This window comes from Gambusia affinis, linkage group LG12 (genome assembly GCF_019740435.1).
Source record: "Gambusia affinis linkage group LG12, SWU_Gaff_1.0, whole genome shotgun sequence".
Lineage (NCBI taxonomy): Eukaryota > Metazoa > Chordata > Actinopteri > Cyprinodontiformes > Poeciliidae > Gambusia > Gambusia affinis.
Genome location: NC_057879.1, coordinates 12,504,621 through 12,647,346, shown reverse-complemented (window position 1 = coordinate 12,647,346; position 142,726 = coordinate 12,504,621). Strand labels below are relative to the sequence as shown.

General features: G+C 38.6%; 9 protein-coding genes and 1 long non-coding RNA gene across 14 annotated transcripts; 7 read left to right on the top strand and 3 right to left on the bottom strand.

Annotated features, from left to right (window-relative positions):
* Positions 1–15,335: 15,335 nt before the first annotated feature.
* LOC122841320 (zonadhesin-like) lies at positions 15,336–25,929 on the top strand. 2 transcript variants are annotated; one of them, XM_044134558.1, is made up of 26 exons: positions 15,336–15,428; positions 15,925–16,075; positions 16,171–16,223; positions 16,333–16,401; positions 16,639–16,847; positions 16,932–17,010; positions 17,090–17,487; positions 17,904–18,468; positions 18,536–18,732; positions 18,802–19,191; positions 19,442–19,734; positions 20,095–20,357; positions 20,463–20,516; positions 20,601–20,738; positions 20,809–21,065; positions 21,167–21,251; positions 21,334–21,384; positions 21,536–21,670; positions 21,959–22,215; positions 22,293–22,377; positions 22,467–24,068; positions 24,155–24,363; positions 24,442–24,598; positions 24,679–24,974; positions 25,261–25,390; positions 25,465–25,929. In XM_044134558.1, the coding sequence occupies exons 2-26, from the start codon at positions 15,999–16,001 to the stop codon at positions 25,611–25,613; spliced, it is 6,198 nt and encodes a 2,065-aa protein (XP_043990493.1). In that variant the 5' UTR covers positions 15,336–15,428; positions 15,925–15,998; the 3' UTR covers positions 25,614–25,929. The 2 variants fall into 2 exon arrangements, with proteins under 2 accessions (XP_043990493.1, XP_043990492.1); XM_044134557.1 differs by having other exon boundaries at positions 16,636–16,847.
* Positions 25,930–26,012: 83 nt separating this feature from the next.
* Positions 26,013–33,814, top strand: LOC122841321. Of its 2 annotated transcripts, XM_044134559.1 has the most exons (10): positions 26,013–26,138; positions 26,657–26,689; positions 26,920–26,949; positions 27,509–27,541; positions 27,675–27,707; positions 27,832–27,864; positions 28,072–28,203; positions 28,784–28,885; positions 29,579–29,667; positions 29,759–33,814. In XM_044134559.1, exons 1-10 carry the CDS (start codon positions 26,081–26,083, stop codon positions 29,831–29,833), a joined length of 618 nt encoding a protein of 205 aa, XP_043990494.1. In that variant the 5' UTR covers positions 26,013–26,080; the 3' UTR covers positions 29,834–33,814. The 2 variants fall into 2 exon arrangements, with proteins under 2 accessions (XP_043990494.1, XP_043990495.1); XM_044134560.1 differs by lacking the exon at positions 28,072–28,203 and having other exon boundaries at positions 29,759–32,374.
* Positions 33,815–36,761: 2,947 nt separating this feature from the next.
* pax3a (paired box 3a) lies at positions 36,762–58,109 on the bottom strand. The gene is made up of 9 exons (XM_044134556.1): positions 57,751–58,109; positions 56,999–57,234; positions 56,293–56,422; positions 55,982–56,125; positions 45,788–45,987; positions 43,641–43,806; positions 43,311–43,531; positions 38,845–39,108; positions 36,762–37,929 (listed from the first exon to the last, which is right to left on the bottom strand). The coding sequence occupies exons 1-9, from the start codon at positions 57,833–57,835 to the stop codon at positions 37,912–37,914; spliced, it is 1,464 nt and encodes a 487-aa protein (XP_043990491.1). The 5' UTR covers positions 57,836–58,109; the 3' UTR covers positions 36,762–37,911.
* Positions 58,110–64,699: 6,590 nt separating this feature from the next.
* LOC122841318 (RING finger protein 208-like) lies at positions 64,700–66,900 on the top strand. Its single transcript, XM_044134555.1, has one exon. The coding sequence runs from the start codon at positions 65,978–65,980 to the stop codon at positions 66,608–66,610; it is 633 nt and encodes a 210-aa protein (XP_043990490.1). The 5' UTR covers positions 64,700–65,977; the 3' UTR covers positions 66,611–66,900.
* Positions 66,901–70,900: 4,000 nt separating this feature from the next.
* Positions 70,901–84,639, top strand: acsl3b (acyl-CoA synthetase long chain family member 3b). Its single transcript, XM_044134554.1, has 15 exons — positions 70,901–71,132; positions 74,286–74,764; positions 76,335–76,512; positions 76,594–76,703; positions 76,823–76,961; positions 78,055–78,199; positions 78,395–78,518; positions 78,707–78,778; positions 78,875–79,014; positions 79,346–79,518; positions 79,607–79,681; positions 79,764–79,955; positions 80,044–80,158; positions 81,508–81,665; positions 82,104–84,639. The coding sequence occupies exons 2-15, from the start codon at positions 74,414–74,416 to the stop codon at positions 82,259–82,261; spliced, it is 2,130 nt and encodes a 709-aa protein (XP_043990489.1). The 5' UTR covers positions 70,901–71,132; positions 74,286–74,413; the 3' UTR covers positions 82,262–84,639.
* Positions 84,640–95,604: 10,965 nt separating this feature from the next.
* On the top strand, positions 95,605–99,274 carry scg2b (secretogranin II b). The gene is made up of 2 exons (XM_044134534.1): positions 95,605–95,740; positions 96,181–99,274. Exon 2 carries the CDS (start codon positions 96,199–96,201, stop codon positions 97,954–97,956), a length of 1,758 nt encoding a protein of 585 aa, XP_043990469.1. The 5' UTR covers positions 95,605–95,740; positions 96,181–96,198; the 3' UTR covers positions 97,957–99,274.
* ap1s3b (adaptor related protein complex 1 subunit sigma 3b) lies at positions 98,831–103,626 on the bottom strand. 2 transcript variants are annotated; one of them, XM_044134551.1, is made up of 6 exons: positions 103,497–103,626; positions 100,938–101,116; positions 100,674–100,782; positions 100,382–100,519; positions 99,592–99,653; positions 98,831–99,408 (listed from the first exon to the last, which is right to left on the bottom strand). In XM_044134551.1, the coding sequence occupies exons 1-5, from the start codon at positions 103,497–103,499 to the stop codon at positions 99,612–99,614; spliced, it is 471 nt and encodes a 156-aa protein (XP_043990486.1). In that variant the 5' UTR covers positions 103,500–103,626; the 3' UTR covers positions 98,831–99,408; positions 99,592–99,611. The 2 variants fall into 2 exon arrangements, with proteins under 2 accessions (XP_043990486.1, XP_043990487.1); XM_044134552.1 differs by lacking the exon at positions 99,592–99,653.
* Positions 103,399–108,746, top strand: LOC122841311 (dehydrogenase/reductase SDR family member 12-like). 2 transcript variants are annotated; one of them, XM_044134535.1, is made up of 10 exons: positions 103,399–104,015; positions 105,151–105,284; positions 105,892–105,974; positions 106,073–106,168; positions 106,293–106,374; positions 106,456–106,517; positions 106,655–106,759; positions 107,954–108,044; positions 108,189–108,326; positions 108,453–108,746. In XM_044134535.1, exons 1-10 carry the CDS (start codon positions 103,792–103,794, stop codon positions 108,611–108,613), a joined length of 1,176 nt encoding a protein of 391 aa, XP_043990470.1. In that variant the 5' UTR covers positions 103,399–103,791; the 3' UTR covers positions 108,614–108,746. The 2 variants fall into 2 exon arrangements, with proteins under 2 accessions (XP_043990470.1, XP_043990471.1); XM_044134536.1 differs by lacking the exon at positions 103,399–104,015 and adding an exon at positions 104,293–104,311.
* A 535-nt stretch (positions 108,747–109,281) lies between these two features.
* Positions 109,282–121,014, bottom strand: LOC122841309 (cullin-3-like). Its single transcript, XM_044134533.1, has 16 exons — positions 120,683–121,014; positions 118,209–118,406; positions 117,980–118,093; positions 115,068–115,228; positions 114,842–114,956; positions 114,532–114,760; positions 114,284–114,429; positions 113,987–114,163; positions 113,732–113,902; positions 112,915–113,022; positions 112,590–112,714; positions 112,402–112,498; positions 112,148–112,282; positions 111,281–111,467; positions 110,790–110,935; positions 109,282–110,441 (listed from the first exon to the last, which is right to left on the bottom strand). The coding sequence occupies exons 1-16, from the start codon at positions 120,740–120,742 to the stop codon at positions 110,310–110,312; spliced, it is 2,301 nt and encodes a 766-aa protein (XP_043990468.1). The 5' UTR covers positions 120,743–121,014; the 3' UTR covers positions 109,282–110,309.
* Positions 121,015–121,528: 514 nt separating this feature from the next.
* LOC122841315 lies at positions 121,529–122,836 on the top strand. The gene is made up of 2 exons (XR_006372377.1): positions 121,529–121,611; positions 122,260–122,836. It is a non-coding gene; the product is annotated as an uncharacterized LOC122841315 (long non-coding RNA).
* Positions 122,837–142,726: the final 19,890 nt, after the last annotated feature.

The following is a 142,726-nucleotide window of genomic DNA, read 5'->3' as shown; positions in this document are numbered from 1 at the left end:
TTGTGGCAGGGAGAGGCCCATTGCCTGAATTGAGTGTAATTGGTGAGGAGAGCTGCGAGCCAGTTGCTCTCTGTGTAAGCAGATTACAGGCTGGCAAAGCTGAGACCCCCTCAGGGCGCCACAACATGGCCGTTGGTACGTGGTGTGTAAAACAAGCATGTCACTCATGAATTATACATGGGAGGATGCCCAGCCATGAAATTGGAAGACCAGGAAAAACAGTGGAGCAGGATGAGGTAAAAATAAGAGAAAAGAAACGAAAGAGGGGAAAATGACTGACATCGTTGCACAGCAATTAAATGTATTGGAACCTTTTGTCTCTGCAACCACATATGCTGTTATTGTTTTTTTTCATCTCAGTTGCTTCTAAAATAAGCTTGATCAAATTACAAACTGAATCACCGCTTCCAAATAAAACGTTTCTTACTGAAGATCTTTCTAAACGAGTTTTGTTTTTGTGATCTTATGATTCAAGTTGGGGACTTTGAGTTAGAAGAAAATTTATTAAGGTTCCTTTCACCCTAAATATGCCAAGAGAATTATAATCATAGGCTGAACTGTAAGTTAGGTTTTTTCTTTGTGTATTTATTTATATTTTATTAATCTTATTTTTTTTTTTCCGCAGTTGAAAAAAAATAACTACTACACAAGTAAGGTTAAAAAATGTTCCTTAGTGATTTACAGAGAATAAACTTTAAAAAAAAAAACAACCTTAGTTTATAAATCACTGAATGAATTAGCTGTATTAATATCTGCTATTGTTGTATCAACATTCCAGACCCCTCAGGTCTTTTGGTTCTGGTCTCCTCTGCATCCCCAGAACCAGAACCAAACATGGAGAAGCAGCATTCAGCTTCTATGCATCATAAATCTGGAACAAACTTCCAGAAAACTGTAAAACAGCTGAAACATTGAGTTCCTTTAAGTCAAGACTAAAAAAACCACTGGTTTAGAGTTGCTTTTGAACCATAATGAATAAAATATTGATATAAAGCACCTTGAACCATCCTGCTGTTAAATTTGCTATACAAATAAACGTAACTTGACTCACTTTAAAATATTTGTTGTGTATTCCCACCCCCCTGAAAAAAAGATTTTCAGGGGTTACATGTGGTTTTGTTTATTAACAAAGTTAATAAATCATATTTGCATATGTTGCATTAGAGCCTGGATTTGTATCACTTTCATCTGGGGTTTCCTGAATCAGATGGCACATGGTCAATAATTTATTGATCCTAATGCATTTTATTTATAAGCCTCACACTGTAGAGAGATCATTAGGGAGATTTTTGAGAGCTATCACTGCTGATCAACGACTCCATGTTGGACGTGTGATGACAACAATAGTCTGTTACCTACATCTACCTAGAAGATTTAGCTCAGTGTTGCCTACCTCATAAAAACACATGTGATTTGAAAGGGTTGCAAAACAAACTCTGTGAATGGGTTGTTTTGTTTTTTTTGCTTTAAAACCCGACTTAAACTGACTGTTGCTGTGACTTTGTGTTATCTCATATTGATTGTTAAACTGATCTGTCAGCATATTAATTGCTCAGTAAAATGTATAATGAGTTCATCAACGTAATCATCAACAACCAAAAACAATGCAGAAAGATTTTACTTGCATAATTGTTCTAATTAGAATTTTCTGTGTATATATTCTGAACAGACAGAAGCTCAACATCGGTATGTTAGACTCTTATGTAAAGGTGTATCTACTATCATAATTAATTACGTGTTTTGTTCCTGCTGGCTACCTTCTGAGCAAAAGATGTTAAAAAGGACAATTTCTGTTCAACTGAAAGAATGAGTTGTTTCCAGGAGAAAAAAAATATATATATTTTCACTTTCAGGCAACTTCAGCATCAGATGCATTAGAAATACTCCTACAAAAAGCTAAGAGTGAAGGTGAAGGTAAGTTATCATTGTGACTTCATTATACTTCAGGGAACTTTGGGTCAAGCTCTTCCAGCTATAAAAAAAATCTCTCATAATCTAGAGGTATGTTAGTAAATGTCATCCAGGATGTACAATATAGAGGTAAAACATTGACAACCTTCTAGCCCACTTTTTTCTTTTGACATGACTGCTTTTCTAGGAATTAAGATAGATTTTTTTTCCTTCAAGGGCTTCTAGTTAAATGCACAATTACATTGAAAACAGAACTTTGGGTGGCATGCTAATACTCTGGTTTTTGCGTATCAAACACAAAACAAACTTGTTATTAGCGTAGTGGAATGGGCAAAATATACTGATTTAGAAAAACTGGTCAGCTGATGTCTGACAACTGGGCACGCTTAAACCCTTAACAATACATGTGACTAATTAATAGATACAGCAGTCATCTCAACATTCATACAAAGTGTCTATTTGACACTTATTTCTTTTGTCAATTCAATTATTTATCCATAACTTTATTCATGGACAATTTTACTTTTATTTGTTAGCATGTGTGGATAACTTGGATTGTTGCCAACATCTGAAGTGAAGTTTATGTAAATTTTCTTTTGGATTGTCCTTTTCATGTATTAAAACCATGAGTATCTAAGAGTATTTGCAGTGATGTAAGCCTTGCTATTACCTTGCATTTTGGTAGAACTCTATTCATGTGATAACAGTCCATGTGTCCCCTGGGCAAAGACAAAAGTGACCGTTTGCCTCCATATGCCACTGAAAAATACCTATGATTTGCATGCAAAATTCAAATTAAAAGTCATTGTTTTTTTTTTTTTTCTGGCAGCAACAGCAGGTCTCTAAATCAATGCAATGTGCCAAATACCTGACATTTTACCTCTTTTTTGTTATTACATTTCCTTCTGGCCAACACTTGCATCAGTTTGTTGCTCTCTGACCAAGAATTTCAGCTTATTGAATTACCCTTAACTGAAACAGATATTTTTTTTTTCTACATCAAGAGTATGGCTTTTTTTCCATTTAAGATGATGATTTTGCACCTAAACATTAATTATGACTGCGTTTCAGTCCAGTTCATTAGTCTGGAATGGCTGCAGTACAGGCAGATGTCTGGTGGGCAATAATGGTTTATCACAAAGCCACTGAGGTTTGAAGAACACAATGCACAGGACAGTGCATCAATACATTTTCTTTGAAATTTAACAGATAAAGTATCTAGAAATACTTAAACATTTCACAAAGGATAAACCATTGTTAATCAAACCAAATAAAAGTTGTGCAAAAGAAGACTTGTGGTTTGACTGTTACTGTCAAGATGGGTCCTAGAGAGCCAAATTGCTGATGACTGCTGATGTGTGGCAATAGACAGGTTTAGTTTATCTAAAAACCACACACTTAATCAGACCTGACTAGAACAAGGAACAGACCTGAACTGAGTTAAAGGGACCAGAGAACAAAGGAAAGGCAGGAACCTAAATAGATCGCAAGACAGGTGAGTGGCATAACTAAGATGGGGAAACACAGGTGGGTTCAATGGGCTTGATTCCTGAAACAATTAGATGATTTCAGAAACTGGAACCAAAAGAAAAAAACAGGCCTGACAGTAGGAAGGTTTTTTAGGAAGGTTAGCATCAAAGTTACTTATAAAAACGAACCTGTCAGGAAAAATTAATAATGCAAAAAGTATGTACCATAAATGGCACATAAAAAACACAAACCAATACTTCCAGAAATTTGGAGAAATTTTAAATCATTTAACATATTCTTATCACATTTTTGTGCACCTTATACTAGAGCTTTGTTATTTTAAATACTTAAACAAAGGATCTATTTGGAATATTACTAATAAATGCACAGCTCTTACTTGTCATTTTAATGTACATTCACTTTACCCTAGGTAATTAACAAAATAAATAATAATTGCAGTTTATTTAGTTAGAAGAAAATCAGAGCTAAAAGGTATTTTAAAAAATCATACGTTTCACAAAGTTAAAGGACGTTGTCTCATGTAAGAGCTAAATATGAAAGAGGTCTGCAGATAATAAATCTGAATTTTTGTAATTGTTGTAAATGCATGATTGCCTCTTATTTTAAGATTCTGTTCTTCTTGTTGTGATTAGATATTTTTGTGACCCCGACAGAAAAATGGGTCTATTGCCAAAGTATTCCATCACTCTTATTATCAAAAAGCTTCTCATTTTGAGTTAAGTGCTCCTCTGTGTGCTCCTTTTATCCCACAACAATAGCCTCTCTAAATTAAATTAGTATTACAAGACATAGCCAGTAGTGTAATTCATTACTTCTCCATGTCAGTAATTTTGTTGAATGATCTGGACAACATATGGTGCATGTACTGCTTTAATGGTCTAATAATATCTTGGGAGGTTTCTTTATTTTTCATTGATTTTATGATTTTATTACAAATCATTTGCCAGATGATACCTCAGGAACATCCTTACTTCAACTTATGCCTCTGTTCCCCAGATTTCGAACATGAAACGCCGTCATGCCACCTCAGTTATGCTAGCATGTATATTACTTTTTACAGAATCATATTGCTCTCACAAACAAAAAATACATTTTCGAACACTGTCACGTTACAACATGATAATTATATTGTACAAATGTGATGCTGATATTGTTCAAACATGATAATATATTGCATTGCATGAAAGTGATGATAATATTGTATAAATGAAATAATTGTAACAACCTGATCTTTATATTGTGCAAAAGTGATACTTATATTGTATAAATGTGAGAATTTTATCCATCCAGAAGGTGTCAGTAAGGTGGCCAACAAAGCTGAAGTTGGCCTCTGATTGCAGCTCCCGATTCTGGACAAGAATAAATGATTTAGCCACCTAATTTTCACTACCTTGAGTATCCTTAATCTATTCTACTTTAAAAACTAACATACTTAGTTTTTAAAGTACAACTTGCCTCCTTATCTCCACCATCTGGATATATGAAATTAGCACTTTTATACAATATAGTTATCATGTCATAACTTGATAATGCTCAAAAATTTATTTTCCTGCATGGCAGCAATACACTTCCATACTATGGTACTTTTTTTTTTTTTGGTCAATATTTTACATCTATACAGAAATTGCATATTTAGACACTGCCACTAACTTTAATCGAACTGGTTCTATATAGTGCATTTCATCTTCACACTTTGTGAAAGCAAAATAAAGTTATTATTGTGATGACGACCAAACCTGGCCCCAATTTTTAATTTGCTGAAATATTTTCTGAGTTACTTCATCAATCTATTTCAATGTCGGAGAATCACAATCAAAACAAGCCCTTAATCCTTTATGGATTAAAGGCCTCTCAGACAGCCCTTTTTCCACAGTCATGGCTTTAACCTGTTCATCCACAGTGAGCCCTGGCCAGATTGATCAACAGTAGATCCTCTTTTTTTTTTTTCATTTTCGTACCTACTTCAGGAGTGGTACAACCCGGGCCAAGCCAGGCCAAGCCGTGTAGTATTGCAATTTGATTGACAGCAGACACCATTTGTGGATTGGCCAATGATTTACATCACTGTACGAGCAAAGGCCGGACAATGCAACCATAAGCAGAGCCAGGAATACATGTGTGGAGTTTTGGAGTGGAATGATCAAATGTTGCAGCCCTGGGAAAAGCATGTCTGTCGGGAGAACGGGGGGCGATAGAAGAAGCGACAGAAATTGAAGCTGTCGCCACTGTCCTGTTTGAGCTAGTTTAATGCCAGCTGGTGTGAAATACTGGAATTAAATAAGATTAGTTTAGAATGATGTGCATATTATACTGTGGTTTTTGTTTTCAATAAATGCATGTGTGGAAATTGGTGTACATCTTTTCACTACATTACCTAAATCAAAAAAGTTGCACAAATTAAAACAAAATAATGAGTAAATGCCACAACATGGATAGATTAAAAGTCATGGGTTTAACACACATAGGTGTTTTACTGGGTCAAGAAGGAGGGATATTAAACTTGACTAAATCCACACTTTACCAGCCTTCATAGGAAGTGAGACTTAAAACACCTCCGTTTTTTTGAAACCTGAACCCAAAATCCCTGTTCAAAAAAAATCATGTTTGGAACAACAGCTATTGTCAGCACAATCACAGTGTGCTGACTATCTACCTTTTCTTTATCCCTACCTACACACTCTCTCACATACATGTAATTCCTTATAAGAAGAGTCCAACATTTTATTCCTGTCTTTGCTAATGTTTAAAGAAAGACTGTAAGAAAAAAGGAGGAAAAAAAGACTTTTATGTATTTCTCTGCGATTTATTAAATAGCTTCATTCTTACTCATCACTGTGTATTGAACATGGACAGAGTCCACAAACCGGGCATGGTAGTTAAAAGATGACCCCATTTTGAATCAAATGAAGGCTGAACAATTCTAAGAGATATTGCTTTCAACAGTTTGGGGAAAACGTGTAAGGAGCATGAACAAAAACTTTGTGGCCATTGTTCCTTTGTGCAGCTCAGATTGTTTATCGACGCGGTGAGCATGCCTTTTATCACCGTGAGAGGCTTCTAGAGACAAAATACAAACTCATGTCCATCTCTGACCAAACCAGACATTGTTAAAAATGAAAGCAGATATATAAAAATGTCCCAATAAAAAAGAAAAAAAAATCAATACTTTAAATGCCTGAATTACTTAGAAAAGAGAACTTTACTTCATGGTTTATCATTTTTTGGACTTTTATATTTATTGTTTCAGCTTAGTTCCAACAAATTATATATTTAAGCCTATAATGTATATCTTACTGCTTTTAAAATATTTTTTTAATATTTTTTTTTCCTTTTACTCACAATGGCTTTTATGTCTTTTCAATTATTTTATTTATAAATGTCTTTGTTTTCCTGCATCTCTTTATGTTCCGGTGTTCTGTTTACATTTTTCTGTCCCCTATTCATGCTTTACCCTATGCATTATTTCTCTTTATGTAAATGAGGAAGGGATGGATTTTAGAGCACTTCCTTCTACTTAGGAGTTGGCTAGCTTTACCCTACATAGATCAAATCTACATGCTACTGGTGGCCATAGTCGCAACAAAGTTTGTGAGCTTTGAAAAGTTTATCATTGAGCTGAAGCTTAGGAACTTTATTTGAAAACAAAGTTTTATCTCCTGACTTTGTTATTTTTCATATGGATGCTCTGGCAGAACTTTCAGTGAGACCTTCACCTTTCTAGAGCAGGGATCCTGTGTGTAGAAAGCTCTGACGGTACATCATCGCCACAGTGAAATATATTGTGTGTTGAAATGTGCTGAAAGTCCAGTCAGGGAGGAAGAAATCATTACTCCAAGCGTAATATAAAAAGCCAAATTAGAGTTTGTAAATGCTCTCAGAGCTCCTTTTTTGGAGCAATATGCAACAGCCCGAAGAATGTCAAACTGAAACCTTTGGTCACAATGACCATCATTACATTTCAGGGAAAAGGTGAACAACATTGTGTCACCATTTCTTCCACTGCTGAAAGACTTATTGCTCTTTCGTTTTTGATGGCAGTTCCAGCACGAAATCAGTGATGACTAAGTCTAACAGTTATTTACTGTAGGATATCTGAAATGTTTGGAGCATCATTCATAATCTCGCATTTTATTAAGGAATCCCTGCTTCTGATTTCCTCATTACTATCAGCAGCTATGGATGGGGGCTGTTAGTTATACACTGAGGGAATGCATTAAAAAAGATATCTAACGTGCACCCACTCATATAATTACAAATTAGCTAGTATTTGCATAAATAAAGCGCTGCATCGATTATTAAAACATACCACCAACCATGACTGTTCTTTATGCATCTCTCATGAAATGTGTTCAATTCGCATTCAGGCATGTGTTAGGCAAGTCAAAATTAATGCCATTCAGCTGCTAAAGTCTAATCCCTAATATCATGATTGAAATTCCTCTGGCTTTTATTCGTCTTATCAGAGCTGCTCCATGTTGAGATAATGTGTGTCTGTACGACTGACGCTGCCGCACCGTTTGTAGCTTCTGATATTCAACGGTTGACATTCAAATGTGGCCCGTTCTACCTGGCTGCAGCTGCTCTGTTATCTGTTTCAGCTAGGCTGAGCGAAAAAGGTGCATAGGTTGGGCGCTGCAGGCGAAGCCGGATCTTCACAGCATAATGAGAGTTTGCCAGGGTGCCGCTGTGCCTGGTCCCTTCACATAGAAGGAGAAAAACACTTTTATTCCTCATGTCAGAGAACGAAGGGCCCGCCTCGGGCTACTATGTCGCTCTTTGAATGTATGCAGATTGCTCAGTAATTAGAATAAAAGGTTTCTTCCTTTCACAGTTTTCCTTTCACCTTAATTGAAAAGAAGTTGCTGTTGTTTAGTTCCCATGGGCTGACCATTATGGACAATGCCGAATCATTCAGCAAGAAAAACAGTAAGTTGGAGGATGAAACAACCAAGAAACTATACAAAAAGTGTGTGAGCGTGTGTGTATAGGAGTGTTTTTGAAAGCTTTGATTGTTCTTCCATGCTTGAGTGAACAGGATATAAGACAGGGAACTCTCCTGCTTGAACATCCAAGACTTCCCTCACCTTATCTCTGCTCCCCTCTCTCTTGCTGTCCATGTGTCTCTCTGTAGTTTATGCATTTTTGTTTCTTATTTTCCTGTGTGCCTCAGCTAAGGTGAAAACAGCGTCCATGTGATTTCTGCAGCCCTGCTGGAGACCAGTACCTCATCACAAGTGGGTCTCGGCTGGTTGGGTAAGCGAATCAAATCTTGCATAGCACAACCAAAGCGATTGCAGCTTGAGACTGGAGACCCTGCCTAACATATAAGTCGTTTGGGGCATGTTCAACTGGATGCTTCTGATTTAATTCAATTTGGATATGGAAAACATGAGGAAAGGCTTGTAAAATGACAGAAAAGGTTATGAAAGTAAAGCAACACAGAAAAATCAATACTATACAACTAGGTAGATTTAAAACGAAAAGACACTTTTGTAGGATTTAGGCCGGTTAAATTTAAAGCTCTACATTGAATACAACAGAAAAATGTTTATTTTATGAGTACATTCTAAAACACATGGTCCCTCTAAAAAGCTATTATACCTCTTGAACATTTTAGAAGTTAACACAGTAACACCACAGCACTAATATTCACATTTGATAGGCCAATACAGAGTAGTGCATGTTAAATAAAATAGAAAAGGATACGTGTTCAAAATATTTGACAAATTACATTTTGAAAAGTTATTGTGCATTTCTATGTTCAAAGACGAGAAGACCAAACTCCTCAAAGACACTTGATTTAAAATTTGCCAAAGTCAACACATGAATTAAGTAAGACATTGTAGTCTACAGAAAAGAGTGTGAGTTGCTTGACTTCCTATTTTTGGAATATAATAACTTCTGGTTAAGTTTAGTCATAGTTCTGTTCTGCTTTAAGAAATTATTGACTCGTGTGCAAAAAATAAAAAATAAAAAAAAGATTTAACACTTCAGGGCACAAATCTTAGATTTTATATAAAGCAGTCACACCAGACCACCAGTAACCTCTGAATCTTTTCTCCTTTTTTCATCCTCTTTCTATTTTTATAAATATGGAATCTTATCCTCTGCTCAGGAAATGGAGGGATACTGAAAACAATTAGTGGTTCTGATTGGCTTGTGTGAGGTAATGAAATTGCGTGTTTCATTGTAGCGTGTAATAGAAAGCAGTTTGAAGTTAATTGAGGGGAGATAGGACACTAGACCATTGCCTGCTGCAGCATTGTAGTGGGGTGTTGGGCTTCACAGTGAAAAAATATCTTTAAATAATAGTAACAAAATAAACCCTTATCAAAAGAAAATTACATTGTTTTCCCATCATAAGCAGAAGTTGAACTGTCTTATATTTAATTACTTGATTCCATTTGTTGCTGCTGTAAGACATATTTAAGCATTCACAAAATTAAATCTTGTGACATTACATTTGCCGACAATTCCTTGTCATTCATGTATGTATTGTGTATTTTTTTGTCATGTATTTAGCTTCCCTTGAATACATAAAAATAAAAGTGTAGCGCTTGGATAGCAACAGTGAAAGAAGTTCTAGGATACAGCAATCTGAATCTTTGCAGATTTTAAACAACTTTGCTGTTCTGTCACTCTCTTTCAATTGGATTTGAAAAGGATGTATACTGCCATCTTCTGGTGGAAGAAATTAATTACAAAGAACTTTTCTCTAAGAGTCCTTGAGAATATAGCATAAAGCAAACAAAGAAATAGAGGATCTTATATTAAATCGGCTGAGTCAGTCTGTTTTAGGTTTTGTCTTGTCTTTTATGCACAATTAAAACAATAAATTAATATTCTGGCTCTATGGTTTTTAAAAAACATTGATTTAAAATGAAAACTCCCACGTTTTTCCTAGACTAAGAACAATGTAATAAAACTTGATGCAGGAAAAACTTAGAAAAAAACCTAATAAAGTGGGGGAATGTGTGGTTGGTGTGTAGTGTTTTTCTTTCCTTTCTCCTCTGTCTCCCCTGAGTGTTGACAGAAGACAATTAAACGCAGCCTACCATCAGGATTGATCGTGTCACCCTGACAGTCAGAGCAGAACCGCAGCACCTGTATTCATTAGACAACCTGTTTAGTAACCACAGAGCACAAGGAGAAGTCAGCCTCTGTTTGCAAAGGGAAGCACCACAGTGCGAGAAACACCAGCTAAATCGAACAGAAACTTCTCCTCAAAGCGTGACCGTGGGACAGAATCAAATGGAAGAAAGCTCGGCCCATACCTCATGTAAGCAAAAGACAGAAAAACAGAAAGGTGACACAGTGGTGAAGTAAAAAAACAACAAAAAACTAAATTGGCTGCATTCATTGGAAATATGATTGGACTGAGAAAGGTTATTTGTTGCTTTATTGCTTCTTAAACATCTGTTTACTTTGAAAGCTTGGGGGTGAAATGTTAACAAGTTTGAGAACCTCCCTGTGAAATGAATAAATGCTCTGCCAAGTCAACTGAAGATGAATAATGAATATTAAAGAGCCGCTGCATATTGAAACCTAATTAGTCCTTATATACTTATTTTTGCATAACCTTGCAGTAAACTTTGAGTGCCTTGCTTCACGTTCCATACAGTGGTGATTCTGAGAAAAATAGGCCCCCAGCAAGCACCTCCTTTCTCCTCCAATTTCACACATTCTTAAAATGTGTAACTTGACATCAGCAGAGCACCCAATCCATCACATAAAATAATGCTTTGAACATAGATAAATATATATCTAAATAGATCTGCAATCTGTTTACAGAGGCCTTAGTCCTAGTTGGCACAGGTTTGAGTCTGTGGAATGAGATTGTAATGGGGAGTGGATAAAGGTATGAGTAGATGTCATAAAATCTCCATGAGATGTTCCATCCTCTAATGACTTCTGACTTTGACCTTGGTGCTACATCTGAGGAATTCTTCAAGAACTGAAAACATTTAATTTTTACATGGCACTGAGTGACCTATTTGTAAACTGAACACTACTTTGAGGATTGGTTTCTTCTCGGGCCGAGGAGACATTAAGAGTAGGTTGGGTAAGTCTGAACTCTGACAAAAAAGGTCAAGTATCTTAAGTTGATACATAAGTTGATACTTTCTAAAGCAGCACTGAAAAACTTTTCCAAGGAATGAACGTATCTGTAATAAAATGCCTTTCAAACAATTTGTCACATTTCAAGAACAAACTTCTATATTTTATTGGTATAAATTTTATTTTATTATGCGTAAAAAGAAGCATCCCTAGGTGCTGTGGCAGTGCACATGTTTGAGTTCTTGCCACATCTCTCCCAACTTACTCTCCTGTCTGATTACTTTCAAAGAAAGGCCACGGCAGCCAACAAAACCTTAATATCAAAAAAAGATAAGATTACTCCAGCATGACTGCCACCACAGTGTTTCATGGCAGGTGTGATGTGTTCAGAATGATATGCAGAGGGCGTGGCGATGGCGAAGTGGTCCAAGTCCCAGTCCATTGACCTTTGCCACATGTCCTCCCCCTCTCTCACACCTGATTTCCTGACCGACCACTGCCAAATAAAGGCGACAAAAGAGGGACATTTTTTGTTTGTTTGTTTTTTCAAAAGAATGACATGCAGTTAGTTTTCTGCAGGTCATAACATTTTGAAGGTAGTCCAAAAAACAACAATTTTGGTCTCATTTGACCAGTGGACCTTCTCTCGGGTCTGCGATAATCTTTTTTTGACAGCGATTTTCTACTTCTGCTCATCTGCAAAGGCATGATTTGGGGAGTACATAATTAATACTTCTCATAGGCTACTTCTCTGAGAACTACTATCCTTGCTCAGCCTACCAAATGACCTCAGCAAAGTATGTGGACTTTCTGACTGATCACTTTCTTTCATGGTTCAAAAAGAAGAGCCATACCTTCCGTAGCAAAATCATCTTCATGCATAACAATCCACAATCTCATCCTGCAAGGAATACCACTGTCATTGGCTGATATGGGCATAAAAGGGGAGAAATTCATGGTGTGGTCACCATCCTCCTCTGTCCTCTGACCTCAACCCTATTGAGAACCTTTAGAGTTTCCTCAAGCAGTTCATATCAAAATAGCAGCTCTGGGAAGGTATTCTGACATCCTGCAAAGAAATTCAAGCAGAAACTTTCCACAAACTCACCAGTTTAATGAATGAAAGAATTTTGGTGTGATATCAAAGAAGGGATTTTATGTTAACATGTAACTCTGTCTGTTTAGATGGTTTTTATTGAAATTGCTTTTGACTTTAGTACATGTGACCACTTAATGCTGCACATTCAAAGAATGACCGTTTGCAGTTCTTTATAATCCGTAAAATGTTTTGAAAATCTGCTGTGCATAATAATTTGGAACAGTGCATTTTGAGTTTTTATTTATTTTTGAGTAAAATTTGACTTATGCTGTAATAGTTCATGACTTGAAAATTATACTGACCATGATTTGCATTGACCTAAGAAAATCTGAGAAAATATCACTTGCATAATAATTTGGAGCATGGTGTAATCACATCTTTGTTTTTTTATTACTGACACAGTCCTTTGAAGATTAAACAAGTAGCTTTGAAAATTTCAGTTGTGATCCGAGTAATGAACCAAAGCAACTCTGAGAAACTGTAAATCCTTGCAGTACATTGTTAAATAAGTTTTTGAAGTTTTAAGCTGGGCTTAAGAAAGACTATTTGACATTAGAAAAATGCCCATGGCAGTTCAATGGTTTATTGCATAGAGGTATATTTAGAGCTGCACTTTGACTCATGCAAACTAGCTCGTTTGTTTGCTTGTGTCAATAGATGCTCTCATTGGAACATGCAAGGACTGCATTTTTGAAGACAAGTTTAGGATGCCAAAGTACGTTTTGTGATTTAGTGCTTCCGATGTCCTGTGTGTCCTTGTTTGGTTGCTTGAGAGGTTCACTCAAGTTTTGCATTACTACGATTACAATTGACAGGTGAAAAACTACCAACTGGGATGCTAAGAAAAGATAAACTAAAGAAAAACATAGTTGACAGATGTATACCTTATACCTTACATGGATGGAAAATCTCAGAGAAGTGGAAAGTTATGCTGTCATCCAACAGCTAATGGATTGTTCACTTATTACTGCTGACTTCTTAACTCAAGGGAGCTCAAAATCTCTACAGCCACCACTACTACCACAGTAATTTTGTACAGCAATAAATTCAAAATAGAGAACTCCAACTCCACCTGAACTTTATGAAATATTATATTGTATAATGTTCATCTTTATTATCTCCCTGAAATCCGTTCCTGAAAAATTGTCTTTTCAGTTCTTGCCTTTTTAAATTTGAAACACATATTAAAAAAGCACAGTAGTATAGTAAACAATGCTGAGTTTTGTAAATATCTAACAGATCTAGCATGTTCTTTGTCTCCTTCTTAGCTATGGTGTACTATTTGTGAACACTGTGGTCTATGTAGATATAAATAGCAAGCAGAGGTCTGTCATGGATCAGGGCATCTGCCTTAAGTGACCCGTGGAATATTCCACAGCATATTATTTTGTACGTGCTCCTGGACCCTTGTTGCTTCATCTCCTGCTTCCTGTGGACGAGGTTTATTATTAATTGAGCCTGTTTGCAGGGGGTGGGGGAAACAGTGACAAGTACAGCTTTATGGATTTATAGGTATGTGGTTAGGCAGTGTTCTCAAAATGTCATACTTCAACATTCATTATGAATACTTGGTTACACTGATAAGGTTACTATGGGGTGTATCACTGCTGTTTTGTTCCTCTGGCTGAGACAGAAAGGTTCCAAATCAGAGACGCTCTTAGATAACATTGAAATTAATATGTCTGCAGTCAACATTCAACTCCATTAACCTTACACATAGATCTGATTGTGTTGGACTTGGGGATAGGCTTCAGTAGACAGACAACTCCCATTTTGGAGCAGTGACAAGATTGAATCCACCCAGATATTAAATAAATATTATCTGCTGTTGCTGACTTTTCAGGTAGCTCTTCATTGTTGTCAGGCAATCCAGTTAAATTCAATTAAAGGTCAAAATTACAACTAAGTGAGAATATATTGATTTGTTTTTGTATTTGCACATAATGGGAATTTATAAAGACCCCATAAATATAAAGGGCTTGGATCAATGACAAGTTCTGAAACAGCATGCAGCAAAAATTACTGCAGACATTTCAGGCCAGTGTACGTCATTCAGTGCAGCTCTGCAGCATTTATTGTACACCATAAATGCTCAGGATGAAGAGATATTAGTACTATTAGGTCCCTAATAAAGACAACTCTTTGGGAACACTATTTAGGGTGAAGTTTTGTATTTACACATGCTGCTATGGCCTCAAGCAATTGACAATAAATGGCCCAGATAGCACTTCCCACACACACAGTCCATCTTCTTTTCATTTCACTTCCTTACAACCCCTGTCAGGCTACTTGACTGATGTATGTACTCAACATTTACCTCTGCACAATGATATTGTGACCTACACCATGAGGTCACAATATATTCTTTGCACAAGTTGGTGCAGTTTGTTTTTCAGCATATTCTTTGCAAGGAAATAAAGGATAAAACGACAGCTTTAAGGTTATAGTATATAGCAGAATGGGAACTTCATTATTTTATAACATGTAGAAATGTAGAAATATCAGCTGAGAATGTTTTCAAAAGAATACCACATCTATATTACTTTTATTAAAATAATTTTAAGGACATTTACACATAAACAGCAACTCTCAAATTAATTAATTTATTTCATTTAGTAGGTATGTGTTTAACTGAGGTTATTTATCCACGTACAGAAAATATTTGCCGTACATTTTAGATCAGGATTTTCCATTGATGGTCTTAGACATTAAGCTGTTTTTACTCCAGAGCACCTGACTCAAATAGATGATCTGCGTTAACTGGGTTTTCTTTGCTCCTCAAAGGTCTACTGATGAGCTACTATTTAAATCACCTGTGCAGGGTCATTGAATCCAAAACCTACAGAGCAGGGTGACTGACTCCGTAGGGGTGAGTTATATACCTATTTTATTTTATTAATTTTTTTAAAATTCCAAACAAAAACTTAAGCTCAGTGTTAAACTTGTTTGTTTTTTACTAGGACTGATCCTTATTATGTTTTCTTCACCCTCTGGTCATTTGAGTCTGGTAATTTTTTTTAACCTTGCCATGGCTAATGTTGCACTTTTCACAAGTTAATGAAAGAGGTTCTTCAGTCAGTCTATAGCCTTTTATTTTTAAGCTGGCTTTTATAGGAGCTTGCTTTGTTTCAGTGCTTTTTATGACCTGGAAGTTCCAAACTTTGCCTCATCCATCACCATTTACTGAAACTGTTGGTTGGCTGTCATGACCTTTTTTGATCATTCACATGCCAAACCCAGGCTGTTTGTTTCTCCTCCCACTAAGTTACCTGGTTGTAGGGGATAACGTAGGTTTTGACTCCCAGCTCTGTCAGAGTTGGTGTACTACTTTGTACAAGTGGTTGATGGCTTGTTTGTCTCTACAGGAAGGCTCTGTTACTACTAGTATTTAATCCTTTCACTTATTGGTGACAGCTGAAAAGCTGTTTTCGGATCACCCATGCTTGGCAAGCTCCACACAGATTTGTGGATCACTGTATCGCTAATCTTTTTGGCCTATTTGGACTCGATGTCCAGGTAAGGATTTTTTTTATTTATTTTAACAAATACTGTCTTTATAAAGTTAATCTTGGACTCTTTTTTTTTTTTTTTTTGTTTTGTTTGTTTTATAGAGCTGAAAATGATTTGTCTTTGGTAAAATTACCAGGGTGGAAGGACACCTCAGGTACTCGATCACCTAGTATTGTGAACACTGGAAATAAATGATGTTGTCTAGAAGGACAGAGCAGACAAACCATTAGTGTGATGCATCTTTTCTTTTTTTTAATCTCTAGATTATGTCGGCCAGTGTTTCTACAGCCAACATGGGAATCTGTCTTGTGACTGGACAAGAAGCCAAGCAGGTACTAAAGATGACATACAATATAGAGGCTGATTAATTTAATTGAAAGCAATGGTTATTTTCCTTCTTTGAGATCAAATAATGTTCAAAATTATGTGCTAATCTGAAGACTGGCTCCTTTTGAAATGGTGCATAATTACACACTTAAAAAGAAGTTTGTTCAGTTCCTGTATTGCTATCTGGTGTTTGAGCATTTCTCTAGAAATAGGTTTTACATTTTTATCTCCTTATCCAGGAGATGGTACAGTGGAAATACTGGCAAGCCATCCACTGACCATCACTGGCAAGGCTTGCTTGGAGTTCTGGCATCTGGCTTCAGGCGATACGTTGCGTGCTTTGCTGAAAAGTGGCATGAGGCAAGTGGAAATCTGGACTTCTCCTCCGCTCCCAAGAGATGCATGGAGACAAGTCTTGGTGCCCCTGAACCTCACTGAACCAGGCACTCAGGTGAAAGGCTCTATATTGGCTGTGCTGAATTGTACATTCAACAGTTGGAATTCTGTTTTGGTAACAGAGTAATTTGTCTATTAGGTCATATTTGAAGCTGTCCATCCACTGACTGCAGATCAGACTACTTTAAAACAGATTGGCGTAAGAAGTGGATCATGTAGTAAGTGCTGCTTACCCTCATAAATGTGAAGCTCTGAGCCATGACTTTTAGTTTTCTGACCATAATCTTATCCTTGCAGGAAACCAGTGTGACTCAAACACTGACCTGTGGACTGGTGACTCCACACGCTGCCTGTGCTCAGTTGGTCAGCTGTTCTGCTTTCTCTCTCATTGCCCTCAGGGCCAAATATGTGATCCTCAAAGATATGATCCCAGGAACCTTTACCCTTCTGGCATATGCACTATTCACAGCAACACGGATTGTCGCACCTTTGATGGTGCATTGTTTCGCTTCACTTCCCCCTGCACATATGTACTGGCTAAAACGTGTTCAGCATCTGAAGCTCTGCCACAATTCACAGTTGAGGTAGTGAACACGCAAACCAGCAATGCGTCGCAGCCTATCATACAGCAAATTAATGTAAACCTGGGGAATATGAGGGTATCCTTGCTAAAGAGTCAGACCCATTGGGTTGTGGTAAGTTTCCTCAAAGTAATTGTTTAAAGTGAACTGTTGTGGCATTTGGTGGGTGTCTAAATGTAGACATTTTTATCAAGTTCTTTAAATGTGATCAAATGATCACTTGTCTGTTTAACAAGCATGGAGTAGAGTAAGTTGAAGTTGTAAGTGTATCGCTGTAACTTATGTAATTCACCAGCTTGACACTGAACTTACTCAAACTGAATATGCTGTAAACCTTCATTGGAAGGCAGAGTAAAGCTTTATCATAACATGCTCAGAATATTGCTGACTCTGCATTTAACTGGTCAGAGCTCTATGAAACATGGTACGACTTCAGATTTGCAGAAATATCCAAAGCTTAAAACTCCTATGTAAAATGTGGTACAGTCTTGTTGATTTATAGATGGCATTTATTTTATTCTTCCCTTCAGGTTAATGGCATCTGGCGAGAGCTTCCACTAAACCTGAACAATAATACAATCCATATTGAAAGCAACGCTGCTGCCATAGAAGTGGGAAGCAGTTCTGGAGTATCTGTTTCCTTCGACAATACTGGGGCTCTTCAGCTCAGACTTCCATTACAATATTCTGATAGGGTTTGTGGCTTGTGTGGCAACTTCAATCAGATCCCAGGAGATGACTTGCTCAAGCCTGATGGCACAAAAGCTGAAAGCGCCACAGCTTTGGCTGAGAGTTGGCAAACTGGGGGAAATGTCTCCTCCTGTGAAGCCATTCAAGTACCACAACAGTGCAACCCACAGGATGAGGCTCATTACAGCAGTGAGAATTACTGTGGACTCCTTCGTTCTGGCTCTGGGCCCTTTGCATCCTGTCTGCCAGATGTAGGTGCAGAGAGCTATTTCCATGCTTGTTTACTTGGCTTGTGTTCTGCTCATGGTGATCAAAAAGTGCTATGTGAAGCACTGAAAGCCTATGCAGATGTCTGCCAAGAGGCTGGAATTGCCATACCCACATGGAGGAACTCTACTTTCTGCTGTAGGTCACATTGACCATTTTTAACTTTGTACCTTGTGGCTGGATCTCATGTTATGTTCTCTTTCAGCGCTAGAGTGTGGCGAGAACAGCCATTATAATTCATGTGCTGATGGCTGTCCAGAGGTGTGCTCCAGTCTAGATCAAATGGGTTTATGTGGTAGCTGTGAAGAAAGATGTGAGTGCAACCCTGGGTTCAAGCTCAGTGGGGATAAGTGTGTCCCAGCTGAGCATTGTGGGTGCTGGTATAATGGAAAACACTATGAGGTAACTGTATATAATGTATTTAGTTTCACAGTCCTGCATTTTACTTAAACTTTTTCTTTTTCTTGACAGAGTGGGGAAATGACTGTGGAAGCAGACTGTGTGCAACAGTGCCAATGCATTGGCAATGATACCATGCAATGCACTGCAATGAGATGTGCAAGTGATGAAGTTTGTAAGGAAAAAAATGGCATCAAAGGCTGCTTCCCATTCAAACCTGCCACTTGTAATGTGTATGGCGATCCACATTATGTTACCTTTGACAAACTGGCTTACAGCTTTCAAGGGGGCTGTGCTTACATTCTCACTACAACATGTGGCAAGCACAGCACAGTGCAGTTCACTGTAATTGGCTTAAACAGCCACCCTACTGGACAAAATTTTACTAGAGCTAAACTTGAAGCCGTGGTTCTTCAGCTTGATGGACTGGATCTCACCTTGAATCAGAGCGGCCAAGTTGATGTAAGTAAGCAGCTATAACAATGCAAGCCAAATTAAACAGGTGGTGGGAAGGGCATTGGTTTTAATTGTCCTCAACTATAGCAATGATTTACATAAGGGCATAAGTCTATTTCAAGTGGGTAAATTATCTTTCCCTATCTTAAACCTTTAAAGCCACCAACTTTAACAAAATGACTCACTAGTTAGGTTACTAGAATCAAATGACTATTTTTGTCTGTCACTTTTATACCTTAAATTATGTTCTGTTCAGGTCCATGGTGTCTCTGTCAGACTTCCTTACTCGACCAATGGGTCATATGGCTCAGTGTGGATCTATGTGAAGAAGGATTACACCATTCTGGAGACTACCTTTGGCTTGAAATTGTGGATAGATGGACATGGCAGGTTGTTCTTGCAAGTGGATGAACGTTACAAATATGAACTCTGTGGTCTGTGTGGCACCTACTCTGAATATCAGGAGGATGACTTCATGATGCCGGGAGGCCATATTGCCTCTGGATCATTTGAATTTGGTGACAGCTGGAGAACTCGTACTAATGAAGAGTAAGTTGGTGTAAAATGTTATCTGGAGGGCCAGTTGATGCCAGAAAATATCAGTTGTTAAATTTACCTGGGTATTCCAAGTTACTAAATGATATGTCAGGTTTGTAGTCCTTGCTGTCGTGAACATGTTGGTGGTCATACCCAAAGGGACATTAAGGAGCTCTAAAAGTAAACCAAAGTATACCTGTATGTTCTGAATCACCCAGTTGCTGGGGTAAAATTTAAGTACTGCACTAAAATAGTTTAAACAATTTCATTTTCTGTTGGTGAAAAGTAGATGTTAAACGTAAATATGGGAATTTTGATCTTGTGTAATCTACTGGATACAGATGATCACTTCAACTTGTTTTTTTTTTTTAGATGCATGGCCTATCCAAATGATCCTAGAGAATGCGACAATGATGGGACTGTGGCCAATGAGGAATGTTCCATGGTTTTTCATGGGGCTTTTGAGGCCTGTCATGAATATGTTCACCCGAGCATCTACTTTAGCAGTTGCGTATATGACTATTGTGCCACAAGTGGGGATCAGCTCACTTTTTGCGAATCCCTGAAATCTTATGCCACAGCATGCCAAGTTGAAGGAGTGGAACTCTCTAGCTGGCAAATTGGCACAATATGTGGTGAGTATTTGACCCTTTATCCAAGACTTTAATATAAAGCGCCTTGATGTAAACTGGCTAAAAGATTAATGTTTGCTCCCACCCTTTCTATCTGCTAATTTTCAGATTTCTCAACTGTAGTTCCAACAAATCCAGGCACTACGTCTTCAAACATCAATTGTAAGACATAAAATGGTACCTCTTGTCAAACTCTTATTTGGCTTGTCAAATGGCTTATTTCATTTTTTTATTATTATTTTGTAGCCTGTCCCCTTAACTGCAGCTTTGACACAAGTATATGTGGATGGGAGCAGCTCATTCAAGACAGTTTTGACTGGACAAGACTTTCTGGATCTACACCATCAAATTTCACAGGACCAAACCAGGACCACACTACAGGAGGTAGGACGTTTCTTTTTTTTTTTTTCTCCCTACTCATTTTCAATATCAATGACTAATGTGATGCTTCTAGCTGGTTTTTACATGTACCTTGAGGGAGATGATGTAACCTTTGGAGATTCTGCTCGACTGTTGAGCCCATCATGCCAGCTTGATGGCCCAATCTGCTTCCACTTCTGGTACCACATGCATGGTTCAGCCACCAGTATGATTATGAATGTCTACCAACTCCAAGGTAATAAGGCTACAAAGGTTTGGGGTATAGTGGACAACAAAGGACCTGAGTGGCAGTTGGGAAAAGCTGACCTGAAAATATCTGGTCCATTCAAGGTAAGGTTCTTTTCTTTCTTTTTTTTTTTTCTTTTTTTTCCATATACCTCAAAGAGGCTAATTCTCTTGTCTTGGAAACAACTGTGATAACTTTCTTTCAGTTAATAATTGAGGGAATTCGAGGCTCCACTGCTCAGTCAGACCTGGCTATAGATGACATTGCTATTACTTCTGGGTCATGCTTGGGTGAATACTGCCTATTAAAAATGCATACACCAATTATACCAAGTAATGTATATGAATTGGGATTTTTTTTTTTACTCCTTAGATGCCTTCCCCAATGTAACTGGAACTACAAAAGTACCCACATCACACCAAAGTATGTGCACAAGAAGTTTGCTTTAGAAGCTACTTGCCAGTTGAAAATTTAATTGCCATATCTAGCAAATTATGAAATGTAAAACTCAGACTTGAGGTTTTAGGAAGTGGAATAATTGCCTCTTAATATTCATTCCAAAATTTGTCTATAGTCTGCAACTTTGACTGTAGCTTCCTGAATGGCTTATGCACTTGGCAGCAGATGATCACTGACGCATTTGATTGGGAAAGGAACAATGGCTCCACCCCTACTGAGATGACTGGTCCCTCTAGTGACCACACTGGTGGTAATGGTTATTCTTTAACTCTGATCTCAAACTCCAGTCCTCAAAGGCTGGTCCTGCAACTTTTGGTTGTCTTTCTGCTTCAGCACACCTGGCTCCACTATTGGCTCATCAGTAGTGCTCTATCGAGCGTGACTGCATGCTAGTGAGGCAGTTTAGCCATTGAATTGGTGTGTAGGACAAGGGATGCAGCTAACTGTTGCAGGACACTGGCCCTTGATTGCAGTGTGAGTACACTGCTTTACTCTGAGAAATTGTATGAATGAATTGTATAAATTTCCTTTTGACTAGATGGCCACTACATCTATATTGAGTCTTCGAACGTGACGTATGGTGACGCAGCTCGTCTTATCAGCTCCCAGTGTGCAAACACTGGTCCTCAGTGTCTGCAGTTCTGGTACCATATGTATGGATCAGCAGACAGAATGGGCCTCAATATTTACCTACTTGAGAACAAAGTAGCTAAGGCAGTCTGGGAGAAGAGGAACAACCATGGCAATATGTGGCACTTGGCCCAGGTTGATCTGAACACAACCGTAGAGTTTCAGGTGATGTCTCAAAATGTAGAATATCTAGCTGATTCAAAATTATTGTGGACACTTGCAAATCTAACTTTACCATGTAGATTATCTTTGAGGGACAGAGGGGTTCCAATGATCAATCAGATGTGGCCATAGATGATATAACACTGCACCAAGGAAGATGTTCAGGTAAGCTTTTTTTTTCTTTTTTTTTTTTTTTTTTTTTAAAAGCACTCTCTCCTCACAAGAAAAAAAACTAGCCTTTTCTCATTCTGCAGATCTGAGTGGCATAGGTACAGTTCTTCCTGCTAAACCGGATTTTAAAACGACAACCAGCCCAGGTGTCAATTCATCCACCATGATGGCTCCAGAACCCACAAGAGGAAATGTTACAACAACCCCAAGTGTCACTTCACCTACCACAACAGGTCTGGAACCTCCAGTGAGAAACGTTACTGTGCCCCCCAGTGTCACTTCTCTTGGCACAACCGCTCTGGAAGCCTCCATGCTGAATGGCACAGCTGAGGTGCCAACTCTGAGTGCTGTGCCACAAACAATTAAACCAATGAGCAATCCTACTGCTAGACCACAGGTTCCAGCTTCAACCAACCAAGCACCCACCAATGAGACTGAACCCCAGCCTTCACCCACAGGTGGGCCACATCCTACAACTGCACAAGGCAATGTTACTGCTGGGCCCCAGGTTCCTGCTACAACCAACCAGACACCCACAAATGAGACTGAAGCCCAGCCTTCACCCACAGGTGTGCCACATCCTACAACTGCACAAGGCAATGTTACTGCTGGGCCCCAGGTTCCTGCTACAACCAACCAAGCACCCACCAATGAGACTGAACCTCAGCCTTCACCCACAGGTGTGCCACATCCTACAACTGCACAAGGCAATGTTACTGCTGGGCCCCAGGTTCCTGCTACAACCAACCAAGCACCCACCAATGAGACTGAACCCCAGCCTGTACCCACAGTTGGGCCACATCCTACAACTGCACAAGACAATGCTACTGCTGGGCCCCAGGTTCCTGCTACAACCAACCAGGCACCCACCAATGAGACTGAACACCAGCCTTCACCCACAGTTGGGCCACATCCTACAACTGCACAAGGCAATGTTACTGCTGGGCCCCAGGTTCCTGCTACAACCAACCAAGCACCCACCAATGAGACTGAACCCCAGCCTGTACCCACAGTTGGGCCACATCCTACAACTGCACAAGACAATGCTACTGCTGGGCCCCATGTTCTGGCTACAACCAACCAAGCACCCACCAATGAGACTGAACCCCAGCCTTCACCCACAGGTGGGCCACATCCTACAACTGCACAAGGCAATGTTACTGCTGGGCCCCAGGTTCCTGCTACAACCAACCAGGCACCCACCAATGAGACTGAACACCAGCCTTCACCCACAGTTGGGCCACATCCTACAACTGCACAAGACAATGCTACTGCTGGGCCCCATGTTCCGGCTACAACCAACCAAGCACCCACCAATGAGACTGAACCCCAGCCTTCACCCACAGGTGGGCCACATCCTACAACTGCACAAGGCAATGTTACTGCTGGGCCCCAGGTTCCTGCTACAACCAACCAGGCACCCACCAATGAGACTGAACACCAGCCTTCACCCACAGGTGGGCCACATCCTTCAACTGCACAAGGCAATGCCACTGTTTGGCCTAAATTCCCAGCATCTTCCCCAGAGACCAGTTTACAGCCTCCAAATTCAACTAAATCACAAACACCTCAATTTCCACCCACAAGTGAATCACAAGTACCAACATTGAGGCCGAACCTTTCCACTAATCCTACAATGAGACCCCAACAAACTGTTCCACAACCAGGAACGCCACATGTTTCAAGTAAATTACTCGCATCTTTCTATGAACAATATCTAATTGTTTATTTATGTTCAGAGTCTGACTGAAAGTTGTCAAATGTCTTTCAGCACCCTCTTGTGCAGAGAACAGTCACTACACCACTTGCATTCCTGCATGCAGCCCTACATGCAAAAGCCTGACTGGTCCACCACACTGCAGTTCAGAGATTTCTTGTGCATCAGGATGTGTATGTGATGATGGCTTTGTACAAAAAGGGAGTGTTTGTGTGCCTGTACAGAAGTGTGGATGTATTGACAGGAATGGTGAAACTCACCAGGTGAGTAACTTTAAATGTCACTAAATTTGCTTTCATAACAATGTGTATATTGCTGTAAGATTGTATGTCATTTTCTAGTTCAATGAAGTATGGTACACCAGTCACTGCAGGCAGAAATGTGAGTGTGAAGAAGATGACGGAGAGGGAAAGACTGACTGCAAAGACATAGATGGGTGTGAAGATGATGCTGTGTGCCTTCAACTTGAAACGGGCAAATATTATTGCAAGTCTACAGGTATGGCATAAAAATTCCTTAACTCTCAAAATATTGTCAATGCTACTAACTTTTTTTAATTTTTTTTGTGATGTTTACAGACTTTGGTGAATGCATCATCCAGGGAGACCCACTGTACAAAACATTTGATAAACTGAAACATGATTTTAGTGGGAGAAACTTGTATGTGCTGGTGAGAACCAAAAATTTGCCAAAGAATCTCCCAGAAATCTATATAGAAGGCACAAATGCATGCACTGATGATAGCAGCGAGGAAACGGAGAGAAGTGAAATCAGTGGAGATGATGAGGAAGAGGAGCACAAACGAATATTGCAGGACCTTAAAATTAAAGTCTACAATCACACCGTAGAACTTAAGCACAAGAGGAAAGTGTTTGTAAGTATCAAAGCTATAATAACTTGACATAGTTAGGTAGTCTACTACTAGGAAAATAATGCTGTATGGATCCATCCATTTTCTGTTCACCCTTGTCCCTAATGGGGTCGGGAGGGTTGCTGGTGCCCATCTCCAGCTACGTTCCGGGTGAGAGGCGGTGTTCATCCTGGACAGGTCGCCAGTCTGTCGCAGGGCTATGCTGTATAGATATTTTTGATACTTCTGGTTTCTCAGTTTTGTTTTTTTTTTGTTTTTGTTTTTTTTTATTTTCCCCTCCTCCTTGCAGGTGGATGGACAAAGAATTAAAGCTTCAGGTTCAGCAGCTCCTGGCGTTGAGATCCAAATGCAGTCTTCTCGTATCTACCTAAAGACAGATTTTGGTCTGTCTGTGAAGTTCAGTGGACACTGTAAAACTGGTAATGAATCCTTAATCCATTGGGTGAGCCACATCTCAATTCTGTTTACTGATGCTGACCTTTTTATTCTGTAGATATCATTCTGCCGTTCCTTTATAAAAGGAGAGTGGAAGGTTTGTGTGGAAACTTTGATGGCCGAAAGACGAATGACAAAGTGAAACCAGATGGAACCATTGCCAAGAATACACAAGAATTTGGCAAAAGCTGGAGTGTGCATAACTAAGACTACATTTTCATGTTTCATCTCTAACATTGTAAAAATCCTTGGAGATATTGTGGTACTGTGCCTTTCAGACTGGCTTTGCTATGAGTGTTCCAGTTTTCTTTGAATCAATATTTATCTGCAACTTGATCTCGTGGTCATTTGTAAAAGTTTGCAGTTCATGCTATTAAAATACTGTGATTTGAATTGATGTCATTGAGTACAAATGCAAGAAACATGATTATGTCACTACAACTAAATGTACAGTAATGTGTATTTCAAATGCAGTAAGCTGATTTCTGATATTTCAGTTTAATAAACTCATAAGAAACTGTCATTTGTCTGTTTACCATTTGCTGTTGATAATCTTACAGTAGAACTACTCCCGTAGTTTTACTGAACCTGTAGAACTGGAATGTTAGCTTACAAGTATTTTAAATGTGCCTCTCTAAGGTGTTTCGTAAACCTTCAGACTCAGTCACAGGGAAATGGCTTTGCTCCTGCTTTTCTTTTTTCTTGTCTCTGGAGAGCTATATTCTTGTAATGGTGAGTTGAGAAAAAAAAAACATTCTATTAGCTTCCGAAAACTCCTGAATTATGATTTCTTGTTACTCTTAAATCAAATTGCAGCTTGTCAGATGCTTTAAACAACTGGTGCAGGAATGGCTTGTCATGATTTTAATAGTAAATTCAGTCTTAAAACTTTAGATGAAGGTTTAGCAAAGACTAGAAAAACACTGGCTTTTTTTCCTTTTTTTTTAAAGAAAACAAATTAGCTACTATGTAGAAATACTAAAACATCTAAATGGGATTGAGCACAAAAGAATCTTACCTGAGCTGGTTAAGTTAACTTTGAAAGCTTTCCTTACAAAATACACAACAGCTCCATAGATGCACCACATGATAACATCACCAGCTACTTTCCTGATGCTTGTATTGCTTCAATAAACAACCTCTGAGGTGTTGAACACCTCAGTGGTTATGTAGCAAAGGGTTTGGTAATTTTAGTTGAAATTAGTTTGATTATTTTTTTTTTTTTTACATTTTGCTTTTGTCTTTTCTAGCTCAAACAACAGACAGAAGTACCAGTCCTTCAGGTAATTGGTGTAATTGACATTTTCCCCCACTTTGTTGGCCTTGTGAAATTTGTCCAGAAACTTTTCTGCCTATTTCTTAAACTTTTACTGGTACAATTCTGTACCTAGATATGGGGGTGGGGTGTTTTAAATCTACTTTGCAGTTCTAAGCATCACAACACATCAGGACTGTTTAGTAAGTTATTCTATTTCAGTTTAATTTGACTAACTTGTGCTTTGTCACTTTTTAGCTGAAACAGTAAGAAATGCCAATGCAACAGGTAATTGTTACAACCACATTTATTATCATTCCCTTACCACTGAAATGTAGGCTTAGGCATTTAAAATGTTTCAACTGGTACCTTGCTTAATACCTGCTTTAAATTACATTTTTTTATGTATAGCTCAACTGGTCTCACTGAATTTCCAGATCAATCCAGCTCCACCTCTTTACATTTAACGTAACCTAAGAAATAAATTATCTCTTTGAGAAGTTTTACATGGAACTTAAAGACAACAGACTTTGATTTCTTTACATTTTTATGGCAAACATAGAACACACAGAAATCCATTGCTTTATGACAGGTTATTGATAAAAAAAAATATTGCACATGAAATGAATGCAATATTCTGATAAACACCACCAAATACAAAAATAAGCAAGCCCAATTAAGTAATGGGCAAAACTTATAGGCTTAGAAATAGCACATATTCAACCGATGGTTTGGATCACTTAACAATCACAATGTTTTCTTTGCATTATTTTTAGATGAGATATTTCATCCAAGTTTTATTTTCTTTAAATTTAATTTGACTAACTTGTGATTTGCCTTTCACCAGCTGAAACAACTGTTCCAAATGTCAACGCAACAGGTAAAACAACCACTGCCTTCATTCCTACAGTGCATCAATTTTCAGTGGATTCCAACTAACTAGCTAACTGAGCTATTGGATCTTTAAGTTTTTCCTTTTTAAACTCATTTGACTTGTGCTTTGCAATTTCCAGCTGACTCAACTGTTGGATATGCCAATACAACAGGTAACAAACTGCTTTCATTCCTACAGTGCATCAATTTTCAGTGGATTCCAACTGCTAGCTAAGCTATTTGTCTTAGTTTTCTTTCTTTTAAAAATCATTTGACATGTACTTTGCAATTTTCCAGCTCAAACAACAGTTACAAATGTCATTGCAACAGGTAATTCAAACACAATCAATGTTTTCACTCCTTTAATTTACTGCTGTGCATCCATTTTCATTGCTCCCATTATGTTTGTAACCCTTACAAACCTGTTTCAGTGTCTGCCAGTCAAATTATTTTCCAATTTAAATTGAGTATTTTAAAGATAAAAAAGTAAAATGGAATCATGTTGAGTTTCATCTGAAAAAGCTGTGCTTTCTCTAGGCTGCTCAGGTCCACCAATACTGTGCTGCGCGGGTCAGAATAATGGCTGTCGTAGGGTGTCATGTTACTGTGATCAGGCCTGTGTGACTATCGGGGACTGCTGCTCTGACTTTAATTTGACCTGCATGCACTGTAAGTAAGAGTAAGCACAATAAAATATGAGAAAATACATAATTCCTGACAATGCAGCCTAAATTCAATAGTGGAGACTGATTAAATTAATTAAACACATGGTTCAAACTGGAGGAAATGAGTCTCTGTAAACATGGAAGATTTCAATAAATTAACATATTATAAGCATGATAGACAGTAATCACAGTGGATTAAAATAGTACACTAGATTAAAATAGATTTTACAATGCAGTTGGCTATAACATTTTAAATACTTTAGTCTCTAATCTCACTTTTCTTGACAGCAGTATATATTTTATCTCAAGAGGAGATTTCGAGGTAACTTTAAAAGCGGCTCAACACCAATTAACCTTTAAGGTTAAGAGAATTATTATAATTGTCAGGTCTAACACTAAAAAGTGCCATGATTTCATCATTTGAACTAAATATGAGGTGAAAATCCATGCCTTCTAGATACCATGTAATATTGTGTAAGTGGCTTTATGAAATATCAAACACTTTTTCTGTCGATTACAAAAACATACTTTGAGTGCATTAACATAAAAGTCACACAGTTATAATGTGACATTTTTCTCTACAGTCTTCAATTCAACCAATAGCAGCACTCCGTCTCCACCCCTGACTGAGTCACAAGCCTCTGAAACTTCTGCTGACTATCACACGTCAACTTCCACATTTACAGGTAAACCAATGCTTTCATTTGTTAACCATTGGTTAACCTGACAGTCAGAGACAATGTAGCCTTAACTCAAAGGCTGAGGAAACGGATAAAATGTTACTTCATGACAAAACCTAAGTTAGAATTGATTTCACCGGCTGACACGATTAGTCATGATGAATCGATTGCTGAGATAATCATCAACTAATTTAGGAATGGATTAATCATTAACTGGAGTGTACAGATCCAAAAAAAAAAAAAAACGTTATTTGCTGAAAGAACAACACCCTCAGAGCAGTAATAAAGCTAGAATTGTAAAAAAGAAAAAAGAAAAAACGACCTTTTGTATTTAAGAATCTTAATATAAAACCTTAATGATATGTTCTACCCAAAACTCAAGAGGACTATTTTCAGCTTCTCTTGTTTAAGTTAAAAATCTGAAGAACGTACCATTTTTAGCCTATTAATAGTAAGAATAATTGATTACTAAAACAATTGTTAGTTGCAGCCCTATGCTAAAGATGATGATTTAATTATCAACAATCAAATTGTTCCAGGTGTCAAAGGATTCATATTTTTATGTAAAGCTGCTTTACTTAATAGAGCTGATATTGTTTTGTTTGAATGGTAGTAAAAATGAAGTGCAGAAGACTAGAGTGAGTTTGGATAAGAAAAGTCAAAGTGCAGAATTTAGCTCATGCTATTAATTTGTTTCAGATTTCCAGTCTATGACACTTCACCAAAAAGTCTCTCTGTCAACCCGAGGTAGCATTAACAATTCTAGGATTTCTGAGGCTTTGCTTAGCGTAAGTATAAATTCCCTTTTAATTTGCATCACACATTATCAGGATCACAAAGTTATTTGCTCATAAATAACAAGTTTCTCCTTTTCCACAGTATTTGTCCCGCATCCTTCTTCAGTCGACCTGCAAAAATTGCTCTCTGAGAATCAAGCACATCGTATTCAACTAAACCCCCAGGATTAGAGCTGTATATGGAAACAAAGTGACGCAGTCATTGAAGTTGACAGAGTGGGTTGTGCAGCCAAAATGTCTTTTATTGGTACCAATCATTATTGTAATTTGTTTGGCAGATTCTAAGCTCTTTTTTTCTCTACAAAAACTGGTAAAGAATATCATTGTTCTGTAATCCCAGATAAACAATTAAATAAACTCTACAAAAAGCTGTTAAAGGAAAATGGCACTGATTCACAGTTGAGACAAGATTTTTATGTATATGGCAAAAAAATTAGGAGAGAAACTTTGTAGACGTTTGTCGGACTTTCTCCTGTGTCAAATGCTTGTACAAATACATGCACAGGTGGCTGATATTGTCAAACACAAAGGCATAAAGCATTAACATGTCTAGGCGGATCCCCACAATAATCCACTGATGCGCTAAGAAACTACATCCACACAGATTGCACTTGCCTAGAACACAATGCAGTTCAGAGGATGCGGAACTAAGACAAATCCAGGAACAAGTCTCCCCTTGTGCATTGTGACTTATTTATAAATTGCAAAAGGGTGGAGTCTGAGAATTCTAGTGATTGTGGTGCGAAGAAAGGCTGTTCATCCACATTGCTGTACAATAACCTCAGGACTGATTGTCCACAAGATTGCCTTGGATTACGTGCAGACAAAATGAGCATTTTTGTCTCACTCATCTTGTAGGAAATATATAAGTATTAAATTCTTTTATTTTAGGTGATACATTAACTTGATGAAGTTTATCACACCACTGCTCACCTGCCGGATCACCATCATATGGCACTCATCGTTAGAGCCGTTGAATTGCAGTGTGGGGCTGTCCAAGCCCAGATTTTCACTCTGGAGGCATGCTATGTTTCATTAAAGTGTTCTGAAAGTCAAACTGAAACGTAGTTCTGCAGACATGAACGCCTCCGATCAGATAAGTAGGCCTGACGTGTTTTCACTTGCAATTTTCTGGTGGACGTCATCTTTTAAGTAAGGAAATATGTCTGTTGACTTCAAACTATACAATTATTCCTATATCCTGCTGCTCTCTTTTTGCTGCTAAAGAATCCGTTTGCAGGGTGTACTCTGGAGGAAGTTTGTGACTGCATTACAGTAAAGAGAATTATTCCCTCTTGGCATTTCCCTTGAGAACTGTATTACCTGCTGCAGGATAAGGTCTTCTTGGTGTTTTTAGCTGTAGGACAAGAAGGTTACTGACCAATAGTACTGCATTAACAGTCTCTAAAGCCCGCCCATTTAAACGTCAGCAGTGTTATATTTTGACCAGCAGATGGCAGCATATCTTTGGTTTATGCAGCATGACTATAAGCAAAGGAAGAATAAACAAATTTAAGTTAACGCATTTTTATTAAGACATCCAAAATAATAATTAGTTTATGTATGTTGACTTACAAAGATAACCTATATTTAATAAAGCACTGATGTTTAATGTTTCATTTATTTACGTGAACAATTGAAAACATTGAAAAGAATTCAACATCTATTACAATTTTTGCGTTTGCCTTTTTGTGCTACATTCTCTTCAGCTGGCTGATACAACATTAGCTTTAAATCCACTTCTATATGAACAATTTGTGAACAGAGAAAGAAAAGTGTTAGCATTTGAAGTATTAGGAAATGTTTGTCCAAAAAGAGAGCTGGTTTTCCAGGGGGCATGAGCCTGTACAAACACATGCTGACCCCTGCTCCTCACAGGAGGAGGACAAGGCAAAAATTTAATTATGAAGGGCGAAGTGAAAACAGGCCCACTCAGCCTTAGGGACCGGCAGGAGCGGATAGTTCAAATTAGAGCGGCATTGTCCGCCCAGGTCCACCTTTGACCCCCCCAGGAGATTTAATTGTACAAATCGCACCAAAGATTTGTGCATCTGACAAATCTATAGCAATATCTGTGTGTCCATCTGACTGCTAATCTGAAGTATCCTCCTCTTCTCTTCTTTTCGTAACTCTTGCAATTTATGCCACAAATAAGAAGCGTGTATTCTCTCAAAAAATTCTCCCCACAACAACCCACCACTCAACTGAAGTTAATTCTGCAGAGGGAGTCTTGGGTTCGCATTTCACCAAAGCTTTGTAAAGTTGGCTCTGATGGGGTCACTTTGAGGTTGAAACGATCTGTAACTGTGCATAAACTGCAGATCAATTACAATATAATGACAAAGGAATGTCCCTCAATTGTGACTACTGCAGAGCCAATGTAGGCCTGAGATGTCATCATGTTTTGGAATAATCGACTGCAGTTTGGTTAAAAATAGCACAAAATACTATAAGAGCAATGCTTTTTGTCAGGATGATATGAAATACTTTTGAAAGCCTAATTTGGATTCCTTATTTATTTATTTTTTGGTTGAATAATGTGTCTTTATTTTACAGTGCATTGCAAAAGCGTACAGACACCTGCAGCTCCTTCTCATCTAGTGATATTACACTCACAAACAATGGGTATTATGTCAAAGTAGATTATCTGATACACATACAAAAAGTACTGCATAATTGTGAAGTGTAAGGAAAAAAGCTCTTAATTTTTTGTTTTTTCATATCTGAAAAGTGCAGCTTGCACATATATTGAATCCCTTTTATTCTAATTCTCCTACGTGCAATTAGTCTTTTGACTTCAAAGGTCAGCGTCTTAGGAAAGAGATTCCACCTGTGTGTAATTTAAACTAAATAGAAATTCAAAAAAAAAAAAAAAAAACATAACTTTTGGCTTACATGCAAAATGTCATATGTGGTGGAAACTAAAATGTGTGCATTACCCTGAACAGAACAGCCCGTAGGGGGAAACTAGTCAGAATGAATGGAGTTCTTCATGGTGGTGAATGCAGGGAAATCTTTGAAGAGGCTGCAAAAGACTTGAGATCATTACAGAAGTTTAGGTTTCAGCAGGACAGATCTACACATACTGCCAGAGCTGCAAATAAGAATAACAACATTTCAATCTCTGCACACAATAGACTCGCAGTTGTAATTGTAGGGAATGGTGGTTCTGTATTGAATCGATGGCTGAACATTTATATTCTCCACAGTTTTAAGATCTTTATGTAAATTAAAATGAAGAGTTATGCATCATTTATGTTCCCCTTTACTGTTATGTGCTGATTTATTTGGTCTTTTATGCAAACTGCCAATAAAATAAATAGAAATTTCAGGTTGTTATGCAATTAAATGTTAAAGTTTAGGAGGGTTCAACACTTTAGGAATGTACTGTATATGTTCAGAAAAAAGTTATAAAGCAAGTTTACACTTTTTACATTTTCTAATTCTTTGAAACACACATACACACACACACACACGCACGCACGCACGCACGCATTCAGGGAGAGAGTTTGTAATTCCTTGTTCCCTGCAGTGTGTGCACATTGTGGGCCCCGGTGTTATTGATCCTGATTGGGTCTCACAGGAGGAGATTCCGGCCCGCCATTGACCCACACTTTTGCATGTTTCCATTATTCTCTCAGATGATCAGAGGCGCGTAAGTCTCCCCTCATGTCTGCCGAATGGCCGTACTTGCGTGAGTTTTCTGATTGTCAGTTGGCGAAAGGAGGGGAGGAAAGGGGAAAATGAAGTTACTGAGAGTTTCGCAAAATCACTAGCAGGTCTTGCCTGACGTTTTTCTGGCTTGGTGACTGTCAAAACATTCCCCATATGCACCCATACCCCTCCTCCGCTTTTCTTCAGAAAGCCTGTGGCTCACAGGCTGCTCTCCTCTTCAAAGTAAAACTTCTCAGCCATGTGGCCTGCGTTGAATGTTTGTGTTGACGGTCGCCTAGTTCCTATAAACTCTTCATAGGGATCTTTTTCCTCTTCTTCATTACCTATGAAGCACTTAAAAAGTGTCATGGCGAGGAAGGAGTAAAAGAGCATTACAAAAAGTATATAGAAGTAAGCATTGTCGTAAGTCTCCCTGGAAGTGGAGAACGCTGGATTAGTGTGAGAAAGAGGACTCACGGTGGTGTTGGAAAAAGTTCTGTTCATTTCCACATCGTAGTCGGCGAGGCTCGTGTCCTCCAGAATTTGCTTGCATCGGCTAAAGAGAGAAAGAAAGTGGGTCCGGTTTGTGCTCTTCATGTTTAAATTTAAAAAAAAGAATTAACTAGAAGTCAAATGAAACTGAAAAAATGTGCAGGGAAATGAACGTGAACAACTGAAAATGGGCAGCAAATGGTACGGGTGCACAGGAGGGAGGCACACACCACTTTAGGAAAGGCATGCTGTGAGCCACCCACTCTTTAAGTGGTTTGATAAGGTGGCATTTCTCAGATAAAGCTCCCCTTTTTCCTGCCTTGTTGCATGCACAATATGGCTGAAGCGCACACAGAAAAATATTTTGTTTGGTAAGACAAAAACTAAAACTAGTCAATTTCCTCTCATCAAATCTCCTGACTGTAAATATCTTTGCCTTAATATTTCTAACTGAAATCTTTATAATTTTTTAACCCATCGTCTTTGTCCTTCTTCCTTTCACTTTTAATTTGGGGGTTGGAAGCTGCAGAGACGCTTGGATTGTTGTCAGCTCCGGTCAAGTAGTCTACTCATTTCAAAGAGTGTTGGGGTCAGAGGTTAAGTTGTCTCCAGTGTGTAGCTGCTTGACTGACACTTTGTTCCAAAGCAACCCCTTTGGCTTTTTGCTTTTACTCCTACAAGTTCAGAGCAGTTGTAAAAGAAAAAGAAAATCTTTCTCAGAGTTCTAAAAAATATTGTGAAGTTTAATATCACTTTGATCTCATCTTGGTCAACAGGCAAACTGGTCTTACACAAATGCAGTCAAAGAAGCTGAAATGCAAAAAAAAAAAAAAAAAAACTAACCAAACAAACAAAAAAAAACACATAACAAACACAAATATTTAAACACATATTTATGTTTGTTTTAGGGCTGTATAATAAATGACACCGACAGCTGCACATCTGATTCCTGAAACTCAGAGGGAAAGCGAGAGAAAAAACAACGGGGAATGATAAAAATGCGCTTGCGATTTGTTTAACCTTCTGGGGACTCTGCCCACTGGGTGAGCAGTGTTTTTCATCTCTGTTTGGCGGTTGGAGCCCAAAGCCGTCTGAGCTCTGTGCAGCCATGTCAGTGACTGATGTCCCAGTGTGTCTGAGGGCTGTCGACCTTATATAATTTACAGCCGCTCTGCTTTAGTCATTACTGGGTGTGAAGGAGCCACCAGGGAGCGGGAATTTGTTCGAAAGGAGTGTTTATGAAAGAGGATATATTTATGATTTAGTGCTGGAGAGTGTGAGTGAGACAGAAAATCACAAGACCAAAGTACCTCCAAGATACATGGAACCATTCTTACAAAATACGACGGGAAATCCAACAGGGATCCTTCTGAGTCTAGCTGTTGTTGTTTTTTCTTTTATTTAGCTTGTCTTGTCTAATTTAATTAACAGATGATACAATTCTTAAAATTGCATGTGGCTAACCAGAGGCAAATTTGGGCTAAAATAAAACAAATTCTAGACATTTTACAACGAAAACTATAAGTGTATAATATATCTTAAAGCTGTTAAATTATTGTTTGGCAATTTTTATTTGCTGTAATGCCAACACTTATTTTTCATACACATATTTTGTTTAATATTTTACGAGTAGATTTTTTAATGGACAAAAAGAACTGTCAATACTTTAAAACATACAATAAAAAGCTCTGTTAAATCTTCTACGCACTTGTTATAAAGTATCTTGCATGTTTGAATAAAATAAATAACTACCGTGAATAGGATCACATTTGATAAAAATGTAATGTTTGCGGTTTGAAAATATTAAATACTAGACTAAGAATATAAATAAACTTCGATCGCAAAATATATTTTCTTGGGGTATTAATTGTGCTATTAATTGGTCAGTTCCAGTCAAATTATATTTTTCTGTAATTTATGTAAACCCATTAATGACAAATACAAAACATTTCCGAACTGAAGATAGTAAAACAAACAAACAGCAACACATGAAACATGTTTTTACAAAATATGTATCTACATAATATTATTTGACAATTTTTTTTTTTTTAAATAACAATATAAAAAAAAATCTCACATTATGGATAAAATATAATATTTTTGGTTCATCTACATTTCTTAAGCTGTACATTTCCACTATTTTTCACATCATTTCATGATTTTATTTTATTTTTTTAAATAAAAGGACTGGTTTAGTGACTTAACAGAATAGCATAAAAAATATTTTCAAATCTTTTTCAGTTCTGATATGCCACACAGCTTGTACAATTTAAATGAGAAATTATAAGTGAAATAAAAGTAAAAATAAAAATGCTGCACTTACCCGCACTGCATAAACGTTCAAACCTTTAAAGCAAAACTCTGCTGAAAAGCCTTTTATTTCCATTTTTGCAGTCGGTCCTCTCTGGTGTACGACTAAATTTAATTAATGGGAATATAAATTGCCTAAAATATAGTTCAGCTGTTGCAGTAGAACCTTTCATTTGTTTATTTCCAGTCTTTTGGGTAAAGCCCTCAAAATGTCATTGTACAAAGTGAGAAGAGCACAAACAAAATTACAGATTTCTTTCTTTCTTTATCACTTTTAGGGATGTGTTTGTTTTCTAAGTTAATATTTAGACACGTGACACACTATTTCTGAAAAAATTATTCATAAAGGCGATTTATTCAAACCATATTTATTTAAAATGTGATAATTTAATGTATGGTCTAACTTTTACTTCTTGTGCTTTGTGAAATCCTGGTGTTTTATCAGGAACATAAACTTTTCAGTTACTTTGTATTATAAAGCTTTTATAATATAGTTTTTATTAATGGATGAAGAATTGTCAATTGGACAGCACTATAAAAATAAATTTTACAGAACAGCTGGTTTCTAATTTTAGAAATTAACTATTAAGTCCCACAAACAAATGAAAATATTCCAAATGTAAAACTTCTGTATTTTGCATGTTGTTTATTATAAATAGAAATAGTGCTATGCTTTACACAAAACTTCTTGCAACAACAACAACAAAAATAAAAATCACACAATTGTACATTTTAAAAAATCATACAAAAGAAAGGGAATAAGGAACTGTATGTAAGACTTAAGCGCAGTGGAGCAGTTGTAGAAGAATTACTGTAAAAGCAAAAAAACACAATTGAGCAACATTCAATAAATAAGGAGGGCACCTACAAATTGACAAGATCCTGAAAACAACTGAAACATGCAAAGCGACAACAAAAATGAACAGTCAAGATGAATATTGTACTCACTGTCTTTTAATATATTTTTGGCAAAAGACTGTATGACTACATTGACTTCTATCCATTGCTTGATAAGTTCCCCTGACTGATAAATGCACTCACCAAAACTTTATACCGCCAAAAAAGAGATAGCTAATCAAGGATATAACTGGAGATCCTCGATCCGTGTTCATTTACAGCACATGAGGTATGAATGTATTGCACTTTCTTTGGGTTGCACTGACACCACTTAGCTTCAGTTCATGCTTTCTTGCTGGATTTCCAAACGCAGACACATGTTTATGTCGAACTACATACGCATGAGTCTCATCAATATACAGTAAGACTTTGTCATGAAGACATTCTGAGATAAGTATTACAGCTGAGCACACTATCAACCAACCTGTCTAACCTTCAACCACAAAAGACCACAGAGGCACCCGGGGCTGGAAACGTCCACATTATATCTCCGCCTTACTGTAGGATCCAAATACAAAGTCTTGAACATTCAGTTCATACACAAAGCTCCAATCCCTATTTTTTTCAGAAAAAAATAGAAAAAAAACCCTGTTCTTGGTCCTTTCAGCTTGGCATGGTGGGCATGAGGTTGTGGAGGTGGGGCATTGCCTACAGTCTTTAATTATTACAGTGAAATTTCTTTGTTTCCATCACCACACAACCATCCAAAGTGTCTCTGCTTCTTGCTGAAGTCAAACCAAATAAACCCTTTCACCTCCCACGCTGCTGCTCTTTCTGCCCTATAGGGCCGGAGAAGTTGGCAAAGGCAGTGGGTGGCGTCTCTCTCCGGGTAGGAATGCCAGCATATCCATATGAGCTTCCTGCATAGGCCATGTTGGGGCTTCATATAATGAAAGGCACCTATTAAGGAGAGAAAACAGACGAAAAAAGCTTTTCAGCAATATATTTCCATGTAATCAAAAAGTTTAAATGTATTTTACAGCAGGTGAGAATGACACTTTTTCTCCGGTGAAAAGACCAGAAAACAATCCAGAAGATAGTAGGGTTGACCAGGTTTTAGCCGGGATCTCTGGCACTGCTTTACTGATCAATAACAATTCCAAATCTGACCTCCATAGGGACACATGGTTCTAATCCTCGGCTGCCAGGGGCTGTAATCGCCCCCCTGCTAAAGAGCCCTCTCACCATGCCTTCATACATACATACCTGTGCTCACGTACAGACGCGTACACATTTCACTAGAACAACCCCTCCACCCCCGCCCGAAACATGTGGTTTTCTCCCAGGTCCCTGACTAAATTAATGACATCAAGATGTTGGCACTGACGGGCCGGTCAACATGTGGTGGTGTACCTCACATCAGGCCTCTAACACACACAAACCCCCCTCCCTCCTGTCAAACATACTTTGGGAATGTGGCTTCTTTTATTTGGGTAGCTATCCTTGTTACACAGAGGTCATTACATGGCTAGGTGAGCTGCTCTGTGGATTTGATGGGCAAGCTCATCACAGAGGGTCATGAAAGAACAGTTAGTAAAAACGAGTGTACTGAGACAGCGACTGGGCCACCATAATGATGATAATATAAACTGATGTAACCCGGCCACTAGCGATCCCCAAACCCCAATGTAATTCCAGTGCAGCACATGGAGATTTGAGACGCTCCCTAATCAGAGGGGTCTATGCAATTAACTGCGAGTTTGAAAATTCTGGCTGAATCAACAGCCAACAGATGGAATTGCAGAATGATGTGTCCTCACAATAACAACCAGTATGAATGAAACTGTTTCTACAATAAAAACAAAGGTGCACTACCTTGCTCTGTCCGTACTGTCCATACTGGTAGCCAGGGTGGTGGTCGACAGCGTAGGCTGGGGAGGTGTAAGAAGGTGGGCAGTAAGACTGTGTACTTGGTAGGGTGGGCATGCTGCTCAGGCTTGGAAGGGCCTCCAAGCGCTGAGAGCCATGACAGCTAGCAGAAATGGCTCCGTTAGGCTCAAGGCCTCCTGTGAGAGGGGAGAGGGCAAAGTCACTCTGGGACTGATGCGGCACTCCACTGGGGTTCAGCAAGCCCATCACCTACAAGGGGATACAGAGAGACCCAATCATTAGAACACATGTCAATTTAACTGAAAGTGACGTCATTGAGGTTTTCTAGTATTCACCATAATGCTGATCATTTTTGTTCAGTTTCCACTCATGAAAACTCTATGCTAATATTGACAGCTATATTTCATATCTTTGTAGTGAGACATTGGTTGTTTTTTTCTTCACTGTTAGCATTAGCAGCTCTCTTCAGACATGTTCTCTTTATTCTTTCCTTTTTTTATGGTGTAAAGCACTTTGAACTGCTTTGTTGCTGAAATGTGTTATACAAATAAACTTCATTGACTTGATTAATTGATTCTAAAACGAACACCAGTTGCATATTTTTCCTCACCAATGTTCTGTCATGAAGTAAATAAAAGAACAGTTGCACACAGTACCTTGCACAAATATTCAATAATAATTAAAATAGGCTAGTTAGTCCAAACCTTAATCTAACTGAGAATCTGTGGCAAGACTTGAGAAGTGCTGTTCATTTTGATGGAGCTTCAGCTATTTTGAAAATGATGAAATTATATCGACTGTGGGGTTGAAAAGAAATGCCTGTGACACGTTGCGATTGTTTTTCTCTGAAATATCTTCAAACCATCTGTCATTTGTCTCAATAAAATGCACTAAAATTTGTTGTTGTGACTTGATAAAAAGGGAATGAATACTTATGTTGCTGTATATCTTAAAATTTAAAGAAAAGATCCACTCTAAATGTGTCCCAAAGCTGCCATAAGAATTTAATAAACTGCATGAGGTGATATCTTGCAACCTGAACTTACAGAAAGCAATTCTCCTTTGTATGCATACATAAAAAATGCTTGTATCACATTATGTTCTAGCCTCTTTCTTGAAAATGACCATGTCCTCATAAAAGGGACCAAAGGTAACATGAGAAGCAGAAGTAAGGTGTGTTTTTATGTCAAAGCTACCTTTATGTGGAGTCATGTGCATATGTCTGTGTATGTGCATGTGCCCATGTGGGATGTCTTTTTTTTTTTTTTTTGTTCCAATGTCAGGTCTGCTGGGGTATCAGTGATCCATCGTGAACAGCTGCATAAGGCTTCGCGTGAGAAGCAAAGTTGTGAAAAGTTCATGTTGGAGAAAACAGAGCAAAGGCCAAAACTAAAATCCAAATGGCCTTTGCTGACATCAGATGATAACAAATGATGAGAAAACATGAGCTTTCCCAGCTCACTTCCACTTGATCAGAAAATGTACATATCCACAGACAAAGGCTAACTTGTTTGGCTTTAATATATGTACTTTACAAGTAAAAATAAAATATACCCCATAGAACACAGTTTATCTAATATGAAAGAAATATTAGACCTACATTTATTTGGCCTGCAGATTAATAATCAATAAATAACAAGGTTTCCAATGCATTATTTTCCAGACTTTGATACTTTTATTGTTGGACTAGGCAATGTCAATCGATATCTAAGATGATTTAAGGTACTAATAGTGTCCTGTTGTGTGCATGCATGTGTCCAGAGTTTGAGCAACTGAGACAGCAGCAGTTCACCGATGGTCTGTCTGTTTTGAGGTTGTTCCGGGGATTAGGTCCCAGGGGGTGCAAATCCTGGCTGCTTGCTTCCTTGGTGAGAAAGGATTGCTAAGGTATGCACCAGATCAGAGCTGCGACGCCAGAGATGGAGAAAGCCATCACTCTGCCTGTTTGCTGAGTTTGCAGGTCTAACTGCTCAAATGAGAATATCTCCGATCTAAAGCAAACCTTCTCTAAAGCAGGACTGTGCGGTGCTGTGACCATATCTGGAGTTAGTGGAATCCGCTCATGTATACAGAATAATAGGCAGCTTTTAGAGACAAATCTGGAGGTCAGATAACACAAGAGATGTAATTTCTTCAAGGATTGGGCATATAAATCCTTAAAGCTGAGGCAATCTCAGAAAAACCGAAGTTGTAAACTTTTTCCAAGTGCAAAGAGGTCCTTTACTATCAATGTCAGTGAATGTATTTCTCATTTCCTCTCTCTTATTAAGTTAAAATCTGAAAATTAATTAAATCATCATACGAAATAGAGAAAACTGATTTGCAATATACATTCAAACAGCTGCAATGAATACACGAATTAAAACAAATTAGCCAACAAAGTGATTCATTTGCATAAATTACACACTTTGTTACGAGTAGCTAGATTACTTCATTCCAATCAATTAGGACACTGGAACGCTACGTGATTGCATTCCCAGACTGAGAAAAACCTTAAAGGAAAGTGGTGCAATTTGACAGATGAGATTTCCATTCTATGCAAGCTGCCTGGAAAGGTTAATGCTGAAACCATGCACAGAGACTGAGCACCTTTGGCCTTTTTGTTGGAGCTGATGTCACTCTTTGACCCTGTAAGTATTTGAACTCCTACCACAACCATTGACAGGAGAAAGCATCCACCTTGCAGACCAGCTCTGCTTCGATAAAATAGTTATCTGAAGTTCAGTTTAAAGTTTATTAAAACTGCCAGTTTATACAAATTTGCACTTGCATTTTGCTATGTGTCATTTTAACCCTCGGTTTTCATTAAAAACAGGTAATATTTTATCAGTTTATGCGGTAAGACATTTAAGGGGAAAAATATAACTGGAACTTACACTTGAAAGCAGTTAATTATACTTTCAGCTTCAAAAGAGGCTTTCAGAGGCATCAATAACAAAAAGCAACAAACCTGCCTCCCATTTTTTTATCTGTGCATAACAGGATATGGAGATCCTCTCTCATGGGAATTGGTACCCAACATGCAAAGCACAAGGGCTGGCCACCCTTTGTGCCAGCTAAAAGCTCGTTTTCCGCCTGTTAGTCCATCTCTTGGACTCATAGGGTGCCACTGATAGACACTGATGACTGTGTAATCAACCATAATTGTCTTTTCAGTTTTGATTTGTGTCATCGTCTGACATCCATACATCCTTCCCCATGTCTGCTGCCTGTCCGCCTCTCCGGTGATAGACGCTTGCCACATTTTAAATTCATCAAACTATTTGTCGAGATAAACAAAGAAATGAGCAGCTACAGAGTTCCTCATCCTGACAAGGATTTCTCATTGTAGCGACAGTGACACCTCCTGCATAGGTCACGCAGAGATGTATGTGTTTGTGAGCTTTATTATTTTTACCATATGGTACACTTCATGAAGCCTTCCATTTACTGATGTGCTAAATATGCGGTTATGAGTGAGAATTACCAGATTGTGGAGAGCTTGCTCCACAGAAACATATGTACGTGAGCACACTTATATGTACACATTAGAGGAGGATCCATGGACTATTATATCTTCCAGGTAAGAGCTCTGCAATAAACAGAAAGCCACAAATCCCGTTATCACGTTATCCTTTCACGTCACACAACTAGGTCTGCTGAGATTGTATGTTTCCAAAACATGCAACTAGGATTTCGGGACCAAACAGGCATGAGTGACATATATATTCAAGTTGAGCTCTGTGTCAAAGTCCTCATGCAAATGGTAAAAATGAATTTAAGGCTTTAAATACAAGAAACATTGTTGTGCATCATCATGAACAATATCCACCAGAATCAGTGTATCCTTTTAAAACCTTTATTTTGCATGGTTGTTACGTAATCTTGTATTGTCCCGTATTGTTGATAATGGTCACAGGTGTTTATCCACCTCTTGATGCTATAGTCAGAGTCAACCTCCCACTCTATGTTGGATTTTCCCTTTACTGCAAGCCATAAAGATTGCCGTAGATCTTGTAACTAAAGAATGATCCAGAAGGGGCTTAATACTTGACAGAGTTGCGGTTGAGGGCATGTTCACAGAGTCCAGCTCAGCATGAGACTCCAGCTGGAACATGGCAGACCAGAGGCCCCTGGAGAGGATCGTGAGAGGAGCTAAGAAGGATATTCTAGTGTCCAACCCTTTGATCAGGATCTAGGATTCAAAGTCTCTACAGGTACAAAGCATTTTAATGCTGCCATCAGGCAAACCATCAAACACGCCGCAAATTGTTAAAACGCTCAACTGGTGTTAAGATTGTCCCGTATATTCTAGTACTTACTTTCTTTATTTATTTTTTTTACAAAAATATTCAATGATTATTTTTCTTAAGTTCACACCAAAACATCCAAGAGAACTACTATATTGTGTTTTGCCAAATAATGATGTGATAAATTATTATTTTAATTCAGTTATATTTGACGTCACTGACCTGTGGAGAGATGGCGTTGCTGATGCCGGGATTAACAGTGTTGCCATGTCCTGTCGGGGGCACAAAGCTGTCCGAGTATCCTGAGAAGTTGTGTCTTCCAGAGGAAAGGCAGTATCCTGAGCCTCCGTCTTGGGAAGCTGCGGATGAGCTGAGCGCGCTCTGGTGCACGGAGGTGGGCGGCAGAGGCTGAGGCCGATGGACTGTACTTAGCTGTTCAGAGGCTGATGAGAATAAAACAGAAAGTCATTATGCTGCTGACATTTTATACTTTAGACTTTATACTTGCAACAGTTTAAGCATTAAGACAAATGTGTGTTTAACCAGGCCCACCTTGAGCTATAGAGGTTGGAGGGTAGGGACTGTCTGACAGCTGATAAGGCTGCAGGCCTGGCATGGCTGACGGAGGGAAACCACCTGGTATGAGGTGATTAAAAGCCATTAGCTGATTAGCGCCTGCTTGTTTCCTCCATCGAGCTCTTCTGTTGCTGAACCACACCTGAAAGAAAAATACAAGTGAAGATGAAAGAAATTTTTTTTTGTTAGAAAATCGTCACCAACATGGTAAGTAGATATTTTTTTCTTTTAAGCTTAGTGCCTTGAAAAAATATTCTACATGAGCTTTCAATCTTACAACAGTCAGTTTCTTTGTTGTGATTGATTTGTATTTTATATGATAGAAACAACAAATAACACCAAGTTGGAAAGTAAAAGAAAAAGGATACATTGTTTTCAATAAAAATCTTAAATGGTTTTACAGACATTTGTGTTCAGCCCCCTGTTAATCTGACAAAATCAAGAGCAACCAAGAGCCTTTAGAAGGCATCTAATAACTATTATTATTAGCAATCCACCAGTGTGTAATTGGATACCAATTGAGCTGATCTGTAAAGAATTAATTTGAATTACATTATTGAACAAACAACAGACATGTTGTCTGACTGCAGACCCATTCCTGGCTGAAGGAATGGATCTGCAGTCAGGATCCATTCCTGACTGCAGATGGGTCAGAAATTAAATAGTGGAGAAGTTTAAACCAGCGTTAGGTAATAAAATAATATTCTAAGCCCTGATCATGTCATGAAGCATTGTTTAACCAACCATCTAAAATTGTAGTGACAGGGAAGGAAATCCTTAATCAGAGAAGCAACCAAGACCCCCACAGTAACTCTGTGAGAGCTCCATTTGTCAAATGAAAGGATCTGTTGACAGGGGAACTATATTTGTCATGCAGTCTACAAATCTGGCCTTTGTGGAAGAGGGTCAAGAAAAAAATCTTCTGAGAAAAGGCCCGGTTTGCCATAATGCATATATGGGACACGACACCAATGTGGAGGAAGGTACTCTAGTCGTATGGTGCAAAAGTTAAACATTTTAAAACTATCAAGCGTATCACCCTTCACACACCATCCCCACCATGAAGCATGTTGGTAGCAGCATCAGGCTGTGGGGAGACTTTCTTTAAGTAGAAACAGGGAAGCTGGCGAAAGTTTATTGGATTATGCATGAAGTTAAATGCATAAAAATAATAGGAACCGGTTAGAGGCTGCAAAAAGCTTAAGGCTGCAGTGGAGTTTCATTATCCTGAATATACAGCCAGAGCTACAACAGAACGATTAAGATCAAAGCATTACATAATTGTTAGACATGGCCAGTCAAAGTTCAGTCCTAAATTAGATAAGAAACTTAATATCTGCTGTTACATAGACATTCTTAATCCAGACTTTATGAGCTTTAGTTACTTCGCAAAGAAGAACAGCAATAATGTGTCTTTAGAAGCCCCAAAATGGTAGAACAAAGCCCCCTTGCAGCAAAAGTATTTACTCAAAAGGTTGAATACACATACATGCCACACTTTGCCAATTTTTATTAGTAAAAAAAATGTTATATAGAAAATCTATCCAGTTCATAAAATTCTTCCAGTTCACAATATTCCACTACTGTATGTTAGTCTATAATTTTTTTTAAAATCACAAGTTTTTATAATTGGAACAGTTGGAAATGTACTTGTACTTTATTCCGGGTCACTGAAAATGTATCTGTGCAAGGACTCTCTGTCCTTTTGCAGGGACCTACGCTGATAGCAATCTTAACATCTGTAGAGCGCAGTGAAACCACATCTTTGTGAGCTGCTTAACGTCACAGAGTTCATACTTTGCCAGAGGGCTGTTATGGCTATTAAAAGCTATATTGAGAAGCTATCTAAATCGAGAATCTATTTGCAGAATTTTACACAGCCCCCTTTTGGCAAAATGTTGACAAAAATAGAAACATGTCTTTGTATATAGGCGGCTGTGGGTGTCTCCATGTGGAGCAACAGGGGAGGTGTGGGGATGTTTTGGGGATGGAACACATGGCTAATGGTTGTAAAGAATGTGTAGCAACATCCCAAAACAACTTAACACCCACATGTCTCGGAGGGAGTGACAGATCACTATGCTGTCAAGATTTAGACTTGCATGCATGCTCGTTTTTCTAACCTGAACTCGAGCTTCTGTCAGTTTGGCCCTCTGAGCCAGCTCCTCTCGCGTGTAGATGTCTGGGTAGTGCGTACGTTCAAAGGCCCTCTCCAGTTCCTCCAGCTGCTCTGCTGTGAAGGTCGTCCGACTGCGACGCTGCTTCCTCTTTAACGGCAGACCTGGCTCAGAGTCCACGTCTGAAGCCTCGTCCGAGTGGCTTGCTGGAATGGAAAAAAATCAGTTTTCAATCAATTTACAATATCAACAACATGCACACACAGGCTAAGCATTGCAGTTTAATAAAACACTTATTTCCATGCAGTCAGTTTGTAATGTAGAACCATATATTGCTGATTTAGCAACACAGAGTTATGACTAACTTTATAAATTCTAAACTTTCTTTTCATTCAAAAGCAAGAGTTTGTTTAAGAAATCTTAAAAACAATGACAAATTTAAGGCTGATGTAGCATAGCATCAACAAAGCTAGTTAGTTTTTCTCAGAGTTTAAAAACATGTTTATTTTCCTTATTGACTGACCCTTTACCAGTTGAAATAATATTAATTCACATTTGGAAATACATTTTTTTCCCCTGTTAAATTAATTTAGAGAAGTAGTGTTGCTTAAATGTAAAAATTGTTTGTGTTTGATTTGCTTAAATAACATATTTGGGAGTATTCGTATGATGATACAGATTGCTCACTTGATATAAAATAATTCATCCTTCAGAACCGATGCTTCATAGATTGTGGTTTTCGAGTTTGACTGACTACTTCTACTGATATAAATTTAATAGTTTCACACAGTTTCGTACCAGCTGCTCCTCAGCACATCGCACAGAGCCACTCTAGATTGTGTTCCCCTGATTTCTTAAACTCCTCAGTAGTTCCCGGGGGATCAAAAGCAAAAGCCTGCTTGAACATGGATTAAAGAGGACAACACCCCTCTGGGGCATCAGTCGCCTGGGACACTGTGTCTCTTCTAGTCTTAGCCATGCTGTGCGTTCGGCTGATATTCAGCAGTACAGGAAAGGCAGCCCGTTGCAGGTGCTTCTTAATCTGCTCGTTCAGGTCAAAAGAAACTGACTGAGCTAACAGGGGAGATGCAGAAGAAGAGGAACAGTGAAATTTGGAAACAATATTAGAAATTGATATTTCTGAATTTGTGTGGAGGTTCACATTTATTAAAAAAAAAACTATAAAGCCCTAAAAGTGATAGCCTTTTTTGCTGACCATCACCAGCAATCTTATCCTTTATTTTTACATTACAATCATCATCAAAAATATGCATCTGATGACTCTGGATTGCTAGTTCTCACTCAGTAGATCCTGAGTTGAAATCCACTCCTAAATTAACCCCAGTGAGAAAATCATCATGAGGGATCCCTCCACATTTTTGATGCAATAAACTGTGAAGAAATAAAATGCTCAAAACCAAAAAGACAGGTGCATGCATATGGAAGTCTGGAAGGGAAAGGCTGGTCTGTCTCAGACTCTTTCTTATGCCTCTAGATTCATAGCCTTTAATTAAAAAAGTGCCAAGTCAGACATTAAAGGGGGGGCTGGAAAAGGGGGACAGCGATCTCCCCTTGGCTCTGGAGCCTCTGCAAGGAAGGCAGGAAGTCTTTGCACCGGTTGCCAGTGTGTGTCTGACCAGGCATTACACACAGATTTGGCCTCTGGGAATGCTGTTACTCAAAGGCCTGCTGGCAAAAATAAACGATCCTGACTCTGAGACAAGCTCATTATTAGATCTAAGCCAGATTGAGGCGCCAAGCTAACACACAGACTCAAGCAAGCTGCTTTATTTAGCCAATTTTTGTCATTTAGAAAATATACCTGCATGCTGTTTCGTGAAGGAAAGCTTAGAAAACTTTGAAGGTAACAGTTATCCATTTGCTCTCTCTGTTTACTACAACCCTTTTTATTTTTACCATTTCCTCTTTTTCCCTTCCTGTTTTTATTTGTAACTCTAGAAGCAACACTCTGTCTTTGGCTCTTCTGTAATGGCAAATGACAGTGATGCTTTTGTCATCCTCTGCTTGCTCTTTTGTCTTTTTCTGTCTTCTTCTTCACCCACTTTTTTCCTTTATTTTTGGGGAGTGATGTGGCCAGGCCTTTGTATCCCAGTGGGGAAAAGCCTGTGGCAGGGCTCTATTGGACCGATTACCACGCTCCATCTGTAGGAGCCATCAGGGACGCCCGGGCCCTCATTCAGGGGCCTGTCACCTGCACAGCAGGGGACCTGGGGGGGTGAAGGGTAAGTTGGGGGCTGGAGTAGGGGAATGAGGAGTAGGAGGAGAAAAAAGGGGGCACAAAAGGGACCAGAGAAGGGCCATTGGGGCTGTGGAGGGGCACAGCAGGGGAGCACCCCTATATTCCCTCCTTCCACGGCCCGAGGGGCACAAAGCTGGGGGATGGGAAGTCAAAGGGGTTGACATGGAGAGGAGAAGGAAAGCTGAAAGCACCTGAAGAAGATGCTGGGGTTGAGGGAGGAGGGTGCACAGCTATGGCGAATGAGGGGGAGGCAGTGATTGTTAAAAAAAAAAAAAAAAGGACCTGTCTTTTTCACCTCAGCCATTCACATCACTCGTCTCTTCCTGGATTCACCCATTGCTATACATCCGCATCTAAGGCACTGTCAAACACTGTTCTAAGTCTGTCTTGGAATGATTTAAGCCAAGCTGATGCTGGAGCAGACTTGTTCCCACACATTCCACACAACAATGACAGGAGATAATACTGGGCATATAAAGGGAAGGTATCGGCGTTGTTACTCAAATTCCTAAACCAAATTCTATGCAACAGATACAGCAACAAGGGGCCTGTCCCTGTCTGCACCAACAGGAAATGTTTAAGATCCCACAGAGCATAAGTGCCTTTGGACAGTCAGCTTTCTCTGACACAGCAGCTAATACTTGGAATACAGTAACCCAAAGAATAGGAATATTTCATTTTACATTGGTTGGTAATTAATCTCCACACATGGTTTATCTACTTTAGAACGTTATTTGTCGGAATCCTCCAACTTAAACTCTGGATCAACACAAGACCCTATTTTAAGCTGCACTGTTTTTATCTTTATATGTTGCCACTTATTAATGTAAAAGAAGTAACATTGATTTCCATAGCAACCCAGATAACACATAGTTATATCTTCTATATCACCTTGTTACCCGAGAACAGCTGATACATTTTTTACCATATTTTTGGTATCCATTAATGGCGCGTAGCTTTCGTCAGCTCGGTCAGCTGAAGGTTTTGGACAATCATTCAAAGGCAGAAAGCTTCAGAGCAACTTCAGGTTCTGGCAATGACCTCTTCATGTCAGGGGAAAGTATTTGCTTTTATCACTCATGCCCTCCTGTTCAGATCTTGTCGAAAAGGTCGTCTGTTAGTATCAGTGAGGGGTTATTTTCCTTATATGACACTGATATACAAAACTTTACTGAAACTCTAATAGTAGTGGAGAGTGCTAATTATTTCAACACCAAACTAAAAATCAACTTACTTAGAGAAATGTAGCTGAAATTTAGTCATTTAGAATATATTGATATTTCATTATTTTATATGGGTTTTTCTAATTTTACATTTGCACCACATTTTTTGTCCAATCTTTTTTGATTATATTGGATTTACAATTATTTATACTTTTCTGATCGTTTCATTCCTACATTTACATTTGATAGCTCAGAATTTTTCTTATTAGATTTTCATTATGTTTCTTCATTACATGATAATATTTCCTCAAAACAACAAATAACAAATTCAATTAGTAAATTAGTACAAATAAAGTTTGAGTGAGTGATTGATTGACATTTGTGATTAATTGAATATGCATCTTTTTCTTGAAATGCTAAGAAATTCAATAAGACATGAACACTAACTAATGTTAATTAACCAACAAAAAAGGAAATATATTTAGAAAGTAGAACTGAGTTTGACAAGTGACTGCAAAATGCTTCTTTCACTGTGAATAAAATGGAAAAGGTTTCTTGACTGAAAAAATGTTCCAAAAACAGATAGAAATGATGTGAATCTGGTGAACTTCCAGTTTCATTAGCTTCACCGGTAGGAGGAGTGCTTCTAAGATGCAAATAAAAATCCCCCACACACCCCTCAAAAAAAAAAAAAAAAACCCCAGAAAGGATTCGTGCCGTCAGGATAAAGGCTGACCTTGTTTACTGCTCAGGCTCATCTTGGCAGACATGCACCCTTCTCCCACCCTCTCTTACGCTTTAGGAGAGACTAATATAAGTAGACATGCAAAGCTACACACAGCAACATCTTTGCTCATGTGTGCAGAGAAATTCCCATCTGTGGTTCAAAAATGTAATTGAAAGAAATGGAAAGTGTGACAAAGCATAAGAAATGAAGAATCACATATGGAGAGAGAAACCAAAACATATGGGGCAGTTTATGGCCTTGTCTTAGTAGGGGCTGGCTGGCCCATCCTCCTGGGGCTTTTAATAGAGAAGGTAATTGAGCTGGTGACATGTGTTCGCAACGCAAAACAAAGGGCATAAGAGACAAATGAACTCGCTATTTGCCCAGGGAAGTAGATCTGGCCCTTTCAGGACAGGGAGTGTGGTGCGAGTGGGCCACTGAATAAAATAGCTGCGTGCCGCGTAGAGCCAAAGCAAGCAGATGCACTGGGTGAGGTGTGGGGGATGAGGAGGGGAAAAGAATGGTAAACTGACAGCTTATGGACTCAGCTGGGGTTAACAGTTTAAGAGAAAAAATGGGAGTGAGTGGGCTGCTCACTTGACTTGCTAAAGAGCCCCTAGGAACCTGCAGCTGCCTGGGAAGGGAGTGGGGGGGGGGTGTTATAGAAATAAAAGGAGAGTGAGATGATGATGTGATGGACACAAAACAAAATTAAGCGAAAGAGCACAGGAGGTTGGCACTTAACGGACAAAGAAGGAGTTGGCGATATGAAGCTGAAGGATGTACCTCTGTCTAACACCACAGCAGTGACAAGAAGCCACGAATGGCACTGAGTGGCTATTATTTGCGCCCAGTGTGTGATGGTTATTATTCCGTTCCACTGCGGTGCAGTTAGGTGACATTTTCACGGTGGCATTTCCACCCTCCGTGTGGAGACAAAGCGACTTGCGAAGCCCACACTGGGCCGCAAGCTAAAAAGGTTCGTCCATTGCACGTTCCAGTTGAACGGAGACTAACTAGCAAAGACAACAACCAGCCCAAGCAGCTTGTTTCAAGAGAATAAGCTTTTGTTTTAAAAGAATCTAGGTGTTTTAAGGTATTTAAAAGGGCAGCACAAGACCATTGCTTTAAATCCTTACACAAGTTTTTGAGCTCAGATCTTTTCTAAACATTATCCTAACCTCCCGTTCCTGGGGCCTGATAGTTGTAACAGTCAAGTGACCCTAAGTTGGCCCCTGACCTTTTCACACAACTACACAACACTGCAGTGAAAGCAGCCTCACGCTGGCTCTTCAGACTAACTTCAAGAACATTCAGAGAGAAAAAAAAACATACTTTCACTTTAAACTCCATAAACTCATAGTATCTGCTTTTTTCTTGTTCTTCTTTTTTATTATTATTATTTTCAAGTGGTGCAAACGCAGAGCTCTGACACACCAAACGTAGGGAAAAATGCCATCAATCAATCAGAAACAGGGTTCTGCTGGCATGTCCATAATGTGCAATGTCCAAGACGAAAGAGCTCCACAAAACCTGAGCCTAAACAAAGTTAAGTGATTGACAACACTGTCTGGCTTTACTCAATTAACCATCCCATTGTGGCCCTCTTTGCAAAGTCCCCATGCCCCCGACCCTTTTCTCCTCACACCCCTTTATCCTCCCCATCACAGAGTTTTGCTTGGCTAATACTTGGAGGAAATAGAGAGCTCTTTTTTCTGTTGGGGCTCCTCTTCTTGACCTTCTATTGCTTGCTACTTCTCCTTTCAGTCACTTTGCAGTGTCTCTGGGGTTATTTGGGGAGAATGCGAGGAGTACATCAGCACCAAGGGGCCGGCTTGGGGCAGGACCCCAGCCCATTACTTCAAAGTTGGCCCGCATTCATTAATTGTCCTTTGAATTAATATTGGGGGGATCACAATGTGGGCGCTAACAGAGAAAGAGGCTTTAATGAAGCATAGAGTCTGTATTCAGTTGCAGATCAGCCAGTGTGGATTTTTTCTTTCTTTCTGAAGAAAGAGAGTCTTGAGAATCATGCCAACGCAGAAGAAGAAAGTTCTGGCTGCTTATATTTAAGAAGACCATTTCTTCGCCGTCAGTGCTTTTAGTATTTGTTCCTTTTTGCATTTTGTAACCCCACAGAACCTTAAATATAATGTAGCATATAATTATGAAGTGGAAAAAAGTTATGGTTCTTCAGTTTTCAACAAATAAAAATCAAAAAGTAGAGACTGTGTTTGTATTCAGCTTCCTTATTCTGAAAGTCCTGTTTAAAATCCAATGTAATCATTTGGACTAATTAGCATATAGAGTCCACTTGTGATGTAAAAGAAAAAAACATTACCATGAAGGTCAAGCAACAAACCAGAAATTTTCAAGAGGAGCTGCAGAGATCCAAAGCTAGGGTTGGTAAAATGTGTTGACAAGACAACTAACTACAAGTTACACAATCCACAAATCTGGCCTTTGTGGAAGATTGTAGTCTGCCAGAAGATGTGTGAAAAATTAGAAGAGTTAAATTTAAATTTTTGGTTACAGAGCGGACGCAGTCAGAGTTGAGAAAAACTAACACTGCACATGACAAAAAATATACCATCCCAGTGGTGAAACACATGGTAGTGGCAGCATTATGCTGTGGATTGCTCTTCATCAACAGGGGCAGGGAAGCTGGTCAGAGATGATAAGAAGACTGATGAAGCTAAACACACAAAAGTCCTTCAGAAAAATCTTCAATAGACTGGTAAAGACTCAAGACCGGAAAAGATGTTTGCCTTCAAGCATGATAACAACACTAAACCTGCAACCAGAACTTTAAAGAATCTTTTTTGCTATATATTTGGGGTATTTTGCAAAGAAAATATGCCAAAACAAATGGAATGTTTTAGGAAAATACCCTAAAACACGTCATAATCGATTATAATTACAGAAACAAGTGGTTTTACAAATCGATAATGCAAGTGAGCTGAATTTTATCAGTTTTTGTGCTAATACCCATCTGTCTGGATTTCTGAACTACAGTTTGTTTTTCCCCAGAAGTCCATCACAATAAACAAGCAATACAAACACTATTAATACAGGAAAAAGGACAATAAAGCCCTCATATAACTTTCTGCAATATCCAGCCCTCAGAGGAAAAAGGAAATGTGGCTACAGCAGACATTCCTCTGGCTGAGATTGGGCCTTCAGTCACAAACTGAAAAAAAAATTCCGCATATACCTCCATGATTACAGCTAAAGGATATTGCCACACTACTTTAAAGACAACTTTGTGATTTTTGAAGGCGTTTCATCTGGGGCTTTTTACAGTGTTTAAGCCAAAAACCTTTGAAGGTGGTATAGAAGTGGAAACCTTTTATTTTCATACTTCTTCTCTCCTGGTTTTTGAACTAAAAACTTACACATACAATAGCTCCAAAACTAGACATACGCTACAGCGCGGATATTAACTCTCCAGTCCTTCTCACTTTCAAATAATATCCCTCATCCTAAAACCATGCCAAGATCCCAGGGAGCCTATATAGACCCAGTTTATTTACACAAACAAAGTCCCACTCAGCTCCTGTGACAAAAGCAGCTAAATCTTTCATGTTTTGTCAGCACTTGATTCCTCCTGTCCCTCTGGCTATTTGCCTGCCCCAGCACAATGGAGGCAGGAGAATGGCAGCAGATTGTTGGAATGCACCTCAATGAGACCAATTATTACATGTTGACTGCGTTCACCATGGCACATTTGAAAGAACTGGGTTCATTCACTCTGGCTCTGCAGGACTCCCTTTTAAAGAAAAGTTATCCCTTTGACTGTTTGTATTTCTGAGCTTTCTTTTTATTCCCCCTCCTTCTTCTTTCTGTCTTTCACCCTCCCTCCCCTCCGTCCTGTCATAAAGGATCCTGCAAGAGTGGCTGTCTTTCATGACTTTGGTTACTTTAATTAGTTAAATGAGGCTAAAGGCTAATGTGCTAACACTAATAAATAGAGGATAGCATCAATTAAATCAAGAACGCTACCAGGAGGAGCAGTGATTTTGACACTGATTCATAATTAGAGAATAAAACAAAAATGAATACATTCCTCATTAAATGGATAAACAGAAAACAAGTCCTTAAATTCTGAGAAGGAATATCTGTTCATTAATTATGCAAACATTAAAACCAAAATAATTGTTCACATTACTGCAACAACAATGCTCCTGCAATTTGCTAAGCTTTCTGATGCCACAGTGTACTTTATCCCGCAAACCTTAGCTCTCCTTTTCCCAGACAAATAAATCTAAATGAGTCAGCTTTGATCTCAGCACTTAATGGAAGGCCAACAATAGTAGTAGAGGAGAAAGGGGCAGAGAGCAACAGGCCTCTCCCCACCACAACAATGGCCTCTGCAAACACCTACTTAATCAATATTTGGCCAGAAGACCCTCTCTGGGTCCCCAATCACCCTTTTCACATTCTAATGAAGTGCTATAAAAGAGAAAAAACAACTACTGCTTTCCACAAAGAGACACAGCAATAAAATAGAGCAGATCTGGATTAAAGAAAGTGCTTGCATTTCGGATGTTACTGAGTAATTTTAGTTTTTCTTTAAAATATATATAGATATAAGATGACATACACAAAAACAATTCACAACTAAACTTTTTTTCTGACATAAATCTCAATGCTCATAGACTAAAATTAGACATCCTAACTTTGATTACTCTATTTTCCTTCAGAATAATCAACTCAAGCTTTTACCAAGTCAGTGGATTTGTCCCGCCACGGCTACAGGCTATAGAAGGAGTGGGAAGTGTCCCCCGTACTAAATGTGAGCGCCCAGGGCCAAAAGGAAAAAGGGGCGGACTTCAGTCTGAGATGAAAGTGCAGAGAAATAAAAGGGTTTGGATTTAATCTAGTGAGGAGAACAGTTTCCCTGTGCTTGCTTGTTGGAGGCGTCAAGGGTACTGCGCAAAACAAAACACACACACACACACACACACACACATAAACTATTTTCTAAAATAAAATAAAGAGAAATTTAAAGAAAAAATAGTAAGCTACGTAAAAACGATTAAGTCAGTCAATATGCATGTGGTCTATTCTGCGTGTTCCCCCTATATAGTTATGGTCAAACTAAATTTTCTTGGATTACTTTAAACAAATCTACAGTAATGTGTTTAAACTGGAAATATGTGCAACATCGTCTCAAGTTAATTGATAATTAACTATATTGAATGCTTCATTTCTGGGTTTCCTTTTTAACAGACCTGCTGAGCCTCTAACAGGTTATAAATCAACAGGTGTTTGTCTAAAGGCCTGGCTTCTTAAAAAAAAAAAAGAAAAAAAAGAAAAAAAAGAAAAGCAAACTGTTAACATTGACAGAAGGCTCAAAAGTGGCATTTCTTTATGCAATCATGGTGCACTGGCTCCCTGAATAATTCATCGCTCATTGCGAGTTCATAATGTCTCCTCTACCCCCCTATTTGTCAGGGTATCTTCTTTCCCCCTCTCTCTTTTCTCTCCTCATTCTAAAAAAAAAAAAAAAAAAAAAAAAACTGGCATTTTTTTTGTACGACACTGCGCTGCTTGCCGGAGTTTGGCTTTTGTGCGCGTCAAACTGAGGTGTGAGACTCAATGGACTCTACACGCTTTGTTCAATAAAGTTCATCCTTAAGTGTCCGATTAAGTGAAGAAAAATAATTTCTCAGGGTTGGAAGCTGAACAAATGTTTGATTTTTTTTTTTTAAAGCTCGTCTGTATAGATTTTTGTTGTTGTTGGTTTTCTTAGGGCAGTTTATGTGTAAACTCCTTCAAACTTTAAAAGTTACACTTTTAAATGAAAGTCTATCAACTCTAAATAAGAAAAATATATTATTATTATTATTATTATTATTATTATTATTATTATTATTATTATTATTATTATTATTATTATTATATAAATTTTATAGAATATTACTTGAGTTCTGAAGTTTATATTAATTATTTTATATTATACAAACCAGATTTTCAAGTCTTCTGTTTTGTTTTCAGTGTTCAGTTTCAGTGTTTTGGATGATTACAGTGTAAAACGTCGGACTTACATCTGTCTCCCAGGATGCCATCGATGCTGTGTTTTGTCCGGGGCTCGTTCTCCTCCAGGGTCCTCTTCACCATCTCATCGTCCTCCTCCTCGTCCTCACCAACTCCGCCAAATTTAGAACGCATGATGCGGCTGATGGCGCTCACTGAGAAACAGAGACCAAATGAATACTGCCCAAAATATCCACAATAAATTCAAACAAAATGTCAGCGGGTTTTTTTTTTTGTTTTTTTTTTGTTATTTGTTTGTTGTTGTTTGTTGTTGTTTTTTTCTTAAATGTATTTTGTGGTTAATAAATTATTTGGTCTATACCTGAGGGCACGTTGTTCCTGTCGCAGATTCCATCTTTCAGTAGTTTGTCCCTGATTTCCCAGCTGAACATGCCGGGATTTTCTCTCTTGTAATCCTCGATCTTCTTGTCCACTTCTGGGGAGGCACTTTGCTTTGTGGAGACAACCAGGACAAGTCATGTTAATTAAATAAAGTGTTAGCCTACGGCTTGGGAACAAAAAGCACAAAAGTCACAAACTGCAAGAAATTTACAGCAACAGTTTATAAATATCCACAGAACTTGACACACCATTAATTGACCATTAATATGTGTTTGATTGTTAAAAGTGTAAAAGGACAGCAGATCACGTTTACCTTGTGTTCAATTACATAATGCTGATATAAGATATAAATATAAACTTTTTAGCTTGACCTCTCTATATTTTCCTTTTGCTTTGAGAGAGAGAAAAAAGTTTTAAACAGACTTTGTTGTTACATATTTTGACAACACCTAAGGCCGATCTGTTGTATATAACGTATGTTTGGGGAAAGAAAATTTTTAAAAAGAGAAAAACTTATTTTTTTGGCCTTCATGGAAAAGCTGCAGCGACTGCGCTTAACTCCTGCTGGCAGTTTCTGAACATCTCAGAAAGTTGAGAGAGCTCAGGAGCATGGGAACTAAATTCTTACACGAACACGTTCTTTCTATTGGATATAAAACACAGCTGTACGATCATCTGCGCCATACCTTTGGTTTGCTGCCTCCGATTGCTCCCGGCCTGATCGAGCCCGTCTCCTGGTACCGGCACAGAATTTTGGAGACGCAACCGTGGGACACTCTCAGCTGCCGGGAGATGACGCACGGCCGGACTCCGTGGTGGGCCATCTCTACGATTTTGTGGCGGATGTGGTTGGGGAGAGGTCTGCCGTTTATGAAGACTCCTCCGAGCTGGTTGACCCGACCCTGTCCTAACGGAGTGGAAACTGGACAGGGAGCGCTTTTATTGAGCCGGGTACTGTCTGTTTCCAAATAACGCATATCATCCAACATTACAGGAGGTAATTTCCGAATGATCTATGTTAATATTTTAAACTTGCAAGACTGCATACTTAAATAGTAAAAAAATAAAAAAATAAAAAACTTGACAATTTCTACTTAGAAACGTTGTTCTTAATTTCTGCCTTACTTAGAAAAGTTTACTTGCATCACAGAATTTTGGAAACAGAGATATTCGAAATTAAATTAGTTGTAAATTGCATAATAAATAGTTGTATTTCGAAATCTTTGCTTTTTCTCAAAAATGTGCCGCTGTTAATTTTTTTTTTTTTTTGTTTACCTTTATTTATTTATTTATTTATTTATTTATTTATTTATTTATCTAACATAGTAATTTTTCAAAAGTAAATATTTCAACAAATCGAGTTTAACAAAGTTTGCAAAGTTTTTTTGTTTTGTTTTTTTTTTGTCATTTCCACCCGCAACTGGTGGTGGCTTCTTACCTTCCAAAGAGTATCCTCCACGCGGGTAGTTCTGGTGAGGAGTCGGTCTCATCATTCTCGGTAAACCTCCTGCCAGCGCCGTCATGTTCCCTCCGATCTCTGTCACCTGGATAAGCTGTCTGCGATGCGCCTTTTTTTTTAATCTAGCAATTATCTTTTGTCAATTTTGTTTCATTTACCCTTTACCGTAGTCTGGATTCCTGAGTAACAGGTTGCCACAGCCGGGGGAAGAAAACTGAACCCGGGCCGCAAAGATGTTGCCTAATGTTATCCCAATGTGGAGAGTTTGGAATCGACACTCCGGGTTTCGGACGGTTCCTCGGAGGATAAGAAAGATGCTCTGAGAGGATGGATGATGGTCAAAGATTTTTATCCGTGGACGCTATCCCCTCCGACTCCCAGCTGGGAGCAATGATTGGTTCGGGACCCGGACATTAGGAAGTAGGAGGCGCTCTGTGATTGGACAGAAGAGGCTGAAGTTGCGGTTGAATTGACCTCATGAGGTCAACTTGTCACGGGAGTCTTTGCTTTAAAGTTTTCATAAACAGTAAATGTTTTCAATAAAGCAAACATGTTTATATCGGTGAGCTTCCAGCCACTGGCGATATATTAAGGCGGAGTATCCCCCATTCCTCCAACCCCATGCCTTGACACTTAGCTCAGGTGGTGAGTGAAACATTCAGCTGACAAATGGGACACTCCATCCCAAAGCAGAAACATCATTAGTTCTGAACTCTGATATGCAAACATATGCACATTAGAGTCTTTCTACACATGTTAACCAGCTACCAATCCTGCAGTCAACATTTGTTGTATGCTTGTTAAGGAACAAGAAAACTATAATCCCACAAGTACTTGAGAGAAAAAAACTACATCTACTTTACTCTTTTTAAAATTTATATATAGATTTCCACGACTGCATGCTGACACAAAACATGCAATATGATATGTTTGAGATTTAAACAGAAAATATAGTTTTCAAAAACATCTCATGCATGCGGATTATTAATAGAACTGCATGTATACTTATGTCTAAATATTATGTGTTTCATTTTCCAAATACATGAAAAAGACATTAAAATGGCAATCTTCCAGAATATTACACGTAAAATAGCCAGTAGACTAACTTGTAGTATACGTTTCAGTCAAAATTTATAAAACTTTGTAAATTAATTAATTAACTTATTTATGTATTTATTGGTTTATTTACACATTTTTGTGAAAAATAACAGAATACACAAAACAAGATGTTAAACATCGATATTATTGTAATATATGCTGTGCTGTGATAGCTGTATAATTTAAGTTGAGAAATATGACAGACTTTTTTTAGAACGGAAGAATGGAAAAAGTTCTGAACAAAACACATCATTATGCATCAAACCTTCTAACGACAGATTAGATAGATAGATAGATAGATAGATAGATAGATAGATAGATAGATAGATAGATAGATAGATAGATAGATAGATAGATAGATAGATAGATAGATAGATAGATAGATAGATAGATAGATAGATAGATAGATAGATAGATAGATAGATAGATAGATAGATAGATAGATAGATAGATAGATAGATAGATAGATAGATAGATAGATAGATAGATAGATAGATATTGTCTCTTTCATTAAAACAACGTCTGTATACATTTAACTATTGAATTGCAGTGGATTCACCTGTTATGAATTAACCCTCTGCAAAATGAGATTCATCGGTTGAGGGGTTTGCACAGGAAAACCACTGTTCGCAGTGATTTTTTTTTTATCAAATACAATACAATACGAGCATGTTCGTAACGATACAGAAAAGTAAAATTGAGCTCCGAAAACAACAACAATCATCTGTATTCGTTGTCCAAAGGAAACCACCTGATGAGCGCAAACTAAAGCGTCCACAGTGGAGGTGACTGCAGAACTTCAAGGTGCGGACACCGCTGAGTTTAAGCGTGGAGAAGAGGATCCGCTCTCCTCCACGAGTTCCACCTCAGCCCACGTCAGAAAAGCTCCGCGTGGTCTCTCGCAGCGGTCGCGCTGATTTAACAAAGGGCGCTGCAGCAAAGTCGCGGTTGGCCCACACGGCCGTGGAACACATCCGTGCAAAATGTCGCACTGCTGACACACTGGACCACATGAGGGATCACTTGACTTGAAGCTCGTAGAGATGTGATAATTGCAATAATTAGGCGTGTTTAATAGACCGCCGGGTTTTTTTTCTTTTTTTCCTTCTTTTGTCCCTCAAGGAAAAGCTTTGTCCCAGTTTTGCATTGCCTTACTCTGCATCCCATGAATGGTTTGATTATTATATGTCCAGAATAAACAAGCAAAACTTATATACCTTACAGTATTTAACAAAACACGTTTGTTACAATCAGAATTTTTCCTTAAAACAGGCCAACAAACACGCCAAGGGAGTGATTTGATGAAGATGTAAATTAAAATAAGTAAACACCACGCTCTTTTTGTGGCACAGGGGTTTTAAAATGGTATTTTAATCCATATTCTCTCTCATTGCACTTTAACTCCCAAGACACTGGGCAGTAAAAAATGATGGCGTGGACACAAAAAAAGACGTGGAAACATTATACCTCTATAAAAGCAAGAATGGAGGCCATAGAGAGTTATCATAGTAAAGTTTGACTATCATGAAAAGGATATCGGATCTACCGTGCCAAATCAATTAGAGGGGGGAGCTGGGTCAGAAATGTGCAGGGCCGGTGGACAAGCTACGTCAGAAACAAGCCAAAAAAAATGCTTCTGAAGAAAAATAGCATGTTGAAGTAGCAACTCAAGGATCCAGAGGCTATATTTCTAAATCAGTCAAATCAATAACGCAAAAGTATTTATCCATGTCTCCATTAAATGAAATGTTAGCCTATTTTCTTCCAGTCATTTGGAAAGTTTGTATCTGTTGGCTCTACTCCTAACTTTTCATTTTCTCATCAGGTTTACAAGACGGGATAACATCAGAAACAAACAAAAATAAAACGAAGCATTTTTGAAAAAGCCAACTTTTATTTGAATATATTTATTTAATACGGACTTTGAGAGAAATCCCTTATTAACATCAGTGACACAGTTACTGGTACCCAGGCTGTTGTAAGTTTTACATTGCCACATTTTGGCAGAAGGATAGCTGGTCTCCTGCTCTGCATGTTTTAGCTGACAGAGCGATTTGACCTTTCCTCTTTGCATTGTACAAAGAGGAAAGATCGTCCAGTTCTGGGTTGCCTCTTATGATCTGTTATCTTAGGTCATCCCAAAGGTTTGGGATCAGGGAACTGACATGGAAAATTTTATTTTGTGTCATTTGAATCATCACCATGTTGATTTGCCCATATGTTTTGGATCCTGCAGAACCAAATTGCAAGCACTCCAACAAGGTCCTGTTTTATGCTCTCTGCTCTTCAGCTCACCATTCAGATTTTTATTTTTTTTCAATTGATCGTTGATTTATTGGGTTGATATTGTGTCTGGTGAACAGTTTCTTTATTGGCATGGCCATGTGTTTCTGATCATTGACACATCGAATCACTGGATTATGACCAATTTAAATTTTTTAGGGGAGTACACCAACATTTTATGAAGAAGTTGCCTGATATTTTATGATGCTTTGAAATACAAAATGTCTTCCCAAGAGCTTTGTAAAGAGATCCAGCCCACAACATTATCCTCATCTGTTCAAAGCAAAAACATTGTAGTAAAGGTCTCAAAGTAGTTTAACCAACTCCACATGATTACATTTGTGATAGTAGGATAGACAAAGCTAATATCGGGTATTTCTCAAATAACCATTTGGTATGTAGGTAGCATCTCATGGCTGATGTGAAGAGTTGATGACGCCAAGTTGTCACTATTTGTTGATGTCTCCTTACATTAAGCTTTAGAGGGTTTTTTTTACCTCGCTATAATTCTGCTGACTGGTTGCGAGACAAATGTGGGTCCTGATCTAGCAGGTGCTAAAATGCATTTACCTCTGAAAGCAGCAATTTTCCTTTGTATTATACATTTGTTTCATTTAGAAATAGCTCTCAGTTTGTGAAAATGGCAGCTGGTTGTAAAACAGCATGCGCTTAACCTTTATTGGCCCTGTAAATGAAGAAGCCACTGTTGTGTAAAGAGTCTCTTAATAGTGCATCATTACTGACGTTTCTATTCTGAAATAATGAATATCGGTTCAGAATTTGGATAATGGACAATTACTGAAAGCTTTTGTATTTTTTATGTTTTTCTTTGCCTAGATTATTTTTCTTTATATGTCTGATGATATGTCAAATCTTATGCGTCATTAAAACTAAAGCAGAATCGTTGGAAAAAACTGTTTAAACTACTGAATCAGATTGTGAAGTGTTCATGGAATCCAGTTACTAAAATACCTAAATTCTTTTCTTAAATAGGACAAAACTGATCATTTTTTGTAAGATTTAAATATTTGTCAATCAAGGAATAAATTGTAGTATGACATGCTAGAATTATGAATCAGGCATTTTAAATTTAAAGGTTATGCTAATTTAGCCTAAGATTTTACAACATGGAAAATAAAAGGTTTGTGATTCATTTTTAGTTCCAAAAATACATTTTGCTGAAGATCATATTTACCTGACTAAGTAGTGATGATCAAAATGGAGTCCAGGAATGACATAAATTATACAAGGGCAGCTAATTTAGTTTTATCCACATACATGTTTACATACATGTAGCTGCTCAGAAACAGCCTAATTATACTCCACTTTGCAAGAGAGTATAATGACGTAAAAATATACATTAGCTGAAGGATCAAGTCATCAATGAAGATAAACATCTCAGGAAATAGGGAAATCCGTTCTCATACTAATGTTCCACTTACAAGGCACTATCAAAAGAACTGCTGGCTTTAAAAGAAAAAAAAAAAATTCATTGTGTTTGATCTTATCAAATATAACTGGGCCCAAAACCTATCCGTGGGAGTTCAGACTGAGTGGAGTTATCATGACAAAGGCTTCAGAAGGTGAACCCAGGTGAGACAGAAGAACCAAAACAGATAATCAGAGCATTTGTTAAAGCAACAGCCAAAGGGCATGCAGGCTTAAATTAATAGTCCAGCAAACGCCGATTGAAAACTGTCGAGCTAACAGTTCATGGTCTCATGACGAACATGCAGTCACACCTCCTGTGGGATTCTTATCTAACTGAAGTTACTCCACGCCTTTTTCTTTTGTCTATTTCAGTCACATTACTGGATGTTGTGATAACAGAGAGGTGTTTTGTTTGTTTTTCCCCTCTTCACACAAAAAAGCTAACTTGGTGCATTTGTACTATTAACCCAAGACAAATTTAGTGTCTTATAAGGCTTATTGTTTGCTTACTGATAAAGTGTAAGGCAACAGAACACTGTGCTTATCAGATACAAGCGGAACTATCAAAAACATCTACAGAAAACTGGACAATACTGTATTGATTTGGACTTAGAATAGAAATAACAAAATCCAAAAATCTTTACAAATTGCAAATTTTAAAAAGTGCTATTTTAGAGACCATGATCTTTCCTTAAAAGGAAATCTGAGTGAAATTAACTATTTACAGTATTTCTGTGAAGTTTACAGATGGTTAAAATCCTGGAACATTTACAGTGTTAAAATCTCAATGGATGTATTTTTACACATATTTCCAATTTTAACTAACAGAATAACTTTAAATTATATACAGCATTTTATTTCGCAGAAAATAATGTAGCATGTGTAAAATAAAAAAAACATACATTAACTACTGGATATCTGTGTCACAGAGCTCAAAAGAAACTTATATTTTCACCTGTTTCTGTAAAGCTGCTCTCATGAGGTTAGCATTGAGGGCAAAATATCTGGCCATAGAAAGCTGACTATCAGGTCATTGCAAAATCTATTTATGTCTTAATAGAGCTTAAAATAATTAAACAAAGTACACAATTGACATTAAACACGTCCTTATGACCACCACATCTTACCAATTTTGTTCGAACATCCTTAATTCTTTTTCCCTGAAAAAATCAACAGCTCCTAATTTCTGGTCAGTTTTAGATAAAGCATAACATCCCCCAATCCCTCACACCGGAAACACAGAATTCATTACTTTACATGCACATAAAAATTCGGCCACAAGAGGGCACTTTCTTTCTGTCCATCTATCAGTGTTTCTATTATTATATTGCAGCTTTTATCATCTTATTTTTTGCTTATTTCAAATGTTGTACTAATTACGTTTTTATACTATCAATCTGAATTTGTAAAGTTGAAAAGTGTAACAAATACTCACAGCATACATCCACTAATTCAATATAGCATTATTAGAAAGCAATCTAACCTAAATCTAGAAAGAAAAAAATCTAATCTGGAAGTAATTCAGTAAATTACTTGCATGTACGCAGTGTAATTTGGTTAAAATGGAATGTGGTCTGTGCTGGGAATTAATTTCTAGAATTATATTTCAAACTCTCTGCATTGCAAGACTCTCTTTCTCATGGTTGTCAAAAAATTATTTGTTCTTAAAGCTTATAGACATGGAATACACCATTTTTTCCATTACATACTCAGTGTATTTAGGAAGGAGGGGGCTTTTGCAATGCTATGCAGAAGAATGCACTCCTGAACTTTATCTCCTTCATTTTGTTGGCATTTTTATGTTGCAGACCAACACAAATCCATGAAGTTTTAAGTAATGTTCTTAATTATCATGTATGTATGGTGTGCATATAAAATCTGCCCCATAATCTCAAACATCTAAAGAAGCTTCATTCCAATCAGTTGGCTTGAGAAATCCCCTAATTAGTCAAGTCCACTTATGCGTAATTTAAATTTGGTTTCAATACAGTTGTTGTGTGAAGGTCTCTAAGGTTTCCTAGGGAACATCAACAAATAAAGGACATAATGAAGACTAAGGAAAACACCAGTAATGGCAGAGAAAAAGTTGACACCATAATAGCGTAGTTAACAACTTTTACAAACATTACACAGACAGCTGGTTGGAAGCGGGATTTTAAAGGATTATAATGTTCTGACATGCCTTGCACAAGTATTCATATACTTCTGGCATCTGGACAGCCTCTGCTGTGAGCTATCCATTGTAGCTCTGGATGTATGCTTATCAGCATTAACACTGACACACTTCCCTCTTTGCCCTGAAGTAAATCATTTTCACTTCATAATGCTGCCATTAATGTGGTTCTCCTTCAACTTCAGGTTTTGGTCTCACATGACCAGCATCTTGAATGTTTTATTTTTATTTTTTTACAGTATACAACATGCCATTATATTGGTAGATTTTACTACATGAGCCTGTAAGTGGAGTCTATCAGTACTCTCCATGTCTGTCCTGTCAGTTTGGATGGACGGGCCTCGGTTTGCATTTACACCTCCTTCTGTTTTCTCTCAATTTAATGAAGTAATTTGTTCATTTATGCTCTCTAAGAAGGGCTTCACAAAACAGCTATTTATGTAGATGTGAAATTGTATACAAGTGGATTGCATTTGCTACATTTCTTCAGGCAGTTGGTTTTGCTGGATTTTACTTAGGGTTATCAGGATAATGTAATAAGAAATGGAAACGTGTAACGTATGCAGTATTATTGTACTTTCTCTTCACAATAATGTGCTACTTTGATTTGGAACATACATTCTTTCAAGTTTGCTGTTACAGCATGAGAAGAGTGAATGCTTTTGAAAGACGGTTGCAGTTGCTGTTGAAGATGTCACCGCCGTTGCCCTGCTAGGCGCTGTCCGATGACTGTGGTGCTGAAACTCAAAGCGACACATCTGACGGTGCGTCTTACTGTTAGAGCAGGTGCCCAATTTTAATTACACGGTTTAATAGGGCGCATCGATCACATGACGCTCGTTGTGACACCAACCAGATGACAACGGATCAGAAAATCAATATGAACAGCTCTTTATTTTGTCTCTCTCTCTCTCTCTCTCTCTGTCTCTCTCTCTCTCTTTTTTTTTTCTCTGTCTTTTTTTGTTTTCACGGTTAGATTTAGCATCTCTGTTCTCACGTTTTGCTCCAGGGGGACTGTAACACCAGTCTGTAAACCAGATGGAGCTGAACTGAAACCAGGTCAAATTCACACTTAGAGAAAAACAAGAAAATGAAAAAAGAAAACGCACATGAGAAAAACAAAACAAAACAAGGTTTTTAACTGATTTGATGCCGAGTACGTGTTAATTATTAACATAAACAACCTATGTGGTCAAATGAAGCTGTGCAATATGGGAGAACATGGCGGACAATGTCCATGGACAAAGCGGCTCTGCTTTTGCTCAGTCTAACGAAGAATACGAGTGCAAAATCTGCTACAACCACTACGACTTGGACCGCCGCATGCCTAAAGAGCTGAGCTGCTCCCACACCTTCTGTCAGGAGTGCCTCGAAACTCTACACTCACGAGAGGGACGAGGATGGAGGATCGGCTGTCCCGTGTGTCGCCATCGGACTCCGGTTCGGGAATATCAGGTTCAAAACCTCCCGAACAACAGGGCGCTGTTCGAGGCTCTACCGCTTAGAGAGAATCAGCGTCAGAGCACATCAAACACGGAAGAAGAACAACAGGCAGGTTCGTCCGGATCTTTTGCCACCGAGGGACGCTGTGAGACCTGCAAGAACGTAGCCTTTACCACGGGCTGTGTGTGCGCCATCTTCTCCTTCCTCTCCATGGTGGTGCTTTTATTTCTGGGCCTCATTTTCGTGCACAACTTCAACCATATAGCGTCGCCTGTCGGCCCAGTTTGTCTGTTCGTCGCCAGCGTTCTGGCTCTGCTCTCTATAATATTCACTTGGTTGATGTGCGTGCTGAAGTATGGAGCAGAAACAGAAGCGAACACCCTTAGTTCCCTCACCTCTAATGTAATGTGATCCTCAGAGTTTGAACTGGACTTTTGAAATGGGATATGTAGAGGTGTGAAATTCAAGGGCTTTGTGCGCCTCCATAGTGAATTTTGAAAACAATTTGGATTGTCAATAAATGGCTGTGTGCTTTATAAAAATTGACTAATTGCGTCGGGAATTGTTGTGGCTCATTTGTTTGATTGTCCTTTACTGTGGTGAGGAGCGCCACATAGCCAATTCATACCTTATTTTCAAACCTCGTGTTGCCCTTTAAGTCCTTCTTATTTTCAGTATCTTCTAACAGTCCATTTCATGCCAGCACAGCTTTTTTTTCTTTTCTTTTTTTTCTTTTTTTTTTTTGTCTTGGTGGCACTGTCTCAGAGACCATTGCTAAAGAATAAATAAAAAAATAGAATCACTACATGGAAAAAACAGTAGGCTACATATGTACTTCATAGAAAGGCCAAATCTAGACTGAAACAACCAATAGCGATCACAGATTCTCTTGAGTCTCCTGAGAAACGTTTTCTAAGAAAAGTTAAAAACTTCAATTTCTTGTTGCATTCTCTAGTGCAGATGCCAGTTCCTGCCCAAGGCGACGTTCATGTCAGAGGAACTGATACTGCTAATGGCAAATGGTATCATTTGGCTCTGGATCAATTTGCTCTTTACCTATCTTTACATGCCTATGCAGTGCAGTTTCATTCTATTTATATTGTTTGTTATACCTAAGAGGTATCCACTTATTATTTTTTTTTTTGTAGTTATGTAATTCATGAACTTTTGAGATAAAAAAAATTCTTCAAAGTTTCAACACTCCACAAAGTATTTTATTTTATCGAGTTCTTAGTGTACGCTCTTGCTGAAAACTGTGACATTTTATTCCAGCTACTTAACATTAGTTAGTATAAAACGTCATTGTCAAGGCAGTCCAAAACGTTGCACTGTTGGGTGTAACTTGAGTTATGTCAGGAACTAAACATTCTTCAAACGAATGTTCCATTTTGTACCTAAAAAAAGTTGTGTAATAAGTTATCAAAGCAACCAAACAGTGAAAGAACAGAGCACTTGATAGAAGAAAAAGTAGTAAAACTAAAAAGGTAAAACACAAAGAGGTGAAATGACCGGAGCCTTCTTAATTTATTTAAATAAGATTTTTATAAAAGCACATCTTATTTATTTATTTTTTTTTTTTTAAATGATTTTTTTGAAAAAGTCATTTGAAAAAGTCTTTCAAATGATTTAAAAAATCACATGAAATCAACATTGAGATCTTTTGTGATAATATCCATAAATTGTATAACCACCTGTTTGTGTTTTATTAATCAAATTGATGCATTATTTGCTAAGGCACAATTATTTCAATCAACTATACCACGGACTGAAACCTATTTAACTCATAACTACCTCCGTGTGATGACAGTGACTCCCTATGGTGGAACAGGTCAGCAGGGGATCCCAGATCAGTAACCCTGAGGGGACATGAACCATTCAAAGAAAAAGAAATAACTACGAGGTAGGGGGCCTAAATACATAGTTTTGTAATGTGACAAAACATTTGAAGTGCAGATGCCCTCCTGCAAGGTTCTAAATCACCCCATAATTTTTAAGTTTGTTTAAGGTTATTCATTGGCAGTTAATTATTAATTTAGTGTTTTTTCACATTATTTTACATCTTCTAAAAATGTGGACAAAAATAACGACGCGAACTGACAGGGCTCAAAGACTTATGATCAAGCTGATGTCTCCATTGTGCTGATTCCGAGTCACACAGTTGGCATTTATATCCACCCAGTGTTATTCTAAGTGGAGACAGTGGTCTCCGTAGTTAAAATCCATCCCTTTAAGGTCCCTCAAAAGAATTCCTTCCTTTGGTCAGTGAGTAATGCCGCTTAAATGCCACCATGACAAAAGGTTGAGAGAGGAAATAAAAAAAAAAAAGAAAGGAGGGGTGGCAGACTTCTACTTGGAGCAATATAGGCAACACTGTGTCTGGGGCAAAGGAGCTCATGTCATGGGGACTGTAGGGCTTAAAGTTAAAGATTACTTTGAAATCTGCATCCCCTACCATCAAACTCTCCTGGTATCTCCCCACCCTTCCTCCTCCCTGCAGCCATCACTTCAGCTCCCAAAAAGTAAAAAACTGTCTCCACAGAAAAGGGGATGAGTGGAGAGTAGATCCTCTTTGATGACAGAGAAGGATCCTTTTGTTCCCTAATCCCCACAAAACCCCCCTGGCACCCCTTTTTTTCCTCTCTCTGTAAGTCCAATTGGACGTTAAGTGGCTTCAGTCAGGGGTTCAAAACATATTTGTTTACCTTTTCCACAATAAATGACAAGAAGGGGTGGAATGAATCACAAACTTCATGCTTTCAATGATTTAAATCATTTATTAAGCAGAACAATTAAAAAAATAAACAGGTGAAATATCTCGGGGTGAGTCCCAGGTATTTTCTGTGCACAAATGTCAAGAATCGAACTGAGACAGCTGTGGGATACACATCTTCCTGCAACTTGCCTTAAGTGTGTGCAAAGTGTGTCGATGTGTCATTATCAGATTGGACACACATCTTTCCCGGGGGAGATGAAAGTCTTCCATATACTTGTAACATCTGCCCTCTGTTGGTGTGCAACCCATCAGAACCTCAAAGACATCGCCCGAGGAAAGCGATTATCAACTCTGTACGCACTTTGACTCGTCATGTGATCACACGCTTGTGTATGCATGGGTGTTCGAGTGTGTGTGCCTGTGGGGTGTGCATTTTTCAGATGAGGGGATGTGGGGTAGAATGAGTGTGCAGTTGTCAAAATGTCCCTGAAAAGACATATGGTCTAAAAAGCATGCAAAACCTCCAGAGTCAAGTGACGTGATCTCAATGTTTAAGGTTAAAAGTGTCAAACGAAGCTTATCTTGCAACTTCACTTTAATCTCGTCACCCTAAACATGTCAAAGAATATGTTCTGTCTGTTTTATGTATGGACACGGACATTTTCCTATGCCAAATTGAAACAAATGACATGATAAATCACAGGAAGTATAAAATCTGGCTCCCTCTTGTGAGTGAAAAAGATGTTCGCATGGAAAAGGGGATTGGAAAATTAACAAACTGTCTGTTAAAATGACTACAAGTAAATTTCTAAATTTTTCCAAACAATTAATTTTCAGAAAAAAAACAACTTACCTCAAGCTACAGTTTAATGACAAATCACAATTAAAAGCACACCCACTGATTTAGTTGTGTTTTACTGTCCATATTGTTTCACAAAACTGGGAACCAAACCCTGAAAAACCCTAACAGAATACAATCTCTGAAGATGGTGTGCATGTTCTACTAACTTAGCCACCCTGGTTCCCAAGGCAGCCTTCTCTTTATAAAAAAGATTATAAGTCTACTACCTGCAAATTATGCATATTTGAAAAAAATATATATGCATCATTTTGCATATATGTTTTTTCTTTTAAAATAGTGTCAGCAACTAATATACGTAAAATAGGGCTGGACTGGGACCAATAAATGGGCCAGATATTTTTGCCCATGGTGGCCCACCACTATTTTTTGATTTAATTTTTAATAATATATGAAGGCACATGACCAACAAGAGGATATATGTGCATGTTGTGTTGTTTCAAAAATTAAAATAGACTGCAGGAAGAGCATAGCTATTTTAAATAAAATCTAAACTGATACTATGTTTCACTGCTGAGTTACATCTTGGGAGAGATGGTCAGTCTCACATTTCCCTTCTTGAAGTGAAAGTGGATGTGAAAGAAACCCCACTAGACATCTATTTTCAGTGCTTTATGAAATATACTGTTCATAGAAATACACAATTATGCCCATAGTAAGACCATAGATACATGTATCTCTTTATCAAAGTGGCACCTTAAAATATAAAAAACTGTTTTGTTTCTTTGGTTACCAAAGATAGATAAATCCTCTATTTTGGTGATAGTAATATTACATGGTAATAACAAGTAAGTATAGTAGAAATGCTACATAATGCCCTACTTTTTTCTTTATCTTTCTCACTATATGAAATAGCTGAAAATATATTGCTCAGTGTTAACATTATATGGACATTTTTTATACACACATACTGACAGAATATAAAAATATGGATTAGCCTACCTGGTGAAAAACAGTTTGGAAACCTAAAGAATCGGATCTTGTTCACGAACTAACCAAATGATCCGTATTCTTTAACAGAACGGTGAATCCCAGCATTACGGAACTGCCAAGTAGTGACCGTGAGTAACCTCTGCTACGTTGCCGCTGCTCCAAGCACGCGCCACCTCCAAAACACCAATCACAATCGGAGAAATAGTGTGACGTCAAACTAAAGCTTCCGGGCTGCTAGCGGTGGCCCGGTAATTCATAGATTTTGCTTCTTTATTACGATTTTATGTCATGCTTGCTGTTGTTATTTATTGTCGAAAAATTCAATGTTTATAGTTTATGCGAATATTTTTTATCGGAGCTGTCGTTACGAGGATTCATTTAACGAAGACGGTCCCGGAGCGGCTCGGACATAGCGGTTGAGAAAAGAGGTGAGAATGTGTTTCACTCCAAGCGCGTTGCAGATGTTGGGTAAGGACAGGACGATTGTTAGCCCCAGGTTGCTCAAGAGCTCAATGCCTCGCTTGGTTTATGAGATTATAAGTGTAGCTCGTTTTTTACATCTTGGATAAATATGTGTGAGTAAGCTGGTTTCAGTTCACCAGCAGCGGGCACTGCAGCCGCTCCAGCGTGTAGCAATGCAGCTAATGAGTAGCTTACCTCGCGAGGAGAGCGAGTGTCCGCTAATTGCTAATCTTAGTGAATTATAGCTAACCGTATGGACATTTTGAGAGACATATGATTGATAAAAGTATAAATAAATAAATAAACGTGAATTGTAAAATGTAGTGCCGCTTGTATGTATGAATGCATGTATACAAGATAGCGACGTTTTAAAGGTAACGACACAGACATAGACAGTGGCAACGCAATGCCTATGTTGCATTGCAGATAATAAATGTTAACCAGCAAATACAAGAGTGAAAAGCTGTGATCATTTACTTGGAAAGTCAATTAAAAAAATGCACGAACTTAAAATATAACCAGTCGCTTATAGGCCTTTCATTTTGATGCGCTCACCTGTGCTGTCAAAAGTGCTGCCTGTAAAGGTGCCCTTGTCATATTGAACGCTGTATTAATTATACAAACATCTCAACTATATTGATGAATTGACATGCAGATATGCACCGAAACACTGATATGTGATAGTAAGGTTTCTGTAACCTAGCTAATCGTATCAAGTAGTTTTGTGAGGTGGGCTCTTTTAACAAATTCAAATTGCTGTAACAACCATCATCTATCAAACGTCCATGATAGGGCTGGAAAATCTGTAATTGACATTTGCGCTACTGTGTTATTTAGAAATCCTGTACTCGTTAAAGATCCACTGATAAGGCTGATGTCATAAATTATAGTAAACTGTAACATCTGACCTCCTGATACATAATTAATTTTTATTTTACCTAAGTGCTATAACAACTGAAAGGGAAGAGGAAACATCTTCTGCAATTGTCTTTGTTTTGTTTATTTCTGATAGATGTAAAAGCATTGAATTTGGAAGTGTACTTGCTGATTGTCTCTGTACATAGATCACTGTCAGATGTTTCTGTATCCAGATCACTGTCAGATGAATTGGAACATCTATATTTTTCTGTGTAAACCAGAACATCATTTTTGGAGCATGCCCTAATTTACAGAATGTCCTGTTTTACATCACAAAAAGTAAAACAGCGGAGACGTGAAATAAATCCATTGAATTACTAATGAAATGTTTTCTGTCATGCCATAGCCTGAAGCATCAAGAAAAGAATCAAAGAAAGCAGAGTTGGACAAAAGTGTCCTCCCAATTTCACTACATTTCACTATATTGCACATAAGAACTTTTGTAGTCTTTTATGCTTAAACATAAAATTGTTCTTTGACACCGATATGCTAAAGCTCAGGAAGAATTGTGTGATCATTGTGATGATGGAAACGTTGGAGAACAGTGAGGAAAAGTTTTGATCACGATTAATATTATCATTGCAAAACTCATTGTTAATAGTGGATTTTTATATTTTCACAATGCACTCATAAGTTACATCTATTTATTTAGGTATGTGCAGTCTCCCTATACGTCATTGAATGTGTGCAGCACATTTGTTTTTCATTCAAAAACCTTTATTCCTATGTTCTTGGGTGAGACTCTGGATCACATCAAGTAGAATTCCAAAAAGAATCTGTTGTGTGTAAAGCAGAATACCTGGTGAGTCACAGAAACCGTCCTTCTCCAAGGAGCTGCGCTTATCTGAGAAAGAATGTTCTCTCTTTGTTGATGTAAAGCTAACATGGAAAAGGGTGTGTCTCCTTCCCCACCAACATCCTCAAGGTCAAACATGCAACGTGCCACACATGTATTGCCAAATCGAACCAACTGTGTCTAAGATTTTACTGCCAGGGCTGCGGATGCACCTTCACCCTGTTTGGTTTTCCAAATCACAGTTGAGTTGTGTCAGTTGGCTTTGTTGCTTGAAATGCTGCAAAACAAGTGAAACACGTTTATCTTGAATTACTTTGTTTACTTGTTAAGAGGGGGGAAAAAAGAAAGATGTACAACACTCTTTCTTTAAGAAACAGAGAACCAATTCTGTGGAAAGAAATAATGTTTTATAGATGTAAAACATTATGTAAAAAAAAATTTTAAATGCTAAAGATGAATTAATGGGGCACAGAGTTATACTACAGACATGTGCTTTGTTAAAGCAAAGAGTTTTGCATCAGCAGTGTAACTGCATTGGTTGTAAGGTCAGCAAGGTGAGCTCACTGCAGAGCAGATCACAGGTGTAACCAGTTTGGTTCTATCGTTCTAAAGGAATTTCAGCTACAAATGGTCAGAGCGACCCACATCTTCAGCCTGAAATATTTTTTCATAGCACTGTGACGTTAGCGGACCGTCTGTCCTCCTGACCCTGGTTCCTCTCCCTGTAAGCTGCAGCATGAGTCACCGCACCCGCTTCTACCACAACCAGGCCTCCCTAAGCATACACTTCAGATAGCTGACCTGTGTCCGAGGGGATCCACAGAGTTTTGCTGTGTAGCCAGAGTGCAGTGTATGTTTAAGTGAATTATTCAAGACACTCGGAGAGGCTATTGTATAGGGAGTCACTGCTTGTTCCAAGTGCCGTCTTCTGGATTATCTGCTTTTTGTCTGTTTAACCTACAAAGTTTTTTTCCACAGTGTGAAAGCAGGAACTGAATTGTTTCTATTTCACATTGTAGTTCAATTTTATTGCCTTTTTCATCTGTAAAACAATGACAATAAATAAATTAAGTTCACCACTTTAAATGACAGAAAGCTGTTTCTTATTTGACCAATTAATTTGTCCATTAAAATAGCTCAAATCTTGATTTTGGGAGTTGCAGCTTCATACTTCTGCAGTAAGATGCTTCACTGTAAGCATTGCCAGACATTCGAGTGAAATAAAAAGTGCTGACTGAGAAGCAGCCTAAGAATAGGCAGACTTGGTTTTCATTCAAGCAGGGATTTACTTACCAGGATCCAGTTACTCATATTTACTGCAATGCAATCTATAAAAAAATGTGCTAGATTGATTCTTATTTCATAGAACACCTCTAAAATTTCATGTGTACCCTTTGCTTTGCAGGGCGCCTTGCTGCATGAAGTACCCACCAGCTGGACTGGCAGCACTTCAGATTACTTTGTACAGACCAGCTCAGTTTGCCATTGGCCAGAAGGGATCGACTTGTCTCCAGGATTGACTTCATTACAAAAATGAAGTTGAAGGAGGATATAAACCCCCTGCTCCTGCAGGTTTTCCGCTCTGTTGTCTGGGTCTATTCCGTCATAACCTTCCTACCTTGGTACTTCTTTTCCGGGGCCGGAACCAATTTGGAGCGAGCGCGTCGGATTAAGGCCTGCTCCATCAGCGGACACCCAGCGGGACCTTACAGGGCCATCAATAGCCGAGAAAAACTAGTGGCTTTGGTGCAACCGGGAGTCGACACACTGGACAAAATGTTCGAGTTTGCAGCGAGGAGGTTTCCAAACAGGGACTGCCTGGGCACCAGGGAGGTGCTGAGTGAGGAGGATGAACTCCAGCCAAATGGAAAAGTGTTTAAAAAGGTGAGAGACATACCTGCTGTTTTAAATATGGCTAGTGAGGGACGTTTTTGTAATGTATGAAAATTTACCAACAGAGAAATTTTCAGAATTTATCGTTCTAAACCTTTCACAACAACAAAACAACAGATTTTCTTTTTACAGTGAAAAAACCCTTTGTAAGCAGTTAGTATGGGGGTTATAAACGTAAATGTAGGAGCACACATCACTGGAGTTTGGCAGCAATCAAAGAATGGCTGCAGTTTCAAAACATCATAAGGGAAGAAATATTAGCTTCAGCTACGAACGAGCAGATTTTTAAAAGATTTTAAAGTCGGAAGAGATCTAAAGTCTGGAAATACTTTGGGTGACATAACAACAAACAGAGGTTTTGGTCTGCAGCACAACCATGATGCACATGCATCTGACAAGCACCTGCAGTTAGTAATGACCCAACAAGACAAAGTCACCATTTGATTTTTATAAGCTGCTGAATACATGCAGTTAGTCACATTGTTGATTTGCTGTATTTTACATTGATTACATGTTGATCCAAACGTCTAGACAAAAAATTGTCCCAAGCTCTATTTAACATTTTAAAGATGTGTTAACATCCAGGCTTCACACATCTGATCTCTTCCATTTTTACTTTTGCCCATTTTATTACATTTATCTGCTATAATATAATATTATATCGTAATGAAAGCAATCTAAACCAAGCGAACTCACACATAATCCAAACAGTTAATTAATAAAATTCATGATTTGCATGGAAATATTTTAGTCTCCATAATGCTGGACAAAAGCTTTAATAGAGACTGATTATGGTTCTTGTGGAGTTGCAGTGAAATTGAAATATTCCCTATTCTTCTTTATTTTGACTTTAATTGCACATTCCACATTCAGTGAATGTTGCTGAATATTGAAAAAAAAAAACACGTCTTAAACAAAAAAATTCTGAGCTTTACTTAATTTATATTAGTTGTGCTGGAGATGTGATGTTAAACGTGATTAAATTCCAAACCTGGGTGTCAACAAAAATATACCAATAATAAAAATATATATTTCTTTATTACAGAAAATTTGTCCCATGTTTAAATTAAATAATAGAATGACTATTGACACATTGTCATAAGTGGCTGCCTAAATGTTAGCTTTTGTATGTCAGAATGTGAGTAAAGCAAAAACAGCCAAATCACAAGTTCTGATACTGAAGCTTCATCTTAGTTGACAGCTCAATGACAAGAAATGCCCTGAAGATGGCGCTAACTGACAGCATATAAGTGTTGAGGTCTGATTTGGATCAGCATGCGTCTTTCTCAAATGCTACTGCTTATATTTAAACACATTATCTTTTTGGGGTTGGTTTTCTATTTGGTTTGTTTCTGGTGTTAAAATCATTAAATAATACATCTTTACTATACACGGAAACATCAGCTGTGGAAGTGATTGTTTTCATTCATTGTGCAATCTGCTCTCATTAATAATTTCTATAAAGCTTCAAACAGATAGTATGAACGTTCTGCAGGCAGTTCTCAGTTTTTGTGTACTGTGTAATCCTGGTTGCTGAATGTAATCTTCATGTTTTCTGCAGGTGATTCTGGGGAACTATAACTGGCTGACGTATGAGGAAGCCTACAATGCAGCAAAGTGCTTTGGCAGTGGTCTGGCAGCTCTGAACCAGAAGCCTCACCATAACATCGCTGTTTTCTGCGAGACCAGAGCGGAGTGGGTCATAGCAGCGCAGGCCTGTTTCATGTACAATTTCCCACGTAAGTGACTCATAGACAGACTATGATATCTAGTGAGCAGACAATAAAAATAACCAGACTGAATGTAAATGACTTTCACAGTCGTGACACTGTATTCCACACTCGGGCCCAAAGCCATTGCTCATGGGCTGAATGAGACAGAGGTCACTCACATCATCACAAGCAAGGACTTACTTCAGAGCCGCCTTAAGGTACCTTTTTTTTCCCCTCTGTTAAGTAAATGTCTTAATATATATTTACATGCATATTATGTAAATATAGAAATTTGCATAATTTGGTGTTTGATTCTAAATGGAGCTTTTCCTCCCAGGCCATTTTGTGCGATGTGCCGCGGCTCCAGTATATCATCGTCGTGGACATTAAACCCACAAGCTGGTCAGACATGCCCAGAGGCATCACAGTCTACAACATGGAGGCTGTGAAAGAGCTGGGATCCAAGCCCGTTCAAAGTGAGTGTCTAGTGCTGATTGAAATGTTTTTAGTTTATCCAGGACACTGAAGCACACAGATGCAGGCTTAAGGCAAGCCAGCTCGCTGATATGTAATTAGAATGATGTGCCGCTGAGTCATCACATCACTTCGTACCAAACACCGTCCTGATGACAGTGGGGTAATGGGATAATAATCAGAACAGTGCTCTGGCATCACTTCAGCTATATTTGAGAGAAAAAATAATATGTATTTAGATGATTGAGGTAGTTTAAAGTATGAGAACAAATTGGAACAAAATCAAAGAGCTATCCAAACATAAATCAGCTTAGTTTCAGCGTTTAGGTTTTATTGTACTGTGTAACTTTTGCCTATGATGTCACAGTGCAGCTAAACATGGGGCAGATTTGAGATTCTCATAATACAATAACCTTGAGTAAAAATGCAACATTACAGTATTTTCAAATGTTTTTACAAATTTTGATAATGCCTTCAAAAGTATGTGAAGAACAATATTAGGTTTTGACTCGTTCCAACTGTATTCAACCCTGAGGATACTTTATATTTGTTTTAGGTAATATGTTGGTTCATGTTTGCGTTCTCTTTTTTAAATGCCTGTACCTGTCGTCTTTCAAGCTGTTGCAGTCACTAAAGAAAATGCAGTCTTTGCTTTTAAAAATTGTATTTAGGTTTTATTGGAAGTGCTATCGGTTCTTGATTATGTATTTGAAAAGGTAGAACTTCTCTCTTTTTTTACTTTTAGCAGAACGGGTGGTGGCTATTTTGAATTGGATACATTTTTACCAACTTGCTTGAAGGTCTTAAAATATTACTAAGTGTTAAATTGAACCGATTTTCCATCTGCAACAAGGTACTTTTATGAATGTACATTTGATAAGATAACATTTGGTTTCTATTCGTAACAATTACTTGTACGAGTCATAAATATGTCATGCTGTAGCATCACTCCAGGAAACTTCAAAATTATTTTATTTCGAAGATATTGTAAATAAAAAGAACTGCATAATATTCTTTAGATTGTTTTAATTGGAAAGAATTTTAATTCACCTTATATTTCCTCTCCAATCATCCCTTTCTGCTCTGCGCCTGTAGTGGACCGCAGACAGCCGGAGCCCTCGGACATCGCTGTCATCATGTACACCAGTGGTTCCACTGGCATACCCAAGGGTGTGATGATCTCCCATGGCAACCTCATCGCCGGCATTGCAGGCATGGCCGAGCGGATCCCTAACCTCAAGTATGCGGTTCTCAGTTTGACCGCCTTGTTTTTGACACTTCCCCTCTGATTTTTCTAGCAGTTCATTTCTTCAGAATGTCTTTCTCTTCATAACCACGACTTTCCAGGCATTTTTAGAGGATGCTTATTTTTGTGGCGCTCTCTTCCCCTGTACATGTAGGTCGATGACGATGCTTGTTTTTGTTATCTTGGCAGTGAGACTGACACCTACATTGGCTACCTACCACTGGCCCATGTTTTAGAGCTCAGCGCAGAGCTGGTTTGCATCTCCCACGGATGTCGCATCGGATATTCCTCTCCTCAGACTCTCGCCGACCAGGTCAGTGTGCAAAAGGACAAACAGATCTTCTAGCCAGTCTGTCTCTAACACTATAATATGAGAACATGATTGCGCACATGCTAAAACCCCTTAGAATTCTTAGAATTCAAAGCGCCGTGAGCTGTAAGGTTGTGATAGGTGACAGATCTGTACAATAACAGTTCACCAGAGTTGTTTCATTTTCATAGTCCTCCAAGATCAAGAAGGGCAGTAAAGGGGATACCAGCATGCTAAAACCAACTCTCATGGCATCTGTGCCAGTAAGTCCCGTTAATCTGTCATAAAGCTTATCGAAACAGACGAAATACTGTGTGTTCAGTCACGTCTGAGCTGTCGTCTGATCTCTTCGTGTGCAGGAGATCATGGATCGAATTTACAAAAATGTCATGACCAAAGTGGACGAGATGAGTAAATTTCAGAAGACGCTCTTTGTGTTGGCTTATAACTACAAGATGGAGCAGATCTCCAAGGGCTACAGTACGCCTCTCTGTGACAGGTAATCCACATTACACCCACTTGCAGACACATAAAGCTGCTAACTGACTTGACATTTGATTCCCCTTTCACACTCGAGCCTTCATTAATCTCTAGATCTTTCTTTAAGTTGCTGACAACTTAAAGGAACTTCCTCCTCCACTAATCCTTAGTAAAACAAAACTGTAGCTAGAGATATTAAAACTTATTGTGTAACGAAGTATTTTACAAATTTAAAAATGCCACTTTGTGTTGGTTTATCACATACAGTTCCAATCAAATAAATTGAATTTTGTTTTAGTGATGTGACAAAATGTTCACCAATTCGCTTTTTTTTTTCTCCTGCCCTGTAGAATAGTTTTCAACAGAGTACGGTCTCTGTTGGGAGGAAACACTCGAGTGCTACTTTCTGGCGGAGCTCCACTCTCTGCGGTAACGCAGCGCTTCATGAATGTCTGCATGTGCTGCCCGGTGGGACAGGGCTACGGCCTGACAGAGACATGTGGGGCTGGCACCATCAGTGAGAGTAAGGACATCGGAAAATAGCGAATGAGGGTTCTCTCAATATACTTCTGAATTTTAGATTAAATTGCATTTGTTTTTGCTTTTTCCAGTGTGGGATTACAGCACAGGACGGGTCGGTGCTCCGCTGGTTTGCTCAGAGATCACTCTGAAGGACTGGGAAGAGGGTAAGAAAACTCGTGGCAAAGCAACAAGTCCAGAGGTCACGTTGGAAAAAATGTCAGTGACAAGATTGGTGGGTTTTTTTAGGTGGCTATCACAGCACTGACAAGCCCAATCCAAGGGGTGAAATTTTGATTGGAGGTCCAAATGTATCAATGGGTTACTACAAAAGTGAAGGCAGGAACCATGAAGACTTCTTCGTGGATGCGAAGGGCCAGAGATGGTTCTGTACGGGAGACATAGGAGAATTCCATCCTGACGGATGCCTGAAGATTATCGGTAAACACGAAAACTGCTCTGTTTGTTCGCACATTTAAAAAAGCTAAGCCTCTATTCAGCTCTTTGTGTTTTTTTTTCTTTTCTGCAGACCGTAAGAAAGACTTGGTGAAACTCCAGGCAGGCGAATATGTCTCTCTCGGAAAAGTAGAAGCGGTTTTGAAGAACTGCCCACTCATAGACAATATTTGTGCCTATGCCAACAGGTATCATTCTGCACCTGCTTCCTCTTAGGCGTTCTCCCTGCTCTGTCATACGGAGCCCCCTAGGGGACATGGGGAATTTTTTTTCTTTTGCGTTCCCTCGCAAAAACTTTTGCGTTCCCTCGCAAAACTGTACTGATCAGTTGTGCGGCAAAATTGAATACTGTAAGACTTTCTTACGGTGGCCGCCGTACTTTCTGATTTAATATAAGGTTATGTAAGGTTTTTCCATGAATGTTAATATCTTGTGAAATATCTGAAGTTTTATATCTTTCTTTAGAATACAAAGGCACCACAAACCTGTTATATAAACAGAAACCTTCCGTAAGTAGGAAAGAAATATAAATACTGTACATCCAAACTATATTTCTGAGTTATTATCGCGGCGTAATAAGTCATCTGACAGTTTTGATTGTGTCGCTGTTGTGTTGGTTGCCTGAATGGTTTAAAGAGCTGCTTTTATGTTCAGTTCCATCTCAACCTTAACAGACATAAACATGCAGTAAATAAATCGATTTTCAATCAGTTTTTTGCACCAAAGACTTCATAATAATAAACACGTTTTATTATTAAAAACACGACAAACTAATTATGGTAAAGGGCCGTATTGGGTTAACTCGGGGAATCTCATCTGTCCGTGTATCAATTAGCTCCAAACCACTTCTTTGTTTTGTCACATTTATCGATTTATTCTATTTTAATTATTATGCTCCAAACTTTGCAAGGACTGACCAACCCGCTCACCGTTTCCTTATACACACAAACCAGCAGGCCAGTAACCTTCCCATTCATACTTGATGACGTCACTCCCACATCGGCACACCCACCACCTAAGTGTCAAAGTCGCGTGCTCCTATCATATCAATAATTACTTATTTCATTCATATGGCTCTTACAGAGCCTAAGTGAAAACGTGTTATTATGAAGTCTTTGGTGCAAAAAACTGATTGAAAATCGATTCATTCACCGCATATTTATGTCTGTTAAGGTTGAGATGGAACTGAACATAAAAGCAGCTCTTTAAACCATTCAGGCAACCAACACAACAGCGACACAATCAAAACTGTCAGATGACTTATTATCAGATATTTCACAAGATATTAACATTCATGGAAAAACCTTACATAACCTTATATTAAATCAGAAAGTACGGCGGCCACCGTAAGAAAGTCTTACAGTATTCAATTATGTCGTACAGCTGATCAGTACAGTTTTGCGAGGGAACGCAAAAGGTTTTGCGAGGTAACGCAAAAGAAAAAAAATTCCCCATGTTCCCTAGGGGGCTCCGTACTGTCAGAACATGTTTGAAGGAAGAAAAAAAAAATGATGATGTTTTTTGTTGTTGTTTTCAGTGAAGAGTCATATGTGATCAGCTTTGTGGTTCCCAACCACAAACACCTCATGGCATTGGCGGAGCAGGTTCAAATTAAGGGCAAGTGGGAAGAGATCTGCAACAATCCCAAGATGGAGAAGGAGGTTCTCCGCATCATTACTGAGGCGGCCATCTCAGGTAGTTAGGAAAAGAAACTATGGAATTTATCATGGGAAGAAAGAAAAATGTGGGGAAAGCAATTATTTTATCCTGTTTCCTGTAAGCTTTGATTTTATGATTGATCATATTTCTATTATATTATTGTGTACAGCACAGTGGGTGATTAAAATGCTCTACAAATAAATTTGGGATGATATTGCATCATAAAAATCTAAATTTTTCTGACTAATCCACCAATGTATCTCTAAACACAGAGTTACAGATTGAGACTTTTGTAAATATCAGTCTGAAGAACTATGAAATTTCAGCCTGGAAAATGTGTAGAAACCATAATTAACAGCTAATGATAACTCTGTCTGCCAGGCCACAACTTTTAAATATGTTTTGATAGCTTTGAACTTGTGGTCATTATTGTATTTGTCAGGCTGAGCTGTGATTCTGCTTTCTTCCAATTAGACAAACTGGAGAAGTTCGAGATTCCCAAAAAAATCCGCCTGAGTTCCGAGCCATGGACACCGGAGACCGGCTTGGTCACCGACGCATTCAAATTGAAACGCAAGGAGCTCAAAACACACTATCAAGAGGACATTGAGAGGATGTATGGTGGGAAATAAAAGAATAGATACACTCCAAATGACCGTCTCATGAGGATTTACATGGATGACACTCGCATAAAGACAGACACACGGACTTGTTCGCCTCCTCTTCAGCTTCTCTGTCGCCCTCTTCGATCAAATGAGTCAGAAAAGTCTGGAGCCAGGTTCACATCTGTAGGTCGAGAGCAAGAGGCCGATCCCACCAGCCCGACCCACTGCAACGCACCGACAACTCCGCTTTCCACCGATCAAAGACCCATCGAGTTGCCATGGCGACCACATAAAGTCAGACCTATGCATGACTCAAAGTATAAAGAATGTCATGCTGGACGTTTGTACATCCGTGTCCGTCTCGCTTCTCCTCTCCCCACCATGCGTTCTGGAACATTCCACCTCTACGGTTCGGTTTGCTAACATGCGGCGCAGATATCCGGCTGGGACGTGCGATCCCTCTTAAGACTCTGAGGAACATTCAGGTGGGAATATTTGCAGGGATCATTATTGTCTTCAATATTATTAATATTTCTATTCTTTTGTGTGTTTTACAACGTTTCTCCTATGTTTGGTTTGTCTGCATTGGAATCCATGTGTGCGGTGAATAACTGTTGCGAAGCCATGAGAGATTTTACATTAAGACAGCGGAAAATACGTTTTCTTGTTACTTGTGTTATTCAGATGGGTTTACTGTTTTTATATGCTTAAGTTGGATTTTCTACCTGCTCATGCTCATTGTGTGTTTTCATTCCATTTTTAATGTGATTTTCTCCTTTTTTTTTTTTTTTTTTTCCTTTTTGTCAGGAATCCCAAAGTTTTCTCATTTGAGTGCATGTTTACTCTCTTGTCTCTTTTATCCCTGCTCCCAACTAATGCACCATCAATGGGGAAAGGTGTCCTTTGAGGCAATGCATGGGTTGGGATTTGCTCCAAAATGACCTGGCTCATCTGCCCTGAATTCCTCCAGTCATAATTAATGCACCATATGGATATACTCCAAGGGAACTTAGCTTACTGTAGAATGGTTTGAAGTAGATTTAGTCTTTTTTTTCTTCTTTTTGGCTCAGTTGTATGGTAACCTTATTAACCATAGGTCTTACTGTTACTTCTCTCAGCTTTTAAATAGAATAATGAAATACAAAAATGAATGTGCAATATTTATACTCTATGTTAAAGTATGTAAGAAGGAAGAAATTGCACAGCTGACAACTTCTTTTTTTTTTTCTTCTTTTTTTTTTGTGGTGTATTCGACAGTATGCTTCGTTTAGGGTGAAGGCTTTGTAGAGGATGGTAGAGAGACACTGATAGGGGAGTTTAGATGTAGCCTGTGCTGAAAATATTCATTAAAACTGCATGTGTACGACTGTACCAAAAAAAAAAAAAAGAAAATCACACTCCATTCAGGCCACTGAAGAAGAAATGCTTTATGAACACACTCCATGTTAGAGTACATAGGAAAAACTCAAACTGAGATTTCTGTATATTTAGACTGGTTTGTGTGTATAATAACTGTATGTGTAATGTACATAAAAGGATTCTGTAACCTGCCATTTATTTGAATCCATGTAATAAATAGCTCCAACAGTAGGCTGTCAGATAGGCGGTGATGTTTAATTAATTACATATTACAAGTGACTTTCTTCCTTCAGTATTCTGTGTTTATAGACTGAAGATGAGAATGTTTGCTCAGTGCTGTAATGTAAGGACACTTTTTCTGAATGCAATCTCTGCTTTCTGGTACTTAAAGCATCCTGCATCGATAAAGGTACAGTCAGGTAGTCTAGCTCCACCTCTTTTAGCTCGAAAAGGTTTAGATCGTAAGAACCTCGCCCCTCGTCTTCCCTTTTTTTGTTTTTCATATGAACATAAAATGCTCCTTCCTCTGCTCTCTGACGTTCCATTGAAGAGTCCCTTGCTCTGCTACTTTTTTTTTTTTTGACCAGCTAGAGGTGGCTTGTTGCCTTCTGACCAAAAAAAACCCAAAACAAACAAACATGAGATATCTTCAGGGGTTCTTTAGAATGTGAAGCGCTCCATGCTTATTGTTGATATCGCACACACTCCGTATACTTGCCCTCACCGGCAAGGCAGAGGCAGCAGGTGGTGCAGAGACAAAATCTGTTTATTTTTCATTTGCTTTGTAAAAAGGCTCAGGAGGTCAGGAGGGGCTCTGATGTCTAAATTGCATTAAATACTACCAATAACTGTACAGCCTGTAAAGCCTCCTGTAAATGTATTTAATGAATTCTGTTATTGACCGGTTTTGAGGGTCTCTGTTTCCTTTTCTTTTTTTGGGGGGGTTTGTTTTTGTGTGATGAAGCTTACTGCAAATGTACCCTTTCTTATTTATTTGTGATTTGGCCTTGGCAATTATGTAATGGAAATAAAGTTTGTATTGTTGATCCTTCTGTTCTTGGCGTGTTGAGTGTCTGAGAGATAAGCAACTTGATTGGAATCACCCTGAAACTATAGTTTCTATGGTAACGAAGGCCAGTGTGCCTGTCTGAGTGAATGTGGTTGGCGAAAGGCAGCGTGGCGCCCCGACACGCACAGAACACGCAGTTCTCGGAGCTGGAAAATGTAGCACTTGTAAACATAAGATTTCTTTTTCTGTTTTCAGTGTTTGATGACAGACCTGTGCTCCCACCTCCTTTGTTGAAGGAAGAAGATTGTTGTTGTGCAAGAAAGCAGACTCTCACTTATCTATCCCATAATTATGTCATTAAACTATCGATTAGCAAAGAAACATACAGGTTTCTATTTCTTGGGACCAAACTAGATAATTAATTAATTAATTAATTAATTAATTAAACAAATTGCAGATTTGCCTAAAAAACAAGTTTCTTATTTGAGTAATTCACTTCGCAAAAGTAAACATGTTACAAAGATTCATTACACGTAAAGTCTCATATTTCAAAAGCTTATTTCTATTAATCATGGCCTTAATTATTACAATGATCAAAATCTGATGATTTGGTGTCTCTCTCCTCTTTCTCCATACAATATTCCATGGATTCTCTATGAGGTTTGGGTCTGCCCAGCTTTTGATATCTCTGGTAATGTGTGCCAATTCCCGCTGGAAAACTGAAACATCTTCACCCAGGTTGTGAGCAGAGGGAAGCATGAGGTGCTATAAAACGTTCTAGTGGATGACGGCACTGACTTTGGACTTGAGAAACCCAGCGGACCAACAGGTAAGACTCCTCTCAGGTTGCCTCTGGACCAGGAATGCAACAGCCGTAGTTCATGTCTTAGCTACATCTGTGTGATGTGGCTCTTGAAACACTGATTCCAGGAATAAATTTGACCCGCCCCCTTCATCTCTTGAAACAGCCTTTCTTCCTTTCTCTGAAGACTGTAGTTATTTCCATTGCCTGTGCTCTGTTTTCAAGTAAAATGTTTTCCTTCTCCACCTTTTTTTTTTTTTTACTTTTTTTGTTGAACCACAATGTTGTAGTATCAGTGACACCTACAACATTAAATAATAACGTTGTATTTTATTGAGATAAGCTCACTGCTATTTTTTATTTTAATTTTCAATTGTTTTGGCTCCATCTTTTATTTGAAATAAAAGGCGGTCTAGAAGACCACACAGTCAGGCAGTCCTTCCCACTCTTCTCTGCCATTTCATCCCTCCATCCATTTCCTCTGGGACGAGTGAGTGAGTCATAGGCATAATGCTCCCTTCATTAGTCCACCGATACTGATGCACACATGTACAGAGGAGCAGACTAGAGAACAACAACAACAACAACACAAAAAATCAGGAAGGTTGTCTTCCATATTGTTTGAATAAAGATTGTTGTTTCTATTTTTGTATTGTTTCCGTCTTCCTTTCTTTTGCCACTGGCATGCTGTTCCATCTCCTCCCCACCCTCCTCCTGCTGCTGCCCCGCTCAGCTCCCTCTTCCTGTCTACTTATGACTCAGAAGTGCGGAAAAAAAAAGGTAAAAAAAAAACTTTTATCTTTATAGTTCTGCTCACACACACTCCTGGGGTAGCCAGAGACATATTGGCGTTTACCCAGGGATGAGCAGGGCTGAGGCTGGACTGCTTCATAACTCTGGAGAGGTGGTGGGTGGTGCCCGGAGAAGAAGTGAGAATAATTGCATTTCAGGCTGAAAAATGGCGGCAACGCAAGGAGGGAGCCGAGATGTGGAAAGAGATGCAGAAGATGTTTGAGGAAGTATATATAGCTTGTAACCTTTCAAACGTAACGCCTCTTTATTTCCCAATGGATCTGCAAAAAATCTGCTTGCATCCAAGGTTTTTAATTAGTTTTATTTTGCTTTATGTCACCTGTGTGCCGTTTTATATCTCCTTCTGTTTTATGTCTTATATTGTGTAAAGCACTTTGTGATTTCTGTCCTATAACAGGTTCTTTATAAATAAAGTTTACTTACTATGTGAACTGTATAGGACTATATTTCCAACTATTTGGACATGCACAACATCAGCATTCATTGCGTTTTCAGGGCGTTATCTCTAACCCTTCAGGGTTGGGACTTCAAAGCTGCAGTTGAACAAGACTTCTAGAAAGAAATATTTTCTAGGAAGAAACAAGCTCCATCTTTGAGCACAGAGCACTGCAACATCTAAAAAACAAATCAAGAACATCAACTGTGTAGCACAGTGGTAGTAATTAAACCAATACTAAAATCTTTCACACCTGGAGGTCCAAACAAGGTCACAAACCTAGATAAATGGTATTATTTTTACAAAAATATGAGGAACGAAGAGACACATATTGAACATGGTAACTTTAAGAAGTTAAAATGTAACTCTAGACGTTAGTGAATAATTTATTGCAGGAAGAAAAGTACATAGAGTATCACTCAGACTCAGGATCTACTCCTCAAGAAGAAAGCTTTGATGTAAAAAACTGATCAAATGTAAAACAGAAGGCATGATTTTAACCAAGTGAACACTTGTGCCCCCCATATAAAGGCGGCCTGGGCGGTGAGCCATGCCATCACTTCTAGCAATAAAAAAAAGATGCGAATGACTCTACTTTCACTTTTGTAGAAATAAGTTTTATGTGTTTTAACTCATATTTTTCACCAAGTTCTTTTTGCACACACAAAATAGTGATGCAACATTTTCATGCTGTCACATTCTTTTCATGCAATATGCTCTTGTTCATTAAAACTGGTGGTCGTTGTTTTACCAGCTCATCCTTTGCTTTGATTGTGAAGTCAGTTGCAGTTGACAGTTGAAATACTTCCAGTACTATACGCCTGGATAATTTTCCACATTGAACTAGCTGGAGAAAACATTTGTGTCCTGTTTCTTTCTTCGTATTTATTTTCCCCTCGTTTTTTGATGGTAAAATGAGTTAAAATTAGACTTTTTATATGTGTTGCTGTTGATACATTGATTATTTTTTCTATACTCGAGGAATTTCAGAGCTAAACGAAGAAAGTTACTTCACACATTTTGAATTACCTACAGTGACTTTGATGCTCTTTTTCGGTTGACAGTGTTTTTTTGACTTTCATCTCTCCTGCTGGTTCTGTTTTTTTGGTGTCTGTGCCTGTAATGTGTCAGTCCGACCTTTGGCTGCACCACGCCAGGCACTGGGCTCTGCTTCACTCAGCATGGATTTATCATGATGCAAAGGCCAAATTAGAGATGGTAAAAAGTGTGAGGGCTGGTAATGAGCTGAAAGTTCTGGGGAGGATAGGAAAGGGGGAAGCGGAGAGGCTGAGGGTGCCGAGGCACAGAGAGATAGGCAACTGATACGTAGGGCGATGACTCACCGATGCTGGGTATTTATAGCATCAGTCAGGAGGAGAGGAGGGAGGAAGGGAAGGGAAGGGAGGGGAGGAATAAGGATGGAGGAGCGAGGGGTCACTATGTTTTTTGGAGGCAGCTTCACAACAAAGAGCGGTTTAAAGAGAAACCAAAGAGATAAAAACGACAAAGAAAAGAAAGAGGTGGGAGGGACAAAACAGAAGAGAAGATGAAGGGGGGGTGGGAGGGAAGGAAATAAGGGATAGGAGCGGCGTAAGGGTTGGTGACCGCGACTGATGGAGAGATGAGAGGATTAACTGTGATGAAAAAATGGGTAGGAGGGGTGCGGGGGGGAAGGGGAGGAGGGGGACAAAAATAGAAAGCCTTTTCAAAATTCACACATTAACTCAAATCGTGTTTTGGCTCAGTGCGGTGACAACATCCTGTCAATATGCTGCGGCAAGAACAGGATGTTGGCTTTTAGGTGAATAATAATAATAATTATTATAAGAAGAAGAAGAAGAAGAAAACTGTGTCTGGTATATTAGCATCCACACATATTGACTCATTCATGTTTAAAAGAGAGAAAGACAAACGCCCACTCCTCTGTGCAGCCTCTTATTGAGCACATATATACATGGTCTGCATAGGAGGACAGGAAAAAGTGGCATCTTTAATGAGCCTAAAACTCTTTGCTGTTGCCTAGACACTTCCAGAAATGTTCAGCCAATTAATGAGGCAAAACCAGACATCTTCCTAATATTTATGCTCTAAATAGGTGCTTTATTAGTGTGCGCGAGGTTATTAAATCAAACTAAACTTTCCTGTATTCCTCGGTCTAGGCAACAGAGGGTTTCAGTTTCTGGTTCTTTAAGGATTTCTTTATGTTTCTTTCTCGACTCTCTTCATCGACTTCATCAATAAACACATTCTGCCCTGGTTTCTAGTGACGTCAGCCAGTGCGTCAAGCAGCATCCTTTTACCAGAGAGACTGATCAAATCAGTTCACATGTGCTCACACACACACACATGCACGAGAACAAAGCATCAGTTAAACGGACGAGGGACGATTCAGAGGATTCACAGCCATCGTCAAGGAGGGAAATAATATAAAACAAAAAAGAAAAACAAAGCTCTTGAAAAGCTTGGTGCCTGGACTAGACTTTTATCATCAGTATTTTATCTGGCTCGTCTGCTGCATTTCATCCACTTATCCCTGGTTGCACAAATATGAACAAATATAAATCAGCTGAGCAAACACACGCACACACCCACACACGCACACACAACAAACATGTTTTCCCATAAAAATAACTTAGTTATACAAGATGCAAAAGCAATGGTGAGTCTGGGGTTAGGAACTAATGCTTTATTAGCCTAATGGCTTTCGAACTCATTCTGGCATGTCCTCCTACAGATGGAGGGAAATTTAATTACAATATTTATTATCAGTCATTTATCAAACAAATAGACTAAAAAGATTTTCATTCATTAAAAGGATTTTGTGTTTGATCATTTCATTATTTTTGCAATTTTTTTCTACATTTTTTTTCCCATGGACCTGTTGCAGTGATAATAACCGAGTTGTGACTGATCATTTGCTGAGCTTTTACTCCATATTTTGCATTTATTCATAGTTTCTCCTACAATTACGAGTTTAGAGTTTTGCGTTACCAGAAATTGCCTCTGTAAATTATCATTTAACTCAAATGACAATGACCAAGTGACAGGGGTTGAAAAGCCAACTAGGTACGCAATAGTCCAATCGTAAAAAGATTAAGTAACGGGGAACGAAGGTGATGGGCTTTAGCTTTGTGCTGAAACAACAGGGCTCAGATTGAAAAGGAAAGAGGGAACAAAGCATAAAAAGGGAGGTGTTCAATGAGTGACTAGCAGCTTCAGTGCAAAGCTGGAAAATGATTGTCTGCTTTAGGGTTAGTGATAGTTGGTGAAAGTGTAGTTGTGTAGTCTAGTTGGTTTCCTCTAGTGTAGAGGAAACTAAAATCTTTTACAAATAGTCTGAAATATGCGGCATGCATATGTACTCAGGCAGCTCAAGTAAAAATTTTGAATAACCACATTTAAAGCGGCTACAGCTGCAAGTTTGTTGGTCTACCAGCTTTGCACAGCGGGAAACTGAAAAACAGGAAACTGTTGAAACCTTATTTGCAAAGCAGCTCACGCTCAGTCAAATTCAATAGAGCGCATCTCTCACAATGAAGTCTTTCCGCATATTTTCATTTGAATTTGGTTGTAGACTTTGACTGGGCCATTTTAAACCATGAACATGCTTTGATCTAAAGACAATTGTAAATCTGGCTGCATGTTTTGGGTTGTACTTCAGTTCGATCTCAAATTATTTGCTGCTAACAGCTTCGTTTTTTTCCCCCCGATATTGTTCATCTTCTCATCAACTTTTACCAGCCTTCCTTTCCTTCTAATCAGATTACAGTCTTCCATACGTCTACTGTGTCTACTACATGGCATGTGGTAAACCTTTCCTTCAGTAGCAGTTGTCTTTTAGCCTCCAACATTACAATGGGACTCTTGGCTGCTTCTTTGATTAATTCCCTCCTTGGGCAACATGTCAGTTTATGTGGACAGCTTTACTTTGTAGATAAAATATTTAAGAGATGTGAATACTTTGGCCAGAAAAAAGCTTCCTTAGTTTTAAAGATTTTACATGTAAAGGATTTGACAGCTAATGGCTGTCTGGAGAATGTCTGACTTTAGTTCCTGTGTGAATTCTTCTTGCAACGTGTTTGGATCAACTAGAGGCGTTTTGTAGCACTACCAGGACAAGCTAATGAAAGAAAATGACTATATCCTACCATAAAGCATTTTTCCAAATTTTTCTTGACAGAAGAAGTTAAATTTTTGCAGTGCAATCCAACTGAAACAAAGATTTTAGGCACAAGTATTATTCAAAATCGCGGGATATATCTCACCAAAAATAACTCGGTGAAAAGCCTACAAGATGTGTTGTGAGAATAGGTATTGTGGGCAAAACAGAAGAACGCACAGCCATTTTACAGCCACACATGTAGTGTGCACACACGCACACAGTGTATGCCAAAAAGCTGGAGCGTGACTTAACACAGAGAAAAAGAGGATTGCAGTAATAACTTCAGGGTAAAAATTCCTGCGCACAATTTATGTTTTCAAATCACTTTTAGTTGAAATCAAGTTGCCAAGAAACTAGATAGGATTCCTGGAAGTAGAAAACGCTGGCCAGGAAACGTCTGGCGCAGCAATCCTGTGAAATCAGTCACAGTTCTTCAACGACGCTGATTGAACAAACAAGATTTAACTCGCTAGTTTTTAGAGCTCCTGGATCTATGGCGGGGGGAGGAGAGGGGGGAGGATAATTTTTGTGAAGCAGGTAAGCAGAATAAATTTACTTTTGAATATCAGTAAAAGAAAAATAATGATTTGATTATCTTAAACAAAAGACAAGCTGATTACTCTTAATAAAAAGTAATGGAAGCTCAGTAGTAGCAGACTAATCTAATTATTAGACTTTGAATCCATTAAGCAGAACTTCAGCTGCATTATTGCATGGATGATGTCAAGTTTTGTAATTCCTTCAGTCTACTCCTTTGTGCTAATGGCTCAGCCAACACATTGTGGCTCTAATCACTTCCATCTTTACACCTGAACCACCTTCCTCCTTAAGACAAGGACCATGCATTTGCTGCTGTAATTGGCACATTCGAAGGGAGGGGCTGGGTGGTAAAGAAAAAAAGAAAAAAAGCAATGAACACAAGCCTTAGGGGAAAGGGACTGGATTTATAAAAAGTGAAGACTCTAATGAAGGAGACAAGGACACCAACCTGGGGGAAGGAGATGAAGCTGGAGGCAGCTGAAAGGCTTTGAGGCAGCGTCACCATGGAGACATTGGCTGCAAGGAAGCCTTGACAACGGGTGTGCCAAGCTTCATGCTCTCGTGGGTCGAAGAGGAGGTGAGATTGGTGGTGGGTGGCCTTTTTTTTCCCCCCTCCCTGTCACATGGTAATTTATTCTTTTTAGCCTTTTGTATTTACATGACTTTATTAAATGTTACTGTATTTGCAGCCACACAAGTCGAGATGAAATGCTGCAGTGTTTTCAACTCCTCAACTTCTGTATGACTCATTGGTCCTTGAGATGATTTTGAAGCTTCAAAGCCACACAGAGGAACAAATAGCACAGTTTCATGAGTGTGTTTGGATTGGACAAGCATCTGGTTTGACGCATGGCTTTTGTGTTTATCCTCTTCGCCCCTAGAAAAGATTGGCATGTAGGCAAATAGAGCAGCATATGCTGCAGATACACAGTGATCTGTGAGATAATATTTGATTTACTGATTAATGGTTTAAGCATATCAAGGATTACAGGGATGTGATGTAAGAAGAGAAAAAATTTAATATTTTAAAATTGATATAAGCAATATAATTTAGCAAATAAGATGAAGAAAATACCTTTTAAATGTTTCTGTAAAATGTACCTAATTGATCATTTGTTATAGGCTGATCACACATTTTAAAGGAAGGGGGCATCGTGTCCCACTTTTATTAATTTAAACATGAGATTGTATTGTTGTATAATATGTCTTCTTTGTAAAGCTTTTTATAAATGGACTGGAGGTTGCAGCATGTATTTGTTGCCCTTTGATGAATAAAAAAAAAAAAAAGAGTATGAAAGAGAGAGCCTCAAAGTGAGGTGATGAAAGTCACAAAATCATTAAGACAGTGAGTGAACACCTTATTTAATTAGCCTATGGTAATTTTTCTTCTACTTTGCTGCAATGTTCATTGATGAAGAGGGAGAAAGAACTGCAGACAAAAGGGATTCATTAGTACCAATTACTGAAAATCCTTTTTTTTCTTTGGTTTGCTTTTTCATGAGTGAGGGAAGTGGTCTGCAACGATGCCCACAGACAGCTCATCTCAGGCCCCAGAGAGGAATCAAAGATTCATTTAGTGGATGTTGCACCACCAGGAGCCCACAGAGATATGATTTCAGAGAAATGTTATCTGTTACTCAGAATCCTTGACGCTCCTAGGAGGGTTAAATAACAAGCGTAGCAAATAAACACACAGATCTGAATGATGTCTATAGAGCCTCAGCAGATGTTTTAACAGCTTGCCACCTCTCACGACTGATCCAAATCCAAGACGATGGCAGAAGTACATCTAAAGAAAAAAACACATCTACCAAAAGAAAAAAAAAAAGGTTGTATACTTGAGCTACTACATGGGAAATTATGTTCAGTTGGACAGAAAAATATATAAATAAAAAAATCTGTGTTGTGTGTATTTATAATGTGTAAACTGTTGGCTGTAAATGGACGATAATCTAGCAACTGACAGGCTTCAGCAAATGGAATATTCCACTCCATTATTGTTGTCACAGCTACTAATGTGTGGGAAACATCCATCACAGTCACTCCGAGACATTTTCATTAGACTCCGTCATGATCTGTAAATGAGCTGTAAGCTATTTGCATTTTACTGTGTGTGGGAAGGACAGACCTTCTTGTTCAGTATTGCTGATGGGAGACAACGACCATAATCACTTTCTTAATGAAACCAATAGAACGTCATGATAATGATCAGTTTGAAGTGACTGTAATTGTGGAGTGCTCCTCAGCATGAAGGCAATTTTTGAATAGAGTGGTATAAAAGCCAAAGGATTAATAAAATGGAATTATCCTATAAAGCTTAAATGAAATACCACACCTCTAATAGTCTGTCTTTCTCTACCAATTAACTAGACTACCCTCTCACACACACACATTCACAGTTGAGTTGAACAACGGTACACAGCATTGGGAAAATGCATTATTGTGCTTGTGAATGTCAGGAAAATTTCTATAGCCCTTCAGCCCAAGGGGGCAGGCAGGTAAAGGCACGTTCAAGCTAAAAAAAAAGAAAGCTCCTCCAGCGTTGTCCATGTCAGCTTGGTCAAAATGTCACACTTTGTAATTGCTCCTGAGAAGGAAGTAGAGATATTAAACTAGCACTTTTCGTTTTTACTTCTCTAGGTATGAAGAGAAATAGGGAAAGGATAATGAAACTAGGCAAAGGCATGGCTGAAATGGAGGAGCACTTATGTCTATATACAATGTATATACAGTGTTAGAGGATAGTAATATTGGGAATCAATTTGGAGGCTCTCTTTGAGATCTGGAGTGACTTCAAGCTATTTTTCTGGGTTTCTGGAGGCAATAACGATGTGCTCTATTCACATTTTCTGAAATACATCCATAACATCCAGTGATTTGGGGTTTGCAAGTTGTATGGTAAAAAGTCCTTTGCCCAATAAGTGAAAGATTAGGGAATCCATCACAGCCAAGTTAAGAATTGCCTGGATAAACATTCAAAAAGAGTATAATTTGATCCTTCTTGGTGCAAACTATCAAGACAATGATTATTTTTCTCCATTTTGTGATTACCAGTCACATTGTGCCATTTTATAACATAATCAAGTGTTGGTTGTCATATGAGTGCTGTGTATATCAAACACAGCTTAAAATAAATTTTTTCTAGGCCTATATGTCTCAGCTCCTGGTTTTGTTAACGTATTGCATTAGAAAAAGTCATCAGTAGCACAGTTGTTAGCAATCCCGCTGGCTTTCTAGTCATGTGTGACGTCATTCACAGATCGAAGCTCCGACTTCCGAGGAAACTTGAACACAACATAAAAAGTCAAACATCGGGCAAAACCAGGTACGTTTACAAAAAAAAATATTTTCTGAATCTATTTAATTACTAAGAATTGAAACAGTGCGTTTGCTTTAGCATTAAACCAAATGTTATTTATTCTTTTCATTTTTTTAAATCCACTTGTACCAACCAGTGTTGTGGACTACGGCTACAGAAGGTTAGGATGATGAAGCAATGTTTTGGTGATCATCACCGATGTTCCATGGAAGATATTAGAAGAATGAGTTGATTACAGCTTTTGATCTCGCCATAAACTATGTCACCGCTCATCCCTGACCTTTAATTGGCAGCCGGCGTGCTGTGGCCCCTTTATCTCGCCGACCTGCGGAATGCTGGGGTTTTGGACCCCAGCCGACAGGAGGGTGTTTATCACCATCTCAGCGCGAGGAGGAGGGGCTGCCGAACTGCGACAGCAGCTCCGCGGCGCGTTGAGCCCTGTGAGTCATCGCTGGAGAAGTTAACTCTTGAAATGCCACGACGCAAGCCAGGGACAGAGAAAACTAAATTAAATTTAATCATAATCGCAAAAATTGGGAAAAAAGAAAAAAAAAACTGTACAAAAAATCATAATGGAAGAGTATCAAAACAAAAAAATCATCAATGAATACACATTAGCGCCTGTAAGATTTAAAGACTAAGATTAAAGTAAAATTGTAATTATACAGTTATTTTGTCTTTTGACGATGAGTAAAACCTGTATTTGATTGTCATTTCAATTTTCACGAAGTTGGAATATTAACACAAACATCGAGAAGACGCAGAAGTCCTCCTGATCACTAAATATCTCTCTAGCGTGGCATCTATAGAAAGGTGCAACGCTGCAAACAACAAACGGGGTCTATTTTAGTACAGCAGACTCGTTAGTCTGCCATATCATATACCTGAATCATTTATAAGGACTTTTTAGGATCAGCTTTTGCTTGTGTTGTTTGATGACGCGTTGGTCAGGTGGTACCTCATATAACAGGAGGAGCTGTCCAAGTGCTGAAAACAGAAGCGAATCAGCACCGTTCCTGAGGAGATGCCATACACTCTCACTGCTGTCTGAGCTTAATTACCAAAGGTAATAAAATCATTTTTCGTGTTTTAACCGTTATTAGTTTATATAAATATGCTTCCCGAACGTATTATGCATGATAGTTTCGTTTTTGGGCGTTTTCAAGTGAGAATTATTGATTTACTGGAATGCTTCGTCTTAGTATTGAAAACACGTTGTTGCTTATAGGCTATGAAATACGATAAGTTTTATATTAGGTTTTATAGGGCGCCAACAGGTGTAGACGTAATGTTGAGGTTGCCCGTAACAACGCAGGGAGTGACTCATCCAGTGATGTACATGTAACGCACTCAGCATCACATCAGCGTAACTCCCTGATGTGATCAATCTTGGATCAAAACACACTGGCTTACGCACTTTCGCCATAGAATGCGCTGAATTATATCTTTAAACACATCCACCCCCGAGGATCTGGTTCCTAATCCTGTTCTGGTTTCATTTTACAGGTAATACATTTGCCTATAATGCTGCATTTCCACCACAAGTTGCCCGCGGGGGGAGCCGTGGTCCTGCTCGCCTTCCTTCTCCAAGGATGCGCCGTGCAAGCTGCGTCTCTTCCCCGTCACTACAGGCTCCGGGGCGGGGAGAGCGAGGGGCAACCGGCTGCATTTTCACCCAGCTCCGACCTGATCAAAGCCCTGGAGTACATCGAAAACCTGAAGCAGCGAAACGGCGGCCGACCCGAGCCCGCGGATTACGATGAGGTGGAAAAATTCAAGATTTTGCTTCAACTCGCCACGCAACAGGATGAGGTTCCCGGGGACCGCCAGTCGAACCCCGGCATCCAGGGCCCGGACATAAGCGCTGGACAGCTGATGAAGGCGATGCTCAAGACTCTCCAGGATCAGGCCGGTAAAGATCCCAGGAGCGACCGCCGAACGCACAGGCACCGCACCAAAGACACAGAAGCACCTGAAAGTGCACCAGCAGACTATGGCAATTTCCCCAGACCCCACAAGAAGTATCCACTGATGTTTGAAGACGAAGAGAACACAGACGCAGCCAAGCGCGCAACAGAAGATCTGGACGAGCAGTATACCCCTCAGAGCCTGGCCAATCTGAGATCCATCTTCGATGAACTGGGGAGGATGGCCGCAGTCCCCAACCAAAAGAGAGGTGTGTTCGGGGACGACGACGAAGAAGGGCAGGATGGGCTTAATCAGGAAATGGCTGGAGGAGAGGAGTGGGTCCCCGTAGAGGAGAGGGAGGAGACCGAGGAGATGGTGAACAGGAGCCACGAAGAGATGGACAGAGCGCTCAATGAACAGGAGGAAGCAGAGCGCGAGGAGATGCAACGCCGTGCCAACCAAAACCAAGAGGATGCTGACGATGACACTAAACTCGTAGATTACTACCTGTTGAAGGTCCTGGAGATGAGCGATCAGACGCAGAAGAGGGATCAGACCGGAGATCAGAGGAAGAGGCTGATCCGCCCCTCCATCGTGGATCCCCGGACAGTGAAAGAGCTGCTGGAGCTTTCCCTCAAGCTCCACGTTCCCCCTCAAGACCTCATCGACATGCTGCTCACGGAGGAGCTCAGGAAGCTCCACCGCGACCCCCAAACCTTAACTCGCTACACGGCCGGCCAGACCCCCAAAATAAGGTACTTCAGCCGCAGGCTGCCGCTGAAAAGCAAGCCTGCTCCCGAAGACATGGACAGAGAGGACTTTCTGGACATCATCGGGGTGGAGACCATCAGCAACGAATACCCCGTTGTGCAGAGACCCATAAAGACTCCCTCCTCCACAGACAGAATCTCAGCAGCGACGAGCGCTGTTGCAGTCCCGGTTAAAATCCCGTCACCCTCCGGACGCCGAGAGAACCTGTTTCTGTCGGAACTCAACAAGATGCCCCTGAAGCGTCAGGCCGACGTCAACGATGAAGACGACGACGAAGGCGGCGACGTAGAAGACGAGGTGACCACCTATCTTGCGGCCAAAATCCTTACAGAGTACCCCAACACAATCACCAAGCGGGACACCCAGGCGCAGCTGAAGGGACAGTTCCCCTACGAGCTGTACGAGCGCGCCATGAAGGACTACATGGAGCAAGCAGACACTGAGGCACGGCCAGTGGCCAAGAGGGAAACCGAGGAGCAAACGGAGGAGATGGCGAACCCCGGAGAGGTACAGGGAAAGGAGGAGGTGACGGCCAAGACCTCTGCTCCGCAAACAGAAAAGGAAGAGGAAGAGCGCCGTGAGATAAAAGCGGCCGGGATGTAATCTGACCCCCGCCCTTAAACCCCCCTCCAAGATGCATTATTATGAATATGTAGTATTTCTACTGTCAGAAATAACGTTTGGTGGACGTGATCTAGTTTACACATTTCTATTATATGAACTATAGCTGGTATTAATAATCACTAATGACAATTATATATATAAATATAGTAACTTTAGAAGTAAAATATGATTTTATCAATGACTGTCCCTACTTGCTGCAAGAACATCCTAGAAATATTCTAATACACCACAGGAAATTAAAGGTGCAACCAGTGAGGTAGAGACCTCACCTGGAAGTTGTGAGCTCTCAGTAAGCCTCATGATCAACTACAATCAAGACAGATAAAAAGTTGTGTGACGTTAAGTTTACATTTACTGGTGTTTGCAACAGCCCTATAGTTTAACCAACAGAGTAAAAGGTAAAAATGGCTTATTTTCATCTATGTAGAACTATTTATTAACATATGTGAATATAAATGTAAATTATTAGGCACAAATCTGAATGGGCCTTTAAAAAAAGTCAAGCTTTACTTGAGAATAACTGTCAGGGCTGAGGGCGAGTGTTGTGACTCTTGACATTTTCAGGGTTAGTGGATTTCATGTTATGGAGTAATTATTTCTAAGTCTAAATATCAGACCATCGCCTGCCTTCTAACCCTTTCATACTGCAAAGCTCTGTGTTGTTGGCCTAACAGTGGTTGTGTTACGTATGCTCATTTTTAAACCATTTTGTACATGTTCAACAATGTGTGACCAATCACAGATGAATAAAGCATCAGATGTATTATTTTTCTTCTTCCTGAGTTCTGTTGCCTTATTGAGAAACAGACACAAATCAAAGTCTAAACAGTTTTGAAAGATCATAAGACTTAAAAACTTTTTGTATCAAAATATACATTTTAATCGAAAATGTGCATTGTAGTAAAAACTCACACTAACAGGTGCTCAATAATATCAGCCAAAAATGTCAAACGTCATAAGGTTTAAAGATGACAAAATGTTAATAGTATTTTATAATTGGGCATTTTGCTAATGAAAATTTTTTTTGTGAAACATCCGAGTAGTACAATTGATAAAACATTTTAATAGAGTGAAAGTCAAAATAGCACACTTGAAAAAAAACAGTTTTTTAAGAGTGAAAATGTCAATATATTAAAGGTATAATTTTAATATGAATAAATCACAATTCTTATTCTGGAAAAAAAAAAGAATCAAAACCTTAGCGTCTTTGTAATATCATTCAAATTCAGTATGAACGAGTTCAAAAAGTAATCCTGCGCATTCCAAAGTAAAAAAAAAAAAAAAAAAAAAAAAAAAAGATTAAATGAAGCAAATTTCTAGAAACTTCATGACCCATTTACAGTACGTCCAGGTTGTGGAGTCCTCCACGAAGTTCACATCCTCCTTTCCCAACAGTTAAAACGCAGGTTTGCTCATATACTCCTCCATGGTCTGAGAAAAAGGCACATCAGAGGTAAGAAGAGAATATCAACTTAAAAACAAAAGAAGAAGAAAAAAAATAAACGTGCCAAATTATACACTTAACTCTTAATATTCACAGGCACACACCTACGCATCACCTGGAATTCAGTGCCAACACACAGCAGGTCAACTAACACAAGCACAGCATCTAACCTGTCTGTCCATATTCAAGGTCATCCAAACAGCTCCACCTCATACCACTCACTGTGGTCATCCTGAAGCGATAATGGTCAAAATGAATAAAGGGAGGCTAAACTGAACATCATCCAACTCTAGATTAAAAATGTTAGTCAGCCCTAGTCAGAAGCACAGGACAACACACCCAGTTGTACCACAAAACCACGAGCACAGAGGAAGGGGTGGGAGCAGAAAGCACCAGGCAAACACTAAAGTTCACTCCAAATTCCAGCAGAATCTGCTTCTCGCTCGCAGCGACGCTGGCTGAGGAAGAGGCAGATATGCACGCTGGAAAAGGAGGGGCAGGACAAACAGCAGCGCAGGCACAAATCTATAAAACAGGAGGGGCCACTAACATTGAAACGTCTTTAAGCTATGAGGAAAACAAAGACACAATAGGGACTGAGCTGCACCTATTCATTGAACTCGCTACCGGAAACTAACCGCACTACATTCACTCAGTAAACTTGCACTCTCATTCTCAGAGCATGAAGTAGTATTTAAAAGAAGTGTTGTTGTAGAGAGAAATCTTCAAACACCCAGTTTTGTAGACTTAGTTTACCCCACAACTTTAGAAAAAAAAAATCTAATAAATAAAAGACACACACACAAGCACACGCACACACAACAGATGTCTTAATCTGTAAATGTGTCACTATTGCTTTTAAAATCACAGAGGCATGCAACAAAAGTTACATTCTCACACAGCATTTGAATAAAAAAATGTGTGTGTGGATGTGCATTCATGTGTGCTCATGCATCTTACCTCTTGTAACATGTCTGAGGATTCAATGGCTCGATTCACAATCTGTTTAGAGGTTTCCTGGATCTCTCCTCCCATTAAAAACTCATCCAGGATAAAATAGGCTTTCTCAAAGTTGAAGATTATGTCCAACTCACACACCTGGGAGAGGATGTGATGCCAGTTATTGAGGTTATCAGATCTACATAGAACACATCATTTACTACTTTTTATACTATAATCAGAGTAAAACATAAAAAAATGGCACTGTATAAACAGCTGAAAGAAAACTTAAAAGAAATATATAGGGACATACATTGCCAAAGTATTTGTCCAGCAGCTCTACATAGCGGTGAATAATCTCCAGGGCTAAAAGCTCATTCTCCTCATGCTCCACGCCCAAACAGAAATATAAGCTGGCATACCTACGATGAGAACAGGCATTTGTTAGTTGGCGATGGACAAACACGTATTACACAACAAAGCTTCACCATCAAAGAGAAACACTAATGATCCACCCACTATAATCCCTCCACTAATTTGAGCTGCTTGAGCAGACATGCGAGAGAGAGTTGCTCACCTCTTATAAACAATCTTCATGTCTTTCCACTGAATGAAGTTGCAGGTGCGCGGTTGCCTAGCTAAGACCATGGTTGTCATCTCCCTTATAATCTTCTTCTTCTCACGCTCTGATATGGCCGTGTACCACTTCTGCAGACGCAGACGCCCTTGGCGACTGAAGAGCAGCAGGAAATGCATCTAACAACACGGACACAGTCAGCAGGGAAAGAAAATGTTATATCTGAACCACCAAAAGTGAAACCTAATAAAGCCATGATACGTTATTCATTCACTGCAATCAGTAGACAAGAGGAATGCTTTGACATGTTTAATTTATTTTTTAAAAACTCCCAAAATTACACATAATAGCCGTATCAATTTTCTTTATGCAGTGGGCACATTTCAGGCGACCAGCACTGTATTAACAGGAGAGTTTCCTCAGCATAAATGGCAACATTTGACACACTTGCTCTTAAATCTTCTAAAAGGCCATTAAAACAATAAAAAATAAATGTACACTTAAAAAAATAAATCTTTAGTTTTAAATAGGCTTTACACCAAATAGAAGGTCAATTAGTTAGACCTTCAAGTTATACTTCACCTCATACCTTGAATATGTATAAAAACATGAGATATCTGTGTGACTAAGTATATGCATGTGTAATTTTATTTTTTCTTTGCTAATTTTTTTTTCCTCCCAACCTTTTGACTAAGCATCCTAATAAATTTGTGTATTTGACTAAATAACATCTAGCAACTGTGAGACCATCTCGTAACATAAAGAAATTTGCTTAACTCTGTTTTTTTACTTGATAGCCATGCTTTTACATGTGAAACGGCACAGATTTATACATTTGGTAAATGTATGTTTTCAATACAGAACTTTAAACCCATTTGTGTTTTAATAAAGCCACTGAACAGGCCCCAGACGGAAGCAAACCAAGTCAAGCTCCTGCGCTGGGTCCCAAACCCAGCCTTCAAAAAGGAGTCAACTTCTCACACAGAGTACAGATGTCAGAACTATAGATCTGTACTTACATTTATTAAAACTAAATAGAAAAAATTTAATTATGAAAGCATTTTTAAAGATCTCCAGAATGTCAACCTCAGAAATGTACAAATTGTAACTATTCTGAGGAATGTATTAAAGATGTCATATTAATGAATCCTGCTGTCTATGCTGGTTTATACATGACTAAATGTTAATTTTGCATTAATGGATGCAAGGACATGATTTGAGGCTTTTCTGCCTCTAAATCGAAACATGTTTTCTGAACACGACTCCCAGACACAATGAATTGTCAGAAAAATAACCTTGGCAATTTATTAATAACAACTTACATAAGGGATGCTGCAACTAGGCGTCATAACTGATGACTTTGACTGTAAGACTTTCTTGATAAAAATATTTAGAGGCAACACATAATTTTAACAAATTTGTGGTTTTCAGTTTCATGAATGTTTCAGTGAAAGTGACAGTTGTGTAGAGAAGCCCCCTGGCTGCAGTCAGCGGGAGTTAGAGTTGAGTTTTCTGTGGGCTCCTTGTAACGTCAGCTGTCAATTCACATCACCATCCGAGTAATAATTTAATGATGAATAATTTAATGATGCAAGAATAAGGAAACCATGAAACTATGACAAAATGTCAGCCTGAATTATGTATATAAAGTTTTCATTTGCACTTTGTTTTTTTGGCATGCAATAAAAGTTTAGAGAGAAAACAATTTAAAGGAGCTGATAGGTTAATTTAATAAATCATTAGTGGAAACTTTAATATAATAAATAGTATGAAGTCAATATTTTGAAAGTCAATCAAAACAGATTAATTTAATTGTTTACTTAATGGTAAACAAAGAAATTTAGGGTTGATAATCCACAATATGCAAACAAATAACCAAACTTGGAGCATTCAAAACAGATATTATTGATGCCCTTGTGGCTTGACTGGAAATGGGGTCCAAGTCAGTCATAGAACACCGAAAAAAACAAAAAAAAGAAACTTAACCTTGTCCTGAATACCATTTCCACCCCACAAAGCAACACATAGAAAAAAAGAACAATGAATTCAAAAAGAGGACATACAAGTATTTCCAGTATTTGAAACTCGCCAGCAAATGAAATTAATAGAACAGAAGAAAAATTAGCAGCATTTATTCTTAATGTACAACCACATAGTCTAATGTTAAGCAGAAAAACTACAAGTTTCGTGAGTGTCCCTGTTCACAGAAGGCAAATTAATATGTAAAGCATTAAACTGCCATTAAGGGCAGGACACCTACAGGAAAGTGACGAAACCTGTTTTAAGGAATCCATCGGTGGGAGCAAACCAACATCTTACTTTTTACCGTTTTCAAAATTGGACTGAAACTCGTAAATTTGCCTCAATATAAGCAAATAGCGTACTTTTTTTTTTTTTAGAAGCCTGACCAAACAAACCCACTACGGTGTTCAAGGAAGTGACTAGGCAGCGCTCCAGTGTTAGCCACCTGTTGTCAGGTGAGAAAGGTGAATAGCCCAGTTGGCTGAGGCCACTTTACAGCTACAGCCATGCGCACAAACTAGCTTTTAAAGTACTTACCATTTCTGACGCTGGGCCAAGAGATACGAACACTATCAAAAGACAAGGAAAATATGCACTTTAACCCTCACAGAGGGTCAGACGGCCAGGCTGAAAACATATCTACCCTCCGCGAAGTGCAACCAGTGAGAAGAATCCAGTTTAACTCCGCCCAGCTGGCCTCCGGAGGAAAGGCGCGTCATCACAATTTATAAGCATCTGGATTGGTCACTGTAAGGCCTGTGTTACAGGGATCAGCGCACCCAGAAGCGCGCTGCGTGAAATGTAAATGAATGAACTGGTAAAAGTTTAACAAATGACTGTCAGCTGGTCCGTTTCGATGTTATTGCAACTAATGATCGGTAGGGAGCAGTATATTGCTTCTGCATCTGTTTCATGTGATACCAACCAGTCTCAGTGGTTGAGAAAGAAACAGGGTAACTGGTTGGTCCATTGCTCTGGGAATTGTTGTCCACTTCACATCATGTCTATTTACCGAAACGCCATCTGGTTTTTGAATGGGATCCAACAATACACAAGGTTAGTAGCTACAATATCACTTTGATTCTGATCTGAGATCTGGATCTAAAAAAACCCTGCTTTTTCACTCATGGACTGGGTGTTGGCTCAAATTATAACGTTTTGGGTATTTAGATGTGTTTTGTGTCATAGATTGTTCTGTATTTGTAATTGTTGCCTGTCACACAGTCAAATCAAAGGTCTGATCACTGTGTGGCACAAATCACAACACAAACTGGTCTTTATGTTCAATCACAATAGATCTATTGACAGCTGGTGTCTTGAGGATGACACATCTCTACTGGAGCTAAAACAGTGTAGGTTGTCAATCTTGGAGAAGGTTGTATAGGAACAAATGCAGCCATATCTTGATTCGCATTTTCAAAAGTTACAGTCTGGCTTTAAACTCCAACCACAGCTATACAGAAAGAGTCTTTAAAAGTTTTTTAATTAGTTATTAGCTGTAGGGTTTATTAATGCTGATGTAACAGTGATTTTAGATCTGACTTGTTTTTTAAACAGTTTATTTTACCATTCTTCTATTCTGTCTGAAGTTGAGTTTGGGTTTAGTAAGTTTCCTGTACATCTGCTTGTTGTACAGGACCCTTTCCATTCTTAGCACTGTGGAAAAGTATGTTCCAAATTTCTGCTTCTGTTTCTTCTTTTTTTGTCACACTTGCATATTTCAGATCATTAAATAAGTTTTAGATCAAGACCAAGATGTTAGTAAGTAAATACAAAATGTAGCCTAAAATAAAGAATGATTTCATTAATGTAGGATAGCAAAAGCAATCAAAACCAATCTGACGCTATGTGAAAATGAAATAGTACCCCGTGTTTAACAGTAAATAATTCATCCAGGGCCACAAACTCTTTTTTTTATTTCAGACTGAATTATTTCAATATTTTCTTTACTTATTTCATGTAGATTTCTATACTCCTCATATCCTGCTGGATTTCTTTATAATTTGTCAGTAAAACAATTCTGTGCAGCCGAGCTTCTTTTCAGTGGTGCTGAATGCTCTACTTCTGAATACTTGATTGAATCTTTCACCTTTATCTCATTGTAATCAATATTCCTCTCACACAATAGCTGATTATGTTTATTTATTTATTTATTTATTTATTTATTTATTTATTTATTTATTTATTTCAGGAAGGGATACGTAGCCGCTTCTAAAGACTTTGAGACGAAGGATCTTGAAGTTTCTGCAGTGGGGCGATCTTTCTTGATCACTGGAGCCAATAGTGGTATTGGCAAAGCAACAGCCATGGCTATAGCCAAGAAAGGTATCAGCAAAAGAGTTGCACTCTGTGTCACATTATAATAATAATAATCATCATCATCATCATCATCATCGTAAAGTTTATTGATAATGATCTTTATATTTTTAGAAGTCAAAGGGCAGAGACAATAACAAAACAAGCAACTACAATGGGTAAAAGAAACAAAATAAATTAATAACTAAAATAAACTAAAACCAATATCTAAGAAAGTGAACCAAAAATTTGCTAAAAGAAATGTCCTAAGGCATTTTTTAAGCAGTCAGTGGATTGTGGTGCCCTCAGAGTGTCAGGGCATGTTATAAATGTGGAGCGGCAGCAGAGAAAGCCCTATCCCCACCCTGGTTCTCAGTTTGGTTTTGGGTATGTGGTGAAGGTTTGAGAGAGTGGAGCGGAGGGAGGGAGTTGTGTTTTGCAGGTTAAGCAGTTCTTTGATCAAGGTGGGGGCAATTCCACAGATGTATTGGTGTGTGAAGAAGGGAAATCTTGAATTCAGTCCTGGTGGAAATGGGAAACCAGTGGAGAAAGTGGAAGATGGTCGTGTGGTCATGTTTGTGCACTCTCATCAAGATCTTAGCTGTAAAATTGTATTTTGTTGTATATTGTCGCCCAGGAGGAACAGTCCACATGGTGTGCAGGAACAAAGACAAAGCAGAAGAAGCCAAGTCAGAGATTGTTTCTGAGTCTGGGAACGCGGTGAGCGACTAAAATTTGAACATCTCTTACATCAAATTGCCAACATTAAAGATGAATTCTATATCTAGGGGGACAAAAACTCACTCTGGTTATTGTAGGAGGTATACGTCCATGTCGTTGACATCTCCCAGACACGCAAAGTGTGGGAGTTTGCTGAGGCCTTCAAGAAAGAGCAGCCATCGCTGAATGTCTTGGTAGGGATCAATTGTCATCCTTATTCTTGACCACATACAGAATAATGGCAAATCTTTTCTTGTTTTTCAATTTAAAAATTTAGCTTTGTGTGTTTGATGTGACTGTTTTGAAATAATGTGGTAGATAAACAATGCAGGCTGTATGATTCACAAGAGAGAGCTGAACACAGAGGGCCTGGAGATGAACTTTGCCACCAACACCATGGGTGAGAGCTGATTCTAACAGTCAGAGTGTGTCTTCCTGCAGCACTTCAGTGTTTCAACTAGCTTTATTCTCTTTACTTTAGGGGTGTATATTCTCACTCAGTCTCTCATACCACTACTGCAGAAGAGCTGGGACCCACGAGTGGTATGACTCCGTGCATAAATACTCACAAACAGAGGCCTCATCTGGATCATGTGGACTGCATAATGCCACTTTTGTCTGTGCTTTAGTGGCTGTTGTCTAACCACACTGCTGTTGCTGTTCACTCTCTCGGCGGTTAGATCACTGTGTCCTCAGGGGGCATGCTGGTCCAGAATCTCAGAGTTGATGATTTGCAGTCGGAGAAGGGCCACTTTGATGGCGTCATGGTCTATGCACAAAACAAGGTAAGACAAGGAAATCATTTATATATAAGAAAGAGGGTATTCATAGCTGCGGAACGTTTTCATATTTTGTTACATTACAGTTAATGGCCTCTATCTTATTGGGATTTTACGTGATAAGCTAACATTGAGTAACACAAAATTGTGACATTGAGAAGGAATGGAAAAAGCTGATTTTTGTTGTTATTCATGGGCTGTGTCCATGAATATATTCCTGGACTTTGGACTTTTCAAACATATTAAAATGTTCTGTGATCTGTACAAGTGTACACTGTTGCTGTGAAAGTATGTTTCAGGTTGTTGTTTGAAGGCCCCAGGCTCAAGTCCTTTCCGGCATCGAACATACTTCCTTCCAGTACTTAGCTGCTTTCATCCATTGCCTTTTCAACTCTAACTAGTTCCCCTGTACCTGGTGAATAAAAGGATTCCCTCAGGATGATGCATGAAGCCCAATGCTCTCTTAGCTTTCTGCTTCACATGTCAGTCACATGTCAGTAATTTAGATTTTTTTCTGACCAGGGCAGCTTCCTCCAAAGGATTATTAGATCCCTTACAGATCCATGGCATGGCAAACTGTGACGTTGTAAGACTTTATCAAATAAATAAGAAAAAAAAGGTTCCTTTTTTTTCCACTTTTCCATTAGCTGCTTAAGTGAGTTAAGTCCTCCTTGCCTACACTGTAAGTTTAGGTGGACAGCTATTAATTTGTAGATTTGCAGTTTAGCTGAACTTCTTTGATTTGCGAATGATTTTTATTAAGGACATATTTGGTGTGTTCCTACAACGTCATGGTGGAAGCTTTGTTCCTCCTGAGAGAAAAACACTAAAAGTTATACTGAGAATATATCAGGCACAGGTGGAACACGTAAGTGACAGTAGTTGGTTGCAGATTTTATTTAAGGGTATCAAAAGAAATAGGGGCTAAATATTAATGCACAACACACTTTTTAGATTACTATTTGTAAGAATAAATAAAATAAATGATGCATTTTCTTTCCACCTCACAATTGTGCCGAATTTTGTGTTTTATCACATAAAAATCCAACAAGTACTTAAGTCTGCTAGAAAAATATGAACAACCTTTAGATGTTTAATACTTTTTCACGGCGGTTGTGTTTTGTTAAGCAGAAAGCAATTAAGTCTAAGGTTATACAAGAGAAATTTGAAGGAATGTGACAATGTACTGTTTCTTTTTAGAGACAGCAGGTGGTGCTAACAGAACACTGGGCCAAAGACAACCCCGTCATTCACTTTTCTGTCATGCATCCGGGCTGGGTTGACACGCCAGGTACAGTCTCAACAGGGACAACAAATATCTGAAAAGGAGCTGTTTTTGATGGATCATACACATTTAACAAAGAGTATGCTCCATCAAGTGACGTCGTTAAAAGCGGAATATGTGTAGAAATGGTTTTTCTTCTTTTGCTTCCAGCTGTTTCTACGGCAATGCCTCAGTTTCATCGGATGATGGGGGACAGGTTGCGCAGTGTGGACCAAGGAGCTGACACGGTTGTGTGGTTAGCTCTGTCCAGAGCTGCTGCTAGAAAACGTAGTGGCCAGTTTTTCCAAGGTGAGCTCAACAAAGTAAAGTAGCCTTTGTCAAGGTAGAAAAACGGTCAGTTTTTACTTCAACCCTCTTCGATGAGCTCAGACGCCATTCACTATCGAGTCCTCTGACTGGCTGTTTTTGTTTCAGATCGTAAGTCCGTTCCCATGCATCTGCCCCTGGCTTGGACTCAGAGTTCTGCTGAAGAGATTCAGAGTTTCATAACTCAGCTGGAGACTCTGGCTAGAGCTGTTCAGTCACAACATGATCTTAAAGGACATACGGATACTTCTGTACCTCAGTTTGTCTGACTTATGTTACGAAATGTGTTGGTGACTCAGAAAGTAAAATTGTCACTGATTGAAAGAACATTACCATTTATGTTTCAGTAACATATAGCATCTAGCTTTTCCCTTGAAATAAAACTGAGCTCTGGTCACTTCACTACAGAGTTGTGTATAATGTTAAATTAGGTAGGCATATCAGTAAAATGTATTCCCATGACTTGAAATTCCTAATACATTTTCTGTTGACAAAATATAGGATAGTAGCCTAACAACAAGCAACTTGTTTTAGGAAACTGAAGACACCCCTCAGGGTAATGGTTGAAGATTTTGATAAAAATTCAGTTTAATCCGAACCTCTTACAGAATGATCCCTTCAAATAGTCTATAGTTTACATCAAGCATGACTCTGCTTGACTTTATGACAATGTTTATATTTTCTGAACCGAGAAAAACTACAAGAGCAAAAAACATCAAAATCATGTTAATACTTTCACATTCAATTCCATATTTCCCTAAGAACCAGACAAAAGCCTAGAAGTTATCTGCCAGTTTCCCCTTGAAAAACTTCCCTTTGTACACATGTGCTGGCAATATGTTAGTGCTCCCGGCTTTTTGCTGATAATAGGAAGCACATTTTATATAGTTTGAGCAGGACTGCGCTTCATTTTTCTCTTCAAAATGTAGAACATTTACTGCCTTTTGATTGGTTGGGACAGTAGCAGGAGAAAGAGCAGCGTGGCCAATATAAACAGAAACTGTTTATATTGGAAACTTTTCAGGTAAATATGTTTAGTTTTGTAGCAACAGAATTGCTGTTTAAATATAGATACTACAAATGGTGATAACTGGGACCCATTTCATATATTTCAAGGTGGGAAAAATTTTTTTAAGAGACAGTGTGTTACAGCATTAGAGGCTACTTCGTCTATGTCAATAGAAGAAGTAGCCTTCAGAAAAGGGTTAATTTAAGGAGGAAGATCAAAGACAATGAATGCTACGTCCATCAGATGAAGGTAAAAAGGAGTAGGATGCTTAATTTTACTCAAATTAAGCATCCAAATTAATTTGGCAACTGCTTACTGAATTTAATATTTCCACAACTCAGTTGCTCATTTTAAAGTCACTTCTGTTATCAAATGCATAAACGGAAAAAATAATTATAAAATATGTCCAAAATACCAAAATTATTTCTAGGTTCAAGAGTAAAACAGCATTTTAAGTCTGAATAGAGCCTAATATCGAAGATGAGCAAAGCAATTCCATATCAAAGAATCCTAATTTTTATTTTGTACCAATCCACTTCTGCTGTTTTAATAATTTTATTAGCTTTATACAGTACTGAAACAGAAAAAAAATAATAATGTGGTGCATTCACATTTTCCCAAGGGATTCTTTGCAAGTTATGAACTCTACCAGGGTAAAACAGTGAAAATCTTGAAGCTGGATCATCCATGTAAAAACTCACTGGGAATAGGAAGACTGAGCCCGATCTCAAAAGTCATCTAGAACATCTGATGGATTTTCTTTTTTGTCTATTCCAAGTTTTTATGTCCCATGTTCGAGGGCTTATTTTGATTTTTTTTTTGTGTTTATTTTTTTATTTTTTTGCACGAGTTGATGAATCAGGGTTCCAGTCGATGTCTGTAAAAGAAACTTACAGTCCATACGCAACAACAGTCCACAGAAAACATTCCAATCTTTACTCCCCAGCATTCATCTCCTACGCCACGTAGGTGTACACTTTGCGATCCTCTGGCGTCCGTGCCAAGTATTCTCTTTCTATCAGTCCTTCAATGCGCTTTTTGATTACCACAGGACTGGGAAGAAACCGTGCTCGGAGCTGCTGGGTCACCTGAAGACGCAAAGAGGCAAAAATGTTTGAGTCAAGATTAAAGACTGCTCATTAAAATTGTATTTTTAATGACATTGTGTAGATACTGAATAGCAAAAGTCTTTGATAAAATAGAAGCAGGAGTTTTATTAGATTAGCCAGGATAATCTCTGACTGTTTTGTGCTACAGTAAGACGAGGACTTCTCTCTTTTTGTCCTCACAATGTACTGATGAAGGCCAAATAATGAGTGCTCCACCTTCAAACAACCCTACATCACAAGTATTATTACATAGCATTTCTAATGGAACGACAATACTGGTGGCTTTCAAGTCAAAAGAGGAAAAAAAAAAATCTGTGTGGCCCTCACCTCTGCTACCAGGACATTGTGCTGCATCTTCTTCCTCGACTTCATGATGCGGACGATGGCTGCCTCGATCTCATGCTTCCTGTCATCATCAACTTTCTGTCGTGTCTCCTTTCTTTCGGGATCCGATTCTCCTTGCTTAGCAGCAACTAGTAAGGTAGGTGCCAGGTAAACACAGAAGGTTAACAGAAGGAACTGAAAAATAAAAAAAGGCAACTCAAAAAGAAATTAAAAATGCCAACCCCGTTTACAATCTGTTGAATAGATCTTGTGTAAGAAATCAAACAACTTTTGGAGTATTTATCTGTTGCCAAAAAACTGAAAATGTTTATATTCTGAGCTAAATGGGTAAGGAAGGCTATAAAAATAGATTACAGTGGCAAAATGGCATAAAATTGTGCTAGGAAAATTGTGCTAACTTTATGAGCCAGTTGACAAAAAAAAAGGAAAACAAAAACTGATGTAAGGTTTAGCTATGCAGCTATTTAACCCACCTGTCTGGATTTTGACTCTGTGCAGCTTGGAGGTAAACTGATCATTGACTGTAAACACATGGCCATTTTCAATCTCTTTCGACTTTGGCTCTTTTGTTAGAACTCTTTGTGTAGGTTTTCCACAGGCTAAAGACTGCAACGCCCGCACCAGCTCTCTCTCTGGGATGTCTGTCTCCTGTTGGATCTCCTACAGATGAGGACAAAGGGGACGATTAATAATTAAGAAAAGGCATGTGGTCCGAAGCTTTGTCCTACTCAGCAACACGTACATTTCTAGAAGATTGCAAACCCCCTTTCATATCAAAATTGTTAATATCTAACAGATCCAAACATAGAAATGGGCTTCTGTATATGTAGTAGGAAGTTAATTATTAAAGTTAGAGATTTGAAAGCAGAGAGACAGGAAGATAACTATTTGGAAACCTTTACAAAGGCAAATTGTGAAGAATAACCAGGTGAGTTATTGTATTACCAGACTACTGCAACTCTTTTGAAATGTTTATATACAAGCAGTGACTGGGACACAAAAGTAGATACAGAAAGAAAAAAACAGTGATTCAGTGAAACGGGCACTAAAAATATTGTCATGTTCACAACTAGTGAATGCTGGTCTCTGTTGGATAAAATTGAAGAGCAACTATTGTTCACATTCATAATAAGGTCAAACGGCTTTGACAGAAAGTGAAAGAAAACAATGGACTGTAATTTATTGTGTAAAGCACAAAGATAAGCCAGGGAGCACATCTTGACCCCGACTCGTGCCTGTAAAATGAAGATCTTCTCTATCTGAGATGGGGGTCATAATGTTATGACCATCTGTCTTAATTGGTGTCTAAAAACAGAAAAGAGGGAGCACAGCACTCTCACCTCAAAAATGCACTTTTCCCTGTTGTTGAAGAGCATGAGGATGGTCATCTGGAAGGTGGAGACCTGCAAGATGTGCTTTCGGGTGTTAGAACCTGTTACCTGTGCTCCACCGACACCAACCTCTGAACCATCCTCCTGCAGAGGAAATGGGAAAAGATGACAATTGAAATAAAAACATGAATCTAAATAAAAAGTATCCACGGCTCGACCCTTAAAATTGCTTAGCATTTAAATAGTTGGACCAAAGCTGGTACCTTTTTGATAGCTCCATAAAAGGTTGCATTCAGGTCTGCTCCACCCATGTGATGTTGTAGTGTGAGCTGCCTTCCACTGTGCTTAGCAAGGTAAAACCTGTTAGATACAGACAGGCAACATTTTCATTAGATGCCATGCAAATGAACATTTGGCAGTGATATCTTCCTCACCTTGCTGAATATCTTACCTTCTGAAGACTTCATATGCATCTCTAGGAGCATGAGGGATGGTGCACTTGGGTGTTGCCGACTGTGTAGGCCAGTAACCCGTGGTAAGAACCCTTACTGTTAGGTCTACACCACTTAAAGAAGCCTGGAATTGATGCATAAAACTTCTCAGATTCCTTAACAATGATCTTTAGATGCATTTATTTCATCTAGGATTCATGTTTTAATTTTTTTTATGTAATAAAATGAGAACCAAATAGCCTGGTGATCTAAATCTTTACCCACATTGGTTTCAAAGAAAAACACATTCTTTAAGTGTGGGCAATTGTGTTTTTAACATCTTACCGATATGCTCTGAATGTACTGCCTGAACTCATCCATAGTAGTGTTTGAGATGCTCATGTCTCTGAACATTCCTTCCAGTTTAGAGGTGAACTGACAGCCACATTCTGTCTGCAAGGGAGAGACGGGGAGAACAATGAGCTACAAGTGCAAAGAAACATGTAAATAGAATAAAAAAGGTGGAGGTGGATTTGATCTAGAGCATCAACATGATCCTAAAAGATACAGATACAAGTGCCCATTAGCATATTAGAAAATGATCAAAAAGTTCATTTTTGATGAATCAATTCAAAAAGGTTTAAAACATACGCGATAATCATAAAACAGAGCGATACGTTTTAAGAGTCATTTGTTTTAATTCCGATGATTACGGCTTAGAGGTAATAAGAAATAACATTCTGTTTCTCTGGTTATCAAAATATTCCCAGCCATTAAAAATATGGATTTTTAACACAGAAATGTCCTGTTGGATAAATGATGGATAATATTGGCTTATCAAATACAAAAAAGTAAAGATGGCTAACTCAACTCAATGCTAACTCAACCACAAATATGACAAATGTCTATTATGTATATTACACAATGTCTATTATTAAGCTTAAGTTTAGGAAAACCTTCCTCTTGAGTGCGTTTGTCATTTTTGATATACGAGCATCATTAATGACAATTTCTTTGAGTCGTTAGCCACAGTCATCAAAATTACAAAACAAAAGCAACGAAATACCTGAAATGTATCACTTAGAGTTTCTATTTCTGAACGGAATTACTAAAATAAATCAAGTTTACTGAGCAGGACCTGTACACCCCGCAAATCATTCACCTTCAGCTTAGAGATCATGTTCTTCTCGGAATCATCCGAGACACTCTTGTTGCTGAGAAGCCGACGGCCCAAATGCTGCTTGTAGTATCTTTCGAAAACGTCCTTCTCCTGCATAAACCTGAACAACACCATGGCCTTGTCGAGAATAGACTCCACTTCCTGTTCTGTCAGCTGAATAAAATATAGATCAAACAAAATGTAAATACTAGCAGACCTCAGAAAAAAAAACAGTGTTTTTATTATAAAATCACATACTCCTTTTACTCCCTTCTTGAGCTTATCGTCTATGAACAGTGACAGGTACTCTGGTGAGCGCGAGTTGAGGTTAAGAAAATACTCAAAGTCTCCAGCGATAGTTTGCTTAAAGAGTCTGTCATTATTGAAAGACTCGAGGAGGAAATGATCAAACCGCGTTTTCAAGTCTAGCAGACCCTGTGGAGAAAGCGATAAACACAAAATGACATCTCTAATGCAGCATGTGCCTCTTATAATGTTGAGGTGAAGAAGTCTTTAAATTCTAAGTAGTTTTGTGACAGAGTTCTGTCAGTGTACCTGAATGTAATCAACAGGGTTCTTGCCCTCTCCCTCTTCTGACACCAGAGCTTTGCCCTGTTCCCTCAGGTACGAGCTCATACACTCGCACATTGTTTTCAGGCCATTTGGTACTCGACTGAATAGCTTGTACATGCAAGCCAGATCTGAGAGTGAAATATGAAGCAAAAATAAAAAAATATAATAATAATAAGGCAGAGGATATTGAGAATTCAATCAAGACAAAACCTGTTATTAAACATATTTACCTTCCGTCTTTCCATTCTTGAGCATATGCACCAAGCCAGAATTCTCCATCTCCACAATAGTTTTCATGTGTTTTGAAATAAGCTCCCTTTCCACTACCTTAACGATTGGCTCTTCGGTTGACTTGTCTAAGCAGTGCATAACTCGCTCAATCTCTTCATTGATCCTAGCCTCGACCTTCTTTATGTAGACACTGGCACTGTTTTCTGCCAGGAACTTCTGACTCTCCATCTGAAAAGATTAAACATTAATGGGGCTGTTTTACTGCAGATACAACAAACGAGTGCACAAAGGCATCAAGAGCAAACTCACCTGGAAGAATTCAGCCGACATGTCTAAGAAGGGGCATTCGAAGTCCTCCTCGTATACAGACCTACCGTCCAGGCCGAGAATCATCAGCATTTGGCAGGCGTTTCTGATGGCGCCCCTGCAGTTGATGGCGGAAAGGAGACAAAACAAAAACATTGAGTTACATCAGACTTGCTGATTCATTCAAGACATCTGGCTATGCGTCCGGTGAAGGAGCACAGGAGCTTACCTGTCTACAACTTCCCCTTTTCTTTCCCGCGCAATCATGTCCAGCAACGTCTGTCGTAAGTGGTCCCGAATGCAGCCGTAGCGTACCACCTGGTCCCTGAATATGATTAGGCCGAGGTTGTATACATTCTCCACGTTGTTTTGCTGAACATAAACCCTATCCTAGAAGAGTTAGAAAAAAATGAGACACAATGACTTTGCTCAATTTTAATGTTATGTTTTAGCTTGTATTATAGTACATATTCCCCACTGTATTCTTATAAAAATAAATTATTGGAGTTCAATGAAAGCTAGCTTTGTCATCTCACAATATGACAATTGATAAAAGAAAACAGAGTTCTTGTCAGTCAGTTATATCAGGCTCTATTCATCTATTGTCTTTCTTCTTCTAACTTTGAGGCAGGGTTAATATGGTCCAAACAGACCACATGACCTTTAATGTTTAGTCCCAAAACATTCAGCTCATTTGTTTTGCTTCTGGAAAGTCTGATTATTTTATTATGCAAGCTTGAGAGTTGTTTTCTTCCCCTTAATCTAATATGTGAGGGATCTCAGAGAATGAGTAGGATTTTGCAGTGATGTATTTTTTTTCAATGCTCTTACATATTAGTTAACACTTTGTATGAGTATGCGAGATGCAAGAAAGTTCTGGTGTTTTAGTCAGCTGCAGCACTTACTTTTTCATAATCGTTGCACCGAAACAAATGCAAAGGAAAATTGCTTAATAACTCTATGTGGATATGACATAAAATACAAACATACTGCTGTGCATACATGACTGTGGAACATTTTCTGTAGTTCAGGGTTCATTTGATCAGAAACAAGTAACGAATGCTCCAAATCTTCAATAACCTAAAGGAGCAATTAATTAATTATTATTATGTTCTTGAATTTACTTTTGAGAGACTGTTAAGTAAGTAGTGCTTTGATCTCTAATCTTGAAACCTGTTATGTTTCAGAACTGGCTAGATTCCAATTACAGTTTGCCACATTGTGATGTGTAATGAAGAGAGCAGAGGAATTCTGTCTTAATACAACTGAAATTAGTCATTATCATTTTCCTGTTTGAGTTGCTGATGAGTGGATGTCTTTTTGGTTTTGAAGAAACTGAAAATTGCAGCAGAAAAAAATGTTGGAGGAAGTTTAGTAAGGATACCTAATGCATCGTGTTCTTCGTTGTCATCTTGTTAAAAATCTACTTTACTTCCTTGACTGACAACTTTAAGTGTTAATCACTTGTTAAATGAAACAACAGCATGATACAAACTGTCACATGCAGCTTCACTCCAACTACCAACAATGTTTTAGCCAGTACAATTAGGTCAACATGAGACTCAAAATGTATTCCTCAACAGTATTTCTGATAAATGCTTTGTTTAGTCTAGAGAATAACAGAACATTATTCACTCTTCTATAACTGTTTTCTTCTGGATGAAGAATATTTTTCCATTTGATTTTCCCTTCAAAGAAACCAAAAGCAAGTTAACAGTTTAAACTATCAATTTGAATTGACCTGCACAATGTATCAAATCGCAATCATCGTAATATCCAAGTGAACACCACTGCAAACACAAGAGACTGCTTCAATGCAATATTTGGTAGAAAACTACATTTCAAGTGTCATGCTCTGCACATTGATTTTTTTATTAGAATAAACTATAAATGCCTGTATCTGATGTATACAGTTATCCCACCATGAGGACATTGTTTACAGGTGAACTGGAAAAAATGGGACTAATTGTAACCAACTGGTCTTTGAATCTTTTACCAAGGTTTAAGTGATGCTTGTGACATTCATGAGAATCTGCTTTTAATCAGATTCTTGGCACTATAAAAATTCCACATGATCTTAGGTCATAAACTGCAAATGACCATCATATCACTAATATTTAAGCTCCATTTCAATTTCATGTGAAAATTAGGCTTTTTGTAATCTGAGAAGGACAATTATGTATACATAACATTTAAGCTCAAGTATTAGTAAGGCATACATTTGGTGATTTAGTAAATACAACAAAGACAAACAAGTAGTTTCAATCTCTCTTTTGACATCAACAGAGAAATAAAAGCAAAAGTGAGTTGATTTTACAAAACAGACCAAAAACCCACAGACTAAATAAAGAAAGAAAACATTTACTCAGATACATTAACTTCTAATACGGGAAAAATGTCTTATCTGCCAATGGAACAAGTACGCTGCCATCAATAATAAGAAATTATTTACTTAAAACAAGTCTCTATATCTTATTGAAAAGTTACTTAAGTAAGTTTTGTCTTATTTCAAGTATACTAATATATTTGTCCAAGAAACTTGACCAAAAATACGCAGCAAGATTCTGTGTTTTTACATTGCAACAACTTTAAGATCCATGGGCTTAGTTGTCAGGGTTCAGACAATAAATACCAAACTTTATGGTTTTAATGAGTGTTTTTTTTTCCACTGATAATCTCTTACATAAAAGTTTTTTAAGGAAAACAAGACTGATCACGAGTCTGGTCTTAAACAATCCTCTAAACAAGTTGATCAAGGTGTACTGTTTCTTTGAAGATGATGTAATCTTTTATAGACTTGATTTATGTTTATCTTAAGGCAGGTTTGGAATTATGAGCACAAAATTATCTTCAATATTAAGTAAAACAACAGTCGGCCCACTGCCAGTCAAAAACCAGAAAAGCGTGAAGCAAAAGGACCCCAGTAGAGTACTGTGATCTCCTTACTGACTGGGCTATTGTTTTAGCCTACACTTGTGCTAATCTCAAGGGATCAATCACTTGAACACAACCACACACACATTTTGTTCTCACTGTTGGCAAAGGTAATGTCAATGGTTCTGCCAGTTTTCCGATTAAACGAACATGCAAACAAAGCTTTATTGTTTTAGTCCACAAATAATTTAAGAACAGAGTTCCTACCATGTACATAAGGATGTCTCTGATCATAACCATGGCAGTTTGATGGTCATTCCAAGCCTGGTTCAGTGTTTGCAGAAAGTTATTGTTTAAGGAGTTTAGAACATCTTCCCGTACCTAAAAATAACACAAACAACCAAATCAAGTCACGTCAAGCCAATTTATCTACAGTGGGACCAGTACAGATTACATTTTTATGATGACTTTGTTGAAGAGAAAAGCAGTATCTTACTTTGTTGATGAGGTGCTCTGTGACCACTTCCCTTAGGCCTGTGTAGAGCTTCTCTCCGTGCTTGTGGAGCACCATGGTGTAAGCATTCCTGTAAAGCTCCTCAAAGCTCAGCCCGCTGTTGTTCTTCCTCTGAATCTCCTGGATGGCATTTTTCAGAAGGTCCCAGATGTTATTTACGTATTTCTCATCCATCGTCATCTGAGGGACACAAAAAAACATAATGAAAAGTTGTGGTTTGGAAACATAACCTGATTTATATCGGTAAATCATACGAGCTTAGCAATATGAGAGTTTATTCTTTCAATACAATTTCAAAAGATTAAACAATTTTCAAATATGTTACATTAAACATTTGTCCTAGTGTTGCTATAAATTTATTGTAATTACATGCACTTCCTTGTCTAATTGTCTTCTCTAAGTCAAGGTTTTTTAATTAGATGAGCAATTATTCATACATAAAATACCAGAGTACACTTCAACTGTAACTGTTGTCTCCTTTTCTCATCTATTTAAAGGTGCATTTCTGTGCAAAGCAAGAAATCCTTTCATGTTAGAAGCATGTCAACTATTGTTGCAGTACTTTCCCCATTTCAGCTTGGACGAATGATTACAGGTTTATGCCAGCAACAATGAGTCAACAGCAGAAAAATGTATTTGTGAAAAAAAAAAAAAAAAAAATAGAGACACATGCAAGGTTGATCACTATTTAATCACTGTTGTTGACTAAATAAATTGGGAGGGCCATGTACATTTGAACAAAGCAACACAACTATTGGGTTAAAGTAGTATAAACAATATGGGACATACAGGAGATCCAGGCAGTGCAGTGTTTTCATGAGTAACGCTGACTTCATCTCTCACAGCATAGTTTTAACTCAGTTATGCTGTTTTGTCCCTAATGTCATTAAATGAGTCATCTTGGAGTGAATAAAAGACTTAAATTGTTTTTTTGGAAGGGACACATTGGTCACTTCATGAAGAAAGAGTCACAACATATGGACTTAAAAGCAAAGGCTTAATGACTGTGGCGGTTCAGCTTGTCATGCACACATCTTTGTGGGGGCCCCAATATAAAAAATATAAGTATGTCCCATTGATTTAAACTTAGCTATAACACCTTATTCTTCACATTACACTACAAAGCAAAGCCCTCTAATGTAGATCAAAACTGATACCATATGCTGAGTTGTTTTGTTTCGTAATGAAAAAAATTCAAACTGACTTGGTACACAGAGACCAGCTTAATTAACCCGCATGGTGCAGCAGTAGAACAGACCCCACTGTCAGACACTGAAGCACTGACTACTGCTTCAGTGTCAGAAGCAATAGTCGCTAACACCATCCTGGGTTCGATTCCTGACCTCAGGAGCTTGTCTTCCCCCTTTTTCTTTTTTTCCATTTTCCCTGTCTGATTATTGTCAAGGCCACTGGCACTATAAAAAAAAAACTTTACAACACAAAAACAACAACATCAACAAAAAGGATACAGGAAATAACTTACACCTTGATTTTTAAGGAATAATAAAATAAAGTTATCTGCAAACTGTTTTTCTCATTTTTTGTAGGGAGACTACTTAAAAGAGTTCTGTTCTATCTAAAAGAGTAATATTATATCCTCAACAATGAAGCATAACTTTTAGTTGAAATTAGATCACATACAATAAACAAACATTTATTCTAATCACTGTAAAGGGTGGATCACTCAGAGATTATTTGTTGATTATATGTTGAAATGTCTAGAAACAAATTATGTGAGTTTAGTCTCACCTTTTATTTATTTCCCAACCTTTTATTTATTTTAAAGGTTTTAATGGAAATTGGAGGACATATATTACCCCAGAAATACCACCTTTCAAACGAAACCCCCGTGTCAACTTTTAGCCTCCATACACGAACCATGCATCATTGAAAATTTGTTTTAAGACTCGTTCAGATTAAATCGTTTATTTTGACATACACTCATTTTTATCTCCACAGTTCTAATTTTTATCGCCATCTCAGAACTTAGGTTAGCCATGCATATTCATGTTTAATTCTCAATAAAGAGCCACTAGGTTTCAAATAAATTCACTCACATCAGCAAAACCCGTATGCACACAGTCCTAGGAAGGGTGAGCGGTTATTATAACGTAATGATACTGGTTGACAGACTGACAGAAACTTGGCAAACGTCATGCCAGCTAACAGGCCTGCTACTAACGAGCTTATATTTGAAGTTTCCTCACACATGCTAGCATTAGCTCGTGACAAATAAACGGTAATATTTTCAAACCGATAACGAAAATAGTGCGCCTGAACCAAAATAATTAAAGCCTCTGTGCCTCAGATGATTTGTTCAGGCAGTTGTAGTTTCCCCCTGACAATGACGCCTATTTTTTCGTTTGAGATGCTAGTTAGCTGACAGCTACAAACACAGAGATCTTTCATTTTCAACGCCCTAGTTTTAAAATCAGTGTCCGTCTAATAATACTCACAGGAAAGGCTCGTATCCTCATCTTGGTGTCCTTCTTGGTGCCGCCTTTGAGGTTGGACATGATTACTTAGAGCGACTTTCGTTACTAAGTTGACTTAAAGACTACATGAAAGGCAGCTGCTAGTCTGCTTTCTGCACCCGGACAGAAAAAAGGACGCTTAATGGCCTCCCTTATGGGAATGCGGTCAGTATCTGCGTTCGTTACACTGTTGTCAGTCGCTTTCCTCAGAATGTTTCAGCTAATGTTTTAGCTTGTATGCAGTGATGGCGGCCGAAGTGAATAGTCTTCTCCACTGCGCAATCCGGAAATCTCGCGAGAGTTGTAGAGTCACAACTACGACAGGTGCGTGCCACAGGTTGACTTTAATAGTTTGAACGACTCCCGCTCACTTAGTTTTTGAGATTTATCGTTGTAAGTATTAAACGTTTTCCTGGTTTACAGTAAAACTCAATTTATTCAGAAGTAGCGTGACCAGAAAAATTTTCCATTTTGTCGTTGGAACATAATGTTTTACGCTGCTGGATGTAAATCATCATTTTTATTTGGCTATAAGCTACAAGTAGCTAATTAATGTCAAGATGTTTTTCAGTCTTAATAAAATTTTTCACATCTATCAAGATGATTCAGACTCAATTAACCAAGTACATGTTATCTATCATTATTTAAATGATAGATAATACTTTCAGACCTACAGTAATCCAAAACTCTTGGAAACAATAACAATATAATCAAATTTTTTAGCCTATCTGCCATTGTTTTTCAGTTCCTCTGCTGCTCTCTAGTGTCCAGTAGTTCCAGCCTCATGTCAGTATTTTTATCTACTATCAAGCAGAAAATTACTTTTTCACAGATCTACTTGGCTGAAATCTTCTGCTCACTGCCAGCTGAGACTGCTGCCTTTCATTCTACGCATATGTGGAGGTGACCCTGTGAGAGACTAATGAATAATAAAATTAAAACATACTGTATAGCTAAACCTTTTAGTAACGTGATGTTGACAACAGCCTTTCAAGGTTAGCAAACAAATTTGCATAAAAACACAATTTAAACTCTTAGTTGTTTGGTAAATTACACAACTAGACAAATAGGGATCTGTTGCCATGACAAAAAGACGTCTGTATATGAGATTTAGTGGTGCAGTTTATGCCACAGTAATATCTTCACCATTTCGAACTTCTGTTGTGACTATAAACAAAACTCTTGCTCACCCATTCGACTGCCAACAGAGTCGTAATATCAAGTTGCTTGTTTATTTGTGTTGTGTTGAACAGCACCTAACACACTACAAGTTCCTCCCATTCCACAGAGTAGTGTGTAAGATGTTTGTCCGCCGATAGCAGCCCTCTCTGCAAATCATAGATAAAGTCCACATGCTGCTGTTGACATTCAGATAGCCTACAGAACAGATAAGCATTGTGGCTGAAGAAATGAAAACCCAGCTAAGTTTGCTTAACATAGTCAGAAATCAAATGCAAGAGATTTCACAAGGCACAAAGAGCAATACTCAAGACATGTACATGAAAAATGTGTTTGTAAAAAAAAAGTGTATTTATTTTTCCTCTCCTGTCATATCTTAGATCTCCAGCAGGTGGTGTGTGCTGTACTGAGAGGATAATACAATTACATCTAATGCAGTCAAGCTTCTCTCCAAGTGCAAGCACATGACACGTTTTCCATCAGCAGGGTAAGCCCAAAAGATAAAAGTATAAAGTTGCACATCTGAAAGCGGAGACACATTGATTTTTCCTCTTTTTTTTCCTGGTGATTAGAGAGGCAGAATTTAAGACGTTGCTTCTGATTTCAGCTTCTTTCCTTGCTGGTACCTGCTTTGCAAACATGACACCAACAGGTCAGGACAAATGCATCAGTCTTCAGAATCCTGCGCTCATCATTTTAGCCGATATGCTGTTGACCTGGTGCCAGCACTGCAAAACAGGACAAGTAATTTAATTTGCCATCACCGCCAACCTTGAAGAGAGGAATGTAGGCTAGCAGAATCCCAATTGGGAGGTATGAAGAAAATTTGCTAGCGACTGAGAAAGAGGTTAGGTGGATCTGCATGTTGTGTCACATCCGGGTGTCTGACCTCTAAAGATGTAGATTTGCCCTTCAGGTTTACGTGAAGAAATTGGAAAATAAAATCCTTTGCTAAAGTATTGTTACCCCTTGAACTTTTTCTTAATTTTTTGAACTACAACCTGCATCGTGCCATATATAATTTTATGGAATAGACCAAAACAAGGTTGTGCATTAATGAGAAAGCTGCATAGCTTGTCATATGTTTAATGGTAGTCAAAATCTGAAAGAAACACATACATTTGTATTCTGCCGTTTATCAATGCTTCTTTGCAAATTTTTCGCTGAGTATGTGTTGCTTGGCCTCTGTTATTGCGCTCTGACAAACTTCTGAAACCATACTGTTTTCATAGTAAGTTTAAATTACACGCAGGTATCTTTGCTTTGCTTATTAGGTGAATTGTAAAGCCATTTAGCTTTCTTGTTTTCAGAGTATCAGAGTAAAAGAGCAAAAATAAATTTAAGCAATCCTTTTCTTTCCATTTTAAAATCACTCACTACTTTGTATTGTTCTACAACGTCAAAGCAAATTGAAAACACATTAAAGTTTTTTTGATTTGACAATTGACGAAAAATGGTTAGTTGAATCACTATTTCTGCAAGACACTGTAACATCCATTCACCCATTTTTTTTATAACCGCAGGCTATAAAAAAGCTGCTGGTGCCTTTTTCCAGAAGTCATTGGGGGTCATAAAATAATACTGGTAAAGTTTAAAAAATAATGCCCAAAGCTCTTACCCTTCTGCAGAAATGTTCTTCTGCATGTGCTAAAACACTTACACATACCATATTATAAGCATGCACAATTAAGAGTGACTGGGCCTTGAAAGAACCAGTTCCCTCTATAAGAGCAGCTAAAAAACAGACATTTCTGCGTTTTTTTTGTTTGTTTTTTTTTTACTAATGATGGATGTTTATCAGTCTCAGGAAGTGTGTGACCACATATTTTAACTGTTTGTTTCAAAAGGCTTTGTGGCAATTTGAAAATAACTTATCTAAAAAAGAGGCTTTAACAATATGCAACTGTGTCGCCATTTTGCCACACAGACTCTTAAGACAGTGAAGATGTGGAATGAGGAGGTCTGATAAAACGTCTGACCTCTAAAGAAACACAAATGTTTTGGTATTTTGCAACACATTAGCAACATCCTCAGTCCTAGCCATCATCACCCAGAGTGAGCAAATGGAACAATGTCCTCTTCCAGCCATGAGGTAAAATGACTTGATTATAATTGGAGCCATGACTTGTTACCGTATTGAGTTCACATCTTAAATTACCCTAATGGGTCACAGTTTAGTATTGGTCATAAAATCTAAATATAATGCTCAAGAGACTAAGTTGTTTAACAGCTCTGCGGTTATTGCTGCACTTGGCCTGAAAGTACAGCGCATACAGACGAGAGGTTCTGCTTTTGTGCTGCTTCTGTAGTTTTTTAGTGAATAGTTCAATAATTTTGTTTAAGCTATGTGAATTGATCTTGTAGCCAGCCAGTGTTTCAAATAGAAGGGTTTTATTTTACCAACTGTTTGCACAGTCTGTAATGATACAGCTCATAACCAGAGTCCCATTTAACAACCTCCACAGCGACACTATAATCATAGGCTACATTTGTTTATCTTCTCCTCTTTTTTTCCATCACTCCACTCTTGCCATTCTTTGCATTCATGCCTACCTTTCTCTCTTCTCTCCCTCTCTCTGCCTCCCTACTGCCATCTTCCTCTTCTGTTTATCTTAATTTCAGCTAGACCAATCCCGTGCTGTGCAGGACCCGCTACTGGAGAAAGTGTTTGTTGACTTTATGGCACAGACTTGCACGGCTCTGTAGGGGAGCAGACTGTTATTTATGGCTCAAGGCCTCATGTGATTGGCTGAGGAGGGATATAATTATGTGGGGAAATTTTAAGAATCACAATGGCTTCCATGTTGAAATGACTGGTTGCTAGGTTACTAAGTGAGGAAGATGTTTTTAAGTGATTTTCAAATACTGTTTTAGTTACTTACCATCAGCCCATTATAACAAAACTTCTACTTAGTGTCGAATAACCTCATTAGCAGTTTATGGTATTGTGAGATTGTTCTACATACGTTCTCATTTTATTTTAAAGTGTTGACTTTATGCACTAAAAATGACCGATGCTAAGAAGCTAGCGGAGACATTTTTTTAGAAACTAATCTGGTCCCAAAGAGTTGAACAGTGGTGTCAGGTGACAGCAGGAAGGTTTTTGATTCAGCTGAGAAATTTTGTACCCATTCCTTGGCTCATGGTGTAGGATTTATTTTCAAAATATACAGTATATTTCATTATGTGTATCAGCCAGTCAAGTGTAGCTCTTAAAAATGGATTAGTGGAAAAGCACAGCATAATCATGTAAAAAAAATTTTTAAAAAAATCTAAATTCCAATCTGAACAGTGACACAAGTAGATGACGTGTGTGTAGAAGTATGCATAGTTTCCTGTCTAACAACAGTCTCTGGATTTTGCATTTGCTTCTGCTTCTGTATTATGCATGTTGGTTGTACAGGGACCTCTGACATACTAATGGGGTTAATTTGAAACACTCTTCTGCTTTGGGTGTTTTATACAAATGAAGCAAAATTACAAACAGGCATTTTTCGGCCTGCTACGCATTGGGAGGTACTTCACCACACCAGTGTGGCTAATCCTGTTTTGTATTCCATACCATGACTCATGTGATCACTGTCTTCAATAATACATGTGCGGCCATATCACGAGAGAAAAAAAACTGCACGATCTGAGGGGAATTGAGTAATCCTCAAAGAGTAATCCTCATCTAATCCTTTTATTTTGAATACATAGAATGCCACAGTTAATGGAGCGATGTGTCTATTATTTTCATAAATGCAGTGACTAGCAATAATGCCTTGCCCTTTTTGTTCTACCATGTGTTGTCAGACATACATCAACAAACAGATTGGGCTCATCTGTTATTTGTTTCTAAAGGAAATGCTTGGCGTGTCAGAGTCATTAACTATGATTCCTCCTTTCCTATGCATCGGCAGTGCAGACGTTTATGTAAGTAGATAATTGAAACATTTTAAGCGCAAATAAAAGTACCACGTTCTGCATCAGTGGGTTATACCATGTGGAGTTACAGCTCTACTTTCACCCTCTCTACATCTCTGTCACATGAACCTCAGCCAGATGACTTCTATGCCTGCAGCGTCTAGTTACAGTGAAGGTTGGTGTTATTAAAGATTATATGACGGTGTCAGGGCCTGGCTAAGTAGAGGCTGCAAGTATAGACTCTTAGATAGGTTGCCTCTTCTCACCTAATTACCGGTGTGATTTTATTACAGGTTGGTCTGATTCTGGCTTGGGATTCATTTGCACATCTGCCTACATATCTGGTGACAGTTGGGGAAAGATAAGGCACTCGTAAATTAAGGTGAAATAAACTTGTTTAATTTTACTTGGTTTCAATTTGCTTCAGTTTATAACTTTTAGATAAAGGCAGCTGTAGATATTGCACATTCTCAAACAACTGTATCTCTTCACATTAAGATAAGAATGTAGTGGTACCACTTGTGGACCAAAGTTTCCAAAGAGGTTTAAAAAGGGAAGGGTCTCACTCTCTCTCTCTCTCTCTTTCTGTCTCTGATGGCAGCTTGCAATGCTGGGGAGGCTAAATTAGGCCCAATTTTCCTGACTTCCAACCCTGAAGTCACAGCAGCCTTTCAGAGAGTGGGTGAGACTGCTGCTGTCAGGGGCTCTGCGGTAAGTTAAAGGAATATTTGTTTAAAACTAAGAAAGGTTTTGTAATTTACAGTTGATTTGTCATTGTTGGTGTATACAGTTCAAACTACAAAAATTAAATACATAGTACTGTTATGAAAGAAGGGGATCTTTTTTTTTGCTATATTTCACCATGTTGACCTTTAAATTTAAAAAATTTTACTTTTTAATTGGAAGCTAATCTAATTTAATGTTCATATTTCAAAAGTCAAGAAGTGTTTTATGTAATTCTTTTGCTTCATGAAAACTTTCATTATTAATTACAATTTGCACATTGTTATAATTATAAAATAACATTATTTCCTTTTTCAAGCAATACTTTTTTCTTTCATATTTAAGTATTATGTACCGTCTTACAAACAGTGAACAATTAATTAATTTATTCTAAAATATAGTGTAGCAAAATAAAAATAAGTCAGACAAAACTTTTCCTGTTTTAGGTTAGTTAGCATTACCAAAAGTATTTATATTTACTGAAGGAATAATAGGAGCCAAGTCTTTAGATATTTTAGAGATTTTTTTTATTTATTTTAGAACTAGATCTATAGAATTGATGAATTACTTTTTTAATATTATTTGTGTCAAACATTTTTCGTATCCCTCCACAAGCTTCTCAGCTTTCTGGAGTTTTGACCCATTCCTTCACTCAGAACTGGTGCGAGTGAGTCAGATTTATTGTTCCCTAGCTCCTTTTTGCACTATCTACAAATATTCCATGAGACTAAGCTCTGGGCTTTGAGATGACTATTCAAAAAAAATTTCTTTGTCATCTTTAAACCACTTTGCAACTAACTAATTCAGTGCTGTGCTTTGCCTCATTGTCTGTCTGGAAGATCAATTTGTGCCCAAGCTGTAACTTCCTGGCTAATGTTTTAAAATGTAGCTTCAATCTTTCCACATAATGCTTTTTTATGATGCCATCTATTTTGTGCAGGGCACAAGTCCTTCCTGTACAATCACATCCCCTCAAAATGATGCTAACACCCCTGTAATTAACAGACGATGTCCTCGGCCCTGCCAGCTTTCACCTTTTTCTCCAAATAATATCCTGCTGGCCATTATTACCAAACACTTACATTTTTGCGTTAGCAGACCACTGAAAATGTCTCCAATGGTATTAATACTTATAATTATTGAAAAACGATCTTGAAAGGCCACTAGAAATTGTACAAATGGTTAAACTAGACTTGTTTAAAGTCCAAAATTCCACTCCTGTTTAATTCCAGTTCTGTTTGCTTTAAGACAGCAGATTCAATTCACGTTTTATTTGTTTGACATTTAGAAAAGATATTAGGCAATACTTTTGTGCATCGTTTTTGCAAAGAAGCAGCGCAGTTTATTTAAAGACGGCTTAATGTAAAAGTAAAAAAAAATTATTTGGCCCACTTGGGCTGTTAAGCATATTCCTTCCTTTTGTTCCTTATCTAGAAGAGCATTTTGCTGATGAACTGCTTGCTTCCCACCTCCTACTCTCTCACTTATTTTTCCCACTTTGCTGTGCTGTCCTGTGTGATTGACCGTGTCTCTTTCTCTGCGCTGGCAGTTGGAGACAGGTGCTGAGTGCTGCTGAGTGTTGCTGCGTGTGTGGGCCCCAGAGGCCTGGTTCAACATTCCAGTGAAGGTTTGATAGACGTAGTCCTTCTGGGAGGAAAAGGAGTGGAGGAAATGCAGCACTGGTCTACGCAGACGAAGAACCGAAGGGGTAAGTGAAGCCCAGTAGAGTGCGCGTGTGTGCGTGGATGTTTGTGTGTGTGACTCAGCGACACCCTACAAGCCCTCCATGTCCTAATGTATCATTTAGCTTTACAGTGTATTTCTCAAGCTGCAAACTGACCTAATGTCACGTACTCTTCCTCTTTTAATGCGCTCTTAGAAGCATTTCTAAGCATGCATAGACCGTCAGACTCCTTTTTATTAGTCACAGACCTCAAAATATATGAATGTAGCTGTACAAACGTACTCTTAAATTATTAAAAATATTCACTTTTTTGTTGACACGGTTTTAAAGTTGTTTGTGAAATCCACTGGTATAAGTTAATGCAGCATAAATGTGTTGAAGAAAAGGACATAACTCATAACCTGACGACTATGGAAGTCGCATGATTGTACTTTGCACACTTTAATCGAAGGCTGTACTTGCTTGTAGCAGGTGCTTCTGTTAGGTCTTCAGAGTACGCATGTTAAATGCGAAGAGTGCATGCACAGTTGTGCAAATGGAGGGAAAGAGGAAGTTATAAAAAAAAAGGGGATCCTGAGAGAGGCGGGCAAAAATAACAAGGTGACCATATTTGGCATGAGTTCATAATGCAAGCAGAAGATGCAAATGAGATAAAGGAGCTGTTGTCATGGAGACTTGATGTTCCGCAGTGATGGCTTGCAGTAAACCTGACCACATTTGCGGTATGGCCGTTGCCAAGCAGACGGTACTATTATGAGAATGTGAGAGAGTTAGAGTGAGAGAAGTAGAGGAAGGAAGGAATGAAGATGTCAGTTCGTCCCACAATGCATTGCACCAGCATGACCTGCATTGAAGCTGCTTGGTCTGTCCCAGTGGCACGTCAGCGATAGACAAACACGCAGGTAAAACTTCTGTCTATAAATCTATCTGAAGGATTTATATCTGTATACTGACTCGGTGTGCAACTATTTCTTAGAGTATTTATTGTTTTATGTTTGTTGTTGCGCTTTAGTTACTTTCTACAAGACTTACGATACAAATCTAACGTCAACTAATTTAGCTATTTCTCAAATTCTTTCCTCCACTGTAAGTAGAATGTGTGTGTAAGGAGCATATAATGGTTAGATATTTGATCTACTGGCTGCATTCAGACAGAAAATGACATTAAGTTCCAATGAAATCCTACGCAAAGGTGTTTGCATTTAGTTTTATTTTATCTCCAAGATAAGCTCAAACAGTATCTGCTCTTAAATACTTTGGTGTTAGATGGGGACAAAGCAGACTGCTATTTCCTCAGTCTGTATTTCACATCTGACAGTTTGAACTGCACCTGCTTCCCACCTCTGTCAAAATGGAAAAAAAAAAACTTTTGAGAAAACCACAAAGTATGCAACAGGCACATGCTACTGCAATTCTACAAGAAGAAGCGCATTTGTTTAACTTTTAACTTGTTATAAGCAAAGAGAGAGCACTTTTGCTTTGGTCTCTGGAAAATTTATTTTGCTGTCATTTTGCAGCCTGTAAACGGAACCGTTTTCATTTCAACCCTAAATCTGTTTTCATTTGATTCTAAATCATTGTGCTCTCCCAGTTGTTGTGTTGGTCTGTAATGTGATTGTAATGTGTAGTTGGAGACCTAATGATGGATGAGCCTTCAGAGTTTGGCTCACAGAAGCTCTGGGATGTCTCCTCAGACCAGTGAGAGTTCACATCTGCCAACCAAAGTCATTTGCAGCGTACTGACAAATAGCTCAGCCGTGAGATGATACGGAAGCATAAGATGGAAAGTTGTGTTCATTAGGGATGAGGTAAAATATGAGAGGACATGTGGAGGTAAAACTCGATGTGAGGACTTTTTTATTTGACCGAGACAAATGAGTCACACATGAAAAGCTGTTGCTGCCAAGATTAAATTATGACTTCAATGCACCATCAAGATTTGTAGAGCTTCTTTATGAAATTAGCTCAAGAATCCTCTCTTAGTTTTACTTTTTGATAGCTATAAGCCTGAAATAATATTTTTAAAAGATACAAATCCTAAATCAAATATTCGGACTCAACAAAGCAGAGACAATTTCACCTTAGTGCATTGTGGAGCTGACGTTGGTGGGGTTAATTTTCGGAGTTTGCTAAATCTAACAACATTTTACTTATGTGTTTAGGGGCTGAGTAGTTGGCTATTTCACTTTTCTTGCTGGCGGAATTCCCCTTTCAGTTTACCACTTACTCACTTCTTCCTGTTTTCGGTTGGTTATCATCGCTTGTGTGTGAACAGTTTTCTCAGACTCATTGTGTTTATTCATGCTGCTCTCACTGAACTCCACAGAGAGGAGTAGTCACAACACCCTTCTGTCTGTAAGACAAGACATATGGAAAAAAAGATTAAACCATTTGGTTAATGTCATTTGGAGAAATATGTAGAAATTACCAAAGTTCAGACATTGTTTTTTTTAGATTTGACTCAAACCTTTGCAGAACAAAACCTAAAACTGTTGCGCGTCAGACTAAATGTGCAAACGTTTCGTGAATGCAAAATGTGTTTCAGTTGTCAGATCTATGTTTAGATCACTAGGGAAATAAAACTGTGTGTGAAGCAGACATTAAGGCTGTGTGGCTCTTTAAGCAAAGCTTTATTCCATGTTTGGATTTAAATTATTGTGACATGAGCTACCAATGGCAGTATGATTCATAGTTCATAAATATATGAATAAGATAGCAAGGTGGATGAGTGAAAGAAAGATGCAGAGGGCAGAACAGAGAGAGGCAGTAGCACACTGTCAGCTGCAGCAGAAAAGGGGAAATTCCACGTCAGTGTTTGAGTTTCACAGGGACTTCAGATCTTTAGAGCCAATGCCAGTATGTGTAAGAAAATCAGTCACAGTCTCAAATTATGGTCAAGAAAAACTCGCCTTCCCTCCAAAGCTAATGTTCTGATAATTTAAGACAGCATTCCAACCGGATTGCTCCATAAAAGGAAGTAGTTCTTTCCAACACGACAGACTAGCAGCTGGTAATAGATAAAGGCTCGCTTGTTATATTTTGCATAACAAAATGTTTTGTGCTTTCTCACTGCATGGACATAATTCACTATTGGGTATAGTGAACTATAAGACATTTGCCCCTGCTGCTGACTTAACTACAAATTAGCACCAAGGATTTAAGGGACTGGTGTGTAAATTAGCGATGACTTATCACCATGTGTGGAGAGATGCAACATTGAATTTAATTTGCTCAGACAAGTTAAAGTAGGACAAACACAAACATTTGAGTTTCTTTACAAGACATACAGGAAATACTGAGGCTGTGCAGTTGTATGTTACTACAACTACAGTAATATACATATAACAATATACCATATTCTAGGAAAAAATAGTGAGAATTATCATAGATTTTGGGTGTACATAATTTAATATCTTCAAAGAAATGCCTTCACCTTTCAGTTGGAACTGAGGAAGAACTTCAAATAAAAGGTGCTTGTTCAGAACCTATTAAAAGGTTATCCTCTCAAGACCGGATGTCTACAGACATCTTTTTTAAATTACTTTTAAAGGCTAGCTAATACTCGTCTTTACTTAGTCCAAAGACATAACATATGGACTGTGTTTTTATCTGACAGACCCGCTGTGAGTCAGTCTAAAGAAATATGTTGGCTTGTCTATATATTCAACTCCCTGGAAATCGTTAAAGCACATTTGGATATCAGTAGAAACCTTTGAGTAGACACCCTTTCACCTTCCAACAATGTTTCCATGTTGTTTAGATGGGAGACAACATAATCTTTTCCGCATTGATTGAAAATCCTCTCTGAAGGGTATAAACAGTTAATATCCAACTTGTTGTCTGATAACTCTACTGGCTTCTTGCTTTTTGGGTAAATGTAGAGTAGTTGTTCCCTGAGACCCTGAGGCCTAAAGGCACAAACTAACAGTGTAAGACCACATTTCCTGTCTCAAAACTGTCACAGCTACTTGACAATGAAGGCTGTTTTGTGACCCTCTAAACCAGATGTTTCATACGTTGGACCTTGAGGAGTGCATTCATTCAGCTTTTAGATGTGTCTCTGCTTTAACTTTCCAGAATTAAACAATTAGATTAGATTAGATTGTTAGAAGGACTCTGTAGAACACAATGTAATGCAGGATATTAAAAGCTGGAATTAGTTCAGCCCTTTGGTTCAGGTGGGTTGTACCAGACAGATCTAAAAGTTGCTGGACACCCATCCTCAAAGACCAGAGATTGAGGTCCATGGTTTAAATCTTTAGAGACTGATGATCATGTTCAGGGGAAATGGAGGTAACAGGGGGTGCAACACCAGAGATCATTTTGTGTGAAATATGTATGGAGAACAACACATGTAAAGCAGTGGTCTCCAAACCTGGTCCTCAAATATCCTTGCCTGTTAAAAGGCTCTTAAAACGGTGTTTCTATGAAAGCATTTTGAGGTTATTGACATTGGACATTACTTTAAGACAGAACAAGTCTGTTTTGGTCTTGGAGCATCAACGGTTTGATTAGTTTGTTTAAATCTGAGCCTTCGTACCTCGGAATGTTTTTACCGTCTAAAAAGGTCTGAAGAGAAACAAAAGTTATTTTCATCTCAACAGTATTAGCTGAGATACGAAGCAGTTAGCTCCACCTTTCTGCCCAAACTGTTCTAAATTTGTATTAAATGAAGATACTATGAGAAATATATACAGTGAACCCTGGCTATAACTTGGTTCACCTTTCACAGCCTCGCTGCTTCGTGAATGTTTTTGTGCAGTTTTTTTTCCACAATGCATTGTATTCTGCGTCCTGATTGGCTAAACAGTCTCCGCGCTTCTTCTCTACCTGTGTACCAATAACGTTACGATATTTAAATATATGTAATACAGCTTGGCAAATTTTGGTAAAAGTTTTTGCCCAGAAGAAAAAAAGAGCAACAACAACTACCGATAATTATGTTCTTCTCTCGAAAAAACTCACCTGCACCACAGGCTCCAGAAGAAAAAGGCACTAGAGAGCAAAGTGAGGCTGCAGCGTCACAATCAGAGGCACAGTGAAATACGCGAGTCACAATTTGTCCTACTGTACTTTGTGTTGATGATTAAAATTATTATTTTATTTTATTTGTAAGAAAGCATTTGTTAAAAAATGCTTTGGCCTGAAAACAGGTTTTGGTTTTTAGTTTCAGTGTAGATTATTAACCTATCCTGTATAATAATTGTGAAAAATACAGGTAACTACTTCACGGATTTCGCCTATCACTGGTACTTTTCGGAAAACAACGAGGGTTCACTGTACTGCAAGTAAGATGTTAACTGCGTAATATTTGCTTTTTCTGGACCATCACTTTCTCAAATTCTGAAATATTCCCTAAAATATTTCGGCTGCATTTTCCCAGCTAGCTCATTTTTAGGAACAATATAGAATTTCCTTTCTTTAGTAAAGCAGTTTTAATACTTCAAACAAAACTATATAAAAGTTCTTTTCCTCTGATCACAATCAAGGAAAAGGAGGTTTCACAAGAATAGGAATGAAAAGAGTATCAGTAACAAAGCTCTGCTCGCAGCTTAAAATCTGGAAGGATCCCTTTTGATGCCAGGGCCTCTATCTCCTAAGCTACCGGATATTGCAGCATCATAGCTGAATTAAATTTTTAGAGGCTCCCCCCGACACAACAGCTCTTCCCCCGAATGCAAAGGTTGATGCACAGAAGCCTTGTGTCAACAGCCGTACAGGAGATTTTGTAGCTGTATATGTTTTCCCACTTTTACTTTGTTATTAAGTTTCTGAAATGCAACAAACTTTCTCTATTTACTTTTTCGCCTCGATGTTACCTTAAATATACCGCTAGTAGTATATCTAGAGTACTACTCCAGTGCAGGTTGTGTATGACTGGTGTACCGTGTGATGCTGTCGCAATGTAAGACTGAGCTGAGGGTTGCATCCCACAGCAGAAAAGCAGCTCGAAGGAGAAAGAGGGGAGCGGGACAGAAGCCAGACATCTTCTGTCACACACTCCCTGTAAATCTTTCCATACTTGTTTCCTCCACACCCCTTATTCTTTTCATTCCACCCTGCTTCCATTTTCTACCCAACTTTCACATACTTTACTCATAGTCTAACCTCATGGTGGTGATGTATCACTTTTGGATACCCCCATCTCATTGTCCGCAATCTTTTTTTTTTTTTTTATGTTTATCTTGTTTCTTTATTTAAATTATTCTCTCATTCTTTTTTTTCTTGCCCGTTTCCTCTCTCCTTCCCCAGTTTCACTGGAAAGACAAGGGCAATGCTGCTGTAAGTGAGCCAGTACTTCCTGGTGTTGTTTTAGGGGGAAGGGGGGGTAAGGGGGGGGCGTGGCTGGCTTTGAGCGTAGGTTAGACAGAGGGAGAGGGAACTGCAGGATCTGTATGCTCAGTGCAGTCAGAGCTCCCTCCTCCTCCTCCTTTCTCCTTCTCCTCCTCCTCCACAGCTGTTGCTACTGCCGCCCAGCGAGCAGCACTTCCCTGCAGCAGACAGACGATCCAGAGGCTGGGGGATCAGTAAAGACACAACCCAACCCGTCTCAGCTCAGCTCGGCACAGCCCGGCTCAGACGCTCGAAGAGAGCCTGGGGAGGGGATACACTGCAACACATTCACACACACAAACACGCACACACGCGCACGCGCGCGTGTAATCAGACACACACTCCTCCTCTCTCGCTCTCGTTTTCTCTCTCTCCCTCTCTCACTCTGGTGCTCGGTTCTGCACTGCTCCTTCACTCATTCGCTGCTGATTCACTCACTCCCTCGCTTGCCTCTCCTCTGCCAGTCGCTCTGCCTTGCTGCGTTCTGCCTGCCTTCCCCCTGCCCGCCTGCCTGCCTGAGAATGGTCCAGCCGGTGCCTAAGGGTCTGCTGTCGCGGCCTGTCTGAATGCGTGCATAAACACACAGAGCCAGTCGACACACGGAAGCTCACGCACACAGAACTGGAGAGCAATGTGAGAGGTAAGAGCTGGGTTCACCACCCTCCACCCTGTCTTGTTGGTTTATCGAGATCTTTCCTCGTGTGCGAGCTTCAGGCTCCACTTTGCAAAGTAAGTCTCCATGCAGTGGAGCGCATAGGTAGAGAGATAGAGATTCATTGCCTTTACAGTCTTCTGCTGCGTGTGGACTTCAATTTGTTGTAGCTTGTTTTATAGAAATGAGCACACACTCACTGAAAGACACATTCTTGGCTCAAATCACACAGTCACACAACAACTTCTTCCTGAGGGTAGCGCTGCTTTGCGAGAAAATATGCTGGTGTGTGTGTGTGTGTGTGTGTGTGTGTGAGACTTTGGAGGGCCGTGGTTTTTCCAGGAAGCAGTGGAGAGGATCAATAGATCGCCCACTCAGCTTCCATTCCCTCCATCTGACTCAACGTTGGACATGTTGGAATCCTGCAGGGCATGGTAAACATTGAGAATGGTAACGATCTCCAAAGCATTGCCCCCCGCCATCCCTTTCTTGCTGCGTCAGCCCAAAGGTGGAAAGCATGGCTTCATATCTTTGTGTGTTTTTACCATGCATGCTGTGTGAGCCAAACTCCCGCCCCAGCATATGTAAATTACGTGTGACATGGGAGGCTACTGCTACCTTTTTTGGTGAGAGCTGTATTTCAGTACAGTAGAATGTTGCCAAGCATTTTTGGTCGCGGGAGAAGAGTGTGTTAGAGGGTGACTGTCGGCGTGTGTGTGTGTTAGCGGGTTTGTCTGTCTGACTGTTTTCATGTGTCTGACAGCAGGCAAGTAACAAATAGGAAGGAAGAAAGTTTAAGAGGGAACGAGGGACAAATAGGAAGTCCAAGTACATGGAAATAGTTTAGTTGTTGATGTTTCAACGGCAGAGAAAGTAAGTGAATTTACACATTTTTAATGCTTTGAAGTATTGTTTGAGGTTTTCGTGTTGTGCTTTTCTTTCTTTAAAGTGCTGGGTTTGTTTTAGCTCATCTTGTCAGTTTAAAAGTAGCGAAAGTGCTAATATTTGTGGGGAAATGGTTTGTTTCGTTTCAGAGTTACAGTTATTTTAGGTATTTGGTCCGATCGCTTTGCAGGTCCTCTTTCAGATTCCAAGAACACTCTGACCAATGGAAAATCATTCATTCTCGTACATTAGCAAATATAAGTAATGCAGGAGATGTTTACAGTTTACACAGAATTGAACTCTGGCCTTCATTCCTTTTCTCCCTTCTCGTTATCTGATCGTCTCACTATCTCTGCCCTCCTCCTGTTTGCCCTGCTGGGTTTCTTCTTGGTGGTGTGTCTGTGGTTGGGGAATGAGAGAGGAATGTTGTTGTTGTGACTGAGCTGGATTCATGGTTGCTAAAATAGTAGCAGTGCAATTCAAATTTGTGTAGACCTGCGGACGAAAGTGTAATATACTTTAAAGAGGAGCCTGTGGAAAAGCCCTTCCTGCAGGTAGACTTCTCCGAGTCGTTGCCTTGCTGTGATGTCAGAGCAACATGCTGCTGTTGTCAGTGTAAATATGCATATGAACTCTGGTGCAGACTGTTGTCCAATGATGTGTGTCACCTATGATTTAATCTGCCCTACAGACAAGATTATGTGCCTGGGTGAGTCTGCACTGACAGATTAAGCCTGTATTACATGAGGAATCCTATACATGTTCCTATGATGTTATGACAACATTTTAACCCCATCTGAGTGACACTTTCCCACAGCTTTTGTTGGGTAAGTCACTCTCCACTTTGCACAATCCTGGCTAAGCTAATAATAATAATTGACTGGAACAGCTGTCAGAGGCGGGACACAGCTCTGTATTCCTCCTATAATTAACATGTCTTTAATCTTACATGATACTTATCTAATTCTTCGCTTATCAGCAGTTAATAATTTTAGGAGAGATATACAGGTCAAATATTTGAGAGCTTCTTTTCATCCTCATTTTCATCGCAAGTGTTTTCCAGGGAAGTCAGTACTTAGCACTGTAATATTACTTGAACTGCGTTTGCTTCAGACTGTTACAAATTTCTTCTGACGTAGGTCAATAAATGCATATTTAAAACATGCATGGGCCCAACTCAAAATTATCCCTCTTAGTAAAAGTATAGCAAACCTGCCCGTTAAAGAAAACTGACTTTCTGGTTAAGTTTGAGTGTATTATAGTATACTGAACTCCGATTAACTTGATCTGCTTGGCACGCTGTTATTTCTAGACATGTGTGGATGCATGTATGCAAATAAACACAGCAGCAATCAGAAAGCTGCTGTCTAAAAGATTATGTAGCTCAGCTTGGTTTTAGTGTTATTCTGATCTTTATATGATGGTACTTAATTCAGGTATAATCAACAGCAAAGAAAAGTCCCTTGAGATGATATTGGTGTGAATTTCTGCTTTATGAATACACCCAATTGACTAAATTGAATTAAATTAACTCACAAGTGGAGCACTCCTTGAAGAAGCTACTACTCTTCATCCCTCACTGATTTTTACTGCGTAAAGTTATGAGACTTAATATATCTAATGGTGTCGGTTATCAGTCCTGCAGCAGATGTCAGCAGTCATTATTTTTGGACTTATGAAAGAAGAACAAAGAATATACCAGATGTACAGTAATGAGAAATAACTTTAACATTTTTAAAATGTACTTCTATTTATTGTGTACGTTTATATATTTTTTCATTTATCACCAGAAATACTAACAAAAATGTAAGTCTTCCAAAATAACATACTTTAAGCATACCAATACTCAAACATACACAACATTTAGAGATTAGTTTTATTATTAATACACAAGATCAATATACACAAGACTCTGATAAAGACTCTTAATATACTTAGGAGCATGACTTTTTACTGTGGGCAGTGCATCAGCATAAACCAAAATAAAGGGTAATATGTGTGTTTGTACTTGTAAAAATATATTTTAAATAGAGAAATGCTATGCTTTTTTTTTCTTTATTCACGTGTGTAGAATACAATCATCTCACAAAATACATCAGAATGAGTCAAACTACACACTTGATAAACTTTGATAACTAAGAATATATTTACAGTTGTGAGTTTATCTGGAAGCTCACCCATGGCGTTTCCTTTCTAAAAGTGCCCCTCAAATATTTCCATTTTTAAGTGCTTCCAAACCATCTTTCTTTATCCTCCCCCTGCTCCATATAAACAGTTAAATAATCCTCAAACACAGCACGTTGAGCAGAGCATGGCTGGCTGGGATAGAGACAGGATTCATTCTCACAGTGGCAGTTTTTCAACATCTTCTACTCTGTGTTTTAGGCAAGGCAGATAGGCAATTATGACAACAATGTTTAAAAATATGACCTTCTCTATAGTGTTGCAAAGTATTGTCACTCTGTCATGGGGATGGCAAACCGAGCAGACCACAGCACAGACAATATAAACACTGTCTTGGCAAGCTGTTGGTCCATTACCATTTTGGTTTAGAGCGATATATAGCCTCCATTAAAATCTACCGACCCATCTAGCACACGTCTGCTGAATCTCTCAGAGACAGTTGTTGATATCCGTTTTTTGTGGGTCACAGTTATTCATGCACATTGTTTATATTTTCAGTAACTACATAAACTGAATTTACCTCTGCTCTTTTCTAGGCTCACGCCTGTATGAGGTTCTAACGGTAACCTCGAGTTTAATGGTGTAACACTATTTGCACAAAAAAATTAAAGTCGCCCAACAACTAGCCATCAAAAATTTCCTTTTATCTAAAACAGAAAGAGAGCAATTACTTCTAATGCTGCTAAGATAATTCTTATTGCAGCTTTTAAAAAATGTCTACAGCTTGTGTTCACTATTTAGATTTTAACACGGATATTAAACCCTCCTCTAAATGTAGTGGTAGTTTTAAAGTTCTTTAAACAGGAACCGTTGTCCCTGTTTGCTTTGCTTTTTTAAATTTAAATTATTAGAACAGTATGGTAGAAAATTCTAGCTTTTTTAAAATCTTAATTATATTTTTAACCTTAATGTATCTTGATACTAGTACCAGCTCATGCCTACTCAGTGTGGTGTGTATTAACCTTGTTAATCTTAATAAGTGCCCTAAATATTGAAGCAAAAAAATATAAAAATAAAACAAATCCACTCATTAGCTCAGCTCCTTATTGTGCCATGAGGCCATACATGGTTCCAATCACACATGTACACAAAGATACAGTGTTGTACACAGTTAGATATTCACCACATCTGAAGAATACTCTCTGTTAGGACAGACTGAGGTTTGTGTTTTGTTGCTAAGGTTTGCATTTCTGTATGTTGTCAGTGTGTCTCTGTGTGTGTGAGACTAGTTTTGTCTATGTATGCTAAACAAGAGATCTCATTGTCCCCAGCGGTTTGCGCTAAGAGGAATCAATAGGCATTGTTTGTTTGGGATTCTTAGCTTGGGCTGCACTTTCAGAGTCAAATTATATATAATTGAAGGACAAAAACTTAGTAGGCATAATAGTTAAGAAGCCCTAATAACTTGATAGTGATGACGATGGCACAAGGAGCATGAGGATGAATGTCAATATCGAAATAAAAACAACAGGATGTCCTGTGGTTTCACTCACAACGGCATTGCCGAACACATGAGCCATGTATTATTAATAAAAAGAAGTAAAAGTAGATATGAATAATCTGCTTGGTTTCATTTCAGGAAACGCGTTTTTTTTTTTCTTGATAGTCATGGCTGGTTTGCATTGGCCTCCCAGGAACAAATGTTCGACTATAAATGAGCTGATATATGCACCAAAGTGTATGTGTGGATGTAAAGGTCAGCGAGGATGCTTTTTTTTCCGAGCACATGGTGCAGCGTGAGCACAAAGGCCAGCGGTGTTGCATTTCTCACTGCGTTGTGTTCTGTGATGACCTGCATCAGCAAACTGTCACCCTGACTCCACCTCTGTCAGAATGCTGAAACTACTCCATTTTACTGAGGAGCAGCAAACCAGAAGACGCCAATGCCTATCTCTTTGCTGTCGAGGTAAAAAAAATAAAATAAAATAAATCAGACTGGATTTAAAGCTTTAGTTTGTTACTAAATTAAGTCAAGCACATAGTGCGTATTATCACTAACATACATTCATTTATTCCGTATTATTTAATGTCTGAAGGAAGAATAAAGTGGCGACGGTTTGCCCTCTTGTCTGTTCTTTTCCATTAACAAGATTATTGAAAATTTCATTTAACTTAAAGAGGAAATTTGAACCATTTCCATGAAACTTACATTTTTTATGACCTAAGCTGTCAAACTAAGTTAATGTGCTGTTAGCTACATTTAAAATGTGAGCCCTTATTAATTTTGGGGAAGTTTAATCTGATAACCGCACCCTCTTTTTTTCGCTAAAATAACAGCAACACTTCAACATCCCCTTCATAATTTTGCAATACTTTGGAGCTTCATCTTCTTAATCAGTTGAGACACGTCTCCGTTGCAAAACAGTCTTTTGTGCTGGAGAAAACCTCAGTGAATAATCACCAATCAAATCTCAAGCAGGCTTTGTGCTCAGTTTGTGCTTTCTGTGAAAGCTGAGTGCTGTTGTTGCTGAGCCGATATGTTGTGCAGCCCATTGTGAAGAGAAAGAAAAAGATGTGCAGACTTGTTTCTGATACTGCGTATGCCGTTAAGGCATTTGCCGGTGTCACATGACCGTGAGCTGCTGCTGATGTGCTGATATCAAACATGTACTTCTTCTTTTTGCCGCCATGCAATATTTGAACCACGTGTTCGAAAGGCCGACGGGAAGCACACAGACTTTGTTGTTTGCTGTCTCGCGCCATCATGTCCACCGTTGTGACTGACCTTGCACCAGCCTGCAAGACCTTGCAGCCTAAGGGAGGGCTGCTGAGGATGCTGGAGGAGAGTTTAGACCCGACAGTCACATTAATATATGGATGGAGCGGTGGCTCCTGTATGAATTCATCCTGAAACATAATGTGAATTTGATGGTTCAAGCCAATAACTTTTTTTTAAAAAATGTATGGATTCACAGGAGACAGTTAAAGTGGAATTATATGGAAATACTGACAGGAAAGGCCACTGAGATGAGGAAATCAATAGGGCAAGAATGCCTACGTCTGGACATGATGGATCATAAGGAGAGCTCATTATCCCGCTAGCACATTACCTTATACTGCATTGTCACAGATATCCACTTGCCTGACTCAAACAGAAACCATGGAAACTGATTAAGACAGATGTTCTCTGATTTTGTAACTTAACTTAGCAGGTGTGATGAAATGGTGCATATACTTTTCTAGGAGTTTCTTTTGCACAGAGGGTGTGGTGACAGGCTGGATAAGAGCAAAAAATGAACTGTAAATGTCGAGCAAATATGTGATACCAGGCACCAGTCAAACAAATAGTTGATAAGATATTGAAATAATTCATTTAAAGAATTGTTAAAATTACTAGAATCTCCTATCTACAGCCCTGTATGGTAGCCATATTATTTATGGAGTGAATTTGTATATGCACCTAGACAATTGAAGAAGTTGCAGCATTTGTTTACCATTATGGTTCAGCTCCAAAGGTCATTTCTAGCAACAATACTTCCTCAAGGTCATCCAAGGTAAAGAGGTATAATTTCTCTTCTGCTTCTCTCGGTGTGCTAACATGTTGTCTCTGTTGCTCTGAGCCTCTGCACCGCTCTGATATAGCATGTTGTGATGTTGTTAACTTAGCAGGGGTCAGTTGTGTTACTGAAGGTGCATATACTTTTCTGGGAAATGCGATTTCTTTGCACAGAGGGTGTGGTGACTCAGGCTGCCGGTGTGATAAGAGCAATATGGGCCCCTGGGAGCCCAATCATGTAAATGTCGAGCAAATTGGTGCACTAAAAAAATAAAAATAAATAAACACTGCCTGGAAAAGAGAACCATAGTTGAGAAAATAAGCCTTCATCTTTTTTAAACTTTTAAAAAGCATCCTGCCTGATGTTGGCCCTGTAAGAATAATGTGTTGTGCGGCAGCGTGACTGATCACCTGTTTATGAGAGAACCAGGGGTTTTATAAATAATAAACAAAGTGATAATTTTCGCTCTGCGTCTGTGTTTTTCTCCAGCAGCAGTCAGGTCAGCCTCCTGTCTGCTCCTCCCCCTCTTGCTCTCACCTGGCCCTTAGCCCAGAATGTTGCTGCAACTCCGCTCGTTCTCATTGGTCCCCACTCTCACAAGACTTTACAAGAAAGGAAATGACTAAACTCTTCTCCCTCATGCCCTGCCTCAACTTCCCTCCCTGCTTTCACTCTTCCCTTTCTTTTTCTTTCCTAAACCACTTTACTGACTGACCGACCTTTGCTTGATGAGACTGTAGGCGACACTGGATCCGATCTGATCTGATTTTACCGTGTCGATCAGAAGACGCAGAATTTGTGAATAGCTGCTTTCTGCAGGTTTTTTTTTGTGTTGTTGTTGTTCTTGTTCTGTGTGTGAGTATGAGTGCGGTGGCACGATGAGCATGTGTGCATTTTTAGTACACAGGCTATGGTGAATGTTGTTTTTGTTTTTAGCTGACATTGCTGCATTTCTGACATTTTTACAGTTTCTTCATTCCCAC

What these genes read in the sequence shown, in the direction of transcription:
- LOC122841320 (XM_044134557.1), top strand. Translation starts at nt 15,999, where the DNA reads ATGCTTGGCAAGCTCCACACAGATTTGTGGATCACTGTATCGCTAATC. An exon ending in AGGGTGGAAGGACACCTCAG is followed by an intron (nt 16,224 to 16,332) that starts GTACTCGATCAC and finishes TTTAATCTCTAG; the next exon opens with ATTATGTCGGCCAGTGTTTC. An exon ending in GCAAATTGGCACAATATGTG is followed by an intron (nt 20,358 to 20,462) that starts GTGAGTATTTGA and finishes GCTAATTTTCAG; the next exon opens with ATTTCTCAACTGTAGTTCCA.
- LOC122841321 (XM_044134559.1), top strand. Translation starts at nt 26,081, where the DNA reads ATGGCTTTGCTCCTGCTTTTCTTTTTTCTTGTCTCTGGAGAGCTATAT. An exon ending in AGAGCTATATTCTTGTAATG is followed by an intron (nt 26,139 to 26,656) that starts GTGAGTTGAGAA and finishes TGTCTTTTCTAG; the next exon opens with CTCAAACAACAGACAGAAGT. An exon ending in TACAAATGTCATTGCAACAG is followed by an intron (nt 27,865 to 28,071) that starts GTAATTCAAACA and finishes TGCTTTCTCTAG; the next exon opens with GCTGCTCAGGTCCACCAATA.
- pax3a (XM_044134556.1), bottom strand. Translation starts at nt 57,835, where the DNA reads ATGACGGCGCTGGCAGGAGGTTTACCGAGAATGATGAGACCGACTCCT. An exon ending in TCGGAGGCAGCAAACCAAAG is followed by an intron (nt 56,423 to 56,998) that starts GTATGGCGCAGA and finishes GTCTCCACAAAG; the next exon opens with CAAAGTGCCTCCCCAGAAGT. An exon ending in GCAACGCCATCTCTCCACAG is followed by an intron (nt 39,109 to 43,310) that starts GTCAGTGACGTC and finishes ATCCCCTTGTAG; the next exon opens with GTGATGGGCTTGCTGAACCC.
- LOC122841318 (XM_044134555.1), top strand. Translation starts at nt 65,978, where the DNA reads ATGGCGGACAATGTCCATGGACAAAGCGGCTCTGCTTTTGCTCAGTCT.
- acsl3b (XM_044134554.1), top strand. Translation starts at nt 74,414, where the DNA reads ATGAAGTTGAAGGAGGATATAAACCCCCTGCTCCTGCAGGTTTTCCGC. An exon ending in TCTGAAGGACTGGGAAGAGG is followed by an intron (nt 79,682 to 79,763) that starts GTAAGAAAACTC and finishes GGGTTTTTTTAG; the next exon opens with GTGGCTATCACAGCACTGAC. An exon ending in CGGATGCCTGAAGATTATCG is followed by an intron (nt 79,956 to 80,043) that starts GTAAACACGAAA and finishes TCTTTTCTGCAG; the next exon opens with ACCGTAAGAAAGACTTGGTG.
- scg2b (XM_044134534.1), top strand. Translation starts at nt 96,199, where the DNA reads ATGCTGCATTTCCACCACAAGTTGCCCGCGGGGGGAGCCGTGGTCCTG.
- ap1s3b (XM_044134551.1), bottom strand. An exon ending in ATGAAGATTGTTTATAAGAG is followed by an intron (nt 100,783 to 100,937) that starts GTGAGCAACTCT and finishes TTCTCATCGTAG; the next exon opens with GTATGCCAGCTTATATTTCT. An exon ending in TGGACAAATACTTTGGCAAT is followed by an intron (nt 100,520 to 100,673) that starts GTATGTCCCTAT and finishes ATCCTCTCCCAG; the next exon opens with GTGTGTGAGTTGGACATAAT.
- LOC122841311 (XM_044134535.1), top strand. Translation starts at nt 103,792, where the DNA reads ATGACTGTCAGCTGGTCCGTTTCGATGTTATTGCAACTAATGATCGGT. An exon ending in GGGATCCAACAATACACAAG is followed by an intron (nt 104,016 to 105,150) that starts GTTAGTAGCTAC and finishes TATTTATTTCAG; the next exon opens with GAAGGGATACGTAGCCGCTT. An exon ending in TGGTCTATGCACAAAACAAG is followed by an intron (nt 106,760 to 107,953) that starts GTAAGACAAGGA and finishes GTTTCTTTTTAG; the next exon opens with AGACAGCAGGTGGTGCTAAC.
- LOC122841309 (XM_044134533.1), bottom strand. Translation starts at nt 120,742, where the DNA reads ATGTCCAACCTCAAAGGCGGCACCAAGAAGGACACCAAGATGAGGATA. An exon ending in CAAGAATGGAAAGACGGAAG is followed by an intron (nt 114,430 to 114,531) that starts GTAAATATGTTT and finishes TTTCACTCTCAG; the next exon opens with ATCTGGCTTGCATGTACAAG. An exon ending in GCATATGAAGTCTTCAGAAG is followed by an intron (nt 112,499 to 112,589) that starts GTAAGATATTCA and finishes TGTATCTAACAG; the next exon opens with GTTTTACCTTGCTAAGCACA.